Source organism: Uloborus diversus, chromosome 10 (assembly GCF_026930045.1).
Source record: "Uloborus diversus isolate 005 chromosome 10, Udiv.v.3.1, whole genome shotgun sequence".
Classification (NCBI taxonomy): domain Eukaryota; kingdom Metazoa; phylum Arthropoda; class Arachnida; order Araneae; family Uloboridae; genus Uloborus; species Uloborus diversus.
In genome coordinates this window covers 75,754,317-75,898,495 of record NC_072740.1, presented here as the reverse complement: position 1 = coordinate 75,898,495, position 144,179 = coordinate 75,754,317, and the positions used below count along the sequence as shown (strand labels likewise).

General features: G+C 33.7%; 1 protein-coding gene across 1 annotated transcript; it reads left to right on the top strand.

Annotated features, from left to right (window-relative positions):
* Positions 1-32,360: 32,360 nt before the first annotated feature.
* Positions 32,361-135,938, top strand: LOC129231059 (transient receptor potential protein-like). The gene is made up of 15 exons (XM_054865307.1): positions 32,361-32,445; positions 34,497-34,671; positions 56,204-56,441; positions 61,017-61,358; positions 85,699-85,869; positions 91,416-91,650; positions 94,621-94,773; positions 97,205-97,344; positions 120,001-120,113; positions 121,330-121,584; positions 124,442-124,637; positions 126,446-126,607; positions 129,045-129,080; positions 131,573-131,753; positions 135,062-135,938. Exons 1-15 carry the CDS (start codon positions 32,361-32,363, stop codon positions 135,850-135,852), a joined length of 3,273 nt encoding a protein of 1,090 aa, XP_054721282.1. The 3' UTR covers positions 135,853-135,938.
* Positions 135,939-144,179: the final 8,241 nt, after the last annotated feature.

Below are 144,179 nucleotides of genomic sequence, written 5' to 3'. Positions count from 1 at the left end.
GTTTTATCACTTCTACACCCATTCTATTCCAACAGTTTTCGATCGGATTTAGATCGGGGCTGTTTCCGGGCCAAGGCAAACTGCTGACCCCATGCTCATTTTTCCATTTCTGAACCTGCGTGTGAGTTTCGAGAAAAAAAAAATTACTTAACCCCATGTCAATTTAAGTTTAATGGCAGGTTTAAGGTTTTTTAATTGTTACTTACCAGTTTTGCCCAATGACACGGAGCAGAATCATCCTGGAAAATGACGTTTGGAACTGAAGTAAAGTGATCCCGGATAGTAGGAAGCAATTTCTCCTCCAAAATGCCAATGTAGACCTGAGCGTTTACTGTTCCTTGCACAAGGTGAAGCCCACCAACTTCTTGATCAGAAATACCTCCCCAAATCATCATCTGGGATACGGGATGCTTGACTGTGTGTTGAATTCAGTTGGGATGATATTCCTCTCTTTTGCGGCGTCAAACTGTGTGCTGTCCGTCGAACCCATGCAGATTGAATTTGGACTAGTCCGAAAACACAACTGATTTCTATTGATTGACAGTCCACCCTTGTTGAGTTTTTGCCCAGTCTATATGTATATAGACGCTGTTTCCTTATTTTTTTTTTTGGTCAAGAATGGATTCTTCGTGGTCGACGTACCACCAAACCCACACCACACAGTCGTTTCGTCGATACGTGAACACCCGATTCGTTTTCCTATGCTGTTCTAAGGTCTGTGGAAGATGATTATCTGTTCCGAAGACTGAGTCGTATCAAATACCTGTCCTGCGCTGCAATTGGATATTCGTGGACGACCACTGCCACTCTTTCTTAATGTGCTTCCGGGATATTAAGAAAGCCCGGTATTTGTTTTGCTCTTTATATAGCTTATTCAGTAGTCGAACAACAGTTGATTGCGAACAGTTTATTCTTTTTGATATGGAACGTGACGACAATCCTTCTTTGTCCAATGCAACGGCAACACTCTTCCTTCGTGGTGCCAGATGAACGATTTCGACATACTGCAACTCATAAATCCAGATCATAAATGAATTCAACTGATTTTTTCATACAGTTAGAAGGATGATGCAATCTTACGCAATAGCTTGCGTCAGGTACCGATGCCAATTCGTGTTATAAGATGCAAGAACCGTTAAATATTTCATAATTACTTATTAATGCTAAAAATAGTTGGATTTTGAGGGTGATGCACTTTTTTTTACCACCACTGTAAGTTAGTACCTATTATTTTGTATTAACGACTGTAATTGTATGTTCATTTTCAATATTTATTTCATTTCCCATACTATGGATTAAGAATGAAAATCAGGTTGGAGAAACGCACAATATGTGGTAGGATGCAATAATGCGCAAAATACGTGATATGGGGCGAAGCAAGTTTTTCTTTCTTCTGAAATGAAATAATTGAGAAATGAAAGTGAAGCTCAAAGTTCCAGAAGTCCAGATTGCACATCCATCGAAAGGACTAAACAAAACATCTTGCATAGTGATAACAATAAATATGAAAAAGTAATTTTTTATACTAAATAGTTCAATACGTACATAAGGGAAGAACGAAAAAACTCCCAAAAACTTTGAATACGCTTGGTGGTAGGTACTTCAAAAAAATTGTACAGTCATAGAAAAAAAAAACACTCGTTTGTATTCAAAGACTTATAACACTAGGGTCAATTGTAAGGTGTTATGTTTTTAGTTATAACGTATTCTTTATAATTCTTTCATTTAATTGTTGTTAATTGGTCGTCTTTAAATTAAAATATGCATATTCTTTAAAATTTTCTATAACATTTTTCCCTTTTTATTACACCCCCATTTTATAAACTATTTGTAGTCAGCATCATTAGTTAACTTTGTTTAACAAATTTTGTTTTATTTGCTCCAGTCGTTGCTTCACAATTAAAGAAAAAAACCATCTCGTAGTGTTAAAGATATTTTTGATATTTTTGCGTATAAAACCTAAATCACCTCTGCTGTGCCAATGATTTTTTTTTTTCACATCAAAGTATGAACCGACCCAACAATGAAAATGTCATTTACTATGCCAGAAATGAAATTTTTATTCTTTTACGAATTATGAAAAAAATATTTGAAAAAAGTCTGATCTGGAACCATATTTTGATAGACAGACGATGTAGAAAAGGTTTTATACGGGCATTTAAAATTTGAGCTCAAAATATTCTGTAGTTTTTATGACATGCTCCGTATACAGGTCCGTATTATTTTTCAACCTGCAAAATTGAAAGTTGATTTCAATGTAAAGAAAGAGAAAAACTAGTCAACAGTCGAATTTTTATAAGTCGAATTTATTTTTAATTCACATATTCCTGATTGGAGGGGGGGAGGGGCGTGACCTGGTCAGGGAGAAAAAAGGATGCATGCAATTCAAAGGCCCGGTAACGCGTCACTCATAAATGGTATACAAAATGTATTGACGATATAAAAGAGTCCAACTTATCTCCCAGCAGTACAACACTAAAGATCCAGATACAACTCTAAAAAATCTTCTAGATTTCATGCTCAGAAGGAAACAAGAAGTCACAGTCTGCAAACGCAGTGGTTCAGATTTTCATGCCAAAAAATTCTCCAAAAAGCCTCACATTTTATATTATGACCGATTTGAATGCAGTAATTTATATACATGTGTTGACTTTTTGAAACCCCCTCCGTAAGAGTTCTGTCTGCGCTAGTACGTTGAAGTAATTATACTTCCAACTAAGTTTTATGCAAAATGCTAGAATATTGAAGTTTTTTTTAAATCTGTTACCGCGAAATATTATGTTTTCCCAAGTTAGGTAGAAATAGATATCTTTAACAAACACCTAAAAATCTTCAATTAATCACTTAACGTTTATGCATCATAGTCCGATATTCCCTCTCAAGAAATTAATCGGAATTCAGAAAACTTGATTGCATTGATTGGTAAACTTTGGACTTTGAAGTACCGGTGGCGGTTCCTGAATTGTTTTTACTAATATATTTCGTTCTACTCGTCGGAATACAGTGAAACTTTGTACCCTAGCTGCGTTTAGTCTCAGAAACTCATTTATGTAGAAAAAAAAATACTTATTCCCATTTGAAAATTCAAAGTTTTTGTGAATTTTACTTTGCATATGGTCCCTTATCAAAACTTAATTTGCGTAGTTTTAAAGAACACTTTAATCTATGTCGGATAACACCCTTTTTTAACCGACTTAAAAAATTAGGTTATGATTTTCGTCTTGCGGCTTTTTATGTATGTTTTCGTTTTACTCCAAGAATACTGGACCGATTTGAAAAATTCTTTTTTTGTTTGGAAGAATATACTTTCCAGATGATCCCATGTTAATTTTGTCTGGATCTGATGAGGGAACTCGGAGAAATCTAAGAAGCTTGAAATTTCAACGTTGTGGCTACGTAGACCAGCTTTCGTCAACTGAGCGAAACGTCTCAAGTCACGTGGTTTTGGCGTGAACGGTGCATTTTTTCGACGGAGGAATCTTGTCTTGAACAATATTTAATTCTCACTCATCGGGATGTTTGATTTTCACGGCGCCGCCTGTTAATTTTAATTATATCCTTACTAATGTATTTATTACTCATGTAGCAAATCAGTAAATTAAATGTATTTTGCTACGAAAATAGTTGAATTAATTAATTTAATATAAACAATTTTTTGCTAATAAACAACTTCATTTAGTCATTAAAGTTTTTTTTAAATTATTTCAGTTTTGAAATATATTCAGTGTTCAAATCGAGGGGAATTGAAGCCACAAATCCCCCTCCGACGATTAAATTTATGTTCCTTAATAAATATATTGAAACTGGTGTCCGATTTCTGAAGTTTGACAAGTATTCTAGATTTAATATTTCATGATGCCATCAGTTTAAGTTACAGTTATTGCAATACTAATTAACAGACTTCGTTGGAATTTTTCTATGTATTATGCTCCCTGATTACTAGAAGACTTGTGAACCGATTAGGAAAATTCTTCTTCTGTTTGAAACGGTATACTTGTCCTGGTCGTCTAATGGTCTTCAAGTCCAGGTGAGGGATCCTGGAGAAATTGAGAAAACTCTTCAAATTTCATACTCGCGCTTTGTTGTTTGTAAATTCATAGCGTCTCACTTAGTGAAACTATTTTTATGGGTTTTTTTTTAATTTAATGGATAGAAGTAATCTAACTTAGGTCCCAAACCTTTGCTTCACCCTATTTGTTCTTTAGAAAAAAAAAGTTATGGGCAAAAAACAATAAACTTCATTTAATTTCAGTAATAAACGATTAAATAATAAAATTCATTGTTAAAGAAAGTGCCATAAAACAAAGGTACTTTCTTTACTCAGTGTTAAAGAAAGTACTATAAAGCATTAATATTAATCAGGGGTGCTCCCTTGAGGGCGGGGGGATGGGGTTTTTTTGAGGGTTATTTTTCCTTTTTTGGGGAATTCTAGCTTTGGGGAAGTACAGCCCCTAAATATTTCTCCTGTATTAATCATTAGCAGTCATATCACAAGTTTTGAGTAAAGACTCCTCTGAAGCAAACAGGAAATTCATTTAGTACCATTGCTCTAGAAGTATTTTGATCTTCATATATATACAACATCACAGTGGATACTCTGTTTCTAGTGTAGTGTTGATCTATAAGGGGGCCAAGTAAAGATAAATGTGACTTTTTTCACGAGTTACGTGACACGTAGTATTGTGAAACATGAAATAGGAAACCATTGACATTTAAATGGTTCTAATTTAATTAGCGCACAAATAAATCCTGGAGAGGAACAAAGATCAGTTTTTAGTGCCAATCGACGAATTCGCTGGAAGTTTTCAAAGACTATGTACTAATGTTTTACGGCTTTGTCGTTGCATAAAAGGTGATCATTTTCGAAAATTCACTAGCTTCCTCCCGGTAAATTCATCTATTTATAATGAAAATTTGCATGAATTTTGACAAAAAAGAATTTTATTGTTAAAACATTAGCTAACTCTGATCGAGAACACAGATCTAGACTAGCAAACGGAAAGCAGAGTTTGCGTAAGTATTCCTTCTCTATTTATCTTTTTTTTATTTAAAAAAAGAGCTGTTATCGATTTTTAAGGGAAAAATTTGAAATTCATTAAAGGAAAATAGGCAAGCTTCGAGGAACCCTTGAGGAATCTTCATGGAATACTGGGGTCCCGCGGAAAACAGTTTAAGAAACATTATTCTACAGGGTGCAGAATGATAAATTTATATGAATTGCGCTACATATTTCAGTTTATTTACTTTTTCTACTGGGGAGCGGGATTTGCCTTTTGTACTTAAAATGCGAATTTTAATTTAAAACTTTTTTTTCTAGGTGGAGAGGAATGATCATTTCATATGAATTACGTTGCGCATTTGAGTTAAATCCTTTTTTCTACCAGAGACGGGATTTTGCTTTTGCTTTAAATACAATTTTTTTTTTTTTTTTGATTACGTCCTCTTTCCTCAGAAAAAAGGGGAGATTGCGGGGTTTTTGTTAAAACTTTTTCGCTAAAAAGATCGGATCGCTAATTGATTGGAGCTCGCTTATTGGCTGAGCTTCTGTAGCTGTGTCGCTTGGCGAGATGGGCGATAAACAATGGCGTTGGTGGATTATTTGACAGTTTAAAACAACTATTCTTGTAATTTAATGCTTTTTATTTCTGTGGAGAAATATTTGAAATTGCCTAGGAACTTTTACTGTTTTTTTTAAATGGTGTGTGCAGGGGGTGGGAGAGGGATTTTAATTTATTCAAGGGAAATCCTTTAAATTCTTAGCACGGGCATCGCCGTACGGGTACAGCTAGTATATATATTATATTTCAAATCAAATAATATCTTCTGTGGGATGTGTCCTCAATATTTATAATCCATAGATGAAAGGAATGAAATTTTTTATCGAAATTTACGCCACAAAGGAGGCATTTTTGCTCTCTCAAAGGATACTTAACTGACCTTTTGAGGTTTGAACACCAAATTCCTTCACAGTTGACATTTCTTAAATAAAAAGTAGGACATTTTTACTGCATTCAAAATTGAGGAACATTTTAGTGTTTTTGCTCAAAATTTTAAAATTTTGAAATCATGCCTCTCACAGAAGATATTATAACTTGATTCGAAAAATAATTTATACATGTATTGTCCGTTGGTATAGTCACTTTTGACAGGTATTGCATTTCGATCCGGAAAAAAATTGCAAATTATGGCACCCTAGTTGACAAATGAGGCAGTGAGAGGCAAAAGGACGTAAGTGGATATTTTCAAGTTTTGAGTAAAACGCGTTTAAAGATAACATCCTAGGTAGGCTTTCATTGAAATTTATGCTTAGTTAGTCATGCTTAGCAGCAACTACCAGGGCTACTAGTGCCATCTCTTGTCCCAAGACAGAGGAGACATTCGCGTACCATTGTACTGGTTATCTGCAAATTTTTAATTTTGCCACTTGCATCCCTTTGCTTCTCACTGCCTCACTGGAGGGCAAGGCAGACGAGGGGTGCAGTGCTCTGCTTCAATACAGACATTGGGGGATACGGGAGATCACGCTGCAGGGGGTGAAATGTGATCCGATTACACTTTTACTTCATACATGAAAGGAATGAAAAATTCTATATCGAAAATCTAAAAAATTTGCTCATTATACTAAATTTACGCTTCATTTCAAGCACCAAAAGATGCACTTTTGCTCTCTCCCAGACTACTTAACTGACCTTTTGAGGTTTAAACACCAAATTTCTTCCCAGTTAACATCTCTTTACGAAAATCTGACGCTTTTGCTGTATTTAAAATTGGGGAACATTTTAATGTTTTCGCTCAAAATTTCGAAATTTTGACAGCCATACTTTTCAAAGAAGTTATTATTTGATTCAAAAAAGATTTTTTTCTGTAATGTCCATGAGGACTGGCCACTTTTGGCGGCAGATATTACATTTCGCTCCGGGAAAAAAAATTCAAAATGAGGCACCTAACAGCGCAGTTTAATTAATCAGTTATTCATTTAAATCGAAACTCTCAGATAGCACTCAAAAACGGAAACTTTTACAGACCGTGAGTTGTTTGTGCCATTTATGAACTTAGTATATAATTACTTTATTATGGCTTGTATTAATTACATTATTATGATATTTTTTGCTATAAACATACTGTTAACGTTGAAAATAATTGATTCTGGTCAAATAATAGATGTTAATTATGAAAAACTTGACAGTAAAAGATAAAATATGTTTAAATTAAAATTAATCAATATAATTGATTTCTCTTTCTGCCTACCAGTTATATTTATAGTGGTTTATATAATAAAACATTTGCTGTGAAGCAAGCAGCGCTAACCTAGGTAGTTATAAGCAGTCTCCTTCGCTATGTGCTGGAAGGAGATGGAATGTGAAAAATAATCATGCTAATATAGTAAACCCCTATCAGAGCACTCGCTGGTGTGAACTAGAGCCCCTTGAAAAAGACAGGCTGACTTATCCGACATTTTGGTTCCAAGACAGAATTGGATCCAACCTCGTTTCTAGTATTTCTAAATACGTGATAATATTCGCTGGTTGCTAAGTCGTAAAATAATTGATGATAAGTTGAGTAAAATGTCACTTTAGGTAAATTTTGAAAGATAACTTCGTTTACAAATTCAGCTAAAATGTATCAGGAAATGTTTACGGTAATAAACCTCATTTTCATACCTTATTTGTTTTTAATTTGTATTAATTAAATTGTATTCATCCACAGAATAAAATAATCAAACATCAATCGGGCAACACACCTAAAGTTTGGACACCAGTTTTCTGCAATGAGGCTTTTGTACAAATGTTTATTTTTTTCGCCCGATAATTTTGGAACCAAAATGTCGGATAAGTCAGCTCCCCTTATATAGGAGCCTTAGTGTGAACAACCCGATGTTGAGGAATACGAAACGAAAAAATGTCGGAAAGTATTCTCTTACTAAGCCTATTTATCATACTAAATTTCGCTGAATCAAGTAATAACTTAAGCTGCTCATTTGGCTTTCAGTTTTAAGTAGTTAGCCGAATTTTACACTAAACTGGCGAAAATGATGAGATAAATTATAATTATCTCTCATTTAAAACTACGAATGGATGAAAGTAAACTATAGAGAAATAAATACTCAAAGTATGACCATTATTGCATGACCTAAGCAATTTCGAAATGGCATTCAAATGTGCCTTAAACGAGTGCATCGCACATTTTCTACCAATCTCTGTCCCTTCAGTGCATTCACTGCTATCCAAGGGCGAACCGGGTCCCCCAAGAGGGCACCAACCTTGACTCCTAATGCGTGCAAAAAAAAAAAAAAAGCGCACGTGTTTGAGGGGGCAAAAAAAAAAAAAAGAATCCCTAAAGCCCGCACCTTTGAAGACGCAAATATAGTAAAATTTAATAATAAAATAGTTTGAGGGTTCCAAAAAAAAAAAAAAAACGAAGGTTTCCCTGTTTAGTCTATTCCTTCACAAATATTAAACGCTCTGTTATTCCATCTATTGCTTTCAGTCCGATTGTTTCCAATATTGGTACGGCTTCTTATACACTAGCCAAATATTTAGTCTCGGTGTTTTCTCCTCTCAGGAGTCATAATTTATTTACTCTTAAAAATTCGGCAGATTTTGTTCAAAAGTTCATAGTTTAATTCCAAATAATTCTTTTTGGTTTCTTTTGATGTTAACTCTTTATTTACGAACGTTCCCGTCTAGAGGATCATTGTTATGCCTTCAAAGAAGACTTTCTGAATTTTATTTCACCACGAAAATTGAGAGGATTTAATTTTCCTTACTCGTACCTATCTTAAGCAATGTTCTTTTGTTTTTAATTGGACATTTTATACTATGTTAGATGATCTGGCTATGGAAAACTCAATTAGCCTCATTCTTACAATGGAAAAAAAATCGAAACTTTTCTGAGTATTTCCGTGTTACGTTTCGGGATTTCAATGGTTTTTATCCACTTTCTGGAAAAATCAAGTATCATTGTCAAAAGGTTTTCTGAATTGCTGCAAGTTGCACGAATGCAGACTTTGCACTGTTACGAAAAAGTTTTTAAGCTCCCAGTTTAAAGATTAACTGAGCGTATTTATAAACTGTATCGGCTTCAGTTCGACTGCGGCTCGTCCAGAGTGATTAATATCCCACAGTGATGGAATAAGTCCATGGGCTACGCAGCTTTGCAAGAAAGCTTAGCGAGTAAAATTCTTGTTACTTACTTGCAAACCTGTCTTTGCGTTGGCCATGTTTGCAATTCTGCTTTTGGATTTTCCTTGATAAATCAGGATAGTTGCGAAGCTGTCATATGATTCCTTCGTAAATTTATTCTAATTTTCTGGAGACACAACCGGCTTTTCAAGGGTGATTTCTGAATTTTTCAGGAGCCTTCCAGGATAACTTCAGGAAGATTACTGAATTTTAGCGGAAAAAGTTCCTGTTTTTTGCAATATATGTTAATGGGAGACATTGGGCACATCAGCTGCCCATTCTTTTCCTGGAACGTTTCTGAATCGATTTTACAGTGTGGTGATATTTACATGCATTATTTTGAGGTCAAGCTGTTCCAAAAACTGCAGTTTTAATTTTACGTTGGATATGTTCATGACTGTTTTGTTCTAATGAACCAGAATCAATTTGAGTATGATGAAGTTTTATCTATTTTAAGCTCTATTGAATTGATCCTCATATTAAATTTTCTTGTGAGAAAGAACGGGATTCTTTCTTTCAATTTAATGAAAAAAAGGGGATCCGTCGGAAGCTTCTTTTTCCGCCCACTATTTTGCTTTACCGAGCTTGTCTTACCACGCTGTGTGTATGCTGCCATGACTTTAGATACTATACCTCTAGAAAAGGCTGTTTTTCATCTAAACTTGCTCCAGCAATTTGGCCATTTTAAAAATTTGAGAGGTCCGACATTTTTCGTGCTTGGAAAAATCTAAGACTTCCAGAACTACAATTAAGCCATATGTATGTTTGATTTGTCATGAAATAACCCATATATATATATATATATATATATATATATATATATATATATATATATATATATATATATATATATATATATATATATATATATATATATATATATATATATATATATATATATATATACTATCTGACCCGGCCACGCGTTGCTGTGGCGAAGTAGTTGGATTAAAATAATCCTTGACTCATTATTTTGATAGAATAAAATTAATATTTTTAATCGAGCTTAAAATATTATAGCCGATTTTAAGACATATGAGATTGATAATGGGCGTGTTTCAATGTAAAAACGATTCATAAACGTTCCTGGAAAATAATGGGTAGCTGATGTGGCCAATTTCTGCCAGTAACGTGTCTTGCCAAAACCAGGAACGTATTCCGATAAAATCGAGTAACTTTCCTGAAATTATCTCGGAAGCCTCCTGAAGAGTTCAAAGTTCTTCCCGTTTGAAAATAGTCGTGTTGCTGGAACTTTAGTGTAAGCTTAGGTAGGTATAAAAAAGCTTGGAACCTTTCTGATTTATTAAGGAACTTCCATAAGCAGTAATGCAAACATAGCCAAAGCTTAGCCAGAGTTGCAAGCAAATATCGAGAATTTTTAGTAAGTAACGATTCGGATTTTTTTTTCTACAGAGCAGGCTGAAGCAAGTACTTATTGAATTCAGTAAGTACTAACAAAATTTTCTATGGCAAAAGCTCTATACTTATGCTTAGTAAATTTTGTAAGTATGACCTTGGTCAAAAAAAAAGCAAAAATAACTTGAAAGTGATGGTAAATATCGAAATTGATTGTAAAATAACCGAATGTAGAAACTAAGCGTAAACCAGCATACACTTTTAGATTCTACACTACATTTTATTCACATCTGCTTTCTCTATAGTTCGTAATCAATAACTTCTTTACAAAATACACTAGCTAAATTAAAAACATATAAAAATTAAATTTTTTCAATGAAGTAGATAACATTGACTTTGAACTATTGTTTCTATTATTTAGAAACTGAAAACTGTCTAAGCACTAAGTTGTGCACAATGTTCTTGCTTAACCAGTATTTTGCTAATACGAAAAGTAAGATAACTTTCCACTTGTGAGTAGGCGATATATGGTTGCCCATGAGATAAATATTTATGTTTCAAGTCCAAACCGAAAGAAGACATTGTTTGTTCTTGAGATCTATTTATGGTCTTTGCAAAAGCTAAAAGAATCAAAAATTGAAGCCTTTCATATGTGTTTGAAAATTATGACGCTATTAATAGATTACGTGGCAACACAAACATTTATCCTTTAAACTTTCCAGTCAAAATTGTTGACTTTTGATGAAGAAACGTGTACCGTTGCGTAATTTTGGTGGGTTTAAATCGCGAAAAAGAATAAATTGTTGCGCCAATTTTCAACCGGAAATCGTGTAGTCGCATTCCTGGTATATCCAAGGAATTTAAAAATTCAGTTGGAATGTTTACTGCTTTGTTTTCATCGACAACTGTATAGGCTTGTTCAGCATCAATGTGGAGCTTTTTTTCCAGCCGTCAGTAATGGCTCATTATTCGCAAAAAATGTAGCTAAGACAGCGTCATTGCTCTGTTGTTAAACGTTGCAAATCAGTGCTAACTAAGTAGGTGGCCCCACAATCAAGTGACGGCATATTATAATAACTAAGTGGCCAATTTGAAATTGAAACGCAAAAACCTTCAGTCAAAACTAAAGCTTCATATTCGTCTCTGGTGTAAAATCTGGATTTGGACATTTGTGTGTTTGTTAAACTTTATGAAATACGTCTTCAAACGTGAAAGTTATATAGTTTCTCCTGAAAAAATGGTGATTGTGTTGGATAGTATGTCGTCAAAATTGTTTAAACAGTTGACGAATACTGTTTCTCCTTATGTCAAAACTGCATTAGAAAGTGTCAACACCCAATGATTTTGTGCGACCAATAAATACAATTTGCGACATGCATCGGGATATGTATTTGACAGTCGACAATTGACGATCCACAAATATTCCTGTCTGTTTGGGAATGTTTACCGAAAACAAAACTGCTCCAAAACCACCGCGATTACAGATCCAATTATGATTTTAAAAAAAAAATTAAATTTATCTGGAAATAGACTCTCAATTAGTTCACTTTTCGTCTCAATGGCAGTGAAGAAATTGTCTGGCTATTTGTTGTACTGTATATTTTGATACAGTTCAATTTCATCGTTTCCAATACCCAGCAATTACTTAGAAAATACTTATAGGATTAGATTATTTTGCGTTTATACTCGCATGTTCATGGCCGATCGCATTATCTCGACATTACGCTATAAAAACGATTGGTTTAAACATGCGTTGAATTCATCAGAATAACTGGTAATGTCTGCCGGAAGTCCCCAGACAGTATTCAGACAATTTCGCCTAAAAGTTTATCGTTGCCGTTCAAATCTTGCACAATCCTATGATGTGCTTCGAATGAATGCTTTTACTCATGAATTGTAGTACACTAATCCCAAATTTTAATTTCACTCTCTTGCAACACTACAGCCATTCCACGTTTTTTTTTCTTTAACGTTACACACTGCGTTTTGTTTGTTATGAATATCTAATAGGCAACTTTAAAGCTGAATGTGCTGTTCGTCTACCATCTAAAAAATGTAGCAGCATTGCCTGACGATGCAATGGTCACTGCAATTTTCTGTTGCGTACGTATCTTTGCAAGTATTAATGATATTAAAAATTTCTTGGGGAACAAAATAAAGAAAATAATTGTTTTCCGCTTAAATTCATTAACCTTCCTGAAATTAACCTGGAATATTTTTGAAGAATTCAGTAGTCTTCTTGGTTAAAGGCAGTTATGATTCTGGCACCTTCAGAGAAGCCTAACGCATGTTTAATATAATAGCCTGGAACCTTCCTGCTTTTGTAAGAAAGCTCTCAATGCATTAATGCACGCATTGCCAAAGCAAAGACAGACTCTCAAGCAAGTATCGCGAATGCAACTCCTCTGCAACTTTTGCAAAGCTTCGTGATCCAGATATCTTTTCGCATTCATTGGGTGTTGAGTCAATCTGGACGAACCATAATCGCTCCGAAACCGATACACCTGTTAAATACGTTTAGTTAATCTTGATACTGGTGGATAAAAATATTTTTCACAACGGTGTGAAAGCTGCAATTTGTAGCAATTCAAGGAAACGTTTTGAAAAATATAGTTAATTTTCTCAGGAAGTGAAAAATAACCTGTAATGTCCCGAAACGTTATATGGAAATTCTAAGCAACGTTTCTGAGTTTTTTTATCATGGTGTTTTTAGCAGTAAGTCATACGATGTTAGAGTTATATCGATTAATTAGCTTACACCGCCATCTTTTAAAAATTTTCAGAACTAAACAATTAATTCACACTATTATTGCATAATTAATATGAAATTTGCAATAAAAAATTATAAAAACTATCCTATCTTTTTAAGTTGGACCAAATGACACATAGATATGAAATTTGAGAAAAATCGGTTGAGTAGTTTCGGAGTTTACTCCGAACAAACATCGTGACACGAGATTTATATATATATATATATATGGGCGGACTGGCTACCTTTGGCCCGGTCGGCAAGATCATATTTTGGCCCACCATTGTGAATTTAAAAAAAAAAAAAACAAATAAATACGGCTTCTTTATAAACAAAACTACATTGGTCCTACTCCCAAATATTTATGACAGGTTAGAGACACATGTAACGATAATAACTCAAATTGAAAATAGGGAAAGAAAAAACAATACTTGGCACTCAAGTTTTTAATCTGTAGGGTCTGGTGGGGTAAAGTGGTCATAAAATCGTAGGTTTTCAACTTAGGTGGATAATAAATACAATAAATTCTTTAAACACTTCAACTTTTTTTGTTTTTATTTTACATTGCGTTATAAAAGAACACGGTACATTGAATTTTAGGAAGAAAACTATTAATTTTATTAGTTTTACAGCACTTTCCTTTCCCTATGTTTTTATGACCACTTTACCCCATGGGGTGGGGGAAAGTGGTCATAACATGGGGTAAAGTGGTTATAATTAAGAATAGATGCAAAACCGTTACAAATAACCCTGATACTTGTATATTTCGGTTGTTTTCGTTGTTACAAGTATATTCACAAGCACATGCGTGTACACACGAATATTTACGTGTCGTGTTATACACGAGTAAACACGTTTCAGTATGAGTAGATACATGTATACATCAAATACATGCATGCACGTGCCTACTCAAGTATGTACGTGTATATATGAGTATATAAGCATGTGTACGTAATTACCTACAGGAGTGTATACGTGTCTACACGAGTACATACGTGTCACGTGTATATACGTTTCACGTATATATACGAGTATATACGAGTATAAACGAGCATGACATGCGCGTATGAACTTGTATCTCGAGAACATACATACATACTTAAGTATATACGTGTACAGTAGATGTATACACGCAATATAAGTGTACATACATACATATACGGGTATACACGAGTTAATTCGTGGATACATTCATTGCGTCTTTGGGGGTACGTGTCTACTCATGTATGTATAATATGGAAGCACGATACATATACGAATGTATATGTGTAAACACGATTATATACCTGTATAGACATGGTTACATTTACGTGTATTCAACAGTACATGTATGTATATACGAGAATATACGCTTATATACATGTCGGCCTACAGAGTGAATCTAAGCTCTTGGGCAAAAATCAAACGGCCGTGAAAGGGGAGGATAGAAAGCAAAGGATCATAAGGAAATTATAATCACTGACGCACTACATGCACACAAAGTCAAAAACTGATGGATGCAAAACAGGGCACAAATTTGTTGCACAAAAATGATTTTACCTAACATTTTAGTTTTTAAGAAATATTTAGAGCAGTTGTTAGAACTTACGCCCTGTAGTAGCGCTAATACACGCATCGCAACAAAGGCGCAGCGGCTGATGAAAGTTTTTCAAAAGTCTCGTTATTGCAACAGTGAGTGATCTGTGAATGCGACGCATGTATTACAGCTGCAGGCCGCAAATTTGACCAATCGCTTTAAAACTTTCTTAAGACCTAAAATGTAGTGTAAAATTGTCTTTGTGTAATAAATTTGCGACCTTTTTTGCATCCATCAGTTTCTGGATTTGCGTGCATGTAGCGCGTCAGCATTGTGTTTTTGACCATATGTTCTTATGTGATTTTTGCTTCTTATCCTCTCCTATAACACCTTTTAATAATTTGCTCAAGAATTTAAACTTCCTCTTTATACTTGTATTTCTTATGCTTGTATGTAAGTGTCTACCTGAGTATATAAATGTTCATATATATACGAGTATAAGCGAGCATATACGTGTATAGTAGAATGTATAGCTATATGGATAAAAAATACTTGCAAACTACCCACATATGTATTTATTGGTGCATTTATGTGAATACGTCTATGTACGGGCCTACACGAGTATATATGCCTATATATACGCATATACTCGTATATTTAACCCCGTTTACTGTAAAAACAATACATATTAATTAAAATTAATCTTTAATTTGTATCTGCCATCTACTTAAAGATTGAGTGACATTAGAAGAACAATATTCGTTAAGCCTAATATTATGACCACTTTACCCCATCTTACTGAAATTGTTCTAAAACATTATCTAAAATAGATTCAGCTAACTGCTAATAAGTAAGAGTTCTTGAGACATGTAAGAAGCCTCCTGTGCAGTCAATCTGTTCATAATTCTAACAAACAAAATTTCCCAAGGAAGTTAAAAAAGGTGTTTAGATTTTAAAATTTTTCATATTGACGCAAAATATTTTTTTTTGCCAAATAAAATTTTTCTAGTTGTGAAATTTTGTATTCAAAATATGGTTTCTAACTGACCTACTTTAAAATAAAATTTTCACATTCATTCGAACATTTATTTCGAAGCTATAGCCATTTATTTGACTTATGACCACTTTACCCCATTGACCACTTTCCCCCACCAGACCCTATTTAAATTACATGAATATGTGGTACAATAACACCATTCCACGGAAAAACGAATATTTTGTCAAGAGCATGGCAGCTGATATATTTCATTAAAATAGTAATTTAGAGGGATAACGAACAAAATTTTGGGGCTTAAGGAATCGCAAACGTATGTGTGATTTGTTAAGAAAAAATGTTTATTACATTTTAAAAATATTAATTTTTGATAAAATAGATAAGCTTATTTCACGAGCGGGACAAAAATGCGGTTTTTTCGTTGAATAGTTAAAAAAGGTTGAACTGTAAAATTTGGGCATTGGAATAAAGAAATTAATTTCACTCAAGCGTTGAGCAACCGAGACAGTTCTGCTGAACTAAAAGCTATACTGTCAATCACTTTATCATAGTCGTAATTAAATGATCGCTGTACATGAATCAGCATATAGTCCTCTAGAAGATCTTGGCCAATGTTTGAACGTAAGCGATTTTTGTCTACTTTTGCACAATTCGATAAAGTACACAATACATTTTGCGTTAAGGAATTTAACTTCAGGAAAGCGAGCAGGATCTAGCCAAGCAATGTCTTATAAAAGTGGTTCATTTGCAACAAATCGTGCATTGAGTAATGAAATTGTGGTATCCAAAATACCGTAGTAGACATTCACATCAAACTGTTTGGATGATGATTTTGACAGCCTTGCATCATCACGAGATAATTCATCAGGATTTCGCTTTATTATTGGAATTCCCTTTTAAGGAAGAAAACCCTAAATAACGACGAAGCAACATTCTTCAGTTAATTTATTCTGCAGATAAAAAGCAAATTCACTCTCCTTTTTAAGAATGGAATCGAAATTCCCTCGTTTTCTCTCAAGTTCTAAGATTACGGTGTAAATTTTTTTGGTGGCTGTGAAGTAGCAGTAGTAATTTGTTTCAAAACTAGTTGACGATTTGTTGATTTTGGTTGAGAGAAGAACAATGACTAACATGACTTTTGAAACACCAAAACAAAGTAATGTTGCAAAGTTTTAAAATTTTCATTGAATCTTCGCATAAATATTTAGTTTCATGAAGTGAATGTTTTGGTGGAAAATTAGTCAAATTAAGCACTCTGCTTTATTTTCAGTTCCGGGAAAGTTGGGCAGAACCGTACTTTTTGACTATTGATTTTTTGTGAATCTTTGCAAAATGATGATTTTGTAACATGGGTGGGCCAAAACCATCGTCTTGCCATTTGTAACCTATTGGACTATATTGCAATAAGCAGGTAGAGCAGCAACAGCAAATTTTTATTATTTTTTTCATCTATGGTACGTTATCTTTATTGTGCAAGCTTGCATATTTGGTTTCCTGCATATTTGGTTTCCGCTGTATAAAAGCGCGAAAAAAACGTTCAATTCCAGCATTTCCCGATTATTAGTTGTGAATCCAAAACGCGTTTCTTCATCTCCCTTGAAAACTCATTTCTGCAGATACTGCCGTTTACCTGCCCGCAGCAGTATAAAGCCCTTGCTCTCCCGAAAAATGGGTAAAGTATGCAATTTAATAAATTTATTTAAATTATTAGCTCTCCTTTGGAGGCGCTGGTTTCATGATTATTTGTTTTCATTTAGAAAACGTTAATTATCTCTTTACTCTCGGGTTTGAGGATGTAGCACTTAAACACTTCTTCAGCTGGAGTCACTAATTGGGGGTTTCAGTTCATTTCCCTTTTTTGTATGTATCAAGTTGGCTGTTTGACGAAAATCGCTTGAGAATGGGGAGAGAAGCTTGCTCATTTCAGGCAGTTTTTTTTCGATATTCAAAGGATTCTCATGTACAGGGGCGTGCACAGAATTTTTTGGGCCCTTCACAAATGACTTTTACTGGGATCCCTTCATATTGTTTACTCCTACATATATTTCACCCCTCTTTTGAAAAATCTCGGGCACCCTTCAGGCTCGGAACCGGGCCAACAGGTGTCCTCCTCTGCATGCCCCAGCTCATTTATAAACACCCCAAATATGGCCCGCGCATTTATAGTAGGATCGGGGCCGCTTTGATGATGCAGACCCCTTTAGTTTTTGTTATTAGACGTACAAATATAAGTTTTTAACGCTCCTTTTTAATCTCGGGCACTTTTTCAGGCCGCGTCCTACCCCAAATTTCTGGCCCCTCCCGTTCCCACAATGTGGGAGTCATTATTCACAGGGCTCCAGAAACTAGAGAGAAAGTTGATAAGAGAGGAAAGCATTCGCTTGTGTGGACATCGGCTATTTACTTCGGCCCCTGGGCTTAGGAGGGGAAAGAAATCAACTGTTTCTAAACGCTTTTTTCATATAGAGTGAACAAATTACATTTTTTTTAATGGTAACATTTTAAAAAATGTTAGGTGGGAGCTTAAATGTATTATGTTCAATAAAAAAATTGCTTGAAGTGGCCCACTCAGCGGTTGGCCCAGTCGGGGATCCCCGACTAGCCGACCTGGCCAGTCCGCCCCTGTATATATATATATATATATATATATATATATACACAAAAAAAAGGTGACTGATTTTAAATAAGGTACAAGACATAATTTTTTTCTAGTTTACAAGATGATTTATTTGAAATACACACCTTGGGAGTCAATACAATGCTGGAAGCGGTCGCCAAATTTTCTGAAGCACTCTTCAAACCCATCTTTTGGAATTGCCCCTAATGTCGCCGTCGTAGCTGCCTGAGTATCTGAAATTGTGATAAAATGTTTACCTTTGATTGCCAATTTCAATTTAGGGAACAACCAGAAATATGCTGGAGTCAAATCAAGGGGATAAAGAGGGTGATCAAGCACCACAATACTTTTTTTGGCCACGTACAATCAAGCTTTTGTGTGCTGGCGCATTGTCATGCAAAAAAGACCACGTCCCTTGGTTTTGGTATTCAGGTCTAACTCGATGAATTCTCGCCTATAAACGCCTCAAAACACTCAAGTAGTAAGCAGCATTAACTAATTCACCTTCTGGTATGAATTCCTTATGGATGATACCCTTCGAATCAAGGAAAACTGCGAGGAGATTCTTGACTCGGCTTTTTTCCATGCGCACTTTTTTTTTTTTTTGGTTTTGCATCTTCTGAGCTCTTCCACTCCGTGCTCTGACGTTTTGTGAGTGGTTCATACTTGAAACACTAGGTTTCATCAGCTGTTACAATGGTTGCCATGAAGCTTGGATCCCTTGTGGCCGCTTGTTGCATGTCTCTGCAGTGTTCCACTCTTGAATGTTTTTGGTCGCTAGTCAATGTGCGCGGTACAAAGCGAGCACAGACTTTCCTTTTGCCTAAATTTTCCGTTAAAATAAGATGGACAGTGGATTTAGGTATGCCAGTAAGCTCTTTGATGAGTCGAGTCGAGACAACGATCATTTCGTAGGGCTTCAGCCACTTTTTCAATGTTCTCATCATTTCGAACTGTTACTGAATGACCTGGTCTTGGCTCTTGGATCATCTTCTAAGCCCTCTCTACCATCACTAAATATTGCGTACCACTTAAAAACATTCTTACGACTCAGTACTTCATAAGTAGTCATATAGTACTACCATAAACAGTTTTCATGAATTCAAATGTTTCTGTGGCACTTTTACCCAATTTAAAACAAAATTTAATGTTAGCGCTCTGCTCCATTTTTTTTCGACCGAGGAAAAGCGACTTCTTCTAGAATTTGCATTATCACGTTTCAAACGATGTTGCCAACGCTTTGAAATTAATCCAGTAAAGAACTGAAATGTGCGTGCATTTAAGGCAATCATTTTTTCATAGATAGCGCTAATAGTTCGGCAAATATTAAATCAGTCACCTTTTCTATTGAACGCACTGTGTGTATATATATATATATATATATATATATATATATATATATATATATATATATATATATATATATATATATATATATATATATATATATATATATATATATATATATATATATATATATATATATATATATATATATATATCTTATATATATAAAAATCTCGTGTCACGATGTTTGTTCGGGGTAAACTCCGAAACTACTCAACCGATTTTTCTCAAATTTCATATCTATGTGTCATTTGGTCCAACTTAAAAGATAGGACAGTTTTTATAATTTTTTATTGCAAATTTCATATTAATTATGCAATAATAGTGTTAATTAATTGTTTAGTCCCAAAAATTCTTAATAGATGGCGGTGTAAGTTAATTAATCGATATAACTCTAACATCGTATGACTTACTGCTAAAAACACCATGATAAAAAACTCAGAAACGTTGCTTAGAATTTCCATATAAAATTTCGGGACATTACAGGTTATTATTCACTTCCTGAGAAAATTAACTATGTTTTTCAAAACGTTTTCTTGAATTGCTACAAATTGCAGATTTCACACCGTTGTGAAAAATATTTTTCTCCACCAGTATCAAGATTAACTAAACGTATTTAACAGGTGTATCGGTTTCGGAGCGATTACGGTTCGTCCAGATTGACTCATCACCCAATGAATGCGAAAAGATATCTGGATCACGAAGCGTTGCAAAGGAGTTACATTCGCGATACTTGCTTGAGAGTCTGTCTTCGCTTTGGCAATGCGTGCATTAATGCATTGAGAGCTTTCTTGCAAAAGCAGGAAGGTTCCAGGCTATTATATTAAACATGCGTCAGGCTTCTCTGAAGGTGCCAGAATCATAACTGCCTTTAACCAAGAAGACTACCGAATTCTTCAAAAATATTCCAGGTTAATTTCAGGAGGATTAATGAATTTACGCGGAAAACAATTATTTTCTTTATTTTGTTCCCCAAGAAATTTTTAATATCATTAATTCTTGCAAAGATACGTTCGCAACAGAAAATTGCAGTGACAATTGCATCGTCAGGCATTGCTGCTACTTTTTTTAGATGGTAGACGAACAGCACATTCAGCTTTAAAGTTGCCTATTAGATATTCATAAAAAACAAAACGCAATGTGTAACGTTAAAGAAAAAAAAAACGTGGAATGGCTGTAGTGTTGCAAGAGAGTGAAATTAAAATTTGGGATAAGTGTACTAACGGAGCATGAGTAAAAGCATTCATTCGAAGCACATCATAGGATTGTGCAAGATTTGAACGGCAACGATAAAATTTTAGGCGAAATTGTCTGAATACTGTCTGGGGACTTCCGCAGACATTACCAGTTATTCTGATGAATTGAACGCATGTATAAAACAATCGTTTTTTATAGCGCAATGTCGTGATAATGCGATCGGCCATGAACATGCGAGCATAAACGCAAAATAATCTAATCCTACAAGTATTTTCTAAATAATTGCTGGGTATTGGAAACGATGAAATTAAACTGTATCAAAATATACAGTACAACAAATAGCCAGACAATTTCTACACTGCTGTTGAGACGAAAAGTGAACTAATTGAGAGTGTATTTCCAAATAAATTTAATTTTTTTAAAAATCATAATTGCCTCTGTAATCGCGCTGGTTTTGTAGCAGTTTTGTTTTCGGTAAACATTCCCGAACAGACAGGAATATTTGTGGATCATCAATTGTCGACTGTCAAATACATATCCCGATGCATGTCGCAAATTGTATTTATTGGTCGCACAAAATCATTGGGAGTTGACACTTTCTAATGCAGGTTTGACATAAGGAGAAACAGTATTCGTCAACTGTTTAAAACAATTTTGACAACATACTATTCAACACAATCATCATTTTTTAAGGAGAAACTATATAAATTTCACGTTTGAAGACGTATTTCATAAAGTTTAACAAACACACAAATGTCCAAATCCAGATTTTACACCAGATATGAATATGAAGCTTTAGTTTTGACTGAAGGTTTTTGCGTTTCAATTTCAAATTTGCCACTTAGTTATTATGATATGCCGTCACTTGATTGTTGGGCCACCGACTTAGTTAGCACTGATTTGCAACGTATAACAACAGAGCAATGACGCTGTCTTAGCTACATTTTTTGCGAATAATGAGCCATTACTGACGGCTGGAAAAAAGCTCCACATTGATGCTGAACAAGCCTATACAGTTGTCGATGAAAACAAAGCAGTAAACATTCCAACTGAATTTTTAAATTCCCTGGATACACCAGGAATGCGACTACACGATTTCCGGTTGAAAATTGGCGAAACAATTTCTTCTTTTTCGCGATTTAAACCCACCTAAATTACGCAACGGTACACGTTTCTTCACAAAAAGTCAACAATTTTGACTGGAAAGTTTAAAGGAGAAATGTTTGTGTTGCCACGTAATCCATTAATAGCGTCATAATTTTCAAACACATTTGAAAGGCTGCAATTTTTGATTCGTTTAGCTTTTGCAAAGACCATAAATAGATCTCAAGAAGAAACAATGTCTTCTTTCGGTTTGGACTTGAAACATAAATATTTCTCTCATGGGCAACCATATATCGCCTACTCACAAGTGGAAAGTTATCTTACTTTTCGTATTAGCAAAATACTGGTTAAGCAAGAACATTGTGCACAACTTAGCGCTTAGACAGTTTTCAGTTTTCAAATAATAGAAACAATAGTTCAAAGTCAATGTTATCTACTTCATTGAAAAAATTTAATTTTTAAATGTTTTTAATTTAGTTAGTGTATTTTGTAAAGAAGTTATTGATAACGAACTATAGAGAAAGCAGAGGTGAATAAAATGTAGTGTAGAATCTAAAAGTGTATGTTGGTTTACGCTTAGTGTCTACATTCGGTTATTTTACAATAAGTTTCGATATTTATCATCACTTTCAAGTTATTTTTGTTTTTGTTTTTTTGGCCGAAGTCATACTTACAAAATTTACTAAGCGTAAGTATAGTGCTTTTTCCATAGAAAATTTAGTTAGTAGAAAGTTTATTTTAATTCAACATCTTTGCCACAGCAACGCGTGGCTGGGTCAGCTAGTATATATATATATATATCTCGTGTCACGATGTTTGTTCGGGGTAAACTCCGAAACTACCGAATCGATTTTTATCAAATTTCATACCTATCTGTAATTTGGTCCAACTGAAAAGATAGGATGGTTTTTATAATTTTTAATTGCAAATAAAATGTTTATTACACATTAATATTGTGTCATAATTGTTTAGTTCTATGAATTATTAATAGATGGCGGTGTAAGTTAATTAATCGATACAACGTTATCATCGTTTGACATCTACACTGTAAAAAAATGCCGAAACGTTCCTGATTATTTCCAAAGAAAGTTTCTGGATTTTACAGGTTTTTATCCACTTCCTGAGAAAACCAAGTATATTCGTCAAAAGTTTCCTGAATTGCTACAAGTTTCACAAATGCAGACTTCTAACCGTTGTGAAAAATATTTTTCACCACCAGTATAAAGATTAGCTGGGCCTATTTAATAAGTGTATCGGATTCGTCTCGATAATGATATGCCCATTTTGGCTAAACTCCCAAAGTGGGCGAGTATGTTTTTGGTTCCTTTGCTTTGCCGGGATTGTAGGCGAGTTAGATTCGTGGTACTTCCTTGCTTTTCGGTCTTAGATGTGGCTAATGCTTTCAGAAGCTTCTTGGCGTAGCAGGAAGGTGCCAAGCAGTTATTATAAACGAGCTTAAGTTTTATGCGAAAGGGCCAGAGACACGACTGGCATTAAGCAGGAAAAACTTTGAATAATTCAGAACCATTCCAGGATAATTTGTAGAAGATATTTGTAGAATTTAAGCGGAAAAGATTTCGTTTTTTTTTCTGCTAGATATTTTTTACATCATTAAGTATCATGCATGTTAAATCATCCTCAAAAAGTTTTATTCTTGAGTTGATGAAAATTTTCAAATAATACTATGTTACGGATATCGATGGTTATCAATAGTATCGCAGTAGAAACGATGATAATAGAGGCCACATTTTTCAATGTAAATGTCAAATTCTACAAATCAAGTTGAAATTGATAAGCGGTGGGCAGTTCCATACTCACCACTGCTTTTAAAAATGTATAAGGCTCATATTAATGTCGAAATTTGCAATTCCCAGAAATCAACTAAGCATTTTTTCAAATACGTTATTAAAGTTCCTTATTAGGTCGCATTTGAAGTACGAAAAATAGGCTAAAATGACGAAATAACAAGATAAGCAATGAGAAGATATATAAGCAGCAACGAGAAACTATCGGGCATGATTTAGTTTCCCTATCCACGAAAGAGACCCATTTGTCCAGCGTTTTGCAGTACATCTCGAAAACGGTCAAGGAGTATATTTTTCAAAAATAAATACTACACAAAGCACTTGAGCCACCAAAAACGACACTGATCCTCTTACATAGTGCCAAAAATCTTATGTGGTCAGCCGATTCGCAAACATAAAGTTATTTATCAATGTTCCATGCTATTTTAAATGCACTGTAAAAATTACGAAATTTCACTGATTATTTCCGCGGAACATGTCGGTTTTTTTAGGTTCGCAACAATTTCCTGCGAAAATCAAGTATCTGTGTCAAAACGTTTACTGAATTGCTACAAGTGTCATGAATGCAGACTTCTCACTGTTGTGAAAAATATTTTAACTCCCAGTTTAAAGATTTACTGAGCGTATTTATTAAGCGTACCAACGTCTGTTTGATTACATTCCGTCTAAATGGGATAAGCTCTCTAGGCGAGTGAATGAGCCTCGGGATTTCATAGTTTTGCAGGTGAGTAAAGTTCATGGTATATGTTTGCAATTCTGAGCGTAACGACAAACAGTTTTCGTCAACTGTTTCAAGGAATATTGACAACATAATATCCAACACAATCATCATTTCTGAGGGAAAACTATATACATTTTATGTATGAAGACGTACTTCATAGAGTTAATCAAACACAGCGATGTCCAAATCTTGATTTTACACCAGAGATGTATAATGAAGCTTTAGTGCTGATTGAAGACTTATGCATTTTAATTTCAAATTTGTTTTTAAGTCATTATGGTGTGCTATCACCTGATCAATTAGCGACCGACTTTGTTAACACTTATTTGTAACGAGAAAAGAGCAATGACGCTGTCTAAGTTACAATCATTGCGACAAATGAGCCAACTAACAGCTGAATAAAAATATTCGTAATCAGGTTGTGCTGTCCGTTGTTATGAACAAGGCAATACAGTTGTTGATGAAAACAAAGAGGTATGCATTCCAACTAAATTTTTAAATTCTCGAGATATACTACGAATGTCAATGTATGACTTCTGGTTAAAAAATTGGTTCACCAATTGTTCTTTTCACAATTTAAACCAACCTACGGTACACGTTGCAACGGTACACGTTTATTCATCAAAAATCAACAATTTTGACGGGAAAGTATTAAAGGGAATTTTTCGGGGGGTGTTGCCACGTACTTCCGTTAATACCGTCATAATTTTCAAACACACTTAGAAAGCTTCAACTTCCAAAGCGTTTAGTTTTTTCAATCACTCTAAAAAGATATTAAGACAAAACAATGTCTATTTGCGGTTCGGACTTGAAATATACATATATCTCTCCTGGGAAAACTATCTATCGCCAACTCACGAGTGGGAAAGTTATCATACTTATTCGTGTTAGCAAAAGACAGGTTAAGCAAGAATATTGTGCACAACTTAGTTCTTATATAGTTTCAAGTTTTCAAATAATAGAAACAATAGTTCGAAATAAATGTTATCTACCTCATTTTTTAAATTTAATTTTTATATGTCTTTAATTTAGTTATTGTATTTTGTAAAGAAGCCATTGATTACGAACTGTAGACAAAGCTGAGATAGATAAAATGTAGAATGCATTCTAAAACTGTATGTTGGTTTATGCTTAATTTCTAAGTTCCGATATTTTACAGTCAGTTTCGATATTTTCTGTTAATTTCAATTAATTCTGTATGTTTGGACGAAATCGTACTTACAAAATTTACTAAGCGTAGGTTTAGTAAGTCATTTAATAAGTACTTACTTCAGCCTAACGCGCTCATTATCAACCTCCTATGTTTTAAAATCGGCTAAACAATTTTAAACTTTAATAAAAATATTAATTTGTTGTATCAAAATAATGAGTAAAAGATTCTTTTAATCCAACTACTGCGCCACAGCAATGCGTGGCTGGGTCAGCTAGTATATATATATATATATATATATATATATATATATATATATATATATATATATATATATATATATATATATATATATATATATATATATATATATATATATATATATATATATATATATATATATATATATATATATATATATATATATATATATATATATATATATATAATATGACAAGAGCGATTCGTTTTCAATTTTTGTTTCAATTATTTGATTACAAAAATAAGTTTACACTTCATATTGATTTTTATATAACTTTAAATATTACGAAGAATATGAAAAACGAAAGAATTCGCAGTTTAATTTACAAAACTTAAATTGAGAATTATTTGACAAAGAATTTTATTTAAATCCCATGGTGCTTTCTTTAAAAAACAACCACTTTTTGCTTAAAGATGATGCCATTTATTTATTTAGTAATATATTTGGGTCATGTTTTTTGCAAAGCGAGCATTTATTAATTTTTGAATCATGAAATACGTTCGAAACAAAAAGGATATTTTTGCCAGATGGACTCAATATTTAATTAAAGGTCTTGTTCTTAGATATTAATGGGCATTCTTTTTAAATCAACAAGAACGGAACTACTAAAGGCGTTATAATATCAAAACTGGTGTCAACAAATTTTTCAAATATGAGAAATATTGGTTAACTAGTCGACCCGTGCGGAACTCCGCACTGTACTTCGAATCGTTTCATAAGGCATTTCGCTCTTTAAAAATTTCAAAGAAAGAATATTATGAAGAAAAACCGAAAAAAGTAAGCGCAAAAGAGAAGGCATGTAATTTGAAGACATCAGTAACAAAACCTCGTTAAATACAACGTTGTGATAATTTGATCATCGCTCCCCTTTTGGTTGTACGTATTTTCAATCCAAATATAAATATCATTAAAAGTGTGGCTGAGTGACACGTGAAAAATCAGTAATTTTGCATGTGAAAAAACAGGTTGTGGCAAATACAGTCCTGCCCATGTGAGCATCTGACGGAAAAAAAAAGAAACATTAAAGATATATTTAGTAGCACGGATTCGAACTGGCGCCATTCTGATGAACAGTACGACGCTCCAACAAACCTAGCAACTGTGCCTTCCTTTTCGAATGCTATTCATTGAAGTAATGCGTAATAAAACACAGTAAAAAAGTTTTTCGCCGAAAAAAATAATAAGATTATGCGTCTATGTTTTGTCATTAGCCAGCATGATACGATTTAAAATTATTCGTAAAACATGGAATTTGATTAAAGAATGAAGAAGATCTCACGTAGCGATTGAAAAAAGCATTCTAGAGAAGTAATAATTTCGGTTGAAAAAATAAGTGTTTTTATTTTTGAATATTCAACGTTTTCCCATAGCAGGCTTCTTTAACCTGTACGGCTTAAAAGCCCGCACTTGTTTTTCTTCTAATCGAACACTTAAAATTCAAAACCAAAACCAGTTGAACTGAGTCCGTTTTTTAAGTGTAATTTTTCGAACGTAGACAAAATGTTTTTTTTTTTTTCAGCCGAAAGCAGAGGAGTAGAAAATGATTTCTTACTAATGAAGTTGATAATAATTTTAATGTTTTATATCGTATTAGAATAAATAATTAAAGATTTACTGGTTGAAACTCGTAGTTTTAATTTGGCATAGTATTTTTTCATTTGTACAAAAGTTCGAACACTACTATTAGAAAAATCTACATTTCAGCATACAATGAAAATGTTTTTCTGCACAAAAAGGATTCCCTTGAGGTATATCTAATTCTTTTTTTATGCTTACATTATGCTCAGTGGTCTGGACGAAGTCAAAGCTTAAAGAAATAAAGGGAGAACGCCCTTCGATTAGCAGTCAACTTATCTGAATGATAACTGTAGCCTGCATAAAGGAGTCGAAACACCAAATAGCATTCCCACTGCAATTTATTTTATTACATGTGTTATCTGTTGTATGTTATGAGTACATGTAATGCGTAATATTACTGTAAATTTGCTATTATGTCAGACAGTCGGAACTGGCCCGAAGTTCATACAGTTTATAGCCGAACGCTCTACCGAAAAAAAAAGAAAAAAAAAAAAAAAAAAAAAACCACAGGTAATTTTAAATTTTTTTTTCTTGCCGAGAAGTGTTTTTATTTTTAAAATTTCTTTTTTACAATTTGTTATCGCAGGCTGTTTGAACCGTTATGACTTAGATGGCAGCACGTGTTCATCATTTAACAGCACGGTTAAAATACAAAATAATTTGAACTAAGTTCTTTTTTAAGCGTAGCTTTTCAAATGTAGTAAAAATGTGATACGCTATTTGTTTTTTTGCAAAAAGAAGAAAAATATATATATTACCCTTTAAATTGAGGTAGTATTTTTTTTATTTGGACAAAGAGTCAAAAACTCATTAGAAGAATATATATTTCAACATACAATTTATTATATTTTACTGAACAAAAAACAATTCCAATGTAGTCTGAAATCTTAAAACTGATACTTATATTTTCTCTTACATTATGCTTTAATTTCCTTCCTAGAGCCAAAGCTTTAAAAAAAAAAAAACCTCGCAATTCAGTATTAATTTAGCTCCGTGTTGCTAACATTTTTCATAATTTCATAGTTCTGAAGCATTTAACTGAAGTTTTCATAACAGCTAGGAGCGTTTCTACCTCATGTGTTCCTTCATATTTATTATTCATTGTTCATGTAATGCGCGATATTTTTCTAATTTTTATATGCAGATTGTCCGGACGTGGGCCCGAACACGCATTCTCCTGGTTACGAAGAGAATGCTCTGCCGATCAAGCTAGTCAGCTCTGTCGGTCATAGCGCAAATTAAAGTTATAAGTTTAACTGAAAACCTCATTCTGGTTCTTTAAAACAGGTTTTTCGGCTGAAAAACACAATTTTTAGGCCGTGGGTCTATTTTTCGTCAGTAGCCAGCACCATAAGCTTTAAAATAAGGCGTAAATCAAAGAAATCGATCAAGAATTGAGGAAAATCTGGCGTAGAAACCAAAAACAGGCTACAGAAATAATATATAAGGATTACTTAAACGGCAATTATTTCATTACAAAGATATGTTTAAGTTGCGTTAAATATCATTAAGGATGTGAAAAAAAAATAGTGTTCGCTTTTTTTTACAAAATAATTTAACTTGAGAATTATTTGAAAAGTGATTTTAATTTAAACTACAATGGCGTAGTAAGATAAAAAATTTTTTGCTTAAAGATGGTGCCACCAATTTTTATTTAGATTCTTCCAAAGGCATCAGCGTTCATTTCTTTTGCAAAAGAGGAAATTGTTTGGAAATAAAAAACTGTTTTCGTCAGCTACATTCAACTAAAGACCTTATTTGCAAATGCTAATTCGTATTAAGCAGAAGGCTAACTATACTGCGAAAAACAACAAACAATATCACACTCACAACAATGAGTGACATTCCAAAGAGCCAATCGTAGGGCTGGAAGTATCCCTTGGTCCGAACAGGAGTAATTGTTAGGTGTAAAAGAAAAGAACTGTAACAGGCTACATTTCAAGAAAGGTAGTAGCTTCTCCGTAACTCAATGCATTACTTTGAAATTTGAGTGTTTTTTATCACAAGACTCGCATTGTTTTATTATTAAACCAAACATTAGTTGAACCATTATTTAAAACCGAAATGTTATTTGGATTATTATTGAATATTAAAAATGTATTTGGATTAGCGTACGATTTGGAGCAAGAATAAGACAACTCCAATGCATAGTTATTAATTACCCATATTACACTTTATTCAAATACCATCGAAATCGGTTTCATACACCCAAATTCTAGCATGATATTAAAAAAGACGAAATATTTAAAAATGAATTTTTAAAACGATCTTTTGTAATTCCTGAAAGCTTTTAAAATACGAAGCTATACCCTTATAGCAACGATATCTTCAATTTTTGATTAGCATTCTCATCCACTTAACGCGTGATTTGTTTCATCATGCATCGTTCCGAATTTAGGAATGCAATCTTTCGGTTCTTCGATCAATTAAATACCAAAGCATCAAATGTATGAACTTCAAAATACTCCGAATAGCATTCCTTGATTCAATTCGGCAGTGTCAGGTTCCGCTCTCACTGAACTACAAAGCTCGAGCGCACAAAAGAAGCATTGGAACTCTTATAAGGCAGGATGTTGAGTTAACTAGTTATTTTGACTGACATTGAGTTGAAACTCTAGAATTGTTTTGTCATCCGATTTCCCGCTTAAATGGCTAAAAATTGTTTCTTTTTCAAAATCACCGTTTTAATTTTGCACCAAATTTTCCTGAATTGGTGCAGAATTATTTCTGCGCTAATTATTTTCCAACACGCTAAGTATCTGGTATAAATGTAAGTAGAGGAACGAGTTTTTTTTTTTTTTTTTTCATGAGGCAATGTGAAAAAAAAAAAAATCTATTCAAATATTTTCTATTCGGTTGTAAAAAATATTTTCGATCTAATGTAGAAATAAAAGGCTGAAAGAAAAAATAAACGAATTACTAAATAAATAAGATTAATATATGCAGAAAAATAAATGAAAGAGTAAATACATAAGAAAATAAGTGAATGAAAGAGTAAATAAGTGAATTACTAAATGAAGGAATGAAATTAATTAATTAATAAATGAATTCGTAAGTGATGTAGTAAATGATTGCGTGAGAAAACGAAATAAACTATTTCACTTCGCCCCATCCACTTTGCCTCGCTTGTACTTCACTAATTGTACAAATTATTCGAAATACAAATAATCTTAATATTAACTAAAAAATATTGTACCGAACATTAGAAGGTCCAATTAATATTTAAAATCTTAATACCAAGAACTTTATCATTTTATAATAACAAAAATAATTACAATATAACTATCAATTTTTGAAAACTGCCTGTATTATCATATGCTTTAATCTTCGGCGGTATTTTTTTTCTGACTGAATAGACAACATGTACTACTACGTAAATAAATTTTGCCAGATAGATGGCGCGAAAAGCAAAGTAAATATTTTACCATTTCACTTTGCCCCACATTCCCCTACTGGACAGCACTTTGGAAACTTTAAGAAGTAAATCTGAGGCAGCTTGTTTTTTCCATTTTTAAATATTTATTACAACACATGCTGTTTAACACCGTTAATGTTTGTATTTTTGAACGCTGGAGAACAGGCTACATTCACTGATGTTTAATATTAAAATATTGGTTGCGAGTTGTAAAACTTAAAGCTATGTTACGTTATTATTCAAAAGGAAAAAAAAAAAGAAAAATTAGACGCATGTATGTGTTGGAAAGCCGTGCCTTAATCTCCCCCCCCCCCAGATTGGGAAAATATAACTCTCTTTCAATACATAATACACACAGAATTGGTTTAGTCAATAGATGGTCTTGGTATGAAGTAATGAACATGTCAATCGATGCGCATTGCTCATGGGAAAAGTTAATGAATTTTCCCGTATTTTAAAGAGATATTCAATTTTTTTTCATGCTTTTTAAGAAATATTACATAAAAGTAACCTTGCTTTAATAACGTTTGAAAAAAAAATCCGATTTCTGTGGAAAGGATTTGCTTTTCCCCACCCGTAAAACCGCCAATGTGTGTAACGAGCATTCATATTGTAGTTTTTATCAATATTTTCGGAACTCCTAAAGCACTCCGAAATATCTATCCAAGCATTCAATACCAATATTAGTTAAAACTAAAAAATTTGGTAGTCAGTTGCTTCAGAAAATGATGCCAACTGCTGCAACGAAGGATTCTGCTCATATTGAAGTTTTTCGGTTGCGCTAGTCATTTTTTTAATTAATGTTATCTTTTGTTTATTTATATTTACTAATTATTATTCTTCTTATTTTATGTTTCTTGAATTTGCTGATTTTTACACACTACTTAACAGCTCAGTTTAGTGAAGCTTATAAAACAGGCGACGTTAAAAAACATTTCGCTTTGTGTGAATTTTTGTTTTTGCTACTTTTGTAGTATGAAAATTTGAAACGATAAATTCGTCAAAAGTGGTTCTTGTTTGAGCGTAAATATGTGAATTATTGGATAAGCGTGAATAAAAGTAGGCGTATTAACATATGCATGAAGCTTTTAACAGAATAATAAGAAAATTCTGAAACGTCACAGATTATTTATGGACAACGCTCCAGGATTTCACGGGTTTCCACGAGTTTTCTGTGAAAATCAAGTACCTTTGCAAAAAAGTTTCCTGATTTTCTACAAGTTGCTCGAATGCAGACTTCTCACTATTGTGAGAACCATATTTTACTACCAGTATCGAAACAAACTATGCCTTTACATTAAGAGTTTCGCCTTCAAGCCCACTACCGCCAGCTCAGATAGACTGAGCAAGGGCCCCTTAAATAGGACATGCTTAATTATCTTGATTTCAAGACAGCTTTTGATCCACCCTTGTTTCCTGTGTTTATAAATGCGGTGAAGCATGCGCTGGTTGGTATGTCGTAAAACAATTGCTGATAAGTTGAGTAAAATGTCACTAAAGGTAAATCAAGAAAGATAACTTAGTTCACAAATTCAACAAAATTGTTTTGGGAAATGTTTACTGTAATGAACCTCATTTTCAGACCTTATTTGTTCTTAATTTGTGTTTATTAAATTTTCTTCATTTACAGCATAAAATAATCAAGCAACACATTTAAAGCTTTAGCACCAGTTTTCTGCAATAGCGGCAGTATTAGACTGAGCTCAAGTGAGATAGAGTAAAGACACTTATTAAAGGGGAGCTGATTCATCCGGCATTAATGGTTCCGAAATCGGCAGGTGGACAAAATTAGTATTTGTACAAATGCCTCCTTGCAGAAAACTGGTGCCCAAGCTTTAGATGTGTTGCCTGAGTGATGTTTGAGTATTTTATTCTGTAAATAAAGAATATTTTATTAATAGAAATTAAAAACAAATAACGTGTGAAAATGAAGTTCATTACAGTAAACACTTCCCGATTAATTTTTGTTGAATTTGTGAACTAAGTTACAGTTCTAGATTTACTTGAAGCGCCATTTTACTCAACTTATCATCAATTGTTGTATGACATAGCAACCAGCAAATATTATAACGAATTTATAAATACTAGAAACAAGGTCGGACCCAAAACGGTCTTGGAACCAAAATGTCGGATAAGTGGGCTTGTCATTATCAAGGGGTTCTAGGTGAGAGCGTTAGCGTACTGAAGAAGTTAATCAATGGAGACTGGCAGCTTTGCAATTTTTGCTGATAAGTAAGGTGCTAGGTATTTGCTTGGAATTACACATTAGTTTTGGTTAAGGTCACTCTATAAGGGGAACTGACGTATCCGGCATTTTGGTTCCAAAATTATCGGAGGACAAAATTAGTATTTGTAAAAAAGAATCGTTGCAGAAATCTGGTGTCCAAGGTTTAGATGGGTTCCGTGATTGATGTTTGATTATTTTATTCTGTAAATGAAGAAGATTTAATTAAAACACATTAAAAATAAATAAGGTGTGATAATGAGGTTCATTACAGTAAACATTTCCCGAGACATTTTTGTGGAATTTGTAAACTAAGTTAACTTTCTAGATTTACCTTAAGTGACATTTTACTCAACTTATCGTCATTTTTTTTTACCACAAAGCAATCAGTGAATATTATAACGCAGTGGCGTACCTAGCATAAGTGAAACCCGGGGCGGTAATTTGTGGTGTCACCCCCGCCCTTCAATCTATAGGCGCAAAAGAAGAAAAACACTTTGGAAACATAAAAACATGATATTTATGCAATTTTCAGAAGCAACTACATTTGGGTTGTAACGAAATTTTAAGTGGACTGATGCACAAAAAACAAATAGAAATGGGGCGTCCGGATGTTTATCCCCGGAAAATTTTCAAATATGTAGTCTTAAAAATGCATTTTAGGTGCATATTACTGAAAAACTTGCAATTACACTTAGGGTGTCACCCCCCAGACGGGTGACACCCGGGGCGGACCCCCCCCCCCCATCCCCGCGTAGTGACGCCATTGTATAACATATTTGTAAATACTAGAAACAAGGTCGGATCCAAAACTGTCATGGAACCAAACTGTCGGATACGTCGGCCTGTCCTTTTCAAGGGGTTCTAGATTTGGTCGCATTTGCTGAAATGCTTTAGGAAAATTCCTTGTAAATCAGGATGGTGCCAAGATACTACTGTAAGCATATCGAAGTTTTATAGGAACACTTCCGATTGATTCTAAAAATGCGATCGGCCTTTATTGGGAAGGTTTCTGAATTCTTCAGAAATATTCTAATTTACATTCAGGCAGGTTACTGACTTTTAGCGGGAATATTTTCCTGTTTTTTGTCAGATATGTTACTTGCAGAAGTTAGGCATATTAGCTGCTCATGAATTTCCAGGAACGTTTCTGAATTTTTTTTGGCAGTGCAGCAGAATGTAAGCTTTTATTCAATTTATATGTTTTTATTTGCTTATTATAAGCTTATGTGTTTGTATTTTTTGCTCCGCAAATTTTTGATTAATCTTTTATTAAAAGGAAGAAAAAATGAAAATAATGCCAGCTGTTCAGATGGAAGTATTTTCACTTCAAAAGAACAACAAAGTAACGAAATAGCTGTGATTGACGGCGAGATAAAAGACATTCAACTATCTGTCTTTGAGAAAAAATTTCTGCTTTGTTCTGAACGAGGAGATGTTCCGGCAGTTAGAGCGTAAGTTATTATTATATTTACTGCATAATATTCTTTGTAACTTTATGAAGATATTTTACGTTAAAAATATAGCAGCAAAAATTTCAAATTACTTTTCGTCAGCTGTTTGACTACTATGGATATATCATGGAAAATTCTGCTAAGATAATTAGTTGATAGAATTAAAACAAAATGGACTAGGCAGGATTTTTCTAGGCTGCGATTTCGGCGCCTGCTTTGCATTTTGAGAGGAACTTGATAACCCGGCTGATGGCCACCCGGATATCAGACATAAAAATTACTTTAAGAGATCACTTTAATGCTAGCGGTATCAAACGAGATTTTAAAATTTCGAAAAAGCATTTTATGTTTTATTTAGTAGAAATAAACGGACTCAAAAAGTCCATGGTCAAAATTCTGGGTTTCACTTAAGAAAAACTTTGAAGTTTGACAAAACTGATGCTTTAAAAAGTGAAAAGTTGTGGGAAAATGCCGCATTTATATTGCCTTTTCATTTTTGATATATGTATCAATGTAAAATATAATAACTCTTTCTGTTGAAAGTAAGAAAATAATACAGGTAGTCTGAAAATTCCTTGACACATGAAATATTTGAATTTTTATAATGTTTCAAGAAATTTTCGGACACCCTGTATTTGGCTATCGGTTATCAGAATTACTCAATATGATGCTAGTTGGAAACATTTTACGCTAGTTTGTACAGTCATAGAAAAAAAAAAACGAAACACTCGATCGTATTCAAAGACTATTGACACTAGAGACACGTGTAAGGTGTCATTGTTTCAGGAATAAAAAGTTCTACATAATTTTGGTAAAAAATTGTTGTTTTGTGTCTAATAAGAAAAAAAAAAGGGGGTCGTCTTCATATTAAAACGAGCATCAACTTCAAATTTTTCAATAAGAACCCCCCTTTTTTATCGCATATTTGTGATCAGCATCCTCTTTAAATTTTGTATACAAAGTTTTGTTTAATTCGATCCAGCCGTTACTTCAGAATCGAGTTTTGAAAAATTCCTCTCGTAATGTTAAAACGTGTTTTGATATTTTTACTCATAACACAAAAACTAGATTAGACACGGCAAAGATTGTTTTTTATACCAAAATATGAATCGGCCCAGTAATAAAAACATAATTTACAACACCTAAAATGTAGTTTTAGTTTTTTATGAATTATTTTATTATTTTTTGAAAAAAATATGATCTGAAACCATATAAAATTTTAACAGAAAAACCATCTAGAAGAGCTTTTATATAGGAATCCAAAATTTGAGCTCAAAATATTCAGTAGTTTTTGCGCTATGCTTAAAAATTCATTTTTTCCCACTTTAGGGGACCGTATACTTTTTAAAACAGAAATTATGAAAGTTGGTTTCTTCGTAAAAAAAAGAAAAAAACTGTTCAACAAAATAAGCAAACCAATTATAACGTTGTTTTTCTACATTAGAGTTACGTTTATGAATTTTTTAAATGGATAAATTTATTCGCTGTCTCTGCAGAAGAACAACACAATATTGCAACCGTCAGTTTTTTGTGGGTATCGTTCAGACGTCAATGTGTAAATAAAGCGAAAAAATACTTCATTGTCTAATAAAAGAATATTTTATAGAACTTCTTAAATTAAAAGCTACACTTAAAAAACTTCTGTTTTTTTTTTTTTTTTTTTTTTTTTTCTTCTGCTTTTAGTCATTGCCTTTTGTAAAACAATAACTCAGAAAAAAAATTAACATGCACGACTTTTTCACAGAAACATACAACAAAACCTCATTGTCTTGCTAGTCATGTTGCAATAGACAGTGTAGAATTAATGGCTCTTCCCGGTGATAATTTACTTAAAGGAAAAATTATTGCCTTGTCTAAATCGGGAAAAAGTACTCGAAAAATAGCCTACAGTGTGGAGTTTCGCCTTTAACAGTATCCAGATGGGTCAATAGGTAATATTTGCTCTTAGATAAGTTTACTGGTTTTTAGGAATGATTTTTTTTTTGTATAGTGTTTGAATGATTTTCAATGTGTTAAGATGTAGGAGAGGAAATGTCAGTCGCATTAGTAGGACGCGTGTTTTGAGCTGTATTCTGCACGAAAGTAGTAGTTGTGACTAATTGTAAACTTTTTTTTTTTTTGACTTCGTCAAAGATTTAACAAACCATTAATTTGCGTGTTAGATTAAGTTGAATTTTGTCTATTCTTAATTATAATTTAAATACTTATTTTTCTATTTACCTTCTCGGTCATTGTGGGTGCATTTCACATTAAAATCATCCTCGCTAGACAAAGATAAAATTTCGAATTATTTTCTTTTTTGAATAACATGGAAAAATATCGACGAAAAAAGAGTTATAATAAATTATTGTTATCAACTACTAGATGCCTATCTTATTAAATGCATGTTTTTCAAAATCCAATATCTGAATATTCGACTCCAACTTTATGACACTGGAATGAATTCTACTTTCTGATCTAAATCTTTAAGCAAACAACGAGCCACATGCACCAGCTTCAAGGGCTGCATGTGGCCCGCGTCTTCACTGCGATATAATTGCGGTTTGGTTATCCCATTCGATGGCTGCTGCGGTTCCTAATAATGAGCACAACAGCCCTGAACTAGGTTTAACCGGACAAGGAAGCAGGTGTCATGTCATTGAAGCTGAGAGTGCCTAAAAACTGGTGGATGAAGAAAATTTATCTCACCAGTGAGATGCCGTAAACATACAGCAGATAAATTTACTTTACCTACCAGTTTATTCGGACTCTCAGCTTCAATAAGGTGACTTCTTCATCCCACATGTTTAGTTCCTATTCCAGTCTGCGAAATATCACAGCACGGACGAAATTGTAGCTTCTGGATCGATCAAACCTCTTGTCGGGTATGCTGTGTATAGTATTGCTATAGGTGCGCTAGCCTAATGCCTGATTCTATAGAAAATGTTAGATTGCAAGTATATAGTGCGCGAAACAAAATCAAATAATGCTAAGTTTTGTTTACAAAATCAGATAAATGACAAGAAGTCAGATTTCGGTTCACCTTGGTTTAAGCTAAAATAACTTTTGTCTTTTTAAATTACGGGTTGGACCATCTCGAATCTCGTTGCTAGAAACAGCATTGGGAAATTACTTTCCTTAATTGCTTTTAAGAGCCCTTAAATGTCTAACTAAAACCGCCGATTGTGTTTATGCCTTTTTAATAATACCACGCATTATGATCTTTCGCATAAATTAAGATTTGAAACAAATTCTATTTTTTTGATTACAAAATAGCCGCTAAAACAATTACTGTGTTTATTCACTGTGTTAATTCAAATAACCAAATTTTTCCCAAATAAAGTTCGAGTATGAACGGTTTGCTCATTAACGGGTATTTATATTCTCCTGTTTCTGTTTTATTTTTAGATTGATACTTCGTTTATTTTATGTATTTAGAGCAAATTTTCAAGGAATAATTTGACCTTGCTTCGCTCGAGTCTCCAATCTATTTAATGGTGTGTCTTCCCACGTAGTGCGGTATATTTTTTATATTTTTAAGTGCGATGATCCAAACTTCTGTCGATGTTCTGTGAAATCAAAAACGCGCAATTCCATTTTACATTAAAAGACTTTCTATTCATTCCAAAATAAACCTGTAACATAGGTGCAATACATTTATCAAACATATTCACATCATGTTTCTAGATATAAGGTTGGATATTTGCATTTCTATGAGGCTAATTTGCTGAATGATTATATAAGCAATCCAATAGGTTCATATTAGAAAAGGCAATAAGTTCCATTACTTTCAATTAGTCATTATTCGATTTACTAAACAACGATCTATACGATGGACCAGCCAAACCCCATTCGTATTTCTTTGGTTAATCCAGATAGACAAAAATCAGTAAATATTTTAACTTTTTTTCAAAAAAAAAAAGTTTTCGACCATAAATCGCTTTTTGGCGCAACATTATCGGCCAAAAAGTATCGAATTACGGAAAAAAGAGAACTTCAAAAAATCATGAATTGAGCTGGATAATCTCGATCTTTTCTTTGTTTACATTCCGGTACTTGATAAGCCGTGACCTTGAAAGTAGCGTTTTCAATGTGGTGACGGTCCCTAAAACGTTTTTCGTTAATAACTCCTGTTCTACTGCACGGAATGCAGTGAAATTTCGTACCCTGGCTGAATTTTGCGGTCTAAACGTAATTATGTAGCCAAAAATAGGGGTTCCCATTTGAAAATCAAGAGATGGTGCTCATTTTGCTTTGTATATGGTCCTTTATCAAAATTTTACCTACGTAGTTTTAAAGAAGACTTTAAACCAAGTCGAATGACACCTTTCTTTTATTTCTAGCATGTATAATGGCCGAATAATTAAAAGTGTTTCGTTTTTTTTCTATGACTGTACCTCCTATAGGTGTTCCGAGAGCCTTGATACAGTATGGGGCGAGTGACTGCAACTTTAGCAGATTTTTGTTGATTTTGACCAGGAGTTTCTTCAAGTAAAATTGCGATTCCTTCGAGTGTAACGTTGGCATAATTGATAGTAACAACTAACAAAACCGTCCATGCAGAGTTATGCATTATTGTAAAAATCTACGGATTTGCTGCTGCACCTGAAAATCTTATTTGCAATAAATATTACAGCAAAATGTGCTGCAACCCGTTTTACTAGTATATTTCGCTGTAAAATGAGTGCAATATTTTCTAAAAGTCAACATAAGCCAATCAATTTGATAAACGATTTTTATACCTCCTTAAATGTTAAACTTCATAAAATAAAAATAAAAAAAAAATACCAAAGAATGCTTCATCCATTCAAAAATACTATGTTGTTGCTACTTATAACAGATACTCGAGCTCCAGTAGCAAAGCTACTCGATTTAAAGTAGAAAGATACGGCTTCCGTTTTATTGCGCACCAGTTTAGGTGGCATTTCGATTTCGCTCAGACAGCACACGATAAATGGCAGTTCCAACTATTGACTTTTCGATATTTTAGAACCAAACCAGAAGTCGAACAACTACTGATATAGCAGCCAAGGTGGTATCGATTCACTTGGACGACTTAGTGACCACGAGCATGAACGTCACCCAGTTACCATTAATGAAGACGGTGGATTTTTGACCGACTAGGATCAAACCCGGAACCCTCCGGTTACAAATGTCCGACGCCTTTTCAATCAGGATTCCACAGTCAAAAAAAAAAAAAAAACACATTACGGTGCTATCAAATAAAAATCTGATATCTCAATTGAATCAATTTCGTGAAAAGGGCCAGTTCAGTAATTATTCTTACAAACAGTGTTTTCTTACGCTCTTTTAACAAAAATAGATTCAATTATGCTTTGGTGTGCATTAATAATTCTCTTTACTCCTCAACAAAATTTGATCGACAAAAATTTACTTTGGCTTGTTAGGCGAAAATATTTTCAAGAACAGTTTTACTTGCAAAAGAAGATTATTCAATTGTAAAATTAATATTCATAACAAAACCATTTTCTTATGACACAGATTTGTTAACACAATAAGGAAGTTACCTTTCTTTAACTTCAAGGAGTCAAGGTTTCAAATTTTTGTTTTATTCAAGAAAATACGTAAGAATGGCATTTTAACTAGCATCTACAGTTTGCATTACTTTGTTTGATAATTTAGTTATTAACGGTTGAGGTTGAAAAATTTGATGAGGAAAACTGAGTAGTTGGTGTGTATAAAATGAATAAACTAGAAACTCATTATATTTTTCGGGACATTAAAATATTTTGTTTAAAAATGTTATTGATATTGTTTGAAAATATCTCCGGAACCGTAAAAGTACTGCATTAGGGGCCCCCCCCTCCCCCCCCCCAAAAAAATGAAAGTCGATTTTTTAAGTCACACACCCTCTTATACAGTGGGTGGCCAAGTTATTAGGGACACTTCTCAAATTCTCTTATTTTCAAGTTCAGGCTCTTTTTTTAAGAAAAGAAATCATGAAATACATTTTCTTTTTTTTAATATCCATATTCTGAATTGCTTCTGGCATCATTATCATTGTTTTTTTTAAAAGTGGCAACACTACCAGCCTGCGTCATTTTACAAATATTTGAGGTATTCCAGTTTTAGTTCATAATGAGAAAAAACTGCTTTTTTTTTTTTTTTTTTTTGTCGTGAGGATATAAGTTCTCTAGAAACATTTCTTCGAAAGTTTTGGTGTCTGATAAAGTTAATACTTGATTAACACTTATTAATAAAGCAATGCTACTATAGTTTGCGATTAAATTTCAATATTTGATTTATATTCTTGCTTGATATTGTAAAAACAGTTTTTTAAAAATGGGTAAGGCTTCAGACATGTCCCCTAAAACGTGTAGGGAAATACAAGCATTGCTACTTCCCTCCACACATACCCAGAGAGGAATTTCAAGTATAACAGGTGTTTTTAGATCAATAGTTGGATATATCAAATTAAAATTTGCCCAAAACATGCCACTGGAAGTGTATCGCCTAGGAAAATGTGGCAGAAAAACACATCATCAATGCTGCCACAGACAGTGATATTTCCCTCAAAAGGAGTGTAGTCGGTCTTACTTATGAATGAACGCAGGGCATTGAAATTTCCATCAGGACTGACTGTCCGGAGGTATATATAATTGGTCAAAGAGTTTTAAAAAATTTTTTTTAAAAAAATGTAATAAAAAAGAAAAACACGCCGCACCGATGCTGAGAAAAAGCTTATACAGTGGGCAAAACAACAACAACAAAAAAAAAATGACATTTGAGGATTGGAATCGTGTAAGTACCATTTTTAAGTAGTGCAATTAACAAATAATGTTATTATTTTGATTAGTTAAATGTTTTATAGGCATGCTTTTCCGACGACTCCACTTTTATCATTTTGGTCGAGAAAAAGTTTCGTTTACCAGAGCTCGCCAGGCAGCGTGCGACGCCACCTGGGGCGGCAATTCCACCAAAAATGTTTATCCACCAAAATTGTATTTGAAAATATCCTTGATTCTACTGCCGGTACCAAAAGCATTGATGCGTTTTTTGTCACATTTGCCTACGCGATCTGCTTTCAGTAACTTGTTTTGGTCAATTTTAATCTTTTGATGCATGCTACTACTGACTTAGAAACACCTGTCCAATTTGTAATAGCTTTCTAGAAATTTAAGGAGGGGAATAGTAAAGCTTTTTTTTTTCCTACATTTTCTATGGGACGTGTCTAAAGCATTGCCCATTCTTAAAATACAGTTTTGACAATATCAATCAATAATCTAAATAGAATATTAAAATTTAATTGCAAAATGTGACAACATTGCTTTATTAATAAGTGTTAATTACGTATTAACTTTAGTAGACAGCAAAACTTTCGAAGAAATGTTTCTAGAATACTTAAAATAACCTCACGACAACACACACACACACACACACACAGCAGTTTTTTCTCATTATAAACTGAAACTGGAATAACCTCAAACATTTGTAAAATGGCGCAGGCTGGTAGTGTTGCCAATTCTAAAAAACAGTAATAATGATACCAGCTGCTATGCAGAAGAAAAAAAATGTGGTTCGTGGTTTATTTCTTTAAAAAATATGTGTAAACTTGAAATTACTTGAATTTGAGTAGTGTCCCTAATAATTTGGCCACCCACTATATTTTCCCTTTTAGGTCAAAACAGTTGTAAAAAAAGCTTCATATAATTTGAACAACGGCAACCCGTGCCGAAATTAATTTTTTATTGTTTGTAAAATATTTCTCACAACTAACTTTCACAGCTAAAAAGTGTAAACAAAATATTTAAAAAAAAAATGAATTCATTTCTAACCAATTCACGTAGTTATCGCAATTAAAATTGAGATAGGAACCTATCAAAGAAATAAATTAAGTAAGATCAGGTTGAAGAAAGAGTAGTAAGATGAAACTTTTTTTTACAATAAACCGTAAAATCAGACTATTTCAAATATTTTAAAGACACTTTTGATACATTTCGAATGTATTGGATTCATATAGATTAAGCTTAAAGCTCAAACATCTAATTTCGTTTAGTTGCTTTCTCGCAGCTTATCCCACAAAGCTTAGGGACCCCCATCCCCCCAAAGAAAGAGGGTACCCGCAGAAACGTAGAAAAGACCCTCTAAAACACACCCCTCACAAATTCAATGGATAATAAATTACGCAGAATGCACGTTTTGTTATTTAATTAAAATTCGTGAGGCAAGAAATTATTTTAATATTTGAAATTCAAGTCAAAACATCCAGTTAGTAATTTTAAAAAAAATAATAGTAATAAACACCAGTATGATTCATAACTTGAGTCAAAGAAATAACTAACTTTTGACTGCAGGCTTCGGATGATTTTCTTTTGCACATGTTGTCGAGTACGTGCACTCTTAATGATTGAAGTGTGCAATGCAACTTACAAGTTAGATGGGTCATAATTAGTTTCTTAGTAAGTGTCGCTGGGAGCATATAGTTAATACCCGAAATCTTAGTTGAGGCAGTGAGAAGCAAAGGGATGTAATTGGACACATTTAAAGTTTTGAGAGTCAAACGCTTTTAAAGATCAAGTCCTAGATAGACTTTTATTGAAATTGTTGTCTAAATCACACTGTATATAGCAGCACCTATTACAGCTAATAGTATTATCTCTAGTCCCAAGACAGAGGAGAAGCTCACCTTCCATTTGTACTGGTTATCTTCAAATTTTTAATTTTGGCACTTACATCCCATTGCTTCTAACTGCCTCAGTTCGCCTTTTACATTGGCAGTTATCAGTCACTGATAATTAAGTTAATTTGTATGTAAAAACGAAGGCATGGGCAATAAAAAAAAACTGAATTTGTTGTTGACGACTTCAAGTTTTCGCATTTCCTATCACAATTCCCTTAACGCATGCCAATATTGGACTTAATTTTCTGGTTTAATAAGCACACTTGCAACCATTGGAGTGAGTGGCTTAGCTTAAAATTTGATGCGGTCACTATAATGCGACTTTTGTAACTATTTTCACTGTGGTTCTGAAAAGTAACGAAATCTTACTTCGTTCAGTAGGGTTGGTTGGGGTAAATGAAAATAAAATTCCGTTGTTTCAACTTTATAGCCTTCCCTTTCTTTTAGATTTAATGAGAGATAAAGTATAGTGCATCGTGACCATGACTACACTTTCTGCGAGTAACTGGGTATGAAATATTTGACTTAACGACTGTTTGTTAGCGAATGAAATCATGTTTACATTTACCCCAACGTGTTTCCATTTATTCAGGAAAAAAGGGGGCAGATACTAACTGATTTATCTCCCCGTGTGGTTGACGTTGGTAGGTAATCGCAATATACAAAATAGGTTTAGAAGCCCAATGAGTTCTACACCAAAAATACTCCATATTTGACTCGTAGGTTGCACTCAACACGCTGAATCCTCTAAACACAATCAAAAATTCTTTTAAAAAGTAATATAAAAAAAAACTAAGTGCCGAATTCAGGTAAAATACACACAAAAGTAATTTACAATGTAAAAAGATTCTAAACGTCACTGATTATTTCCGTGGAATGTTTCGGGAATTCACAGGTTTTTATCTATTTCCCCTTAAAATCAAGTATCTGTGCAAAAAAGTTTCCTGAATTGCTACGAGTTGCATGAATGCAAACTTCTCATTGCTGTGAAAAATATTTTTAGCCACCAGTTTAAATATTGATTGAGCGTGTTTGTTAAGTGTATCAGCTTCATCTTAGTTACAGTCTGTCCAGATTGATTAAGCTCTTAATGAGAACGAGTAATAATGAGAACGAGTAAGTTACTGGGTAGCTGCAACATTGTAAGGAAATAAATGCATGTAAGGACATGGTTCTTACTTGCAATGTTGTCTTAGCTTTGGCTATGATTGGATTTGTGCTTCTGGAGCTTTTTTGGTAGTTTAGGAAGGTTCTACTCAATTTGCATTACCTACTTAAGGTATCCGACTACGTTGAAAAGGCGATTTTCGACCAAAATTCACTTTTTCTCAAAATAGTTTCATTCAACAGCCCCATTCTTTAAGATTATGAAACATTTTAGTTTTATAATCTACGCGAATTAGAACTCACGTTATAAGCATTTGAATACTAAGTGTCTGCAGTATAACGCGTGTTAAGTCTAATCTTTACTTACGTTTTTTGAAGAATGCAATTATTTCTCGATTCTGGCTACGGAAAACATGGTTTTGCAAATTCTATTCAGTATTCAAGCATGAAAGTTGGCATGCCTGTCTTGTAAGTACTTGTGAGTGGAATAGACCACAGATTATGTAAATGATGAAATATTTTTTGATTTATAGCTTTTTTACCGAAAAAAGGTGACTATTTTTTGAGAAATTTCTGGATAAAGTCACATAATTTGTCATAAACGTTAAAATTCTTGAAATATTTCTTAACCTGCGGTCTGTTTCATGTGTAATATTTATACATGTGAAAAAATCTAAGCAAATTGTTTGTAGCTAGTTAATTTTTATTAATACAGTGTTTCTCCCAACTGGTAATTTTCAGTCATTTTTGCCAAAAAATCACCCATTTAATAAACGTTATTGATATTATGGTTTATTTTTCAGCAAAATACATGTTTTAAGATCATTCTGCTTCTAAAAAACATTAATATTATTTCATAATAGTGTTTAAAAAAAAAAAAAAAAAAAAAAAAAAACTGCTCCGAACCTAGTCGGATACCTTAATTTGGGCGATACATGGCTGGTTTTAACTGGGGAGATTTCCAAGTTCTTTAGAAAGTTTCAAGGACAACTCCAGAAAAGTTATTGTTATTTAGTGGGAATGTTTTTTTGCACGATATGTTCTGGCTGAAATTGGGCACATCAGTTGCCCATTATTTTCCAGGAATGTTTCTGAATCGTTTTTACAGTGTACACCAAAATGTAGTTTTCCGAAAAGAAAAAAAAAATGCGAAGAATGAAAAACATGGTTGTTTTTAATCACCCCAGAGTACGGTATTTTTAGGGTAAATGAAAACATCTAATTTGAAAATCAAAAATAGCTGGGGATGTGAAATTCATAAATGAATGGTTTTAGTAAACTTCCATACAACAAGTAAAACTAGTTACTACGCATTTGCAGTTCTGCTGGAGAGGGAGGAAAGAGAATTTTTCTATTCAGAATAAAAAATTCTTTGCTGGTGTTCAAAATAGAAATTAATGATGCCGTAACGACGCTCTAGGGCTTTTACGCTAAGTTCAAGTTTTGGATATGCAATATTTTGAAATATATAGTGATGCACAGGGGATGAAAAAGGTTCAGGGGTTGGCATCCAAAATTGTTAGTCAATTTAACTTTGAAACACACAATTATAGATTATATTTGGTACTGCATGGAAAGGGAAGCTTAGTGACCATCTTTGAGTTTTTCCACAACTGGATTTTGAAATATATTTCGTGAAGTTTGGGGGGCGAAATTTCTTTGACACTGAAATCGTCGTGCATAAAATGCAATTTTAGGATCTATTTGGTAACGATTGGTTCCCTCCCGAACTTGTTCTTTTTTCGAGACTGGAACCAATTTTAAACTATCTTTAGAAAATCAAGGGTCAAAAGTGAAGTCAGACTTTTGCCTCTAGGGGGCTAAGCCCCCAGTGAAAAAAAATAGCAGCGAAATTTAAAGATGAAAAGAAAAACGTTGTATGCAGTCAAAGGAAGGGTAGAAGAGCGAGGTGGTAATCTTTAAACGTGTTAAGCAAACAAATTCGTGTAGAGAGGGGGGAATTTAGAGCCCTCCCTTAGAAAACTTTTTGGAATTGACGTAAAAAATTGCAATTTTAGCCAATTTCCGGTCATGTTAGAGAAAAAGAGGACGGGGTTCTCCCATTTTTTTTTCTAGACTGAAGTTAATTTTAGGTAACCTCTGCTGACGCAAGGAGGTCGAGTGCTTTTTCGGAAATTTTCGACATTAAACTCTGAAAAAACGCAATTGTATGCCCCCTTTGCTGACGCAAAGGGAGAAAGGGGCATTCCTTTGAAAAATACTCTAAGTTGAAGTCTACGCACTTTTAGATTACTTTTGGTGACTTCAGTTCAGGAGGTGACATGCAAAAGCAGACATCCAGAAAAATACAAAATTGATGTAATGACTGATTTTTATTTGTCAGCTTCATTCCTATACGGTAGTGTAGTTAGTTTCAACCCCCCCTTCCCCGAAAAAAATCACATCCTATTATTTTAGAGCTTTGAAAATTGAAGTTCTGTGCACAAAAGAACATATCAATAAATGTGTCCTCAGCAAACAGGAACAAGTCCACTTCAGTCAATGGGAAGCTGTAGTTTGGTCATGTGACTCCAACAATACACACATGGATTCAATGTTCACTACAGCGTTTTTAACAGTAACGGAAAAAGTAATTTCAGTGCGTAAAAAGTATTTTATGCTCCTTACTCAATTGAAACCAACAAAATTAAGCAATATAGCTAAAAAGTTGATTGTAAACCAAGTCTAAAAAATAATCGTGATGATCGCCAAAGTAAAAAATCTGTAGGGGGGGGGGGGAGTAGGGCAACAGATTAGATTTGAAATTGAAATTATCAGGCTATATATGTTTTTGGGGCTTTATTAAATAAATTGAGAAAACAAATTGTCCAGGCAAAAAAGAACATATCCCAAACTAGATCACGCAAAAAAATACATATCCACCTAGTTCAAGCAAAAAAGAACACATCCAATATTTAGCGGTAAATAATTAAAAAATGAGCATATTTCCATCAAAACATGATTTTAAATATTAACCATTCGGTTCAAAATGAACAATATTAACAACTTTTTGTTGGTGTTAAGTCCAACATTAAATAAAGAATAGTTTTTCGTGTTTTCCCTAAAGTTTTTTTAATGTGGACTTGTTTGCTTTTGCATATCACCTCGTTACTTGGTCTTGTGACTCTGCCGATTTTTTTCCCCGGTATTAATGACTTAAAAGCCTATTTTAGGCTGAATTTGGGGGGGGGGGGTAATCAATAAAAGAAAAGGAAGTGATATGTTTTTCCACTCCTGATATGTTTTTCGAAACTGAAGTAAATTTTAGGCTATGTTTGGAAGATAGGCTTTTGGAGAAGTATCCCACGTAAATTAGTACTTAAAATGAGATATTTTAAGTTATCTGTGGTAATGTTAAGAGAATAGAGAAGAAACGGGGTTCTGTCCAGGAGTTTTTTGACGCTGAAGTTAGTAAAACGCAATTTTAGGCTATCTTTCGTGGCGATAGGGGATACCCTAACATCACCAAAAGAGAAGCCATGGTTTGTAACAGCAAGCCAAAAAAGCAAATGCCACTCCAAAACTACGCCGATTCTTGACTTTTGTCTAGTTTCATGTTTGCTAAAATGCTCTAGGAGCAGGGGCGGATCTAGAGGGGGGCCATGGGGGCCATGGTCCCTCCCAAAGCCTTGTAATTGTAGGAATTTTTTTAAGAAAAAAAATATTATGAGAAGATAACAAAATTTAACACATGTGTTACACTGAAAAAGAAGCATAAGCCTTAATTGGGAGATAAATTATATCCCTACCCTCAAAACAAAACTTTTATTTCCAAAATTTTTCTCCATCTTTTACATCATTTCTTGATTCCAACTACAGACACTTGGACGATCTCTAAATGCTGCTGTTCTCAGAGTATACCTATGGTTCACAAGACCAAAGAGAGCCTAATTTTTCGTTTTTATGGCTTTAATTTCGAAACTAGGGGGAGAACCCTTTTCCCATGTCCTTTCACAAATGCCTTGATGTGTAGCAAAAAATTCCATTTTAAGTCTTTTATTTGGCAAAAATGTCAATGGAAACTAGCTTATCCAGCCCTTATCAGTTAACTTGCTTAAAAGCAACTTAAATGAAATTTTTTGGGACTTCAATTACAAACGATCTTTGATAAGACCCCCTCCCTCCCTAGTTTATATCGTGATGATAGCTTTAAAAGGAGGTTTTAGGAGGAGCTCACGAATTTTCCATCCCTTTCTAAAATATGTATAAAAATAGTTAAAAATCGAATTTTTAGAGCCTTAAATGCAAAATATTTCCAGGAAGGAAGGATTCTAAGCACCTTCACTCTTCCTTAAATGTAAGCAAACATTACCTAAAGGTGCATTTTTAGGATGGACAGCTGAAGAGCTTGAAGAGCATCCCTCCTCTTCTAACTTCTCAATGTATAATGACAGAATATTTTGGTTCTAAGCTTTATTTTCAAAAAGTATTTTGGGGCCAGCACCTGAAACCTGACCTTTCTCGGTATATCATCAAAAATAGACAAAATGCGGTTTTAGTTTCCTAATTTTCAAAAATTACTCGGCTATTTAAATTTTGAAACATTTTCAAGGGAGATTCCTAAATCCACCCCCTCATCTAATGTCCCGATACCCCGAAAATTGAGTTATTAAAACTTCATTTTAATAAAATTTCTGGGGAGTTCGGAGTTTGTTCAAAAATTTCGGATGGCCCCTCCCAAAACAATCGGCTGGATCCGCCACTGTCTAGGAGCCTTCCCGGAAAATCAGGTAACCTGGTAAATCATCTTAATATAGCCTGTATTTTTTGTATTGTAATGAGTAATATATATGTACGAGAATTTGTATAAAAGTTTAAAAGTTTTCCTACTACAATTACTGCTAACTTGATTCCAGAAAAGTTCATCGGTTTCTGTTCGATGGCTCACGCATGTCGTGCGTTACTAGATCGAAGCGGCTACTTCATAATTTTAAACATTATTTCAAAATTATTCAAGAGGAAAGACGGACACTCTTCTTACCAAACCGTGGGGGTGAGGGAAAGCAAGCAGTGTGATAATTAAGCATAGATATTAGGGGATAGGATGGGGGAATCAAACTGCAATGAAGTGAGATCCGTTTGAAATTATAATCCAAACATGGAACGAATAAAAATTCTCATTCCGAAAATCTAAAAAATCTGCTTATTGTACCAATTTATGTCCCATTTCAAGCACAAAAAGCAGGCATTTTATCCATTTCCAACTTACATGACCTTTTTGAGGTTTGAGCATCTAATTTCATCACAGTCAACGGCGTAGCGTCGAGGGAGGGAACACGAGGGGGCACGTCCCCCCCAACTTGCTGAACATTTAACCTTTGTCCTTAGAAATATATAAAGAAATTAGTACAAAAATCAAGAAGAGTACCAATTTTTTCTAATTTGTAGTATGGCCTTAAAAATGCATTTAGACGATTTTTGATGTTAGGTTGGTTGTTACATTTTTTCTCTAATTACATTAAAGAGTAGAGAATTTGGGATTTCTCCCCCGAAAAATTTTCAAAATTGTAGTTCAAAAAGTTTTAGACGATCTTAAAAGATGTTTAGGGAAGAAAAGTACCGGGGGCCCACTCCCAGAAATCTTTCGAAAATAAACAATCTAAATTATGCAATTGTGGACCATGTTTGATATCGTCATGAGAACCGACGATTTTTTGAAATTGGTGATCCAGAAACCATTTTATTCGACTTTAAATAATGCGAGGGAGAGTTTTCGGAAGCTTTACCCCTGTAGTTAATCGAAATTCATTTAAGGCTATTTTAAATGATGTTGGCACTAGGGGGGGGGGGGACGCTCCCCCATAAAATATTCGAAGTTAGCTGTTAAAACGCGGTTTTAGATCATCTTTGGTAATGTTAGTGTGATTAGAGGTTTGAGGCCTGCCCAATTTTCCGATATTGAAATTCCAGAAACGCATTTTTAGATGACTTGCTGACCCTGTGAAGCATTTGCACTCAAAGGATGAATTTTTTGATTTCAATGCAACCACGAGATGCTATAGACTAAACCAACGCGTAGTTAAGCAGCAAAATAAATTAAAATTTACGCTTCTACTTTGTTAAAATATTTTAAAAGTTAAACTGCAATTAACATTGTTAAAATCAATGTTTTGTTTCCTGATTTTTACAAAAACAGAACTGCTGCTTAGAATTCTGCTATGAGTATAATTTTGCATATCAATGAAAACTTGGATACAAATTCTGCTGATGAAAAAAACCCACTAAAACGATATTTTTCGACCCAGATTTGAACCCAAGCATCCCCTTCCCTTATTATCACGCTGCTCTATCCGATCGAAATAATGTGTCTATGCTCTCGGCTGTGAAGTAATGTGCAATAAAAATGGAAAATAGTTTTTTTTTTGACAAAAAAAAAAGGCAATATTTAGACCTTGGATTCATTTTTCGTCATTAGCAGACACGGTAAGCTTTAACATGAGGTGTAAATCATGGAATTTGAAAAAGGAATAAATAAGATCTCATGTAACGACAGAAAAACAAGCTAAAGGAATCATATAAGATGTTCAATGATATTATCAGGGTATATTCGGGGATTCTTCCCAGAAATATTATCAGAATCTAAGCCATAAATGCGAAATTTCAGACAGTCATTGGTGATATTGCAGGTAGGAAAGGTTCGGGGACCTTCGGAATTTACTCGACGTCCTAAAAATGGAATTTAGACGATGTTTAAGGATGGGGCAGGGCTGTTTTTCAAGAGTTTGGGAGGGGGCGCACTCCTAGATGCATCTTGAAATCGAAGTCCTTACGCAATTCTAGACCATCTTTGATGGCGATTGAAGAAGACGTGGGGCTCGGAGACTTTTTCAAAGTCAAAGTTTCAAAACTGCTCTTCTAGGTTAGGTTTAATAGCGTGAGAAGGGATAGAGTTCGGGATCTCTCTCCCTCCTCTTTTTTTGGCCTTTTTTATTTGATTAAATTATTGATAAAAATGTTCGGAACAAAAAATTCCATCAGTTTTTCTTTTCCAAAATTATTTGACTGCTTTGGTTTTTTCATAATGAAATTTACATTTTACAGCCTTGTATATTTTTAATTGTTTGAAATAGTTTGCGGCCGTTTCAAGCGTTTGCGGCCCCCATCAAAATTTTTTTCAAGATTTAGAACTGATGTGGTTCTTTTCAGAGATACGTTTTCACTTTCTTTTGTTTTAAATGCTATGCTTCCTGAATATCTTTGTAAAATTCTTGTTTTTTTTATGTTTAAACACTTAGAACTACTGGTGTGACTAGTCATAATATTTTTTAAATCTCGCTTACTCTGTTTCAACTTTTTCTGTATTTAAAACGTATTTTGGAGGCACATATATTTTTCTCCACTTAACTGCGATTTCCATAAGATTTTTATTTAAAAAAAAGGCAAAAGAAAAAAAAAGATAGAAATGTAATAAAGTCAGTGGCTTCTATGAAGTTATGTTTATTTACCAATTTATTTTTTATTTGACTGAAGCTTGGTTAAAAAAATGTTCGAAACATCAGCGGCACTCAGTTAGGTAAATCATAATGCAGAACCTTGGATGTTCCTAAATAATATTTAAAGATTGCATTTGCTTTCAAAATTTCGCCGAAAAAGACCCCTTTTTCAAACACCTTTATTCTATTTGTTCACGAATTATTTCTATTCCATTTCTCAACCCATTAACCGCCGAAACTCGAAATCGTTATTTTTTTTGGATAAAAATCGTAAAAGTTATCATTCTGAACCTATATAATAGTAATATGCTTAAAAAAGAGCAAAAATGCACTTACTTTTACAAATATAAAGGGTGTTGCGTTGACGCAACGTCAGCGGAAAAGGAGTATTAATGCTAAGTAGTTTTATCAGAAATTCTTCAGTAGTTTCAATGCTTTTTATACACAGGGAATTTTTATAATCTTAGTTATGGTCCTTAAACTTGCCGAGCACTTTAGAAAAAATTGAAATTTATATAAAAAAAGCACATAAATGCATTTTAGAAATTTTAAATTTGTTTGCATACAAATTTGTTTGTTCTACAAGATGCGATAAAACATCGGAATCAAAAAAAAGATTAAAAATATCAACACTATAGTGTTGATATTTTTAATAGCTTTACCTTCTAGAGTGTGTCTTACAGCTTGAATGGGGACCTGTTCTTCATTTTTTGGTCGATACCTATCAATTGGTTCCTGTTTTGTCCATCGCCAATCTTCTGTTTTTCGTTTTTTAGTTTTTTTATTATGGGATTTGGAACAATTGAACTTTTTTTTTTACGTGGACTTCAACTTCGCCTGCAGTATCGCACGATAAAACTTCATTATCATTATTTAAAATGTTGTCATTGCCTTCTTCTTCATCACTAGCTTCTGTTATTTCTAGTGGTACAACAACAATATCTGTTTCTTCATTTTCATTATCATCATTACCTGAGTTTTGTTCGTAAATCTGTTCCAATACTTCTTCCAAAGTTAGATATCTTGTTCTGGGCATTTCGAAAGGCAGAGACGAAAAAAAAGCTTCAAAAGTTAAAACGCGCAGAATAAAAATGAAATATAGTTCTACCCTAAAGCAATTGAGACAGACAGTCAGTCCACCCCTTTTTCGCTGACGTTGCGTCAACGCAACGCCAGTTTTTACTTCCCCCTCCTCCCCAGCAGAAGCAGTTTCTTTGAGGAATGTCCTGAAAAGTGACCTTGACTAAAAGTATTTCATATCTAAACCAAAACTTTTTTTTATTTTTATTTTTTCTGACAGAAAATTGGATCACAAATTTAGTCAAAAAAAAAAAAAAAAAAAAACCATGTGGGAGAAACAATTTTTATCATATATAAAAAAAAATAAAGCAATTTTTTATTTAACCTATTTCTAATAATATTCTTAAATTCAAATTAGCAATCGATAAAAAAAATTAGATTTCTAGTGTAGTTTCTATGGATATTTATTATAACCGTTGCGTCAACGCAACACCAGTGGGTAATGGGTTAAAGTCGCTAAGGTTTCCTTTCTGTTTTTTTTTTTTTTTTTTTTTAATTTAAATCACGAAATTGGAAATTCCATTTTTGAAAATGGGGGGAGGGGGCAACACCTTTCTTCGTGAAGGTTTTTTTTTTTTTTTTTTTAAATTTAAATCACGAAATTGGAAATTCCATTTTTGAAAATGGGGGGGAGGGGGCAACACCTTTCTTGGTGAAGGTCCTGGTGCCCCTCAACCTCCCCCCCCCCAAAAAAAAATGTTTGGTCACGCTACGCTTCTGATCACAGTTGACATCTCCTAACGTAAAATTATGACCTGGCTGAAATATATGAGCATTTTAGGGTTTTTGCTCAAAAGTTTTGAAAATTTGATACCATACTTCTCACAGAAGATATTATTTGAATTGAAAAAAAAATATATCTGTAATTTGCTTTGAGATTGGAAATTTAGATAAGCACTGCATTTCACTCTGGGGGAAAAAATGCAAAACGAGGGACCCTTAGGTCCATCGCCCCCCCCCCCCCCCCCCCCCCAAGACCCCAAGAGTGAAGACAGGTGCAGCCTTTCAAATACATCGATTCTCACCCCTAGAACGCCCCATCCCACACACAAAAAAGTAGAATTAACTCTAAAAATAACCCTTTAAAAGGTGGTCTGTGCCACGAACTTTCCTTGTGTGCCCCTTTAAATTGTTTGGGAATCGAAAGTTGGGCATCAAAATTCATCATTCATGCTGCCATCTAGTGGTCGGCAAATAAAATAAATTCTTAAAGCATGAACTTCGAAAATACGAGAATTCGAAATATAAATAAAGAGGGGCACCCTGAGACCCTGATCCTAATGACAGGAGAGGTCACTGTGGCCTTCCAAAAAATTTACTCACACCAAAAATTTAGAGCATTGTACCACCGCAATTATTTTTTAAATCATCTTTAATGGTGCCTAATGTCTTTTTCTAATTAGATGTAATTATGTATGCATATCCGTTTATTTTTATTATAACTTTTTCATTTTTTTCCTTATCATTCGGCAAAATTTGGAAATCCGTTTGGCAAACTGATTTCGCAACAACTTTCAATTTTGCACCTGTTTACAAATGCTAAAAAAACAGCGATTAAAGAGGAAATATAAATTTATTTTATATAATAATTTTCAAGCGGAATCGCTCGAAAAGTAAAATTTGTTTAAAACAAATTAATGAGAAGTAATTCCGCAGCATATCGTTCAATGGTTTTGTTACATACCGAATTTGCAAAGTTCACTTTGGATTCTATGATAACTATGGAAAAATTATAAAAATAAGCGCACGAGCACTGAATTGAAATTTTCAATTTTTTGATGTATAGTAAAATTCCAATTTTACTGTACATCTATGTCATACTCAAATTAAAGGCTAGAAAAGCGACAAAGAAATTTGCAAGTTTCAATTCTAAACATAAAAAAGATTTTTGATGAATTGATAAAAATTGACGTTTCTAAAGATGTGCATTCTCTCCCCCCCCCCCCCCCCTTGTTTTGAAGAATTAAGAGTTCAAATACTAAAAGGGCCAAAGTATCTGTAATTTTAAGATTTTTTTTTTTTTTTTTTTTTGCCATTTTAAGATGCAAAATCAAAAAGAATGTGACTTCCAAATTGGCATCCATTAGGTTTGTTAAATATATATATATTTGATGTAATACGGAGTGTACTGTTGTAATTTTTGTGTGGAGAGGGTGGGAGGTAATAGAGCGTTATCCTTTCTTGAAATTAAGAAGAAAAATCTTATCAATATCGTCCGTGAAAGTATTGCTTTTTAGTCTTTTAGTACCTGTTCAGTGAAATCTACTTACAAAATTTTTAAATTGCCTCTTTGTAACAGGTTTGCTGCGCCAAAGATGTAAAATAATATGAATAATTGAAAAAAAAAGACGTAGTAATGCATAAATTTGTATGTTTGTATGAGCGTACATTTTTATTTGTTTATTTATATATATTTTTTTAAATGTTATTCATCATTGAAAAAACATTAACTTTTCTCGTCACTATTTCTAAAGTAAAAATATTTACTGTTGTTGTTGTTATTACTTATGCCACTCGGGAACCCGGGCCCGAGTAGCAGTGCTACTCGATTTTAAGGCAGAGGGGTATGGCTTCCGTTTTAATCGAGTGCCTATTTCGAGGTGGAAGTCCGATTTGGCTCAGACAACACGATAGATGGCAGCACCATATACGGACAGTTCGATAATTTAGAACCAGACAAGAAGTCGAATAACAATCTGGCCTAGCACCCCCAGAGGTATCGTTTCACTTGCAGGACATTGTGAGAGCATACTTCACGAGCATATTTAACGTCCCCCAGTCACCCTTAGTGAAGACGGTGGATCTTCGACAGGCTAGGATTGAACCAGGGACCCTCCGGTCACAAGTCTAATGCCTTACCAATCAGGCCACTACGAAAAAATATTTACTAAGCCGATCTTTTTAATTTTTTTTTTTTTGGTATTAATCTGAAATAATGACAATTCTGTAATAGTCCAAAAGACAAACAGAATGAGGTATTTAAGTGACACACTTTTTCTTTAACACAGTGAAACCCAGAAAGCATTTTCAAAGTAAATACAACACGAACAGCCATACTCACCAGTCAGTTGAACCTCAGTCATGCACCCGAACCGCCGAACTCCTTATTAGTTAAAGGACCCTTTGACTGATATTTTAGATGTTTGACTAGGTTCAACCTCGGTTCAACTCGGTTATCGAGTATAGCTGTTTTCTTTTTTCTTTTCTTCCTTTTTTCTCCTTGACCATACTGATCATTGATGGATTTTATAATATTTTGCTTTTCTAGTGAAATGTTTTTGTTGATTTATAGATTGTTGGAAAAGCACAAAAATAATGATCGTTTCAACATCAACTGTCGAGATGCTGTCGGACGAACTGCTCTGGTGGTTGCAATTGAAAATGAAAATATGGAACTCATCGAGTTGCTTTTAGACAATGGCATAGAGCAAGGAGATGCCCTTCTTCATGCAATCAGTGAAGAATATGTTGAGGCAGTTGAAGTATTGCTACAGCACGAAGAAAAAACTTATGTGCCAGGAAAACCATACGTAAGTACTTACAGCATAGATCATCATAGATATTTTTTTTTTCTAAATCAGGGCTACCCACGAGATTGCGTCAATTGTCGACGAGAGACGTGACGTTAAAGTCGATGAGAGAAAGACCACGAAATTACGTCACTGACGTAGATTGCACCACTGAATTTGGGAAGGGTAATTTGAGAGAGTTTTCGATCTCATCTTGGAGGTTCTTATTCTGGAGGATGCTCCGTAGTATTTGAGGGGGTGCTTCATCTCACTAGGGGGATGGGCACACCTGTTTTAATTGTAGGTTATGTTTTTCTTTTACTCTCCATAAACTACACACTTTTCTTTATCACTAGAATTACAGGAGGGGCCATTTTGAACGCAAGCCAATTTTTTTTGCTAACTGCTCTTCGATATATACGTAAAATGTTTAACCCTTCCTTGACTTTTCCTAAGTCATCGTGCTGTGTAACAATATAAAGTTTTCATTTTTTTTTAACCCGAACTATAGAGTTAAATTTAGAAGCGCGGGAGATGTCATTTTGACCATTTGAAATTATAAAATCAACATCAATAATCCAAATACTCCTACTGACGCTGAAACAGAGCAGAAAGTCAAAAATGCTTCTTGGAACATATCATTGCAAGAATTAGAAGCATTCATAATGTTTTTCGTTCATAAAAGGGTGCATTAGTTACAAATTTCTGAAATGCAACCGAAACAGAGGTTGTTATTTTAAGGGGATTTTAAACACTTTTTAAATACTTCATTATGCATAATTAAAATGAAAATATCCTTTAAATAAAATGTATTTAATATAAATATATTTATTTTTAACCAATTTTTACAAATCTTTACCACTATTTAGGGAACTATGCAGCTTTCTTCTCAGAGAGTCAAAATGACCCACGCCGTATCTCTAGGTATACGAAGAGCGCTGTAATTCTAGTGTTAAATCATTGTTGTTCATTTATACATACGTGAGCCTATTGAGGCAGTGAAAAGGAGATGATATAAATGGACTTTTTAAATTTTAGGTAAAACGAGTTTAAAGTTCAATCTCTTAATTAGCTTTCTTTAAATGTTTTTTGAAATCATGCTGTAATAGTAGCATATGTCAGGGATAATAGGACCATCTCCTTCCAGAAAAGTTTTTCCAACCATCTGTAGGTAGTAATTATCTCCAAATCTATAATTTTCAACCATACACTTTTTGCTTCTAGGTGCTTCAACTGATGCCTGTTGTGTGTAACTTAATATTTCTCGTAACTTATTAAAACGATGAAGTAACCGATTAATATTTGTGGTTCAATTATTTGAAGCCTAAGCGATAACAAGATGTTAGTCCAGAAGTAAACAAGCCTGCTTTGCCGTTAGTCAATATCGATTTTCTACCATCATCATTGTCTCTCTCATTCTTAGGTTCCAAACTGTTACAAATATACAGAGTTAGCATAAAAGAATATACTGGTTTTAAAAATTTATGTTTCATAAACTATTGCACTTAGCACTACACTATATGTGATCCATAAAATAAAGAAAAACTGTGAAAGTTTTTTTTTTCACTCACAAATGTTCGATGTGTGCGCCTTTTCGTAACGCGACACTTATCTATAACATACATTTTGGAGTATTTCACTGTCAATTTTTCGTAATGCTACACACATGCAATCTTTCAGTTCTTGCAATGTTGTAGACAATGGTTGTGTATAAACACTGTCTTTGACTCATGAAAAAAATCATATGGGGTTGGGTTTGGGGTTTTGGCTGGCTAACGCATAAAGGGGAAATCATCATCACCTGCACGTCCAATCCAGCGTTGCGGAACGTCAGTAGTCCAGCGAAGTGGGAGGGGGTGAGGGTCCCCCCTCCCCAGAGGTTTTGGTATTAACATTGTTGCCAGTCCTAATATAGTAGTTAATACACGTGTAAGGACTGCCGTAACCAAAAAAAAAACCCTTCTTTTATGCTAAACCTGTATATATTTTTGACAATTATAATCCTGGACCACCAATATTAACTCTGGAAAGGAAATGCCTCTTTTTCTTAAATCTAAATGGTAAAATACAATTAAGCTTATAAAAGACAGGAAATCATTTTCTCAAACTGTTATGCGGAATGTTTTAAGACATTCCAGCTACTAACGAGATTTTTAGTAGGAATATTTTTCATTGAAACTTTTTTCTTCAATATGTAAGTGCAAACGTAGAAAAGCAAGTTGTAGAATTGAATTGCAAAAAATATCTTCGTATCCATCTAAAAGTGACAATCTTGAATAGTTGAAAAATATAACATCACCAAGCCTTGAAATGTAATTAAAAATGCACGCACTCACAAGTAAATAATTATTTAAACCAAAAGCAAAATTGTTCATAGCAGGGCCGTATCCAGAGGGGGGGCCTGACGGGCCCGCCCCCCCCCCCCGAAACCCGAAATGTTTTGCACCGTAAAACAGAATTTTTTTTTTTTTTAATTCCTAATGTCAGAAAAGGAAAATAACAATGTTTTTTTTTTAATTCTTAATTTTGCTACTATTTAAAATTTATAATAATTTGAAGAAATACAGAAAAAGCAGTTCTAGTTCTCATTAGCTGCAAGGCACACTTGAAATTTAGACCTTTAATTAGGACTTCCTGCTCTCTTTCCCAATTCAATTCAGGGCAGTCCAGGGTTAAGGCAGGCCATTTGTCAATTCGGTAGATTTTTCAAGTCTACCAAACTGACTTCTGTGCACTTCCTCCTCCAGGGGCGTGCACAGAAATTTTGGGGCTGTCACAAATGCTTTTTTTTGGGGGGGGGGGGGTCCCTCCATATTGCTTACCCATATTTTCAACTCTAAGTTTAAAAATATTGGGCCCCATTTAAGTTCGAGCCCGGGCCAACAGGTGTCCCTTCCCCCCTTCTGTGCACGACCCTGCCCTCCTCCCCCTAAAACTCTTATAAAACTTACACTGTACTGATTTCGAGCCAGGGACTCCCCAAAGGCTGGGCCCCTAGTTTCCGATTAGGCGAGTATCTTGTTACCAAGATGTGACAAATTCAGCTCCTTGATACATCCTGAGTAAAAAATGCAAAAATCAAGATTCTCGCGTTTTTGTAGCATAACTTTCAAGATCATTTTTGTGACTGATATGTTTCTTGTCTTGCATTTATTTAATGCCTAATTCAGTATCATGGAAGTTCTGTTGTTATTGTTTGTTTGTTTTTTCTTACTTCTACTGCATACTGTTAATATCTTTAGTATGAGAAAAAAAAATAGCACTTACTCTACTCTCTTTCATTTTCTGCACTACTTGTGATTGAAAAAAAAAAAAGTTTGTTTCGAGAAATATTTCGTTGCATTTATTTTTAACTTAAAACGGGTGTGTCTTACAAAGTTATAATCATTTTGTAAGACTGCAACAATCAACTTCCGAAAAGTGTAAATAAAGAGCTTCAGATAATTTCAACTGTTCGAGAGTCTTTGAAAATTAATTATTTAAGTTTTTGAAATTCCTTGAAAAGTTCTTCAATTTTGTATCTTATCAAGAAAATAAAGTATGAATTGTCCAAATGGCCAGAATATTACTCTTCCGTTCTTATTTTCTGAATGTCTACACCATTTCTTTTAAACTATTTTGTACAATTTTCATACTGTAGGGCATTTAATGAAAAAAAAATGGGGTAGGGGGAGTGATCAAAAACAAACTTCACTAAAAGCCGATATGAGCAGATGACGAAGTGCTTTTCTTTTTTCCTCTCTCGTTTTTCCTCTCTGTCCATTAAGTTCCATGATTTGTCGAGCAAGCAGTTTTTATTTTGTTTGATCTTGATTTGCAAAAGAATGTATAACTTTTAAAAGACTTTGTTTGCCTATTTTTTTTCATAATTTTGTATTCACAATTACCTAATATAAGGCCTCAAAATACAGCTTTTTTTTCGAAAATTTTTCGAGGGAAAACCCCCGACCCCCTGAAATTATGGATGTTCTGCATCCGACTTAAAGGGACAGGGACACTCTCTTGTTATCCTTACCACTACAAGGTGAGTAAGAAAAATAATAAGAAATTAAAATAACAACAGTCCAAACAGTGGAATCATTAAAAATCGAAACAAAAAGTCTTCTATGTTAACATTTAAATGCGTTTGGTGTGTCTGTATATACTATATGTGTGTGTGTGTGTGTTAGGGCAAAGTGCTAATCCGGGCCCCTCCCGAAAAAAAATTCTGGATACGGCCTTGGTTCATAGGAGTTTTTTTAACGTGGAAAATTCTTGGAATTTTGCTTAATGAATCAAACCGTTACCTTTGTCAACATCTACGTTTGTACGGCACGACGCTTCAATTACGTAAGCTACATTTGTGCGAGATTTTTGGCAAGAAATATCTTTAAATTTAGAATATTTAACTAATAATTAGTCCCTTTTTCTTCACATTTTTGAGATGCGCCAATTTTGTTACCAGTTTGTTATCATTAATTACAGCCTACCTTTCTTAATCAGTCTCTTTTTACTAGAGATATGTTTAAAACTGACCCTGATTCTTTAAAGCAACCTTTGTCCCACAACATGTACTATTTCCACAGACTAAATAATATCATTTTCTTTTCCATACAGAGCTGGGAAAATGTAGACGACATGGCTGCATTCACTAAAGATATAACACCTTTAATATTAGCTGCTCATCGAGATAACTATGAGATCATCAAACTTCTACTAGACAGGGGTGCTTCCCTTCCTATGCCGCACGACGTTCGTTGTGGATGTGATGAGTGCGTTTTAGCAACAAAAGATGACTGTCTTCGCCACTCTAGATCACGCATAAATGCATATAGAGCTCTATCATCTCCATCGTTAATTTGTTTGTCTTCTACGGATCCAATACAAACCGCTTTCCATCTGAGCAGAGAGTTAGCTAGACTATCGAAGATTGAGAATGAGTTTAAGACTGATTATTCAGTAAGTATCTTACATATTAAAAAGCGAGTGTATCAATCTATGTATGCATCTATCTATCTATGTCACTCTAACTTCTTCCGAAAGTCTGAGAATTGACGATCGAACCTGGTATTGATAGATTCGTAATTTTTCCGGCTACGTGTTTCGATAGGTTGCATCATTGTACGAATTTAATTAACGGAGGTATTAATAAAAAAATATTACTTATGTTAATTATTTATGTTAAAGTATTACATACATGTTTTTGGTGCATTAAAAAATTTTTGTGGTTTTATTTTCCCAATTAAAAGCAAGGTAAAGAAAAACGAACACGTCGCGAATACGTTTCTTATATTCAAGAAAAGGCTACTATATAAGGAGGCCACTATACTGACTTATCCGACATTTTGGCTCCACAAGTGCAGAGACACAAAATTAGTTTTTATAAAAAAGCCTCGTTGCAGAAAACTGGTGCCCAAGCTTTAGTTGAGTTGCCTGATTGATGTTTAATCATTTTGTACTGTTAATGAAAAATATTTAATTAATACAAGTTAAAAAACAAATTATGTGGGTAAATGACGTTCATTACAGTAAACATTTCCCGAAACATTTTTTATGAATTTGTGAATTGAGTTATTTTTCTAGATCGACCTTAAGTGACATTTTACTCCACTGAACATCAATTGTTTTACGACATAGCAACCAGCAAATGTTATAACGTATTTATAAATCCTAGAAACAGGGCTGGATTTAAAGCTGTCTTGGAACCAAGATGTCGGATAAGTCGGCCTCTCCTCTTATAGGGGTTGTACTCCAAGAGATAGTCCAATTTCGTAAATTTGGCTACGTGTTGCTCTCCTTAACGTGATTGGTTGCAATATTATTGGCGCGATCATTATAGCGCATGCAGAATTTTCTCCATGGAAGAGGAGTGATGGCCCATAACTGAGACTTCTATATTCACAAGATTGCTTGATTATATCTATACGAAAAGTTTTTCCATGTCGTACAATCAATTCAATATAGTTGATAGGTGCTGCAATATGTGTCCTTAGTAATTAATATTACTGTAATGAACGTTTTGTTTCTGACAACAATTAATTTTTATCCCATTCAATGGCACGAAACCAGAAAAATCGGTTGGCATGAAATCATATTGCGGTTCGGATAATATATTTTGCATTTTTAAGCAGTTTGTTTTCACTTCGATAAGAAACCAAGTCACTAAAAAAACCACTCTCAATTCACATTTGACAAACTCATTCCGATTTTTACAGTAGTAGCGTTTACGTTTTGTCTTTTTTTTTTTCGTGAGCCCAAATAAAATAAAGAATTTTAGCTAATTTTGCCAGGTAACTAACTCTATTTCGTAGCTTGAGGAATCAAAACTAAAGAGTCATTGTCAAATTTGATCAATCCCACTCTTACCCAAGATTTAATTCAGAAACTGGTGCATCGAAGACTGAACATTATTATGGAGTCAGTAAAGCTTGTGTTGAACTAAATCCTCTAGAAACATGAGTAGTTGATTAAGACACCAGGAACAAATTTTAACAATAAATCGAATGAATGAAATTCGCCAATAACAATTAATGGTGGTGCGTTTTACTTTGTCTCTTATTTTCGTTTGCACCTTTTGGTGTAAAATTATTTTATCAATATATCGTCGCCTCAGAGCAACAGTAAGACATCTAATCCCAGGAATAATACTAAGATATCCTACTGTTGCTCTGAGTCGACGATATATATTGTCTATTACATATTGCACCCCGACGACAGAAATGAGACGACTGAAAAATTTGAAAAGTAAATTAATTATTGATATTTGATGCTTAAATTTTATGCGCTTTCTTTCCACAAAACTTATGGAGTTATTTTACATAGCTAATGCATGGTTGTGTATAAAGAGTATATTCAATCGTGATATATTTAAATTTCATAATTTAGGAAAGAAAGTTTTTCAAATTTCAAGAGCACACTAATTGTTTAGAATACAAGAACCAACCAGAAAGCATGAGATCATAAATATTTGTTTGTAGTGTTTGAGATTAGATCGGCTAAAAGTAGTATTGCGTAAAAACTTTGTTTTCTCTGAGAAGCTGTTTTTTTTTTTTTTTTCATTTATTTTTATTTTGAGTTGTTTCCCTTCTGTTGCCGTGGTGCGATATGTCTACAAAATACTATTATTTGAAGTTTTTTTTAAAGCAATATTTTACAATTCATTTTATACAAATAGCATTAGCGTAGCCAGAATTACCTTCTGGAGTTTTACTTTCTTGATCAAAATAATTCGTACATGTGTATAAACTTCTGTATTAGGATTGGCAATAATATTAAGTCCTCTTTGGGGTGCTTTCAGCCGCAATCCCCCCTCCTCCCCCTTCGCTGCGCCACTGACAAATAGCAATATTTATCATTGTTTGTAAACATTTGGAGTAATATACTGAAAGATATTCTCCCTTTAATTTTGGTGCAATTAATAATCATTTTTAAGTATTAAATTGAAGTCCAACAAAAGATGAGTTTGCAGAATAGCGTGAATTTTAAAAATAAAATAAAAGTATGAATGTTTCAAATTCGTGGCCTTAAAATCTTAACTTTCTATTGCATGCTCTGAACTGCAGCGCAATTTCAAAAGCTTGCGATGCGTTTCATCTCTTGTATTGATTTTGAAGTTCGCTTTGTTTCACAGTTGAACTTATTTCGCATCATTTGATTTAGGTCATTCATTATCTTCATTAGAACCAGAAATTTACATTCTAGATTGAATTCGTAGTCAGAATTTCGTTTTGTTTGACAGCAACTTGAGTAACTTCGCGTGCAAAATATATCATTTAAAGTGCGCAGCCTTTTTAAGGGAAAAAAATAATAATAATAATAAACGCGTAATTGGGAACGGTCTTGTAATTAAAAAACAGCGTGTTGCATTTGCTCAATCATCATAAATCAAGACACGATAATTTTCCTTCATTAGTTCCCGAAAATAGATTGGAACTGGTAATCATTAGGACTGAAGATTGAAACGAAATATACAGTAAAATCATAATTTTTTTCGAAAAGTAGGATTCGGTTTTTTAATGATGCGACGGAATAGTGATTTGACCGACACCAGCATGTATCTAATGTGAGTTATTTGCGAGGAATTTTTAATCTATTTTTTAGTCGAGGGATATTGTTAAAATTTTACTATCGATCGCAGAACTGCTTAATGTTATATAATAAAGCAATTAACTGGTGTTTCAGAACTTGTTAGGCTAAGTAAAACTATACATATAACGGAGTATGGTTTGTCTGTGTATTCCTTATACAAATCCACGGTTTACGTCTTTTTGAATCTTTGCCAAATTTAGCGCAGATCTCTTTTGATGCTCAGGAATTCCCAATGGCGGGGGGAGGGGCTTTTACAAATCAACAATTCACGTCAGATCTTTGCCAAATTTGTCACAGAGGTCCTTTGATGCTGAGGTAACTGTATGGGGGGGGGGGGGTCATATAAATCACAAGTTTTCCTTTTATTTAAGCCGGACAGTGTAACATGCGTCGCTTGACACAACTTTTATTTTCGAGGTAGACCGTGCAACGCCAGACAACGCAGCTTGTAAATGAATAAAACAAACGGTCAAATTGGTCGAATGCAATTGCAGAGAATCAACTCGTCATGGAATTTTTCCGTCAGGACATGAAAATAGTAAAGTTGTGTTATTTCGTGATTGTTGAACATGCTGTCATGAGTCAAATGTCTTATTCATTTTCGTGGTTATCAGTCAAATTTTAAAGTTAATTGGAAAAAGAAAAAACTCAGAAATGATGTTCTCCTCTCATCTTTTTTCATTATAAAATATTAAAATAAAAAGGTTTGGAAAGGGAGAAAATATGAGGATTCATATTGTAACTTACAAATACGAACGCTTGACAAGGTAAGAATTTTTACCTATTGGAAAAAGTTTGGCTTAATTTTGAGGATAAGACATAACAGGAAAAAATTTAGTAGTCATTTCAATGCTTTTATTTTTTTTTAATGTTCCTTTTTTTTCTAATTCTGTAAATGTTCAGATGCATTATTACCATGATACAAAAGAAAAGCATTTGACTTTATTAATTTACTAGCGGCCCGTCCCGACCTTGTTCGAATTTAAAAAAAAAGTCTATCTTTAAAAAAATATTATGCTGTAACTATTTAATTTAAAGTTTAATAGTAAGCGATATTTTTTGTTTGGTTTTTATGAGATTTGAAACAAATTTATATACCCCATTTCCTGATCAAGAGAAACCAACATATAGTTCCTGCGGAACAATACAATCTTCCCGCATGCACCGCTGTACTATGTATCGTCAAGTTGTACGTTTGAACTTCAGATTTGATGATGGTTATGGCATGAGAAATTTTCATTCGAAATTGTAATCACTTAAATTGGAAAAGGAAATATGAAGGGGCCATGGGGATGCAAGGAATATGAGCCAACTGATCTACTGATGCTGCAGCAAGAACAATACTATAAATCATATCATTCCTTAAGGAATATAATTAGGGTCCGATTATATTGCATAGATTAGGAAAATTAAAGTTGCACAATAAAATTATTGGGATATCACCTTTAAATTTAAAAGCATGAAGAGAAATTTGGAGGAATTAAGGGAATTAAGAAATTAATGTGGATGATGCACAGCATTGTTGGCAAAAACTATTGCCTTCTCGCACATCCACGTGTAATTTGTTTGACGAAGAGTCTTGGTTTTAGGATAAACATTGAGGATAAAATCATTTAGACAGAATTTTCTAATTCATACATTTTGATAAGGTATCCTTTTCCAGGTAATTTCACGTTACTTATTTGTGATAAAAGACTCTAGTATTGCTTACCACCATCTCCTAAACGAACTCTTCTAGTTGTTCTTCAGATACAGAGATTGTGAAGAGCCCCTAAAAAGGAAACGATTTTAATCAGGATTGAAGTACAGCGTGATTATAATTAAAGTTCCACTTTCAAAACGCTGTAAAAATAAAACCACTGGTCAGAATGACCTCAAATTTCAACGGAATGTTAACGAAGAAGGGGGAAAACGTATGACAAAAGAAAAATAAATAGTTTTAATTTTTAGCAATAGATGGAGCTGCAAGTGTCAGAATATGTAAATCAAAACACCTGTCATTCGCCCGACTGATTGAAGTTCTTATAAAAACGTCAAATACACGTTTTTTTTCCTCATTTCGCATCTAAGAAGTTCACTATGACAGGCTCAATGAAAGACCTGGCCGTCCCGATCACCTGATCTTAACCCGTGTGACTTCTGGATATGGGACTATCTGAAAGCTGTTGTGTTCAGTGCTCCGATTGCAAACTTTGCTGAACTGAAGGCATGCATTACGCAACACATTCTAAACGTGACCCTGGAAACACTTCAATTAGTCATGGAAGATGCTGTTTCTCGATTTCAACTTGTTACAGGAAACGGGGTACATTATATTAACATCTTTTGCGCCAGTCTCACGAAAATTAAAGACCGAGTTGATGTTTACTAATGCTTTTTATGCGGTTTTCGGCCTCAGGACAATTAAAAACCAATTTTTCCCATCCGATGTGATATGACCTTTCCGTGTTGGATGGGCTTACTTAACTAACAGTATCACACCACCCTCGTGCACACTGAGTAGTACGGTGTTTTAACGTATAGTTTACACCTTAGGTAATATTTTTTGATTTATTTGTCATTTGTAGTCGACCACTATTAAATATGATGGTTACAGCGCCATCTATTGCTAAAAATTCCAACTATTTATTTTTCTTCTGCCATCAAGTTCCCCCCTTCTTCGATAATATTCCATTGAAGTTTGACGTCATTCTGACCAGTGGTTTTATTTTTATAGCGTTTTGAAAGTGGAAGTTTAATTATAATCACCCTGTATATCTGCACGCGTTCCTTTAGGGCACCCAGGAAGAATTCGATGAAAGTCACCGTCAGATAGGAAGGTGACGCCTCTCATAATTTTGTCTGAACCTTCTATCCTTTTTAAGGTTCTAGCTACGCCTTCTACAGTCAAACGGTGGCTCATCGAAAATTCGTCCTACATAATGAGACACCCTCTTAAAGAAGTTCTTACAATTGCCTGTTTTTCTCGGGAACATACGGAGTCTTTCTGGAGGAGATATTCAAAGTAGTTTAACTGTGGAATAGTCAGTTATTAAACCACTAAGTAAAGTCCCGGCAGTTCAGTAAAAACATATCGCAAAGGCCAGTATGCCTGTTGATCGATTTTTGACTAATGTTGAATTCATTAAATTTTCCAGCTCCATCGGGTATGCCAAAAAACATAAATTTGCGTACCAGGTTTTAAAGGACTATTCTTGTTTTTATATAATTGTATTCGTTGACTCTCTGTGGCGCTGGCAAAGTAAAGTCTCCTATTAAGTTTCCGCTTCATTGTCAAATTTTGCCCTTTTTTTTAAAAAAATAACAGCTTTTGGTTTATATCGTTTGATATTGAACGACAATCTTAGTATTTCTGCTAAAGCTGACCATGCTATATGTCGTCACAGAGATTCTCTATAAATGTTTGCCACAAAGCAATATGATCTAAAAATCATCATAAAAGTTAAAATAGTTATGAACAATTTTCTGAGTCCAGGAGCGCGGAGTCACAAAGTTATATGTACAGACATAGAAAAAAAAAACGAAACACTTTTAATTATTCGGCCATTATACATGCTAGAAAAAAAACAATGGTGTCATCCGACTTGGTTTAAAGTCTTCTTTAAAACTACGTAGGTAAAATTTTGATAAGGGACCATATACAAAGCAAAATGAGCACCAACTTTTGATTTTCAAATGGGAACCCATATTTTTTGTTACATAATTATGTTTAGACCGCAAAAATTAGCCAGTGTACGAAATTTCACTGCATTCCGTGCAGTAGAACAGGAGTTATTAACGAAAAACGTTTTAGGGACCGTCACCACATTGAAAACGCTTCTTTCAAGGTCACGACTTATCAAGTAACGGAATGCAAACAAAGATAAGATCGAAATTATCCAGCTGAATTCATGATTTTTTGAAGTTCTCTTTTTTTTCCGTAATTCGATACTTTTTGGCCGATAATGTTGCGCCAAAAAGCGATTTACGGTCGAAAACTTTTTTTTTTGAAAAAAAAAGTTAAAATATTAATTGATTTTTGTCTATCTGGATTAACCTAAGAAAGACGGATGGGGTTTGGCTGGTCCATCGTAGAGATCGTTGTTTAGTAAATCGAATAATGACAAATTAAAAGTAAGGAACTTTTTGCCTTTTTTAATATGAACCTATTGGATTGCTTATATAATCATTCAGCAAATTAGGCTCATAGAAATGTAAATATCCAACCTTATACCTAAAATCATGATGTGGATATGTTTGATAAATGTATTGCACTTATGTTGCAGGTTTATTTTGGAATGAATAGAAAGTCTTTTGATGTAAAATGGAATTGCTCGTTTTTAATTTCGCAGAACATCGGCAGGAAATTGGGTCATCGCACACAAAAATATAAAAAATATACCGCACTACGTGGGAAGACGCAGCATTAAATAGATTGGAGACTCGAGAGAAGCAAGGTCAATTTATTCCGTGAAAATTTGTTCTAAATACATAAAATGAACGAAGTATCAATCTGAAAAATAAAACAGAAACAGGAGAATATAAATACCCATTAATGAGCAAACCATTCATACTCGAACTTTATTTAGGAAAAATTTGGTTATTTGAACTAACACAGTAGACGAACACCGTAATTGTTCTAGCGGTTTTTTGTAATAAAAAAAAGAATTTGTTTCAAATCCTAATTTGATGCGAAAGATCATAATGCGTGGTATTATTAAAAAGGCATAACACAATCGGCAGTTTTAGTTAAACATGTAAGGACTCTTAAAAGCAATTTAGGAAAGTAATTCCCCAATGCTGTTTCACAACGAGATTCGAGCTGGTCCAACCCGTAATTTAAAAAGACAAAAGTTATTTTAGCTTAAACCAAGGTGAACCGAAATCAGACTTGTCATTTCTTCGATTCTGTAACTTTGCAAACGAAACTTAGCTTTACTTGATTTTGTTTCGCGCACTATTACCTGCAAACTAACATTTTCTATAGTATCAGGCAGTGTTGGGCATCAACTAAAAAAATCAACTAAATTTGTAATTGATTGATTAGTTGACTAAAGTAATCTGACTCCCATTTAGTTCAGACTAATATTTTAAAAATTTAATTCAATTGCAGACGAAGATTAACGTTAGTTTAAACTAACTCGTTAGTTGATTAAAAAAACTAATTTAGTTCAGATTGATTTAGTTCAGATTAAATTAATCAGATTGAATTTAGTCAGACTAAAAGTAATCAGATTAAAAGTAATCAAATTGATTTGATTACTTTTTTAATTCAGATTAAATTCGTAAAATATAAATATCACATGAACAGAGGCACATTTGTATTTCTACGTGTATATATATATTTATGCAAGCATACACGAGTTAATGCGTGTACATACGACTACGTGCGGGTATATACGTATATAAACGTGTTATCCCGGGTATGTTCGTGTACGGAGGTATATTTGAAATTTTAAGTAAACATACATATTTATGTGTGCATACACCAGTAAATACGTGTATATACGAGTATGTATGTGTATATAAGAGTATGTACGTGTACACATGAGAATATGCGTCTAGATACGTGTTAACCCGAGTTTACTCGTGTAAAAAGGTACATTTGTATTTCTACGTCATATTCCAGCGTGCGTATACGAGAAAGTACGTGTATATATAAGTATGTTCGTGCACACACGAGAATATGCTTATAGATATGTGTTACCCCGAATATACTCGTGTAAAGAGGTACATTTCTATTTAGACGTGTATATACATATTTATGCAGGCATATACGAGAAAATACGTGTATATACGAGTAAGTACGTGCACACACGACAATAGGCTTATAGATACGTGTTTAACCCGAGTATACTCGTGTAAGATGGCACATTTGTATTTCTACGTGTATGTGCATATTTATGCGTTTATAAGCGAGTAAATACGTGTATATACGAGTATGTACGTGTACACACGATTATGCGTATAGATACGTGTTACCCCGAGTATATTCTTGTACAGAGGTAAATTTGCTTTTAATTGTGTATATACATATTTATGCGTACACACAAGCTAAGATACGTGTATATACGTGTACACATGAGAATATGCGTATAGATACGTGTTACTCCGAGTATACTCGTGTAAAGAGGTACATTTGTATTTCTACGTTTATATACATATTTAAGCGTGCATATACGAGAAGGTACGTGTATATACAAGTATGTTCATGTACACACGAGAATATACTTATACATACGTGTTGCCCCGAGTATACTGGTGTACAGAGGTAAATTTCTATTTAAACGTGTATTTACATATCGATGCATGCATATACGAGAAAATACGTGCATATACGAGTAAGTACGTGCACACATAATAGTCTTATAGATACGTGTTTAACCCGAGTATACTCGTGTAACATGGCACATTTGTATTTCTACGTGTATGTGCATATTTATGCGTTTATAAACGAGTAAATACGTGTATATACGAGTATGTACTTGTACACAAGATCATGCGTATAGATACGTGTTACCCCGAGTATACTCGTGTACAGAGGTAAATTTGCTTTTAATTGTGTATATACATATTTATGCGTGCACACAAGCGAAGATACGTGTATATACGTGTACACATGAGAATATGCGTATAGATATGTGTTACCCCGAGTATACTCGTGTAAAGAGGTACATTTGTATTTCTACGTTTATATACATATTTAAGCGTGCATATACGAGAAAGTACGTGTATATACAAGTATGTTCGAGTACACACGAGAATATGCATACAGAAACTTGTTAACCCGAGTATACTCGTGCACAGAGGTGAATTCGTATTTAATCTAGTACATGCACTTTTATGCGTGCATATACGAGAAAAGACAAGTATATACGAATATGTTCATGTACGCACGAGAATATGCGTATAGATACGTGTTTAACCCGAATATACTCGGGTACAGAGGTACATTTGTACTTGTACGTTAAAATACATATTTATGTGTGCATACACGAGTTATACGTGTATATACGAGTAAGTACGTGTATATACGAGTATTTTTGTGCATATACGTGTATATACGTGTTGACTCGACGATATTCGTGTATACAGGAATTTTGTATTTCTACGTGTATATACCTACAAGTACGTGTGAACACAAGTAAATATGTGTATATACGATACATATTTGTAAACACGAGTTTATACGTATAAAAACGTGTTATCCCGAGTATATTCGTGCACGGAGATATGTTTAATTTCTAAGTGTATGTACAAATTTATTTGTGCATACACGAGTAAATACATGTATACACGAGTATATACGTGTACACAAAGGAATATACGTATGGATACGTGTTAATCCGAGTATACTCGTGAACAGAGGTAAATTTGTATTTAAACGTATATATACATATTTATGCATGCATATACGAGAAAATACGTGCATATTCGAGTAAGTTCGTGTACAAGCGAGAATAGATTTCTAGGTTCTTTTTCTAGCCCGAGTATACTCGTGTACAATGGTACATTTGTATTTCTATGTGTATATGCATATTTGTGCGTTTATACATAAATAAATGCGTGTATAAACGAGTATGTACGTGAACACACGAGAAAATATGTGTATAGATACTTGTTACCCCGAATATACTCGTGTACAGAGAAATTTGCTTTGTACATACATATTTATGCGTGCATATAAGAGAATACGAGTATGTACGTATTCACACGAGTATATGCGTATAGATAAATGTTACACCGAGTATACTCGTGTGTAGAGGTACATTTGTATTTAAGATTGCATATACATTTTTATGCGGGCATACATGAGAAAATACAAGTATATACGAGTATGTACGTGCACACACAAGAATATGCGTATAGATACGTGTTTAACCCGAGTATACTCGAGTAGAGAGGTACATTTGTATTTTTGGTTAAAATACATATTTATGCGTGCATACACGAGTTAGTACGTGTATATACGAGTAAGTACGTGTATATACGAGTGTGTACGTGTATATACGAGTGTGTACGTGTATATACGGAGCTGTACGTGTTAACCTGAGTATATTCGTGTCTACAGGGATTTTGTATCTCTACGTGCAAACAGAAGTAAATACGTGTATATACGAGTTCGTAAGTTTAAACACGAAATTTTACGTATAAATACGTATTTCCCGAGTCTATTAGTGCACGGATTTATATTCAAGCTTCTAAGTGTACACAATGTTTATCAGTACAGCGTTTATAGACTTTCAGGGCAGATAGAGTACACCTAGACGGGGGGAAACACATAGCAATGCATGGTCGGAAACACTTTCTTGGCGCGGTAGTGACAACACCAATCACCAAAAAGACAAAACACGAATAAGAAAAGAGAACATGTTCAGAATCTTTAGTACAGCAAAAAAGTAAGGAAAAAGAAAATTAAGGGGCCAACGATCATCATCAAAGAAGGTGTTCGAAATTACGACCCCGCCTGTAATATCGAAATTTAGCAAAAATACCGGGCGGGTCCCGGACTTCCTGGTGGAACAAAAACCACGTGTGCGCATGCACCGTCATCTGATGCTTCGGTTTACGTAGCAACATCTGTTGTATGCACAAGACAAATCTTACCAGTATTTTTGCTGCATTAAAAATAATAAACATGTTTTCTCCTCTTAATCGTGCTCTGTCTTACGCTTTGTGTCGTCACTATCGCGTCTAGGTGCACTGTATCTGCCCTGAAAGTATGTAAACGCTGTACTGATACATCCTGTATACTTATTTATGTGTGCAAACACGAGTAAATACTTGTATATACGAGTATGTTCGTGTACATACTAGTATTTGTGTATGGATACGTGTTAAGCCGACTAAACTCGCGTACAAAGGTAAATTTGTATTTAAACGTTTATATAAATATTTATGCATGCATATACGAGAAAATACGTGTACAAACGAGTAAGTGCGATTCCACACGAGAAAAGACGTATAGATACGTGTTTAATCTGAGTATACTCGTGTACAATGGTACATTTGTATTTCTACGCGTATATGCATATTTATGCATTTTTTACACGAGTAAATACGTGTATATACGAGTGTGTACTTGTACACACGAGAATATGCGTATAGAAACGTGTTACCCTAAGTGTACTCGTGTACAGAGGTAAATTAGCTTTTAAACGTGTATATATATATTCATGCGTGCATATAAGAAAAAATACTTGTATTTTCGAGTATGTACGTTTACAGACGAGAATATGCGTGTAGATACTTGTTTGACCCGAGTATACTCGTGTACAGACGTACATTTGTATTTGTAAGTTAAAATACATATTTATGATGCATACACGAGTTAATGCGTGTATATACGAGTAAGTACGTGTATATACGAGTATGTGCGTGTATACACGTATGTAAACGTGTTAATCCGAGTATATACGTTTACACACTAATTTTGCATTTGCCACGTGTATGTACATCAAAGTACGTGCAAACACAAGTAAATACGTGTATATACGAGTATATAAGTGTAACTTGTTATCCCGAGTATATTGGTATACATATGTATATTTTTATGTCCAAGTGTATGTCAATTGCAGATACAAAGAGGGGTCATGAAGGTCAGGACCCGCTCCCCCCCACACCGCGGGGAAAATTTTGAACGTTTGCTTGAAAAATACAAAAAAATATCGAAACCATGAGAAAATGTAATAATCTTTTTGAATTTTTTTTTTTTTGGGGGGGGGGGGGGCATTACAGTAGAACCTCGATAATTTGAATTAATTGGAATCCGACCCAATCCGGAATATCGAAAATCCGGAGAATGAAAAAACAAAACAAAATAAAACATACTCACTGAAAATCACCTTAAAAGGAAACACATAGAATTACAAATAAACAGTAAACATGTCTACTTTGTTATTACAAAGTCTGTAATCTTCTCCTGTGACAGTTCAATTTTTTCCCTATCGAGTAAAACAAATTGATTCAAAAGTTGCATTGCGAAGAAAAGGGAACTCAATCAACGACATAACACGGTCTTGCCCGTGAGAGGGTTAAATAAATAATTATTATGGAATTTTGACGATCGCTCTTTAAATGTAAAGGGAAATCGGTCAAATCGATCGAGCCGGATTATCCGGTGATCCAGACTAACGGGGTCCGTGGCGCCGACTTCAAATTTGTAAGGTTTGTTTTTGAAAAATTTTCGTGTTTTAATAGGTTTTTTGAAGGTGGGGGAGCCCCCCAAAATATGAGGGACTTTCTTATTTAAGGAGGGGTATCCCCTTACGTAAGTTACTCAGAAACAGACCATGCATCAGCCATCTGGATTTAAAAAAATCAAACATTTTATTCCAATAAAACCAGAAGCAGTTTGGTCTACGGGGGGGGGGCGTGGTCAGTGGAGAGGTTGGTTCAAACTTAAAATTTTTAGCGCTTGTTTTTGAAAAAAATTTGTACTTATGTTTTTTGGGGGGGAGCCCCCTTCCCCCGTAATTTGAGGGGGTTCAATCTAAGGGGGGGCATCCCCTAAGTAAGTTACTTTGAAACAGAACAAGCATCGGCCATCTGGATAAAAAAATTCAAGCATTTTATTCGAATAAGATCAGAAGTGGTGTGGCCTACAGAGGGGGGGGGGATTAGTGGGGCGGGCGGCGCAGACTTCAAAATTTTAAGGTTTGTTTTTGGAAAATTTTCGCGTTTATAACCACCCCCCATAATTTGAGTGGAGTGAATTTCTTTTTAAGAGGGGGGCATCCCCTCATATAAGTAACTGCAATAGGGAATAGGCATCGGCTATCTGGATATGAAAAAAATCAAGCCTTTATTCCAGTACTAGTGGTACCCGCACGGCTTTGCCCGTAATAGAAAATTAAAAGGTCTTTTGGTCCGCCTGTATATTTACAAATAATGTATGGTGAATTTTATCGCCAATTGGCTTATGCCCATGTTATGGTTCCACGTTATAGTAATCTCGTCCATCTTATGATAATTTTGTTCCTAAAATCGGAATAGAAAAATAACCACATCGAATTTTCGAAAAATCGCTTCGAGGTGCACACCCCCATGATACAAACTAACTTTGCCAAATTTCATGAAAATCGGCCGAACAGTCTAAGCGCTATGCACGTCACAGAGATTCAGACATCCAGACATCCTCCAGACAGAGAGACTTTCAGCTTTATTATTAGTAAAGATTATGTGAAAAAGGGCTTAAAATTTTAATAAAAAATTAATAAAATCGAATTTTCGAAAAATCGCTTCGAGGTGCACACCCCCATGCTTCAAACTAATTGTGTGTCAAATTTCATGAAAATCGGCTGAACGGTCTAGGCGCTATGCACGTGACAGAGATCCAAACATCCATACAGAGAGACTTTCAGGTTTGTTATTTAAAAAGAAAAGAAAAGGAGAAAGATAAAGAAGTAAAGAAAAGAAAGATAAAGAAAGATAATTTTCAGAACAAATTTTTTTCCCTTTTTATTAAATTTCTGTGAAAAATGGGCTTAAAATTGGAATAGAAAAAGAACAAAATCGAATTTTCGAAAAATCGCTTCGAGGTGCACACCACTATGCAACAAACTAACTTTGTGCCAAATTTCATGAAAATCGGCCGAACGGTCTAGGCGCTATGCGCGTCACAGAGATCCAGACATCCAGACATCCTCCGGACAAAGAGAATTTCAGCTTTATTATTAGTAAAGATTATGTGAAAAAGGCCTTAAAATTTTAATAGAAAATTCATAAAATTGAATTTTCGAAAAATCGCTTCGAGGTGCACACCCCCATGCTACAAACTAACTTTGTGCCAAATTTCATGAAAATCGGCCGAACGGTCTAGGCGCTATGCGCGTCACAGAGATCCAGACATCCTCCCGACAGAGAGACTTTCAGCTTTATTATTAGTAAAGATAAAGATAAAGATAAGGAAGACCAAAAGCAGTATTGTGTACCAAATGGGGGGGGGGGTAGTGTGGGTCATGTCGCAAACTGCGTCACTCCAAAGGGGGTGTTTTTAAATATTATTGACTTTTTAAGGTCTTAAATCGGTAAGAGGGGCAGCCCTCCAACTCCCAATGTCCCCCCCGTAACACATTAGGAGCTACTTAATATTCATAGGGGGGGAGAGAAAGGAACCCCTTAAAGAATCCAAACGCAATCTGTAGTTTTAACAGTGTAGATATTTTTCAATCTGATTAGATTTAGTATAAATTTTAATCTGACGAAATTTAATCTGATTACTTTAGTTGACTAAATCAATCTGATTAAATTAGTTTGACTAAATTCAATCTGATTAATTTAATCTGAACTAAATCAATCTGAACTAAATTAGTTTTTTTAGTCAACTAACGAGTTAGTGTAAACTAACGTTAATCTTCGTCTGCAATTGAATTAAATTTTAAAAACATTAGTCTGAACTAAATGGGAGTCAGATTACTTTAGTCGATAGAGAATTTAGTTGATTAATTCCCAACACTGGTATCAGGCATTAGGCTGGCGCACCTATTACAGAACTACACGCAGCATACCCGACAGGCGGTTTAATCTATCCTTAGGCTACAATTTCGTCCTTGCTGTGGATTTCGCAGACTGCGATTGAAACAAATCGTGCGGGATGCAGAAGTCACCTTATTGAAGCTGAGAGTGCGAATAAACTGGTAGGTAAAGTAAATTTATCTGCTGTATGTTTACGGCATCTCGCTGGCGAGAAAAATTTTCTTTATCCACCAGTCTGTAGGCTCTCTCAGCTTCAATGACATGACACCTGCTTCATTGTCGGTTGAACCTAGTTCAGGGCTGTAGTGCTCATTATTAGTATCCACAGCAGCCATCAAATGTGATAACCAAACGGCTATTCCCTCGCAGTGAAGACGCGGGTCACATTCAGCCCTCGAAGCTGGTGCATGTGGCTCGTTGTTTGCTTAAGGGCCATTATTTTGAAGTTCAGACAAGGTGTGGCAGTGACCATTTTTGATTTTTCTATTTTTTTTATATGTCAAAGTAGGTCATGAGAAGTGAACATTCTGAAATTTTTAGATTTCCGAAAAAATTTTTTTCGCTCGTTAAAAATTTCCTAAGTTTGAGGTTTTGCAGCGCTTTTTTAGAAAAATTCTATAAGTTGCATTTCAGTGCACTATAGCTCTTTACAGAAACACCACCCCACGGTTATGTTTATATTTATTGGTTGTACTGTATCTTAATGATGATGACTTCATAGTTATTTTGGTTGGGGGTTGTTGCTTTCTTTAGATAAGGTGTCGCAAAGTATGGATTTTATCCGTTTTCGCGTAAGTTTAACCTGCGTTATTTCCCCCCAAAAGCCATCCCCCGAAAAAAATTTAAAATATACTGAAAGTTTATACTATGAAGAGAGTAAATAGCACAAAATTTGTTTGAGGTTTAATATTTTTTAGGAGAAAAATGCCCTGATATTTTTCAAATTTTCAAAAATTGTGCTTTTTTGATCGCAATTAACTCAAAACAGCATCACTAGGAAAAAAACCTTTTATATACTATGTTACCTGGCTATGTGTGAAACATCATGAAAAAGAAAACAGCATGGGATCTCTTCTTGTTTTCTAGAAAATAATTTTTTTGTAGCTCATTTTATGCGTTTTCTCATGCGTAAAACGTGTGTCTAGTATGCAGATTACATCTATAAAACTTAAAGTATGTAGTAGGAATGTATATATGTGTGAATAGAGAAAGAGAAAAAGAATAGCAATACTTTATTTTTCTGATTTTTACAAATTGATGGTATTTTAATTGCAGGTAAATCAGAAAACGATATATATATATATATATATATATATATATATATATATATATATATATATATATATATATATATATATATATATATATATATATATATATATATATATATATATATATATATAATATTGATTTATCGTATCAATCCCAAAATAATTCTTTTTTATTTATGTCCATAGCAGTGGAAGAAATTTCATGAATAATATCTGCTTCACTTTCCTCTAAATGTCTATTTTCTATGTCATCTTCAAATACCTGTTCAGAGTTCTGTTTCTTATGGTCTTGGTCAGGCATCTACCAGTCAACAAGGAGAAAACAAAGAAAACATTTTGTCAATCTCATGTGAGGGGTGGTCTCTCCCAACTCATAAAAGTACACGATTTTCAATGAAACAAAGAGAGTTTCTTTAAGAAAAGTTCCTTTATGGTGAGAAAACCGGGAGAAATCAGGCGCCCGACCAAGTAGGACATGCAATGAGAAGAGAGATGATTGAAGACATAAAAATATTCCAACCGAACAATATCTGACAAAAAGTCAAATTCAAGTTGCTTTTAGCCGATATACAAAGCAAAAAAAAAAAAAAAAAAGCAAATAATACTGATTTATCAAGAACCGACAGCCTTTTATAGGTATTTGAAGATAACATAAAAAAAAGACATTTAGAAGAAAGTGAAGCAGATATTGTTCATGAAATTTCTTCCATTGCAATGGACATAAATAAGAAAGAATTATTTTGGGATTGATACGATAAAACGATAAATCAATATATATATATATATATACTAGTCGACCCGTGCGGAACTCCGCACTGTACTTCGAATCGTTTCATAAGGCATTTTGCTCTTTAAAAATTTCAAAGAAAGAATATTATGAAGAAAAACCGAAAAAAGTAAGCGCAAAAGAGAAGGCATGTAATTTGAAGACATCAGTAACAAAACCTCGTTAAATACAACGTTGTGATAATTTGATCATCGCTCCCCTTTTGGTTGTACGTATTTTCAATCCAAATATAAATATCATTAAAAGTGTGGCTGAGTGACACGTGAAAAATCAGTAATTTTGCATGTGAAAAAACAGGTTGTGGCAAATACAGTCCTGCCCATGTGAGCATCTGACGGAAAAAAAAAGAAACATTAAAGATATATTTAGTAGCACGGATTCGAACTGGCGCCATTCTGATGAACAGTACGACGCTCCAACAAACCTAGCAACTGTGCCTTCCTTTTCGAATGCTATTCATTGAAGTAATGCGTAATAAAACACAGTAAAAAAGTTTTTCGCCGAAAAAAATAATAAGATTATGCGTCTATGTTTTGTCATTAGCCAGCATGATACGATTTAAAATTATTCGTAAAACATGGAATTTGATTAAAGAATGAAGAAGATCTCACGTAGCGATTGAAAAAAGCATTCTAGAGAAGTAATAATTTCGGTTGAAAAAATAAGTGTTTTTATTTTTCAATATTCAACATTTTCCCATAGCAGGCTTCTTTAACCTGTACGGCTTAAAAGCCCGCACTTGTTTTTCTTCTAATCGAACACTTAAAATTCAAAACCAAAACCAGTTGAACTGAGTCCGTTTTTTAAGTGTAATTTTTCGAACGTAGACAAAATTTTTTTTTTTTTCAGCCGAAAGCAGAGGAGTAGAAAATGATTTCTTACTAATGAAGTTGATAATAATTTTAATGTTTTATATCGTATTAGAATAAATAATTAAAGATTTACTGGTTGAAACTCGTAGTTTTAATTTGGCATAGTATTTTTTCATTTGTACAAAAGTTCGAACACTACTATTAGAAAAATCTACATTTCAGCATACAATGAAAATGTTTTTCTGCACAAAAAGGATTCCCTTGAGGTATATCTAATTCTTTTTTTATGCTTACATTATGCTCAGTGGTCTGGACGAAGTCAAAGCTTAAAGAAATAAAGGGAGAACGCCCTTCGATTAGCAGTCAACTTATCTGAATGATAACTGTAGCCTGCATAAAGGAGTCGAAACACCAAATAGCATTCCCACTGCAATTTATTTTATTACATGTGTTATCTGTTGTATGTTATGAGCACATGTAATGCGTAATATTACTGTAAATTTGCTATTATGTCAGACAGTCGGAACTGGCCCGAAGTTCATACAGTTTATAGCCGAACGCTCTACCGAAAAAAAAAAAAAAAAAAAAAAAAAACCACAGGTAATTTTAAATTTTTTTTTCTTGCCGAGAAGTGTTTTTATTTTTAAAATTTCTTTTTTACAATTTGTTATCGCAGGCTGTTTGAACCGTTATGACTTAGATGGCAGCACGTGTTCATCATTTAACAGCACGGTTAAAATACAAAATAATTTGAACTAAGTTCTTTTTTAAGCGCAGCTTTTCAAATGTAGTAAAAATGTGATACGCTATTTGTTTTTTTGCAAAAAGAAGAAAAATATATATATTACCCTTTAAATTGAGGTAGTATTTTTTTTATTTGGACAAAGAGTCAAAAACTCATTAGAAGAATATATATTTCAACATACAATTTATTATATTTTACTGAACAAAAAACAATTCCAATGTAGTCTGAAATCTTAAAACTGATACTTATATTTTCTCTTACATTATGCTTTAATTTCCTTCCTAGAGCCAAAGCTTTAAAAAAAAAAAAACCTCGCAATTCAGTATTAATTTAGCTCCGTGTTGCTAACATTTTTCATAATTTCATAGTTCTGAAGCATTTAACTGAAGTTTTCATAACAGCTAGGAGCGTTTCTACCTCATGTGTTCCTTCATATTTATTATTCATTGTTCATGTAATGCGCGATATTTTTCTAATTTTTATATGCAGATTGTCCGGACGTGGGCCCGAACACGCATTCTCCTGGTTACGAAGAGAATGCTCTGCCGATCAAGCTAGTCAGCTCTGTCGGTCATAGCGCAAATTAAAGTTATAAGTTTAACTGAAAACCTCATTCTGGTTCTTTAAAACAGGTTTTTCGGCTGAAAAACACAATTTTTAGGCCGTGGGTCTATTTTTCGTCAGTAGCCAGCACCATAAGCTTTAAAATAAGGCGTAAATCAAAGAAATCGATCAAGAATTGAGGAAAATCTGGCGTAGAAACCAAAAACAGGCTACAGAAATAATATATAAGGATATATGATATCGATTTATCGTTTTCTGATTTACCTGCAATTAAAACATCATCAATTTGTAAAAATCAGAAAAATAAAGTAGTTCTAGTCTTTTTCTCTTTTTTATACATATGTATATATATATATATATATATACAAACTTACTACATCCTTTAAGTTTTAGCAGATCTAATCTGCATACTGGACACACGTTTTACGCACGAGAAAACGCATAAAACGAGCTACAAAAAAATTATTTTCTAGAAAACAAGAAGAGATCCCATGCTGTTTTCTTTTTCATGGTGATTTACACATAGTCAGGTACCATAATATATAAAAGGTTTTTTTTTTCCTAGTGATGCTGTTTTGAGTTAATTGCGATCAAAAAAGCACAATTTTTGAAAATTTGAAAAATATCAAGGTATTTTTCTCCTAAAAAAAATTAAACCTCAAACAAATTTTGTGCTATTTACTCTCTTTAAAGTATAAACTTTCAGTATATGTCACATTTTTTTCGGGGGGGTGGCTTTTTGGGGGGAAATAACGCAGGTTAAACTTGCGCGAAAACGGATAAAATCCATACTTTGCGACCCCTTATCTGAAGAAAGCAACAACCCCAAACCAAAATAACTATGAAGTCATCATCACTAGATACAGTACAACCAATAAATATAAACATAACCGTGAGGTGGTGTTTCTGTAAAGAATTATAGCGCACTGAAATGCGACTTATAGAATTTTTCTAAAAAAGCGTTGCAAAACCTCAAACTTTGGGAATTTTTAACGAGCGAAAGAAAATTTTTGGAAGACTAAAAATTTCAGAATGTTCACTTCTTATGACCTACTTTGACATATAAAAAAATTAGGAAAATCAAAAATAGTCACTGCCAAAATTTCCGTTTTTTGTCTGAATTTCAAAATAATGGCTCTTAAAGATTAAGATCAGAAAGTAAAATTAAAGTGCCAGTGTCATAGAGGTGGAGCCGAATATTCAGATATTGGGTTCTGAAAAACATGCATTTAAAAAAATAGGCATCTAGTAGTTGATAACAATAATTTATTACAACTCTTTTTTGTCGATATTTTTCCATGTTATTCAAAAAAGAAAATAATTTGAAATTTTATCTTTGTCTTGCGAGGATGATTTTAATGTGAGATGCACGGACAATGACAGAGAAAGTAAATAGGAAAATAAGTATTTAAATTATAATTAATAACAGACAAAACTCAACTTAATCTAACACGCAAATTAATGTTTTGTTAAATCTTTGACAACGTAAAAAAAAAAAGTTCACTATTAGCCACAACTACTACTTTCGTAGAAGAGAATACGGCTCAAATCACGCGGCCTACTAATAAGACTGACATTTCCTCTCCTACATCTTAACACATTGAAAATTATTCAAACACTATACAAAAAAAAAAAAAAAAAGAATTGATTCCTAAAAACCAGTAAACTTATCTAAGAGCAAATATTACCTATTGACCCATCTGGATACTGTTAAAGGCGAAACTTCACACTGTAGGCTATTTTTCGAGTACTTTTTCCCGATTTAGACAAGGCAATAATTTTTCCTTTCAGCAAATTATCACCGGGAAGAGCCATTAATTCTACACTGTCTATTGCAACATGACTAGCAAGACAATGATGTGTTTTTTTTTGTATGTTTCTGTGAAAAAGATGTGCTAATTTTTTTGTGTTAATTTTTTTTCTGAGTTATTGTTTTACAAAAGGCAATGGTTAAACGCAGAATGAAAAAAGAAAGAAAGAAAAAAAAAAAAAACAAAACAAAACAGAAGTATTTAAGTGTAGCTTTTAATTTAAAAAGTTCTGTAAAATATTCTTTTATTAGACAATTAAGTAGTGTTTCGCATTATTTACACAATGACGCTTGAACGATATCCACAAAAAACTGACAGTTGCAATATTGTGTTGTTTTTCTGCAGAGACAGCGAATAAATTTATGCATTTAAAAAATTCACAGACGTAACTCTAATGTAGAAAAACCACCTTATAATTGGTTTGCTCATTTTGTTGAACAATTTTGTTCTTTTTTTACGACGAAACTTACTTTCAAAATTTCTGTTTTAAAAAAGGTATACGGTCCCCTAAAATGGGAAAAAATGAATTTTTAAGCATAGCGCGAAAACTGCTGAATATTTTGAGCTCAAATTTTGGATTCCCACATAAAAGCTCTTCTAGATTGTTTTTCTGTTAAAATTTAATATGGTTTCAAATCATATTTTTTTCAAAAAATATTAAAATAATTCATAAAAAAACTAAAATTACATTTTAGGTGTTGTAAATTATGTTTTTAGTATTGGGTCAATTCATATTTTGATATAAAAAAACAATCTTTGCCGTGCCTAATCTAGTTTTTGTGTTATGAGTAAAAATATCAAAATACGTTTTAACATTACGAGAGGAATTCTTCAAAACTCGATTCCGAAATAACGGCTGGATCGAATCAAACAAAACTTTGTATACAAAGTTAAAAAAAGATGCTGATTACAAATATGTGATAAAAAAAGTGGTTCTTATTGAAAAATTTGAAGTTAATGCTCGTTTTAATATGAAGATGATCCCTTAACAACAATAATTTACCATAATTGAGTAGAACTTTTTATTCCTGAAACAATGACACCTTACACGTGTCTCTAGTGTCAATAGTCTTTGAATACGATCGAGTGTTTCGTTTTTTTTTTCTATGACTGTACCAAATAAAGTTAGTTTGCAAGGTTTGTCGTTCTCTATAAGACCAAGTTCTATACATGCTAATTGATAGGTTGGCAGAACCATTAACTGTCAAAAGACTTTGGAAATATGTTGCACTATGAAAATGTTCTCAATGAATTCTTAAGTGACGAAATTCAGATTGGCGAGTAAGATGAATATTGTATATTTTACTAAGAGGCGAGTCTTTATCAAACCCCATGATGAATTTCAACCTCTTTTACTCGTTTTCTTAGGAAAACATGTTTCTCTACATTTTTTTTTTTTTTGACAATTTCTTTCTGATATTCTTTGATAATGTATTTGTGAGCTATATTATTCAAATATATCGTTTTAAATACTTAAATACCATCATCATAAAGGATATTTCTCCAAATAATTTTAATTTATTTTTTCCTCTTTGTCAATTTTTTCCCTATCGAATGTTTTTTGTTTGTCATTGTTTTATCTCTTAACTTTGAATATCCGGTACTATGTGCAATTACTCTTTGAGTTGAGAATTTTCTCAACTAAAGGTACTTAAGTGAATTCCTTTGCAAATTTTTTTTATTTTGATTTTATTATGAATAAAAATCCTTACAGGAGCCTGAAATGCATGCCATATTATAACTTTTAGAAACACGGATTAATATCGTCTATCTGTACTACTTAAATTCAAAAACTAATTTTATTTCAGTTATTCTTGTTTAAACAAACTTTGAAGCATAAACATGCGATGACTCTAAATGATTTGCAATGTCCAAGGTTACTAGAATGCTATGCAACTTATACTCTGCACCCTCATATACATGTAAAGCTTTTGGCGGTTCTTATGTTGACATCGCAGATTTTATTTCTCTCACTTGTTTCCATCTCTAAGCATTCAGCTCGAAGAGAACCTTCGGCATTTTCGTTATTGCACATGAAGTACAATCGGCATTCGTTTTTACGTGTATAAGAATAAAACAGTTCGAAACTTAAACTGGTATCGAAGACAAACTATCGGTTTAAAAAATTAGTATAAATAGATATATGTATAACTTATAGCCTATGTCACTCAGTAAGAATGCACCTTTCATGTAGTGAAAGAATTTTTCAAATAGTTGCAATGGTTCCGCAGATTAACTCGAACCATATAAACATGCAAAAATCCGTTCTCTCTTCTTTAAAATATTAATATAGATAAAATGAGTTCATTTCATAAATTCTTCAAACTTTAGAAACACTTGAATCATTTTCTGGTTTCTTAGAAGGCAACAAGACATGGAAGATTTGATATAATTTTCTCTTTTTGTATGCATCGTAAACGTTTAAAAGTAAAAACAAAGTTTTATGTTAACCGATTTTGCATTTAATGTGAGCTCATGTTCGGGTTATATTGTCCTAACTGCGGGTCATGTTAACGAATTTTATTTACAAATTTGACATCTGTAATAAAAAAAAGTTGCCCAGTTATTCTGGTTACTTGCATCAGCGGTTTGCCGATTTCATTTATATGAGGCGCAGTAATTGAAATGCTTTTAAGAAAAATGTATCGGTTAAAGAGGCGAAATTTCCATAAATATAGCAAAACTTGCCTATGTGTATACTGTGCATTATAGCTAAGGGACACATAAAATTAATGTTATTATAGTTTCCTGACATTTTTTTTTAGGAATTGCGGATTAAGTGCGAAAAATATGCAACAGATTTATTAGACCATACTAGAACATCGACTGAGTTAGAAGTAATGCTAAATTATGATCCCAATGGTCCAATGTATGTGAAAGAAGAACGGATGAAATTAGAAAGGCTAAAATATGCCATTCTATGTAAGCAGAAATCAGTGAGTACATATTGTTGATTTTTGAGTAACATTTCCCTTTATGAAAGTGAAGGTGTATATTTGTTGCTGTTGCTTCTGATACAGCTCGGAAAACCAGGGCGTAGGTTGTGAATGAATATTTACATAGCATTTCTTGTGCACTCCACAAAATTTGCAAATTCGTACTAAATTTACCGATGATTTTTGTATTGTTTATTTATCTAAATACAACTAAAACAGTGCCTTAATTGACAGACACAAACATATCAAATTACAAAACTTTAGAATGCAAAGGTCTAGTTCTTCTACGGCATCACTTCACCTGTTAAGGGCTAGTAAGTACGGCTTTCAAAATACCATACACTAAAATAAATTCCGAAACATTCCTGGAAAAAAATGGGCAACTAATGCGCTCAGTATCTGCCAATGACATATTTGACAAAGACAAGGAAAGTTTCTTGCAAAAGTTGATAACCTTCTTGAAATTAACCTGGAATCTTTCCGAAGAATTCAGGAGCCCTCCCAGTCAAAGCCAGACATGTATCTGGGACAACTCAGGAAGCTCCAGTAAAAATTTATATGTGGGTCATTCCAAGCGAAATGAGCAAATCAGCTGTGGCTGACATGTCACAGATTTCAATGAAAATTTTTATTTAGGTAAACCATGCATATCTATGAGGAAATGCAAAGTATGAAAGTTTAAAAACTGTTTGTTGCTTTGTTATTGAAATTAGAAATTGATGCTTACGCTAAGCCTAAATTTTCAGAGTTCATTGCTGCCAGTTTGTGACTCAATAACTCCATAAGTTATAAACGTACACTTAAAAATAAATATTTTCGCATTCTGTGAACAAATCTCTATTGGGAAAGAGCAAAGTAAATTTTATTCGGATCTTTTTTTGAATCTGAGATATTTACAAAGATTGAAATTTTGCCAATTCACTTCAGATTTCAAATCACTCTTGTAGCTCTTTTAATGAAAAAATAACAGTAAAAATGATTCAGATGGAAAAACTTTCTATAACTAACTATCTGCTCTAATTTAGTAATTGTTTATGAATTTCTTGATAACGAAATCGTACTTTAAAAAATCAAAATTTTCCGAAAATTTAATTTTTTCCTCTATTTCTGATGTTTTTTTTGAAGATAAGGGAATGCTCTAAATTTACTCAATTTTTTTTACGTAACATAATGAAGTGTCTTTTAGTTGCTACTAAATTTTAATGATTGGTATCAGCGTATTTTTGTTACTAGAGTAACTTGAACTAAGGAAAAATTTCATTAGTTACTTCTTTTTATTTTGTAAGTTTAGCAAAACTAACCATTTCTTTCGTGAAATACACCGCCAGCTCAGTCATTTCCTAGCTAATGGGAACTTTTTGCTTTACAGCTAATTTGCGGTAATTTACTGAATACATTTCTTTCGTGTTTCATTTTCTCAAAAGCATGTTTATGAAGTACATGCTGAAATGTATATTTTTTTAAATTGAAATAAATGTCAATTTTACTTGCTTTTATATCATTTAGTCGTTTACCAAGTTCTTTGAATTCTCGTTATTTCACATAAGGGTCAATCCATACAGGTTCCACACAGTATAAACTTCTCATTCATGTCCAAATATTTCTAAGTTATCAAATTAAAATAATTATTTTGAAAATTACAATATGTTTTTTCAGTAAAATATATTATATAGGGCACAATATACGTAATTTAAGAAGGTACCATGAAGTTTTCACACTTTTTGTTTCTGTTTTAGTGTGTGAATTGACTAGCGAAATTGCTTAATTTCAAAGACCTGTATCTTTTTTACAAACCAAATAAAAAAAAACAATATGTATAACATGTATAGTACTTGAATGGAATATTCAATTGGCCAGGAAATTTTATTTTTAATTCAATCCTCTTTTGGTTTATAGGGGTCTAAAAATGTTATTTTTGTCATTTTTCCGAATTTTGAGGGGCTATAATCTATAAAGGGTACACAAACACACAGCAACTGTTACATACTCTATTTAGCATGGTTCCAGTGACTAGTTTTTGCCGTATTTTATCTTGTGTTTCCGTCCCCTACGTGAGTTATTCCCCTTTGAAATGAGTAAAATTTTTACATTTGGTCTTGAACTAACCTGTTTCCATTATTTTCATTATTAACGTACAGCTACGTAACTCAGCATGTAAGACTATCAACTTATGCACTTTAAAATCAAAGTGTTAAAATAACTGTCATAAATGTAATTCAAATAGATTTTGGCCAAAATGCAAAGGTCTAAAAGTCCCATTTTTGACTACGAAAATCACTTTTGATGACCTCCAAAAAAATCAAAGTTGAGAGAAAAAATAAAAGAGGTTTTAAACATCTTTCATATGCAGCTTTTAGGGATATGAATTTCAAAAAATTTAAAAATGGTCGAGCGCAACCATCCGTCGAACCTGGATTGACCCATAAAACAGAAAGAAAATGCTATTTTTCTGAATTTTATTTTACGTTTGGAAATCAAAAACCAATTTCGAGTTTCTTCAAGCAAATAGTAGAAACACAGCTCTATATTCTTGAAAAATTTAAAAGTTGTCTGAATTTTCCCTCATTTGAATTTTTGTGTGTACGTGAAGGGGAAAATCATCATTTTACAAAATGTCACTAAGTTTAAAACTGATTTTGAAGACAAATGAGTCAAAATACAACTTCAAAAGTAAGGTATTTCTTTTATGATACTTAGCACAGTATTGGGTATTAATTTCATCAAAGCTAATGCATTCCTTAAAGATTGAGATTAAAAAATAAAATGCTTAATTATGAGAAAATTGAAATATTTTCAGTTTTTGAGACTCGGTTAAAAGTTAACTAAAATAACTTTGAAAATTTTACTGATATCAGATTGATTACCCTACTCCATAGATTGCAAAAACATATAACTTTTATGTTTTCATTAAATAGTTAACAAGATACAAGCCATCAAAAGTGCAACATTTAGCATTTATGAGAATGCTGTTCAATTTGACCAATTTTCAATCGCATGTAACTATTTAAATAAAAACTTTTAAGCAAAAATATTTTAGATATTTGTATACAGGCATAAAAGGAACCTTTATACCAAATTTCATAAAAATCTGTTACCATGCGGCCACCACTTTTTTTGCGAATTTTGCTGATTTCGCATGGAACAGTATACAGTAATAGTTTGGCAATTTTCTGACTAGCCAGGAAAGCTTCAAAAGCAAATATAGACGAAGCTAAGAAGGAATTGCAAACAATTATTTTCAAAACTGCAATATCCAGATACTGCAGTTTGCCCTTGATTGCGACTCAGGACATCAGGAGATTCCGTAGTTAAGCAGAAGGATAAACACCTAATAACGAAGCTCAATACGTTTTTACACTGGTAGATAAAATAACCACAGTGAGAAATTATCACGTATAGAAGTAATTGCAATTCAGAAAAGTTTTTCGCAAAAAATCTAGTTTTTCATAGGAAGCTGGTGTAAATCCTTAAAATCCCGGAACGTTACCGGCAGTAATCAGTGACGTCAGGGCCAAAGTTCCCAATAGGCAGAGTAGGCAGCTACTCAGGGTGGCAAATTTTGCTTAAAACCGCACAATTTTTTAATGCTATTATTCTTAATTGTGAAATATTAGCATTTTTTCATTAAAAAACAGTTTTAGAAATTTAAAAAAAAAATCTCAATGTTGCTATATTTTCTCCAAATTTGCCGATTCGTCAGCTAAATTTTCGAAATAAGGAATTTTTGGGGTGGTCACAATGACCTTCCATTGGGGTGCCCCTGAATGCGTCATCAGTTCTGCATAAGCTTGACAGTTTAAATTTCGAGAACACTATTTTTTGCTTTTTTTTTTTTTTTTTTTGAGTCAAGGAAATTTTTCTTCTTCTTTTAGGGGGACGGGAGTGAGCGCTGCAGATTTCAAATTTGCCTAAGGGCGACGTGGAGCTAAATTCAACTATTATAGTGATGGTTCGGATGTGTATAAAAAGAGTCACTGGTCAGAATCACTTCAAATTTGAGCTCAATGTGCTAAAAAAGGGGGTGGGGGGAGAAACAGTATTGTACACGAAACATGTACTGTTTGTATTGCTGTGACTTTTTCTTCTATTGACGTCGATGCAGTTAATATGTTCTTCCTCCTGATTTCACTTCAACTCCCTTTTCCAGATTCTATTCACTTCAAAAGAGCCTGTCGCTTCAAGTTTCTTAATTTATTTCTTCTGATCCTTGACAGACATCGAACCATTATCGAAAAGGGATAAAAAGCAACTTGAAACAAGCATCTGAAGTCACGTGATATATTTCCAAGTAAAATATTGAAAGAAATCAGGTTTATTTCACTAGTTTCACGTAAAAAGTCTCTTACTTGTCGTAGTTGAACCATGTAACTTGGGATATTTGCTTCAGCTTTTCCTAAGCCAGTGGTTGGACTTGCTTCTTCCAGTTACTAGTTAGTGCTCTAAGCATCAACCACATCTTTAATGGCTGGAAACTCTATAAAAGCTGTTAGAGCACAGTCACCGTTTTGTCTTTTAAAAGAGCTTAGCAAGCAGAGCGCGATGTTTTACTGAAAACTTCAATAAACTGTATAACTTTTTTTTTTTTTTTTGTTATTCCATACCATTTTTCTTTGCTTCAAGTATATTCAATTCAAATTTAAAATCATTATGACCAGATGCTCTTTTTTTACAGCATTTTGATAGTGAGACTTTTATTACCATCACCCTGAATATTCTTCTGTTCCTCAGAAATTAACTATCTAAGACTAAAAATGCGAAATTGCTTAACATATTTGTTTTTAAATAATAAATTAAATGAATATAAAAACAAAACTTTGTTACGAATACAATGCAACTATAATTTATTAATTTGGTTCGTTAGTTATTGTCAGACTTAGGTAAAAAATGCCTCCAATCAGTTGAGGCTTAAATAATTCCTTTTGTTAAAATGGAGAATCGGAGTTGCCGATAATTGTTGGTGTTGTGCCAATCTAACATGTCTCCCTTTTCAACTCAAACGAAATTGAGCTCGCTCAAGGTTAAAGATCTGTTTAATCCGAGTCTGATTTATAACTGACTAGCATAATTCACATCTAATGCAATTAGACATTTAACTCGTCTGTTGCTTATGTAGTAGAGCTAACTTGATTCAGACTTGATGCAAGAGTAACAAAAGTCTGTTTTTAAACGTTTTCCTCCAGCGCACTGTATGCATGGATGAAATATTCAAAGCAGTTCGAAAAGCGCAAAACCTGAGTATAGTGTGGGTCTGATAAAATGAGTTATGACATTGACTATGTTTTCTTCTTTTTAGAGAATTTAGTGAAAAGGGGCGTATTATTGGCGCGAGTTTGAGTTGGAATACTTTTGCAAAACTACTGCGAAAGTATCTCAAAAACTCATAGCACTAATTATTTTTCTCTATTACAACCAAAAGAGGTAAACATTTTCAACGTCATAGCTCAACTTATGAGAGCCGCACTATAACTAAATGTTTCTTAATGTTATTCTCGGCATAACGTCAGACTAACCAGTTTGAACTAAAATTACTTTATTTTGTGTTGCAGTTTGTAGCACATCCAAACGTTCAACAGCTCCTGGGTACTGTGTGGTACGAAGGAAGTCCTGGTTTTCGACGAAAAAATGTAGTTGCTCAACTAATGGAAATCATAAAATTTGGAGCGATGTTTCCCATCTATTGCTTAGCTTACATGATTTGCCCTAATAGTTCCCTAGGAAATGCACTGAAAATGCCATTCACTAAGTTTATCGTTCATTCAGCAGCTTATTCTTTTTTTCTATGTAAGTACATGACTATGATATACCATATTTTTGAACTTTAAAAAAAAAAAAAAAGAAAGAAAAACATGAAGAAGGGTAACTAGACGTTTGCACACATGGAAGAAGTTCTGTTACCAAGGAAAAGAAAAACATCGTAGTTCAACTAATGGAGTATAAACTCCATTAGGTCGAGTAAACAATTTTATAAAAAAAATAGTTAGTGTACAAAACGGGGGGGGGGGGGGACTAGAACTTTTCTAGAAAAGAGTAGCTAGTTGGTGGGTCTAATTTCTGCCAGTAGCATATTTGAAAACTAACCGAAAAGTTTTACACTAAAAAGCAGTAATCTTTTTTAAATTAGCCGAGGAACCTTCAGAAACCTTTCCAATAAAATAACAGTTATTTTTCTGAAATTAGGAGCCCTCCATAAAACTGAGATGTATTAACATAATAGCTTGGCACCTTCCTGATTTACCAGGAAAGATTCTAAAGCAAATATAGCCGTAGCTAAAACAGGATTGCAAGCAGTTCTGTCGAAGCTGCAGTATCCAGATACTGCTCTTCACCTTCGTTTGGGAATCAGCCAATCTAGAAGGACCCGTAGGAAAACTGAAGACGCAGCACTTAATAAAGAAGCTGAATATATCTTTACACTGGTGGCTATATTTTTATATTTTTCACTGCAATGTGATGTTTGCGCTCTTGAAAATCGTAGCGATTCAGGAGCTTTTCCGCAAATATGCTTGCGTTTCTCAAGAATCTAGTGAATACCGTAAAATCCCGGAACGTTGACCAGAAATAATCAGTGGTAATTTTGAATGCATTTCAGGAAAAATAAAATCATCGCTATATATATCCAAGTTTATCGATTCTGATCTATGTTCTTAAATATTAATTCTATGAAACTTGATAATCCTCTAGTAACTGCTATGAAACATGCCTATTAAAAAATTGTTTCTATGAAATACGTCTATAACGAGTTTTAGCTCTAAGAAACATAAATATTATGGGAATGCATGCAATAAAACGCGTTGTAATAATTATTTCGAAGAAATATGCCTATCATGAAAAATAAATTAAATATGTGCATTAGGTAGTTAACTGCACTATTTTCGGAGAAGATGAATCAGTCACGTCAAGTAACGTCATATCGTCACGAAATTGGGGGGGGGGGGCATTAAACTACATAACTGTAGTTAATGTTTGATATGTTTCAACTATAGCGGATTTTTTTAAATTTTATTTTGATTATTATTAACAACATAACTATAAAATTATTTGTTTGCAATTTTTTCAAGTTTTATCATACATTGAAATCTCAGAAATCCGAACTAGTTTAGGCGGAGCCCAGGATTCATTTCAGATTCTGGAAAGTTTGGAATTACCTGGTGGCTTATTATCATCTCAATAAGGAGCTGGTGCAACAGTTTTACATAATAGCTTACAAATCTGTATTATACACTAAGTGTCCAAAAAAAAAAGTCGCGGTCGAATTTTAAACGTTCCAATTTTGGAAGAAGGTGATTCGATGAGTATTACAGATATTTGCATAAATCTTTACTCGATGCAAGCTTAAAATGCGGGCGTTGCACTAGAAGACTGTTTAGTTTGAAGTAAGTATGGCTGGAATCGGTAGTTGTGTTCGAGGAAGTGATGTAACAGAGTTCAAAAAGGGGCAAATTGTTGGCCTGTACCAAAGTGGGACAAAATGCAAAGACATAGTTGAAATTAGTGTCATAGGATTGCGAACTGTTCAACGCATTATTAAAATGTGGAAAGATGGAGGAGAGGCTACCTGTTCGCGACATCCTTGCGGTCGTAAATCCATTTTGGACGAACGAGACCGGCGTTCTCTGAAGCGATTAGTGAAGAAAAATCGCAAGAGATCGACCTTTCAACTCACAGCACTCTTCAACGAGGGAAGTAAAACAATTTCCAAGCGCACAATGCGACGAGAACTTCAAAAATCGGGACTAAGAAGCTGTGTTGCAATAAGGTATCCACTTGTGAGTGCCATTAATCGAAGAAAGATAATGCAATTTGCAAAAGATCATAAAAATTGGACTGTTTATAGTTGGGGAAAGGTCATGTGTTCCGATGAGTCAAAATTTACGCTCTTTCAAAATAACGGACGCGTCAGGGTTCGAACAGAGCCACATGAAGCAATGGACCTTACATGTCTCGTTTCCACTGTGCACTCTTTCGGAGGCAGTGTAATGATCTGGGGTTGTTTCTGTTCATTTGGACCAGGTTCGACTGCATTGTGCACCTACCAAATGAAGTTTGCACAATAGCTTAACATCTTGGTTGATCATGTTGTGCCATCTATGGACTTTTATTTTTCTGACGGCAGTGGTTTATTTCAAGACGATAACGCCAGAGTACACCGGGCTACAATTGTTAAATCTTGGTTCGCTGAGCACGATGCATCATTTCAACACATGATTTGGCCACCACAAAATCCAGACTCAATCCTATCGTGAATCTGTGGGACATACTCGAAAAGGATTTAAGATCACACACCACACTTCGTTCATCTATTGAACGTTTAGGAGACCTCTTGAAGGAATTGTAGGCGAAAATAAAAACGGATACTCTACAAAAGCTCACTGAAGCAATGCCAAGGCGTGTGAAAGCTGTAATACGCGCAAAAGGTGGTCCAATCAAATATTAAGGTATGCGACTTTTTTTTTGGATACGTAGTGTACATTATATTGCATTCAAATGTTTGCTAAAAGTTGACATCATTAAAAAACAAACTTAGTTTTTGAATCATAGTACTAATCGATATTTTCGTTTTTTTTTTCTTTTTCAAATCTAATTTCAGGCTTTCATTTCACATGCAGTCCGGATTATCCGGTATTTCAGATCTACAGGGTTCGAATTTCCGAGGATCCATAGTATAATTAGGAAAAATTGTCTAGTGAACTAGCGTAAATTATGTTCAATTATAATTGTATAAAAACTGATTGTAGTTTCTTTTACTTTCAGTGTTGCTAATAATGGCTTCACAGCGAGTTGAAAATTTAGTAATGAAATGGATAGGAACAGACTTTTTCCTTGAACGGATTCGAGTTGACCACGAGGAAGAAAGAGGAAAATTGCCTGGAGTTGTTGAGTCTGCTATTCTACTTTATGTTATAGGTAAGTCAATGCGCACAGAAATTGCAGCTTCAGGATATAGATGTTTGAATTAAACGTAATTTCAATCTTCTCCTGAAATGAATGAAGTTATTTTAAGGCATGAAAACCCAGTTTTTTCAAAACTTTTCTTTTACCTTAACATTTTTCCTGAATAATTTTTCCCTTTCTTTCATAGTTTCGTTTCGTTATGAGATAGATAGAATTGAAAACCATAGTATAAACCTTTAACTGCTAAACGTTGCTTGGTACGTTTGACAAACGCTGAGACAGTATGCTAAATGGGAATGCAAGTATTATTTCTCTAGTTTTTTCAGAACTTAAATTTTATATGTATATAGGTAACTTAAATGTTTTTCACGTTATCTTAATGTGTAGATATTAACCAATCTTATATTAGATCTGCTTGTCTATAACCTGTAAACATAATGTTATATCTCCTTAGAAAACGCTAAATTTTTCATTTTGCTGTATCTCAAAATGTTAACAGTTAAAATTAAAACACGTACATCCTCACTCAGAGTTCGCGCTAGTTAGAGAACTTTTCAATTAAGGTGTCATTTGTAGTTATTTTATTTATTTTGAAAATATCTGTTGAAACTCAATAACTCGGTACTCGGAAACTCAATAACTCTGACGGGTTACCATAACTCGGTAACCCGTTCGCCGCTCTTAGAGTGCATGTTTTACAGTTATTGTCAAGATAGACACGCTGTTTAGCCATCACCATGGGACTGAGAAGTTGATCATAGGGCAAAGAAACAAGTAAAGACTAATGAAAGCCAACTTACTAAATAAACATGTCATCTAGTGTATTTTCCTGATTGGATGTCGAGTGAAGTCACCAGCTCTTAAACCTTACGACTTTTGGGTGTGGAAATTTCTCTAAGAATATATTCATCAAGTAGGTGGAACAATGAAAATGCCTTCATCGTACTCCATGCTTCACTCACCCCTACTGATATGTTGCGTCAGCCCTATGACAATGCGGTGATACGCTTTCAGCATATTGTTGCGTGGCAAGGTGTACACACAGCGGACATAAATGTGTAAACAAACACATATTTGTTTGTTGTTTTGATTTTTGAACTATTAGCTCTTCTGTTTACATCATTGAAATGCCACATGGTGTCAAAATTTAAAATTATTTTTTTACAAAAATATTGTCCGCATGATCTGCATAAAATATATTTGAAGTTTCATTTTTATCCGTCCAGAAGAATCAGAGTTATAAGCCTGTGAGTACGGTCTGTTTCATTTTAACCATTCTGTAGTTTAAACTATATTTTCAGTTAACTTAAGAATCGGAGAGTTATGAATATTAATAAACATTTGCAGACAAAGTCTTCACATCTTAACTATATTACTAAAATATATTTTAGTGAAATGGTCACGTATATTTCAACTAGACAGCCATTACATTAACTTAAACTAAGAAACAAATGATAGAAAACATCACAAACATAAATTGCAGCGACATTGGCATTAAGTGTCTGATGAACAACATTGTTGACTGAGCTGGCTGAAATTTTATGGTTGTAGATTTCAGCTAAGTTCTTGCAATTTTCACCAAACAAACATTAAGTATCCTTTAGAACGACGAAAAATAAAATGTATATTTTTAACGACTTTTAAAAGTAAATATGTATAAAATAATAAATAATTTCAGCTTAAACCTTTATTGATTAGCAAGTTTATTAAGATCTGCTTTGGTGGAAAAGTAGTGCATTTTTCAATTAGACAGTCGTGTCAATCATCTCAGATTAACCTTGTCCAACTATGTAAAAAAGAGAAGCATTCCTGTAATTCGTCTTGACTAAAACCACTGGGGTAATGACACCAGTCACCGACATGCTTAAGACATCGCTCTCAGGTTAACTCAATTTTCTGAGTCTTTTAATGTATTTAGACATTTTAATTTTTTTTCTCTCATGCAACAACATTTCATGTAACGTTTGGCTGCTTCTGGATCCTCTGAATTAGTTAATTCTATTTCCATTTGCTCAATTTCGAAAAAAGGTCCGACCCCCAGTAACAGACACCGAAAAATCTGATGATGCTCAGAAACAGACAGGATGAAGAAAGGATGATAAATAGACAAAATTCCCCCTTTTCTCTTCAAAATGTGCAAAAGTTCTTAATTTTAGAACTAAAGCCTTATTAAATTCAAATAAACATGTAACACTACCTGACCTCGAGGTGGCTGTTCATATGACCTTCCACAACTGTCTTGTAAATACCAACTGGCTCATAAAGTTTACTCTGATAACGCTATATCTGCACCGTATTCATGGGACAAAGCAACAACAACCTTTCCCGCCTAAATGGCTTGTTATTTAAATCCAAACTTATAACTGTATGTCACTGTACCCATGTGAGTTATGGTGACTTTACCCTATGTATTGAGAAATTTTATGCTTTACTCTTGTTGCAGGTTTTGTATGGGCAGAAATTGAAGAACTTTGGGGCGACGGACTTTATAACTATCTACTGAACATGTGGAATGTTGTTGATTTTCTTACAAACATGTTGTATCTTACCTGGATTGGCTTACGATTCTCTGCTTGGTTCATTGTAAGTAAAATAGTTAGTGCTTGTCCTGCTGAAACTTTGAAACACATAAATGATACCATTATAGAAGTTTGCACAAAAGAACTGCGGGGTTTAAAAAATTATATCGAATTAACAGTATTAGTTACATCAGGTCAGAAAATTCTGAAGAAACTAGTAGCTCATCAAACCTTTTGCACACTACACTGTAAAAACGATTCAGAAACGTTCCTGGAAAATAATAGGCAGCTGATGTTCCCAATTCCTTCCAGCAAAATATCTTGGAAAACCAGGATCGTTTTCCGCTATTCAGGAAACTTTTTTGTGATGATACTTGTTTTTACGGGGAAATAGGTGAAAACGTGTGAAATCCAGAGACGTTCCACGGAAATAACCAGTAACGTTTCGGAAATTTTTTACAGTGTCGTTTTAGTTTTTTAACTTCCTTTTAAGAATTATAGGAAGTATAGTATTCGCGAAAAAAAAAATCATCCAAAAATAGGCCTTAGTTTCCATTTTACACGCTCCCAAATGAATATTGAGTTTCAACCCGATCAAAAGTGGATATATGCTTAAGAACGTATAGATACTCGAAATATCCCTTTTGACGCGATCCCCGTATTAATTACAACAAATTTTCTCGTGACGTCCGTATGTACGTATGTATGTGCGTATGTGTGTATGTGCGAATGTATCTCGCATAACTCAAAACCGGTATGTCCTAGAAAGTTTAAATTTGGTACGTAGACGCCTAGAAGAGTCTAGTTGTGCACTTCCCCTTTTGGTTGCATTCGGATGTTACAAAAGGGGTCTTTAACACCTTTTCGGGGGGAACTCATTGTTAATTTCAATGCAAAACTCAAGTGGTGTTATAATTCGGCGATATATCGCCAAGCTTTTGGTCACCGTTTTATCGCCAACTTGGCGACAAATTTGGCATGTTTTTTTTATTTAATTTGATTTCATTTTGGCCAATATTGGCGATATTTAGTAAGTTAAACATTGGATCACTTTAAAATGTCCAATATTGGGAAAAATGTTCTGCATAAAACGTTTTTTTGCTTCAGTTCGCAACAAACTTGGGGTAAAAATATTTAAAGTGTTTTTTTGCTTACTCCAAGGCACTATTATCATTGAATTGGCGTAAAAGGAAGTCATGTGAGGCATACATCAGCTCGTTTTCTACGCAAGATAGAGAGAAAACATTGGATACTCGATTTGGCAACTAGGTTTATTGGACGGTCATGAACTATTTCTTAGTCGCGAAGAAGCCCTTATTTGATTCATGAGACTGTTTTTTCTGAGTGCATGTCAAGAACATGGGGCCGTGGTAGCCTGATCGGTAGGGCATTGGACTCGGGGCCGGAGGGGCTCGGGTTCGATCCCCGCTGGTCGAAGACCCACCGTCGTCATTAAAGGGGACTGGGCGACGTTAAATATGCTCGTGGTCTCAATGTCCTCCAAGTGAAACGATACCTCTGGGGGTGCTAGTACCAGGTAGCTATTAGCTCTTGGACTAGTTCTAAATTCTCATTAACTGTTCGATCCGGTGATGGTGCTGCCATCTATCGGTATATAAAATAATGGAGGCAAGGCACTAGTATGCAGACCTCGACATAAAATACAGTTGAAGTCAGTTGTGACTCTTGAATAGAATAGAATAGATGTCAAGAACATAGACTAATAATAAGAGTAGACCGAGCTATGGTAACCCTTTTGCTGCTCATAAACCAAACCATGTGACTGGTGGATATCCTAGCAACAGCGGGCGTTAATCGTAGCAGACGATCAACGCCAGCGCGAAATAAAATAAATAGAATTGATGGAACACGGAAGAATGATCTTTTATGGAGTCCGATTTGTAAATTTGTTATTCTAAGTTGTAAATATTTTGTAAAAGATGCAAGCGACCAAGAAGAATCAGCAAACGGTAAGATTTTTACCTACAGTTTCAATTTAAGATACCGATTATTGCATTTTTGCGTTAACGCAAAACGTTTACGCCATTTCGTTCACGGCAACGCTGACGCTCCAAATGAAATAAAAGTTACCGAAAACTGATCAAAAACTATTACTAATGTCAAAAAAATGCATAACTAAAGGAAAAACAGTTCAATCTCTGCACCTGGATTTTTTTTTTCAATGAAAACACATTGTCTTAAAATACATGTCGAGTGCCAAACTATAGATAATGCTGCCATCTAGCAACCATGCTGCCAAAGTCTTCGCCAAGCCCTTCCACTAGTCACATGATACATCTATGAACCAACTTTCTTCATCAGCAAGAATGAGAAAGCTCGGTCTACTCTTATTATTAGTCTATGGTCAAGAATAATGTTTACCAAACAATACTTAGGCATGCTGGAGCCATAACTTGGGAAGAGGTTGATCATGATTTGGATGCATGCCGCGCCTCAAACAGTTCACATATTGAAGTCTACTAAACATTTAAAAGCTTGATAAATTAACCTTTAAGTACAGTCATGAAAAAGGAAAACGAAACTTTCTCCATTATTCGGCTATTTAGTACACATTTAACAGCACTACTGGAACACTTCTTTGATTATAATAGTAGTTTCTGCTGTTAACTTTACAGCAACCTTGCAGAGCAGCTGTGTACCGCCGCCAGGCCGCTTTGTCCAGGGAAGGCCATCTTTTTTGATGGCATGCTTGAGACCACCCGACAACGAGCCATTGCAACAAAATTTTTAGTAAAAACTGTTGAAATTATACTTGTACGAAGGAAAGCGATGATATCACAAGGGCACCCAAATGTTCTCCCAATCTGTTCTCAAATGCATCCCCAATAAGTTCTCAAATGTGTACCCAAGTTTAAATCTAACAAATATTTTGCGCGGGACACATTTGGAACAGATTTGGAGCACATTTCAGTAACGGAGCACATTTTAATACACATTCAGGCAACTTGAACATTTATTGTGAATTAAAGTTTCCAAACGTGTTTCTAATATGTACTGGGAATTTGAAGTTCAGGTGTTGTTTACCAAAATTTCATTTCGAAATTTCATTTTGATAAAGCGTTGCCCATATAGCCCTACATGTACCACAAAATTATTTATTTAAATTAAAAAATATTTAGGCCTAAAATTTATGATTTTCCTCAAAAATCCTGTTTTTTTCTTTAAATTTATCTTTTAAAAAATTACATACACATTTCAACAAAATATCAAGTTCAAAAATCATTAGCGAACACATTTGCAAATGAATGATAAAAAAAAAAACATTCAAAATGAAAAATTTAGCTTAAACTTGAAAAAATCCATATTTTGAGTACTATGTGGGAGACTTAAATATCCCAATAAAGCAAAAATTTCTATGTAGCACTAATCGCAAAGTTTACTGTTAAAACTTTCTTCTTAAAATATATCTCACATTTTTATTTAAAAAAAAATAGAAAAGAAACAATTTTCTGTAGAAAATTACAATTTTTAGACCTCCTGTTGGGCATCTAAATATTTTTAAAATTGGATATTTTTTTTTTTTTTGTAATACACGTGGATCTATAGGGGCAACGTTTTATCGACATAAAATTTCAAACTTCCGAAAAAAAAATCAATTCAAAAAGGCAGGCGCAGGTCGGCACGGGTTGCCGTTGTTTAAAATATTTGATTTTTTTTTTACAATTGTTTTCATCTACAAGGAAAAACATAAGATGGTGTGATACTTAAATCATCGACTTCGTGTTTTTTTTTTTTTTTTTTTTTGATACATCCTAATGTACAGTCATAGAAAAAAAAAACGAAACACTCGATCGTATTCAAAGACTATTAACACTAGAGACACGTGTAAGGTGTCATTGTTTCAGAAATAAAAAGTTCTACATAATTATTGTAAAAAATTGTTGTTAAGGGGTCGTCTTCATATTAAAACGAGCATCAACTTCAAATTTTTCAATAAGAACCCCCTTTTTTTATCACATATTTGTAATCAGCATCCTTTTTTAACTTTGTATGCAAAGTTTTGTTTGATTCGATCCAGCCGTTACTTCAGAATCGAATTTTGAAAAATTCCTTTCGTAATGTTAAAACGTATTTTGATATTTTTACTCATAACACAAAAACTAGATTAGGCACGGCAAAGATTGTTTTTTTATATCAAAATATGAATCAACTCAATAATAAATATATAATTTACAACACCTAAAATGTAATTTTAGTTTTTTTATGAATTATTTTAATATTTTTTGAAAAAAATATGATCTGAAACTATATTAAATTTTAACAGAGAAACAATCTAGAGGAGCTTTTATGTAGGAATCCAAAATTTGAGCTCAAAATATTCAGTAGTTTTTGCGCTATGCTTAAAAATTCATTTTTTCCTACTTTAGGGGACCGTATACTTTTTTAAAACAGAAATTATGAAAGTTGGTTTCTTCATGAAAAAAGTAAAAAATTGTTCAACAAAATAAGCAAACCAATTATAACGTGATTTTTCTATATTAGAGGTTGCCGTCTATGAATTTTTTAAATGTATAAATTTTTTCGCTGTCTCTGCAGAAGAACAACACAGTATTGCAACCGTCAGTTTTTTGTGGATATCGTTCAGACGACAATGTTTAAATAATGCGAAACACTACTTCATTGTCTAATAAAAGAATATTTTATAGAACTTTTTTAATTAAAAGCTACACTTAAAATACTTCTGTTTTTTTTTTTTTTTTTTTTTTTTTTTTTGAGCAATCACGATTGCTTTTTGTTCTCATTTGACTATTTTTGATGTTCCGTGCCTTTTTTAGCTTGCACCAGAAGCCTCTGCAGCACCACCGCCCACCGTCCTCTGCAGGCGGCGCGGCACGGCTGCTCCGGTCTTGAGATATCCGCTTCTCCTGGTCGGAGGCGTCCATGTCCTACACACACACACACTCACACACGCCTACGTGCAGGTCTACGCACACACACAAGCCTACACTCTTACACACACAACTATGCACACGTAACCGCCCAGGAGGAGAGACAGGCTTGGGGGGGGGGGGGCAGGAGCTGTTTCCAGAAACAATAACTCCAATGAGTAGGGTCCCAGTTCATGATTGCGAAAAACATAATTTGAATTCAAAATTTCAGAATTCAAATTAATTTAAATTTTTTATTTTATCCTGGACGGTTACGTGTGCATAGTTGTGTGTGTAAGTGAAGTAGGCTTGTGTACGTGTATAGACCTGTGTGTATGCACGTAGGCGTGTGTGAGTGTATGAGTGTGAAGTCGTGTGTGTGTATGTGTATGAGCGCGCGTGTGTGTAGGACATGGACGCCATCGACCAAGAGAAACGGATTCCAGGAGGCAGTGCTCGGAACCGCGCCTGCAGAGGCCGGTGGGCGGTGGTGCTGGTCAAGCTGAAAAAGGAACCACAACATCAAGGACGGTGAAATGAAAGCAATAAACAATCGTGATTGATCAAAAAAATTAACATGCACAACTTTTTCACAGAGACATACAACAAAACCTCATTGTCTTGCTAGTCATGTTGCAATAGACAGTGTAGAATTAATGGCTCTTTCCGGTGATAATTTACTAAAAGGAAAAATTATTGCCTTGCCAAAATCGGGAAAAAGCACTCGAAAAATAGCCAACAGTGTGAAGTTTCGACTTTAACAGTATTCAGATGGGTGAAAAATATTTGCTCTTAGATAAATTTACTGGTTTTTAGAAATTATTATTATTATTATTATTTTTTGTATAGTGTTTGAATAATTTTCAATGTGTTAAGATGTAGGAAGGGAAATGTCAGTCGCATTAGTAGACCGCGTGCTTTCAGCTGTATTCTGCACAAAAGTAGTAGTTGTAGCTAATTGTGAACTTTTTTTTTTTTTTTTTTTTTGACTTCATCAAAGATTTAACAAAACATTAATTTGCGTGTTAGATTAAGTTGAGTTTTTGTCTATTCTTAACTGTAATTAAAATACTTATTTTTCCATTTACTTTCTCGGTCATTTTGTCCGTGTATTTCCATTAAAATCATCCTCGCAAGAAAAAGATAAAATTTCAAATTATTTTCATTTTTGAATAACATGGAAAAATATCGACGAAAAAAGAGTTATAATAAATTATTGTTATCAACTACTATATGCCTATCTTATTAAATGCATGTTTTTCAGAATCCAGTATCTAAATATTCGGCTCCAACTTTATGACACTGGAATTAATCCTACTTTCTGATCTTAATCTTAAAGCGAACATCGGGCCACACGCACCAACTTCAAAGGCTGAATGTGGCCCGCGTCTTCACTGCGATATATTTACCCCATTCGATGGCTGCTGTGAGTCTTAATAATGATCACAACTGCCCTGAACTAGTTATAACCAAACACTGAAGCAGGTGTCATGTCATTGAAGCTGAGAGTGCCTACAAACTGGTGGATGAAGAAAATTTATCTCACCAGTGAGATGCCTTAAACATACAGCAGATAAATTTACTTTACCTACCAGTTTATTCGAACTCTCAGCTTCAATAAGGTGACTTCTGCCTCTCGCACGATTAGTTTCGATTCCAGTCTGAGAAATCTACAGCGAGGACGAAATTGTAGTCTCGGCTGGATAGATCAATCCACCTGTCGGGTATGCTGTGTATAGTATTGCTATACGTGCGCCAGCCTGATTCCTGATATTACAAAAAATGATAGGTCGCAGGTATATAGTGCGCGAAACAAAATCAAATAATGCTAAGTTTTGTTTGTAATGTTGCAAAATCGGAGAATTGACAAGAAGTCAGATTTCGGTTCACCTTGGTTTAAGCTAAAATAACTTTTGTCTTTTTAAATTACGGATTGGACCATCTCGAATCTCGTTGCTAGAAACAGCATTGAGAAATTACTTTCCTAAATTGCTTTTAAGAGACACTAGTCGACCCGTGCGGAACTCCGCACTGTGCTTCGAATCGTTTCATAAGGTATTTCGCCCTTTAAGAATTTCAAAGGAAGAACATTATGAAGAAGAACGGAAAAAAAAGTAAGCGCAGAAGAGAAGGCATGCAATTTAAAGACATCAGTAACAAAATCTCTTTAAATACAACGATGTGATAATTTGATCATCGCTCACCTTTTGGTCGTACATATTTTCAATTCAAATATAAATATCATTAAAAGTGTGGCTGAGTGAAAAAGTAATAATTGTGCACGTAAAAAAACAGGTTGTGGCAAATACAGTCCTGCCCATGTGAGCATCTGACGGGAAAAAAAGAAACATTAAAGAGATATTTATTAGCACGGATTCGAATTGGCGCCATTCTGATTAACAGCCCGACACCCCAACAAACCTAGCAATTGCGCCTTCCCTTTCGAAAGCTATTCATTGAAGGAATGCGTAGTAAGAAACAGCAAAAAAACTTTTTGCCAAATAATAATAATAATAATAATAGTAAGATCATGCTTCTATGTTTTGTCATTAACCAGCATGATACGATTTAAAATTATTCGCAAAGCATGGAATTTGATTAAAGAATGACAAAAATCTCACGTAGCAATTGAAACGAATATTCTAGAGAAGTAATAAATTAGATTGAAAATAAGTGTTTTTATCTTTGAATATTGAACTATTTCACATAGAAGGCTGCTTTAACCGTTACGGCTTAAATGCCCGCAAATGTTTCTCTTTTAATTGAACACTTAAAATTCAAATCAAAACCAGTTGAACTGAGTCCGTTTTTTAAGTGTAATTTTTCGAACGTAGGCAAAATGTTTTTTTTTTTTTTCAGCAGAAAGCAGAGGAGTAGAAGATGATTTCATGCTAGTGAAGTTGATAATAATTTTATTGCTTTATATTCTATTCGCGCGAATAAAAAATTAAAGGTTTACTGGATGAAACTCGTAGTTTTAATTTGGCGTTTGTATGTTATGAGTACATGTAATGCGTAATACTAATATAAATTTGATATTGTATCGGGCAGCCTGAACTTGCCCGAAGTTCAGATAGTTTATAGCCGAACGCTCTACCGAAAAAAACTTATCAATTTAACCGAACAACTAAGTCCAGTGCTTTTAAGCTTTATTAAAATATGAACACACACACAGGCTTTTTTTTTTTTTTTTTTTTTTTTGCCGCAAGCGACGTAAAAAATGGAAAACTGCATTGGAACTTTGCTTTTAAAAAATGCATAAGAACTACAGGCTGCATCGAGGTTTTGAAACAGCAAGGGGCGTTTTCAAAAACTTGATTTTTCGACCGTAAATCTATTTTTCTTCATTAGCCAGCCTGATAAGTTTTAAAATGAGAAGGGAATAATATATAAGATAAGATATTGAAGAAACATTTTTTTTATTCTTTAAAATTTTTACAATTTGTTACCGCAGGCTGCTTGAACCGTTATGACTTAGATGGCAGCACGTGTTCATCAGTTAACAGCACGGTTAAAATACAAAATAATTTTGAACTATGCTCTTTTTTAAGCGTAGCTTTTCGAATGTAATAAAACTGTGATAAAGGAATTCTTTTTTTTTTTTTTTTTTTGCAAAAAGAAGAAAAAATATATATTTTACCCTTCAAATTGAGGTAATAATTTTTTTATTTGTACAAAGAGTCAAAAACTCATTAGAAGAATATATATTTCAATATACGATTTATTATTTTTTTTCTGAACAAAAAACAATTCTATTGTATAGTCTGAAATCTTAAACCTGTTACTTATATTTTCGCTTACATTATGCTTTAATTTTCTTACCAGAGTCAAAGCTTAAAAAAAAAAAAAAAAAAAAACGTACAATTCAGAAGTAATTTAGCACAAAGTCACTTCAAGTTTTCATATCAGCAAGGAGCGTCTCCTTCTCATTTATTCTATTCCTTCATAGTTGTTATTCACTTAATTAAGTGTTCATGTAATGCGCGATATTTCTCTAATTTTTTGTTGCAGATTGTCCGGACGTGGGCCCGAACACGCATTCTCCTGGTTACGAAGAGAACGCTCTGCCGATCAAGCTATTCAGCTCTGTCGGCCGTAGCGCAAATTAAAGTTATAAGTTTAACCGAAAACCTCATTCTGGTTCTTTAAAACAGGTTTTTCGGCTGAAAAAAACAATTTTTAGACCGTGGGTCTATTTTTCGTCAGTAGCCAGCACCATAAGCTTTAAAATAAGGCGTAAATCAAAGAAATCGATCAAGAATTGAGGAATATCTGGCGTAGAAACCAAAAACAGGCTACAGAAATAATATATAAGGATTACATGTCTAACTAAAACCGCCGATTGTGTTATGCTTTTTAAGTAATACCACGCATTATGATCTTTATCATCAAATTTGGATTTGAAACAAAGTCTCTTTTTTTTATTACAAAAAAACCGCTAGAACTATTACTGTGTTTGTCCACTGTGTTAATTCAAATAACCAAATTTTTCCCAAATAAAGTTCGAGTATGAACGGTTTGCTTATTAACGGGTAATTATATTCTGTTTCTGTTTTATTTTTTAGATTGATACTTCGTTCATTGTATGTATTTAGAGCAAATTTTCACGGAATAAATTGACCTTGCTTCGCTCGAGTCTCCAATCTATTTAATGCTGCGTCTTACCACTTAGTGCGGTACATTTTTTATATTTTTGTGTTCGATGACCCAAACTTCTTCCGATGTTCTGCGAAATTAAAGACGCGCAATTCCATTTTACATCAAAAGACTTTCTATTCATTCCAAAATAAACCTGCAACATAGGTGCAATACATTTTTCAAACATATTCACATCATATTTCTAGTTATAAGGTTGCATATTTACAATTCTATGAGGCTAATTTGCTGAATGATTATATAAGCAATCCAATAGGTTCATATTAAAAAAGGCAAAAAGTTCCGTTACTTTTAATTTGTCATTATTCGATTTACTAAACAACGATCTATACGATGGACCCGCCAAACCCCATCCATCTTTCTTAGATTAATCCAGATGGACAAAAATCAATAAATATTTAAATATTTTAACTTTTTTTTCAAAAAAAAAAAGTTTTCGACTGTAAATCGCTTTTTGCCGCTACATAATCGGCTAAAAAGTATCGAATTACGGAAAAAAAAGAGAACTTCAAAAAATCATGAATTGATCTGTATAATCTCGATTTTTTAAGTGCTTACATTCCGTTTAAGCCGTGACCTTGAAAGAAGCGTTTTCAATGTGGTGACGGTCCCTAAAACGTTTTTCGTTAATAACTCCTGTTCTACTGCACGGAATGCAGTGAAATTTCGTACCCTGGCTGTATTTTGCGGTCTAAACATAATTATGTAGCAAAAATTAGGGGTTCCCATTCGAAAATCAAGAGTTGGTACTCATTTTGCTTTGTATATGGTCCCTTATCAAAATTTTACCTACGTAGTTTTAAAGAAGACTTTAAACCAAGTCGGATGACACCTTTCTTTCCTTCCTAGCATGTATAATGGCTGAATAATTAAAAGTGTTTCGTTTTTTTTTTCTATGACTGTACATGAATCTAAAAATACTGTTATGTCTTTGAAAAAATTTTCTTTTTCAGCTCAAATGGCAAACTTACGAAACCAGAAAGACAGTAAATAGTATGAATTTAACTACCAATTACATTTATAATCATTAGCTAGTTTTCAAGTAAGAACACTTCAGAGGTGTGGGATTGAGCAGTGTGTATCGTTTCTGACATCATGCAAGGCTCTCTGGAAGTTTCGCCAGAGGGACTAGAAGAATAAAAATCTCTTACGGTAAATATGCTGTTCTGAAAAGCAGTTTCAAAAGCATGTTTAGGGTCACAACTGACTACAACTGTATTTAGGTCAAGGACTGCATACTAAGTGCCTTGCCTCCCTAATTTTATTTACCGATAGATGGCAGCACCATCACTGGATCGAACAGTTAATGAGAATTTAGAACTAGACCAGGAGTTAATAGCTACCTGGTGCTAGCACCCCCAGAGGTATCGTTTCACTAGGAGGACATTGAGATTACGAGCATATTTAACGTCGCCCAGTCCCCTTTAATGACGACGGTGGGTCTTCGACCATCGAGGTTCGAACTCAGGACCCTCCGGCCCCGAATCCGACACTCTACCGATCGGGCTACCACGGCCCCCATGTTTTGGGTAGAGCTTAAATTCCTGCGGAAATCTGGCATAGTGAGAAGTTAATCCCGCGAGGTTGACTTTATTCTTCTAACAGTGAAATTTCAATGTCAAATAGAAAAAGTTGTAATTTTTAGGAAAGAATGCTTTTGTTACTTGTGTGTGTGTGTGTGAATTAGTAGTTTTTTCGAATTCCGTACTCTATTTGTAGAGTACTACAAAGTCATATTCCAATTAGCAACTATCGTTTGATACTCAAAAGTGTGCTTTAAAAATTTCCAATGCGTCTTAACAAAGCATCGGTCGTATGGAATGGGAAAAGATTTTTGCTCAAAAAATGATGCATTTGGTTAAAACGCGTGTTATGGCTCCACTGCATATGGTTTTGCAGAGATTAAATATTTGATAACTTTAAGCAAAAACACCCCCATAAACTTCGTGTCCTTAAAAAATAGATTTTTCTTTTCTTATGGGTGTCATGTTTAGTTTTTGCTCAAGGATTATTTCGGACATAACGATGTCTATTTGATTTGTGTATTGCTACATACAAGAATGCCCTTGCTGCTTCATTAACGTTATTCATTATATCAGTGCATTTGATTCATTACAACAGGGGTGAACGCTGGTTGGATTCACCAAGTCGCAGTCTCGGTAAAAGTTTTTGAATAACTTTGCTAATTTTACCTCTCACTTAAAAGAGACATTCAAAAACTTGAGCAACTTGTTAACGTACTACACTGGCATGCGAATCATCTTGTGTTTCATCCAAGTGTCTGTCACCTCTTTTAGAGTCGTAACGAATACTGCAGATTGCTCGGCCAATTCTTCCAACATAATTTTCAAAGTGCCATCCTCATTTATTATATTAGCCTCCCCTGTGACAAAGACTTCAGCAAGCACTCTATGGTTAGAAAGCATAAATAATGACAGATTTTTCATTGCGTTTTTTCTTCGGAGAAAAATACTGTGCACGTTTAGTAAGTTAAAAGTTTTGAGTCAATTTTTTTAAGCTTACAGAAGCGCTCCAATAGTGCATTCAGGCTAACTTCAGCGATTTTTTTTTTACCTCTGTAATACACTTTCTCAAGGTTTTCTAATGCGCAATTTTTTCCAAACTTTAGTGATGGTTTCTAACACATTTATTATTTTTACACATATTCTCATTTGCTGAACACATGAAAATTGAAACTTCGAATAAGAATACCAATTCATTCTCAGAAAAATATATTTTATTTTTATTGTGCTCTTAAATGGTAAATCATCCGTTCATTGTACGAGACAAAAGTGTGAGTAGCAAAAATTGAAATACGTTTGCAAGGAATATCTTTACGCGATTGGAAATCTTGCGGGATTTTGCTCTAAATCCCTTAGCGTTTTTCCCGGTTAATAATTAATACCACTCAATCACAGATTAATCATGTGGGATTCGGGATCGGGATTTCGGGATCGTAAACCCTAGTTAGGGCCGCTCCACGAAAACGCAAACATTTTCTCTCGCACGTGACAGCTGATATATTTCTTTCAACTTATTAATTTATGAAGGTAATGAACAAAAATTTGTTGCTTTAGAAGTCACAAACGTATGTGTGATTTCTTAAGCAATCAAAACAAATTGTATTTTGCTCAATATAATTTTAAATTATTTCTTTTTATGAAATATCAGAGCTGTCACGTACGGGACAAAATGACAGCTTTTTCATGGAATGGCCTTATAGTTGTGAAAATCATTATAGAAAACCAAAATGCATGATTTAACAGCTGAATTAGCTCACAATAATACTCGCCAAACATGCAAACTTCTTGAAACACTTTATGCTAGTTTCTTTCTTTGTATGCTTTACATGTTCCTTGCTCAGTTATGCAATAAAAGCATTAGATCTTTTCTTATTTATACAAAATGCACGCATATCATTTAGTTTTTAGCTTATTTTACTATATGGGAGCGGCAAAAAGTACTTCCACTCAGGCGGTAGACTATCAACAAAAAAATCCGAAACGTTACTGATTATTTCCACGGAACACTTCATCATTTCTCAGGTTTGCATCAATTTCCCCGTAAAATCAAATATCGTTGCAAAAACGTTTTCTGAATTGCTACAAGTGGCACGAATGTAGATTTTTCACTGCTGTGAAAAATATTTTCAATCACCAGTTCAAAGATTGACTGAGCGTGTTTATTAACTGTATCGTCTATCGCTCGCTAACAGTCCTTCCAGATCGACTATGCCCCCCCCCCCCAATGAGAACGAATAGTTTACTGGATGGCTGCAGCTTTGCAAGGCAAGAGAGATGCTTGGGTCTTGCTTGCAATTCCATCTAAGCGTTGGCCATTGTTGCATCAATGCTTCTGGAGCTTTTTTGGTTAAGGCTGCTATGTATGGTGAGCTGGCTTATACAACATTTTGGTTCCGAATTTGTCGGGCGAAAAAAAAAACAGTATTTGTAGAAAAGCCTCATTGCGGAAAAATGGTAGCCAAGTTTTAGTTGTGTTGCCTGATTGATGTTACATTCGTCCCTCGCTACTTCGCGCTTCGACTTTCGCGGTTTCACTACATCGCGGTTTTTTCTGTGTGTGTGTGTGTGTGTGTGTGTGTGTGTGTGTGTGTGTGTGTTTTTTTTTTTTCAATTATAGCAATGAGCCTTATGTTCTCGTGTAAACTTTTTCTTTCAAGATAATTACAAATTATGTCTTTCAAGTAATGTAAGCTCTTCTTAAGGGACTGTAGTTGTACTAGTTGAGGGAGTGGAGGTTTAAAATTGCCGAAGAAAATTTATCTCAATTTAACCTTAAACGCTAGCTGCAAAGAATAAATCACTGTATTATTACGGGGGGATAAATACATCTCTAATGGTGTTCAACAACGTACTACTAGCTTTTTTAGCTGTATGCGTAATACCTTTGATGAGGATAAATATAGAGGAAGAAAAGGGGCACCTACGTTCACTAACTGGAAATTAATTCATCATTGAACAAGTTGAAATTGAATTATTTTCATAGGTTAGTAGTAGTGTGTAAGAACTGCATTTGTGTGTATTTTATTTCCCAATAATTAATGTGATGTCGATTCCCTCTAATATTATCTCGTTTTCTCATATTTCGTGCAATATATTTAGTAATACAAATGTTATGTTGGATAAGGGTGCTGTTTCATGTCTAGGGGGCTCTAACTATATTTAAAACCTATTTAAATTGTCGCCAGTAAGTTTTATGCCCTCTAATTAGGAAAATATTCGGTTTATAAATACAGAATCCTACTTCGCGGAAATTCAGTTATCGTGGTGAAGTCTGGAACGAATTAACCGCGATGAACGAGGGTTAACTGTACATTATTCTATTCTGCACATGAAGAGGATTTAACTAATATAAATTCAGAACAATTAAGTTGTGAAAATGATGTTTGTTACAATAAACATTTCCCGATACATTTTTGTTGAATTTGTGAACTTAGTTATTTTTCTATAAATTCACCTTAAGTGACATTTTACTCAACTTATCATCAATTGCTTTACTACATATCAACCAGTGAATATTAAAATGTATTTATAAACACTAGAAACGAGGTTAGATCCAATTTTTTCTAAACACCAAAATGTCAGACGAGTCAGCCTGTCCTTTTCAAAGGGCTCTGTTTTTGGTAAATCTAGAAGGTTGTAATCAGTTCCGTTAAACCTACGTACTTTTTCATGATGGTTCTCCGAACAGTGCTGGCTCAAACCGGGGATATTTTCAAATTATTCAGAAAGTTACAAGGATAATTTCAGAAAGGTTTCTGGACATTTAGCGGAGAACTTTCCTGTTTTTTGCAAGATATATTACTGGCAGAAATAAGGCACATCAGCTGCCCATTATTTTCCAGGAACGTTTCTGAATCGTTTTTAGAACCAACCCTGATGTTAGTGAAGTACCTTCTGGGGCAAGGTTCCCATTAGAGGAAAAAAGTGAATGCGAAACTGTTGAAACTTGAGGGAGATTTTTAAAATTTCAGAGAGAGATTTTTTTAAAATCTTTAATCCCCAAAATATTGCAACGTTTAAAGGCAACAACTACGACAAAACTCTGGTAATTCGACATTCCCACACTTTCAATAGACATAAAATGTATCAAGTCTATAACAGTTCATCAAATAAAAAAGGAAATAGTTTTTGATTAAAATTTCACGAAAGTTAAACCAGCTCTTAAATTTAGAGCTTACCTTTTATTTTATTTTGTATTTAGTTATTTAGAGCTTGTTAAACGTTGTATAAATCTTTTGAACACAGTAGAATACAAGTTTTACTTTTTTTACATTTACATAATTTCTTTTTGATCAGCGATTTTTGCTTGAACTTGAACAAAATATTCTTCAATCACACCGTTCGGAAACGCCTTTTTTATTTATTTATTTTATTATTTTATTTTTTAATGAAGCTAAATGGAGGAGAAATATTTTTGAAAGAATGAACACGATGTATGATAAATAAATTCAGAAACAGAAATGTGCAGTTTTTCTACTCCTGTATAAGAATGGTCTGGTTTGGCACTCGAGATTTTTGTTACGTCATTATATTGATATCAGCGAAAATTTTCAAGCTTTCAGATTTCCTAAATTCGGCGTTTCCCATAGGCGTCGGAACCGGGGGAGCTAGGGGAGCTTGAGCTCCCCCTGGAATATTTCAAACCGGCTCAGCTCCCCCGGAAAATTCTAGCATTGCAGCTTATTGCCGTACATTGATTTCCTCATATCTGATTTCAAAAATGTGATCTGCCTTTTCTTGGAATTTCGGAATTTCCACCCAATAAGCAACAAAAGCAGGGGGCAGACGGAGTGGTCAGTGCACTTGAATTCACCTTCACTCTTTTTTTACTGTTAAAACATTTCTTGATTCCAGAAATGCGGAAAAGTGGTCTCTACCCCGCGGCCAGCGAAAATCAGTACCAGTACCAATATGGATTTGCTCCCCACCTTGAGCTCGTGCTTCGGCTTTCGAGAGCGGCATTGCAGTTGAGTTCATATTCTTATTGGTTTTGCATGCGGTTTTTTGTCTAATGCGGTGGCGAATCCAGAATTTTGTTCTGGGGGCGGCTGAGGTAGTTAAAATTCTTGCTAAGGTCTCCTTATCATTACCAAAGTTTATCGATGTAAACGAAAGTGTTCTGTATCATTATCTGCTATCTAGGGGTGTTAATGACTAATGAATCTTTCTGAGTTACATTTGAAATTATCTAAAATTTGGTATTCAGTGTTAAAATTCTAAATTTTAAATGTATATTCAAAGTTTTTTCATTCGTTTAGACATATTTGTTATGCAATTTGAAGGCAAAATTTTCAATTATTATTAAGGATGCAAAACAATTACGCTGACAAGGTGATGTAAATGAAATAGAAGAAAGAAAAGCTGAAAGATGCTAAACAAATAGTGAAAAACAGCGAGAAAGAAGACAAAATTTTAAGAATTGATATTAAACACGAAAATTAAAGAGAGAGAAAGAAAGAAAAACAAGTAGCTATTCTATCTACACTTTTTTCTCCTTTCCTTCTTTCAGTGAGTAAATGTATAAATATTTGGAACAGGTAGGGAAAAAGTTCAGAAATTTGAAGGGAAATTTCGGAAAACTAACACTCCTGCATCCTGTTACTATCGCAAATTTGTGTATCAACCTTAAGAAAGAGCGAAAACAAATTAATTGATAAAGATAGAATGGATGTAGGAAATTATGTATATATTTTTTAACATTAAGATGCATAGATAGAGGGTGAAAGAATTTATTTCTGGTATGGGGGTGGCTGCAGCCTCATAGCCCCCCCCCCTGAATTCGCCTTTAGTCCAATGATCACAAAAAGAGATAATAATGAGCCAGTTTGGCATTTAAATATGAATAATACGGAAGTTGCTCCAGACATGACTGAAAAAAGGTTACTAAGATTGTTTGTACTTGTTCAAATAATGTTGAACTTGTTCGAATAATTTCAACTTTCCAAAAACTTACAGTGGCTCCCAAAAGTATTCGTACACTTACGATTTTCAATGAAATACGCCATTATCGATTCGTTAAAATTGATATTTTGGAACGGGTATTTAATTATAAGATCTATGATTTATTTTTTAACAAAACTACATGAAAATTGTTAATAACATAATAAAACTTGATTTTTAAGAAATCAATAATCAAAAAGTGCCAGAAACTTGATCTCACCAAAGTCTTCGTACACTTTGAAAAAATGTCAAAAAACTAGTATATAATCTAACTTTTTACTAAGTTATTATTTAGTAGAATATCATGCAGTATCAGCAACAGCTTTTAAACATCTGGGAATAGATTTCATTGTTTTTTTTTTCTTTCTTTCTTTCTTTCTTTTTTTTTTTTTTTTTTTTGAACAATTTCTGAGTAAGTGTTCAGCCGCACTTCGAGTCTTACTGTTTCTAATTCGTTTTCCGTTTCAATAGTGTATTTTCGTAATATATCCACCAGATATCTCCAAATTTGTTCTATTAAGTTTAAATCTGGCGATTGAGGAGATATTTCTAAGCTTAATGACAATATTTGAGGCACCAAACGCAAACGTGTGCTTCTTATCGTTATCTTGATTAAAAAAAACGAAGTTGTTTCCGATTGACAAATTTTGGGCTAATAATTTAAAATTGTTTTTAAAAATATTTCACTGAGCAGCGTGATTCATCGAAAAGTTTCAAACTTCCGAGTGCTGCACCCTCACACAAGAACACCTTCACTATCCTGATTAGCTGATCCCAACTAAGTTCTTTAGATTTAATTTTTCATTTTTTTTCTATTTACAATTATGCAACAATTTAACCCAAAACGTTGAATTTTTTTTTATTTTTAAGTAAGACGTTGTTCCAAAATGTTTTGAGCTTATTTATCATTGATTTTACGGCGGAAAACGTAAGCTTTCTGTTTTTCGCACGAACAAGAAAATTTCTGCAGGAAGAGGTCCCATTTAATCCAGGTAATCAGAGAACTTGGCGAATAATTTTAGGGGAAAATTAAACGAAAATGTTTCATTCAATTCTGCAGAAATTTTTCCATCACCCAAAGGTGTATTTTTCATCATTTCTTTTAACTGTAAATCTCCGATCACGCTTTGTTAACTTTGCATTTGACATTTTCTTACCTTGTTTTCGATCCGATTCTTGTCTATAAAGCATTTTATCAAGCACTTCACAATAGAATGGTATAAATTAACTAATTTAGTGACATTTCAAACCAATTTACGGCTACTAAAAGAGAAAAAACATCAAATTTCGAATTGTGTTTTTGGTTTATGCGCATAGCTGCTATTTTAAAATAATAAGCAGAATATTAGGGCATAAATAAACAAAAAATTAAAGCCAAATGACTTTACAGTGTGTCATCACAATGCAAAAATAATTAAAAAAACAACTTATGATAATTTTAATCATGAGTTTATTCGAAAATATTTCAGTGTGAGATGACTTTTGTGGCGTATTTTTTTCTCTGACCCTTCGTCTTTTGACAAATTTCAAAAATAAAATCTGGCAATATTTTGAAAAAAAACTTCTGGGTTTTATTCAGAATGGCATAGGAATATTGTGAAAAAAAAAGGACTTCATATTCGATTTCAGTTTCGCGTTATTTTGATTTTACTACAAAATTTCAAGGTGTACGAACATCTTTGGGAGCCACTGTATCTCATTTTAAGTTATCTGACCCCTCAGATTATACTTTAAGAAGTTATAGTTATTCTTGTTTTTTGAGCAATCACGATTGCTTATTGCTTTCATTTGACTGTTTGGATGTGCTATCATTTTATTTTCCCGCCAGCACCCTCTGCAGCACCACCGTCGACCGGCCTCACGATGCTGCTCCTCTAGCGAAAACCATCTCCAGGTAGCGTCAATGTCCTACACTAACACGCATACATACACGCACGTACAAACAAACACATACACCTACACACATACAAAAACACATACACACACACGCATACATACGGACATATATACACACACCTACACACAATTACCCACACACTCATGCCTGCACAGAGACACAAACACATATGCCTACACACACATACACATTCCCCCCTACCACAAACACTCATACACACAACTACCCACACACTCATGCCTACACACAGACACTAACACATATTCCTACACACACATACACATTCCCCGCCCCCTACCACAAACACTCATACACACAACTACCCACACACTCATACCTGCACATAGACACAAACACACACGCCTACATACACACACACACACACACTCATGATTGCGAAAAACATAATTTGAATTCCAGATGTCAAAATTCAAATTATTATTATCATCATTTTTTTTTTTTTTTTTTTTTTTTTTTTGCTTTCTCAAAATTACTATTTTTTCATCACTTCCAGATATATTTTTATGCCAAAATTGTTACCTTTCATCTATTATTGCAGAAAAAACGCCAACAATATTTTATAGTTTCTATCAAAGACTCAAAGACTTTAAACTAAAAATTTATCTCAACAATATAATATATAGTGAACAATTCATTTTAACACATATCCAACGTTCTGTTTTTCCGCCCTCCTGTTTCATCCATTCCCCTTTTTCTAGTTCTCAGAAAATAAGAAAGTCTTCTAAATGCTACGCTGTCGAAGCCTCCCCTTTCCTCCAAAATTATTACAAAGCGCCTCAAATTTTGTTTTCAAGGCTCAATTCCCTGAAAATTTCCGGAAGAGAGTCCTTTGAATGCCTTGCCCTCCAAAACATGGGAGATAATGTAATATTCCGTTTTTGGGACTTCAATTTCAAAAAAATTGCTGGACCCCTAACGCCAACAAATATGATTCACAGTCGCGTTTTTCAGCAACTACAATTTCGAAAAAATTAAGAAGAAGAAACCTCTGAACTTTTTCTGATTACATCATTGAAAAACGCTCTCTATTAGGACTTCAATCTTGAAAAATTTCCAGAGTAAAGCCCTAGTACAGCCTTTTCCCCTGCCATCATTGAAAGTTGTCTACAATTACGTTTTTAGGACTTCCAATTCGAAATATTGGGACGGAGATGTAAATCGTTCGAAAAATCGATCGAGGACAATCCTTCGAGTCATATTTTCACTAAAGGCAACAAATATGTTATATAATCGCGTTTTAAGACATTAATTTCGAAAATTTTTCAGGGAGGGTATTCGAACCTTTTCTCCCCTTAACATTATCAAAGATCACCTATAAGTTCGATTTTAGAACAAGAATTTTGAAAATTTTCCGGGAGAGACCCCGAAACACTTTTTTTTCTACGTGCTCATCTTCGAGTACTAATCGACTCCTTTTCAAAACCAGAAGTTTAATCACCTCATTCTCTCCATAAACAATTGTATATATACAATATTCAATAAGAGATGAAAGCTTCGAAGCCAATTTTTTATGGGAAAAACGTTTAAAAGCCTCCTTCCCCCCGTCACCCCCTAAAAAAAATTATTTTCTGGTTGCGCCTCTGCTTCTACCCCTTAGATTCCAGCCACTTCTTATACTGTGTCCCAGCTCCCCCTACTTCTACAAAGTTCCTACGCCTCTGGCGTTTCCTGTACTTTTAGGATAATCTAGCTTTTAATGTACTAGTTAATCACTGTGGACGATTATTAATATATTGATGCACATTGCTGTAGAATAAGTCCGAGTGTGAAAGATAATCAGTAAAAAAATATGCTGAGATGACAGGAGAGAGCTAAATTTTGGCAAAATCGAGGGTGTGAAAATCGCCTTTCCAGTTTTTCTGCGTTGTTACGGATGTTTTTTTCTTTTTTTTTCTTTATTTTCCTCCCTTTTAAATGTTGTTAGAGATTAATTTAAGAGGCATGGGAAAATCGAGTGAAAGTCCCGCATAAAATTTTTTTGCGGGAGATTTCTTTTAGAAGTGAGCGATTTTCGCGGTCTCGGGTTTACAACTTGTGCGAAAAAAAAAAGGTAAACAAGCTTGTCATTGATCATGATTTACTATTGTATTTGGTCACATTTGAGCCAAACTTTGAACTCTGAGTAATGATACCACTAATATACTTTTTGAGATTTTTTTAATTTTATATCTTTTTAGTAAAAACTTCGTAATGAAGTCCATTGAAACTAAACATCTCGTTTTTAATTTAAGTTGTCTAGCTCTTATTAAACTTTAATCGTGTTAAGGTTGAACAAATGTAACGCATTTTGACAAACTAAAGTGTTTGTTCCGAGGTATGTGAAGTTAATGATACACAAAAGGAGTACGTGACTTGGAAAAGGTTTAGAACCCCAGTTTTATATGACAAAAGTTGTAAAACAATTGTTCTAGTTTTTCTCGAGAAAATTGAGCAAATCTGAATTTTTGAAAGTTTCCGGATTCATTTGGGTATATAGTGTAGTTCTTGGCATCTGTACAAACTCTGTTGCTAGTCTCGCATCAGAATCTTATGCGTGACTACCGCTGAAATCTAGCAGAGTTAATATCCTTGTTGTAAACCAACGACATTTTTAGAGCTAAATTTCGCTAAAAAAAAAAGAGAAGAAATGAACTCCATTCTGCAACGATTGACTGTAGCACCAAACGATCTCTACCTCCATAATTTAAACATGGTACTGAAGAAGAGAGACAGTGTCCGGTACCTTGCATCCATTTATAATACAAATCAATATTTGTAAGGATCAGAGGCTGCACAAATTCAGGTCTGGATCAAAAATGATAAATGCTCTTCACTGTGAAAAAATTCCGAAACGTTACTAAGTATGTCCGTGTAACGTTTCGGGATTTCAATGATTTTTATCCACTTTCTGGAAAAATCAAGTATTGTTAAAAAAAATTCCTGAATTGCTACATGTTGTACGAATGCACACTTCTCAGTGTTGTGAAAAATATTTTTAGCTCCCAGTTTAAAGATTGACTGAGCGAATTTGTAAAGTGTATCAGCTTCACTTCGATTACGGTCCGTCCAGGCCGATTAAGCTCCCACAGGGAGCGAATAAATCCATGGACTACGTAGCTTTGTAAGAATTGTAGGCATGTAAAATTCTTGGCATTGCTTTCAATTCTGTCTTTGCTTTGGCCATGGTTGGTTTTCTGCTTTTGGAACTTCCGTGATAAATAGAAATGTACCAAGCTCTTTTATTATACCTACCTAATTTTACTCAAAAGTTTCAGAGCCACGACTACCTTTAAATGGGAAGATTTCTGAATTTTTCAGAAAGACTCAACGCTAATTTCAGGAAGGTTACTGACTTTTAGTGGAAAATGTTCCTGGTTTTTGCAAGATATATTACTGGCAGAAATTGGGCACATCAGCTGCCCATTATTTTCCAGGAACCTTTCTGAATCGTTTTTACAATGTTCAAGGCCCTAACCCAGCTGGAAAACCATCTATCTCTGTACTAGGTTCGAAGGAAACAAACTGAGGTGATATGAGTCAAGTACCCAGAGCTCATAGTAATTACTAACGACTGACCGTTAAAGATGCGGCCCCCTGTATTGAATAAGCACGTACTTCATACTAACTCCATGGGTATTTGCGGTGACGAGCCTGTAGAATCCTCCGATTTCAAGTTTGTTGTGCAAACCATATACTCACTGCCTTACAGAAATACTTGAAAATGAGATTAAAATTGTTGTGTGGGATGCTTTATTCCATGTTGATACAGATGTATAGTTCTTGAAATACATGGTAAAATAATTCTCTAATTTCAGGTTAGAAGAGAAATTGCTTCTGGTTTAAACGCTTACATCCCCAGAGAGACATGGGATCCTTATGATCCAATGCTGATATCGGAGGGAATATTTGGAGCTGCAAACATTTTTAGGTCATAACATTTGTTTTTTACTTTTCCCTTTTTCATTGAATTTTGTTACCCCCCACCCGAGGTGATACAGGCAAGCATTAAGATCTCGCATGATGTTTTAAGTCATCTCGTTCCACAATAACTGTAAATGCGCCACTTGTTCGATCAAACTCGCAGATTCCAACTTATCGTTTCAATTACTCCCAGATCCGCTCGATCAGTGCCAAATTAGGGGATCAAGCAGGCCAGAGAAGTTGATAATCAAGTGGAAGAACATTTATAACACCCTTGCTGTGTGTCCGGTTGAAAACGGCTCCTAGAAGCATTGCCACTAGGATCAACACACGTTGAAGCATGTCATGAAGTATCACTAGGCTGTCACGGTGTTGTGGATCAGTATACAGGTGACCGTGTATCGTATGCGATGGCACCCCATAACAACACCAAAGCTGAAGGCGCGGTATGCTGTTAAAAAGCAAAGGAGCAAAGGCACTGTTGGGGCGTTCACGACGTGGCCTCCACACAAGTACAGGAGTATCATCATTACCCAAGTTCAATCTGGATTCATCTTTGAAGACCATCTGGTTCCATTTGGTTGCAATCCATTCCTGTCGAACGCGACACTACTCCAATGGAGCCGACAGAGTGGAAGCCCAGTGTCACCCTCACTATTGATCATCAACACTCGACAACCCGGCGGTAAGCGCATGACATACTTCAATCACATGTGTTGGTCCTCATGACAGTACCTCATTAGACATTTTTCAAAAAGACAACGCCCTGTCGCACACAGCAAGGGTGTCATGGGACTACCTCCACCAAATTATTACCTTCTCTGGCCTGCTTGATCCCCCGATTTATCACTATTCAAGCATATCTGGGAGCAGTTGACACGGTAAGCTGGACAACCTGCGAGTTCAATCGAATTCGCGGCGCGTTTACAGTAACTGTGGAACGAGATGACGCAGGACACGTACGAGACTTTCATTGCTTAATGCTCACCTGTATCACCTCGTGTATCTACTCTAGAGGTGTTTCAGCAGGGTACAAAATCCTCAATTCATTTGAGATTATTCTAACATTAAATGATCATTTTACTTTCATTTTGTAATCCATTTCTTATATCAATGTTCTACTTGAGTAAGGAAAATTTCGTTTCATCCTGATAACTCTTTCTTATTGTGCAAATTTTTGTGTACTTGTATATTTAATACTTATGCTCATTTCTTTTGAAAAGCATTTTGAAGTTGGTTCACATATTCTCGGTTAATCCTCACCTTGGGCCTCTGCAAATATCCCTCGGTCGCATGGTGTTCGACATTATTAAATTTTTCTTCATTTATACGTTGGTGCTCTTTGCTTTTGGATGTGGGATGAATCAGCTACTCTGGTACTATGCTGATATAGACAAGGAGCTCTGTTATAGCGGGCCTAATGGCGAAGAAAATCCTGATTACGAACAATCCTGTTTGATATGGAGAAGATTTGCGAAGTAAGTATCAGAATTTACACTGATATCTAATGTAGTGACATTTTTAAACTAAACTGCAAAATTAAATACAATTACCTGAAAACGCTTCTGCCTGGCCCTTTCTCCCTTCTACATGGACAAGATTTCGTAAAGGGAAGCTCTATTGAGCTGCTACTCTACAGCTTAGCTATTATAAAGGCGTAATGAAAATTAACATCAATCAAATTTTTTTTATTGATTCTCCGCTTAATTGTGTATAATAAAGAGTCAATGTTTAGTATTCCATAAGTCCTTTATAAAAGGCTTTTAAAATGTTTTGGAATATGAATTATAATTTAGATGTCCCAGCTTCAAATCATTAGGACCTGAAATGTGATTTAAAATAGGGCTGAAAAGCAAAAACAATGTAAAATATCGGTTATATTATATCTTTAAAAATAATTATGTAGCAATTCAACTTTTACTCTTACAGAATAGCCTATAAAAGTTGAGTTTTACTCTTGTCCTAATATTTCTATGGCTCATTCTGTTCTCTGCGTTACAACAGTTTCTAAAGTGAAATATGAAATAACATTCACTGTAAAAACAATCTTGAAACTTTTCTGGAAAATAATGAACTCCTATTGTGTCTAATTTCTACCAAGAACATAACAAGCAAAAAACAGGAAACTTTCCCTAAGTTAATAACATTCTTGAAATTAAAATGGAATCTTTGTAAAGAAGTGGAAATCTTTCCCAATCAAAGCCAGCCATGTTTCTGAAACTTTGTATATAGAAATAACTTGGCACCTTCCTAATTTACCAGGTCACGCCCTAAGACAAATATGGTCGAAGCTAAGACATAATTCAGATCAATGCCTTTAAAAGTACAATATCCAGATGCTGCATTTCGCCCTTGATTGCGCTCAGTCTACTCAGAGGGGCCATAACAAAGTTGAAGAAGAAACACCTAATAGGAAATCTGAATATATACAGTTTTACACTGGTAACTAAAAAAGTTTTTCATGACAGTCTGAAACAGGCATTCACGGAACTTGCGATTCCGGAAACTTTTTCTCAGAAAAACTAATTTTTCACAGGAAACTGGTGTAAATCCTTGAAATCCCTAAATGTTACTCGAAAGTAATCAATGACATTTCGAATTTTAGTGTTGAATCTAGTAACTTTTTTAACAAGTATTAAATATAACTCCTATGCCATGTTAGCCACTTTGAATTCTGTCATTTTGTTTACAGAATTCAAAGTGGCTAACATGGTATAGAAGTTATATTCTCTTGGTGAATCTTATTCTTTTTTTGCTCATTAATTTGAATTGTTGAATGTTGACTTGTATTAGTGAATTTTTAAAAAGTTTTTGTCCTTGACATTGCAAACTGAGTAACGGTTTTAGAATCATTATTGCATTCTATGATTGTTCTATAGCTGTAACTTTTTATTATGATTATAACTTTTTTTATGGCCTCCACTCGATTACAAATGGGTCAAAATATTTAAAACTCTTCATAAATTACTTTTGTGCAAAACATTTATACTTTATTATGACAATTAATTGGAAAATAAATAAAAATAACATGAATATTTGACAGAAATTATTAAAATTGTCAAACAAAATCCAAAAGTGCCGTACTAATTGTGCTACTTTTTTTTGTGCTACTTTTGGGAGAAGAACCCTTGAATAAAATATTTTGATACAGTTGAAAATATAAAAAGAAAAATTTCAAGTAGTATTTACTAGTCCAGACAAATTTCTGAGTAACTCCATCAATTATCGAAGGGAGTGGGGATATAGAAATCGATATTAGGAAGCCTCAGTTTTAATCAAAATTACGAAACATTGAGTTAGTATTCATGACATCGTAAATCGATCTCTTCAAGAGGTTTTCAAGGGCAAGGTGTAAATTTTATGATACTTGTTTTTAGTTCAATGTTATGTGAAGAGAGTGTTCGTCCATCGTGTTACCTACCTTTCATTAACCCATTACGAGTAGTTATGAATTCATGATCTGCTCTTAAATTAAGTACCGTTAGAAATATAGCTAGAAGTTTTTTTTCTTCAAGGTGTGAAAATACTCCTCAAAACTTTTAAAAGAGCACGATCAATATACAAGAAGAGTGAAAATCATAATAGTGATCATTAGAAAAAAAAATAACTTGAACTTTGACATCTTGAATTCAAATTATGTTTTTCGCAATCACGAGTGCGTGTATGTATGTTGGCGTGTGTGTTTGTGTGTGGGGGGATGTGTGTGTGGGTAGTTGTGTGTATGTGTTTGTGTGTGTAGACGTATGTGTGTGTAAGTGTGTGTGTGTGTAGGTGTAGGCAAGTAAGTGACGCAACCTGGAGACGGGTTTCGCTAGAGGAGCAGCATCGTGAGGCGGTCGACCGACGGTGGTGCTGCAGAGGGAGGCGGGGAAAAAATAAAATCATAGGAATTCAAAACTGTCAAATGAGAACAATAAGCAATCGTGATTGCTCAAAAAAAAGAGAGAATGGAAAGGAAAAGAAAAACATGCTATCTAAAGATTAACTAGAAGCTGGCACGAGAAAAAAAGATGTATACCTAACGGTTGATTTTCAACGGTTAGAATGTCTGATATTTTATGTTTAAAAAAAATCAAAAAAAGCATGTGTATTACTTTAAAAAATTTCGATTGTATTTTACCCCAACATCCACAATGCTAATTCTTTTTATTTAAAATACAATGCTTCAAAATACGCTTGAGAAAATTTTTGAGGCGTTTTTACGATTTTCAATTCGTGAAATACGCTTGTAGAGTCGTTAAAAATATTTATGAGTACTGACACCAGAAAGTAGCTTCATTATAATTCATTACAATGTGCATGTTTCACTTATTTATTCATTTATTTATTTTTCAGTTTGTTCGAAACATCTCAAAGTTTATTTTGGGCAAGTTTTGGGTTAGTTGAACTGGAAAACTTCGAGCTTTCTGGCATCAAAAGTTATACTCGATTCTGGAGTTTGTTGATGTTTGGTTGCTATTCAGTAATAAATGTTGTGGTACTTTTAAATCTACTTATTGCAATGATGAGCAATTCTTACAACATAATATCTGTAAGTTTACTGTGTTTTTTTTTTTCTTTCAAATTTGTTACTATTAATTTGAAAAGAAATTGATGATGTGAAATGTGCCAAAAACTGCATAAGGTATATTAGTTTTTTTTTTTTTGCAAACTAAATAGGTTTATCACTAATAAGGAGATACATTCTTGGTAATTATGTTTTGACGAACGTTCTCCAATGAAGGAGGGTTTGAGAATATTCTTCTAGAACTCAGTTGCCATAGCATGACATATTTTGGATAACAATGAGTAATTTAAAAAAATAAATAAATGTAGGAAATAAGGTAAATGAATATAAGTTTTAAGAATAAGCATTATATCATGACCTCAGTGAATTATTTTTTAAAAAGCTGTCTGAAAGTTTTTTTTTTTTTTTTGGAAAAAATCTATTCAATCAGTTAAAATCAGTTTTGAGAAACTCTTTATTTAAAGAAGAGAAATAGTTTTTGCATTAACATGTTGTTAAAATTCAAGCAGTAAAGTTTTCTACAATATTACAAAGATTAAGCTGTAAATTAGAATATTGTTTCTCATAAACCTGATGAAGATGTTTAAAAAAAAGCAATTAAGTTGATATTTTCAGAGATATTTTATTCCAGAATGACATTAAACTTAAAACAAATTGTTGAGCAATCAAAGTTTCCAGTGCCGGCTGGTGGCGTGATGGTAAGGCGTTGACCTTCTACGCCATGGACCCGGGTTCTGGCATGCCTGAGGTGGTCAGTCGGTGGATTTTTGAGATGCAGAAAATCATCAGCGCCTATGTCATATGATTATGTGGCATGTAAAAGATCCCTTGGGTATTCGTTTGGCTTAGAAATCCCTTATCAAAATAAAAAAAAACCTTGTGTAGTTTCGCATCAAAGAGAGCCCAGGTGCCTCCATCTGGTGGAAACTGGGCATCAAAATCTACTTGTGAAATGCATCAACGTCTTAATGGTGGTAGATGAAAAACTGATGCCTTGTCGGAGAGCGCACTAGTTCTGGTTATGGCCTCTTACACAGCTCCATTGGAAACTAAAAAAAGTTTCCAGTTACTAGCAGTATAATATTCTAAAACAAAACAAGGTCAATGTTCGCGTTTGGATGTAAGGCCCACTGCGCAAAAACGTCATAATCTGCTGAAACGAATTCTGACGGACAACATAACCGCGCGAATGATTGACGACAAAATAAAGCCAAAAAAGATTTCACTTGGTTCTGCTTCTAAATTATTTAAATAATATATACAAAAATCAAACTAATGTCGAAAATATTTTTTCCAGTTGATTTTTTATGTCATTAATATAATTAATGATATGTCATTAATATAATTAATGACATAAAAATTCATTAAGAAATGAAAATATAGTTATGATTCTAATTCTAACGATTCGACGGATAATGAGCTTGAGATCGAGCCGTCAATCGCGATCGACGAGTTGCCGATCACTGCTATAGGTCATAGTATGTTGATGGTTAAATTCCTTTGGGCCCTTTTTTATGACTTTTCTTATGATTTATCTCTTTCATAATGACTCTTATGACTTTTTACTTTCATGATCATGTTTTTCATCCAAAATGAAGATGTAATGTCGCTTCCAAAGCAAGTGTTTCAAATATCTATTCGGTTAACATATCCTTCAAAGCAAATTCTACAAAATACATTTATTTATTTCTTTTTAGTTTAATTAATGATATTGTTAAAGTCTGATTCTTTAACATTATTTAGTACTGTTAAAGAATCAGACTTTAACAGATATTGTTTTAAAATTTGAATGCGATGCAATCATTAAGATTTCAATTCAAATTTCTTACAAGGAACGTTCTGATGTTGAGTGGAAATTTGCTCGTAGTAAACTTTGGATGAGTTACTTTGAAGATGGATCAACTGTTCCCCCACCATTTAATATATTTCCTTCGATTAAATTTTTGTGCCGGTGCTCTAGCTGTTTAACAAAACCCAAGTCACTATCAATTAAAGTAAGTATATTTTTTAAGTGTTATTGTTTGACAAACATTACAAAAGACTGAGTTATTTTTGAAAAAAAAAATTCGCAATTAATAAAACGTAAAAACAACTTAGCTCATGCCCAATTAAAAGTTAGCAACTGTTTCTTGGCTTCAAATGCCATTAATTAAACATTGATCTCAGATACGAAAAAAGATACGAGTTTTGCCGATTTTAAAAGTCACAAATTGCGACCAAAATGCGATAAAACTGAGCTTAAACCCCTTAAGTGTTCTTTTAAACAAAAATTAACAGGTAAATTATTGCAAAGGATCAATGATTTTAGCCAAAAATCTACGTTTGATACATTTAAAACGCTTTCTCTGGAAGAACGAATAAATGATAGATGTTTTTTTTTTATTTTTGCGTTACACTTTCTGGTCGTAACAGTGCATCTATCATATTAAAAATCATTGTTAATCACTTCATAACATCTGAATGCACTGCATTAATTTATCTCCTCTATATAAAGTTCGGAATCAAATAGAATGTAAATTATGTAAAACAACAAATAAAAATTACGAGCAACATAATCAACATACTTTTAAAAATACGTTATTTCTTATAGCGCAACTTACACTGTAAAAACGACTCAGAAACGTTCCTGGAAATCCAATTTCTGCCAGTAACATATCTTTCAAAAAAAAGGGAACGTTTTCCGCTAAATGTCAGTAACATTTCTGAAACTATTCTTGAAACTCTCTGAAGAATTTGCAAATATCCCCAGTCAAGTCAAGAGTAAATTACACTAGGCAACAAAAAAGAACTTTTTGTCTACGTCCTGGTTTTATATAGTAAATTCTTACTAATTCTGGGTCAAGAAAAACGGATATGGTAGTGGATTTTTTTTATTAGCTCTTGTTTTCAAGATACATAAAAGCCCATTGGAGAAAGATGCACAGCAACTAAACATTGGTTTCAAGGTAATGTTAAAAAGGAAAAAAAAAAATCCTGTGCAATTAATGTTATTTAATAGGTCCTGTTTTATTAAACAATGATTATTTTTCGGAAAGCAATGGTTGATTTTGGCTTATTGCTGTAATCGCTTCATTTTCGATTGATTTTTGTACGTCAAAGAAGGACCATCTCTTGTAATAGTTCAGCAGCATTTGGTGAGCATTAACTTAGCCCAATGATCCTGATATTTGCGTTCCATTGTAAAGATATCTTGATGAAACCTCATGCTCACTGCTCATAGCTTTAGTTTTTTAACAAAATATCCTGGAAGACGTGAGCAAAATAGAGTTTCAGAGACATATCATTCATCAATGGTCACAGAAATTCCGTAGGGATTGTTTGACCAACTATTTTTAGCTCTCATCCTCCCTGCTACTTAGAAAGACTTGTAATATACCCTTAAAGGTTTCTTGGGTGTTTTTTCCCCTTGCATTTTTTTTTCTTCAAAAACAGTGATTTTCATAATTGCGCGTATTTGAAGAGCCGTTAAAAATTCTCTCATGAATCTTAGCTTCAATATATCTTCAAAATTTCCCTCTAAGGTGTTGGAAAATTGTCTTTGTTCACAGCTTTCACAAAGTTCTCCATTATTCCCAGCAGAATGATCATGGGTGGAAGCAAAAATGGGTGGATCTACCAGAGGCTGATTTTGGGCATTTCTCTTTCCAGAATTTTAATTTCTTGAAGTACATTTTGGTTTTCATGTAGTGAGATTTTCTATCCTAACCTGGGGTGACAGTTTAAAAGAGAGTCAGTCCCATGGGGGGTGTTTCTTTTTTCCAAGAAAAAGAGACTATTAGTGAGAATTCACCATCCTATTTGGCTCTGTATCTTGAAAACTAGAGCTAATCTCAACGTTTTATGGTGATTTCCGTGTTTAGCGAGGCAAAATACTTCGGAAATAGCTATTTTTGAGCCGGATGCATTTTTGCTGTTGACTAGTGCAGTTAAGCTGATTTAATGTAAACTTATTGGAACGTGCCGATTTATCAAGTTAGCTCCAGACGCATTAATGCAAACAGGGCCAAAACTAAGAGAGGATCGCAAGTTATATCCAAGCATCTCCATTACAAGGCAGCAGCTATTCTGTGACTTAATCGCTCTCATTGGGAACTTTATCAACCTAGACAGCCAGCCCGTAGCGGAACTGAAGCCGATACACTTAATGAACACGCTCAGTCAATCTTTAAACTGGTCGTTAAAAATATTTTTCACAACAGTCTGCATTCGTGCAACTTGTAACAATTCAAGACACTTTTTTGCAAATATACTTGATTTTACGGGGAAATAAATGAAAACCTATGAAAGGAACGAAACGTTTCCACGGAAATAATTAGTAACGTTTCGGAATTGTTTTACAGTGTAAAATTAAATTGAAAAACAGTACCATGCTTTTTATATAGTTTCAAGTCAATCAACCTATTGATACATGTGTGTTTTGTTGCTTTGCAGGTGAAAGAAGAACTTGAAAGAGATGCTAAATACAGAGTAAGTAAACATTTTGTAAGCTTTTTTCGTTACTGAGAACAAACTCATTTTGATTCCTGTTTCTTTATTATAAAGCTATTTCTTGATTTACTTTTTTTATTTCTTTCTGCTATTTTGGATCTTCAATTTAATTTAAACGATGGTTTGTTTCTTCCAATTGTTTCGGCAATTATTTTCCAGTTTTAGGTTCTATGAAGCAGTTTTTCAATGTTTTACGTTAGTCTAATCTTTTACGAACTTATAATTATGTTGTGATCCAAGCGTCTTTCTTCAAATAAATAACAGTTGATTATATTTGTCTGTGTTTTTCTCGTGGTTGCTGTTTAGCGTTTGAAACTCTTTCTCCCATCTCCCCTCTTTTTTTTTATGCATTGACTGCTCTATAATCCCTTAACACAAGCCTGAAATAGTTTTGCAATAGTTTGATTTTCACATTTATTCGTTAAACAAGATTTACTTTACAAATTTAGTAGTTTTAAAATATTGTTGAATTTTCAAAATCCAAAAAAAAAAAAAAATAATAAGTTTCAACTATGTAGACGACGAATATAACTATACATCAGTCTCAATACTTTCTCTGATCAAAGAACATGACAAACTTTAAAAACAACCTATTTTTCAAATCTTTTTTTTTTTTACAGGTATAGAACTTTAAGTTCAAATAAAACACAGTTAAATGGCGTTAATTGCCATGAGTTTGGCTTTATTCGAAAGATGATTCTTTGCAATTTTTATTTAAATATGATTTCCGGCACACGGTCGGAGAAAGTCCAATCGGGAAGTAGAATTTTCTCACTTTTTGCAGCAATATAGAGGCCGTATGTCAGTCTCTTCCAAAGTGTCAATCGTCTGTGGCTTATCGGTGTAGACCAGAGACTTTACATAGCCCCACAAAAATAGTCCAGCGGTGTTAAATCGCATGATCTTGCAGGCCAATTCACGGGTTCATTACGCGAAATTATTCGTTCACCGAATGTTTCTCTCAATAAATCAGTTGTGACACCCGTTGTGTGGCATGTTGCACCGTCTTGTTGTCTATTCATGATGAAATGGCAAACCAAACACAAAACAAGTGACAGCTATCAAAATGGCGCACATATCAAACAGTGTTGCAAACTTAAAGTTCTGTACCTCGAAAAGGAAAAAAAAAAAACCCTTTAGGTTGCTTTCTTTCCATTGAAACAGATCTGACAGAGAAACGACTTTTACAAGATTTTTTTTCTCTTTTAGAATTAACGTATAGGGGCTTGGTGACAAAATTGGTATATACAGTGAAACTTCGATTTTACGTTTCTCAAGGGACTGGGTTAAAAAAACGGAAAATAAGAGGAAAATGTAAAATACAGGAAATACAAAGCAGCAAAACTAATGATGGGACCCGACGAAAAAACGTTAAATTCGGGGAAAACGTAGATTCGGGACGTAAAATTGGGGTTTCACTATACAGGGTGTTTCTGAACTCTTGGGCAAAACTTTAAGGGGTGATAGTACATATCAGAACAGACAGTGTAATGTCAAAAAGGGTCGCAAAACTCTTCCAAAGGAGATAGGCGCCATTTAAGTTCAGGTTCCAAAATTTCAAATGCTCATTAAAAACGGAAAAATTGGTCGAGTCGTTTGCGGTTTTCGCTAAAATTATTCTTTTTATCAGTATTTTCTTGTAAGATGTAGTTTAGAAAACGCCGATAGAGGGCACTTTAAACTTTGGAGTAACGAACAACTATTTTTTTACTGCTATTTTTGAATCTCATTAAATGTTTTGAAGTGCTTCCACTCAAACTTAAATTTTCAGGTCAAAATCAGAATCATTGGGAGTCATTAAATTGCGCAAACTGAACTTTGTTCAGAAGTTGTTTTCAGGAGGTTCCCTTGAAGGGTTTTTTGAAGTTTATCCGGCGGTATGACAAATTTATTACTGTCCTTGGTACTTAGGTGGAAAAAGTTATGACAAATCTTTTATGTTTCATTCTACTTTTTGATTTGCATACACAACTCTAACCACAGTCAACAGGGGAAACGTATTTTCTGATTCCCCCTTCTATAAGTTCATAGAATCAGGTGGGGGTAAAGTAGTCATAAAATCCTGGTTTTTTAATTTAGGTGGATAATAAATGCGATAGTTTCTTTGAAAACTTCGAAATTTTTTTGTTGTTATTGTACATTACATCAATAAAGAAAAATTACCTTGAATTTCGGGAAGAAAAAATTGATGTAAATAGTCTTAAGACATTTTCATTTTTATATGTGTTTATGACCTTGAGGTGGAGTAAAGTAGTCATAGTTTAAAAAAAATGTAAAACCATCATAAATAACCATAATGTTTAAAAAAACTCTCAACACAGCAAGTGCTTTTAAAGAAATTTAATGTATTTAAATAATTTAATGTGTGTAAATAATTTAATGTGAATGGTTTAGGTGTGGTGTATGCGAGAGAGAGAGAGAGAGAGAAACATTTGAGTTCATCTATCTTAAGTTTCGGTTATTCCATATAGTCTGTGATGAGATGCTTAATACGCCGATACGTCACAACGCAGCAGAGGAAGGCTGAAGATACTGGTGTGACAGAGGATGACGTGAATGAAGTGAAGCAAGTAGTGACCAGTTTTCGAAGTGAACTGTTTGACATCCTTAAAAATAATGGCATGAAAGGAGTTAATTCTACATCAGAAACATGTAAGTATTGCTAGAAATTTTCAAAGAGCTATGATTAAATAAACACTTTCTCACGAAATTTGTTCTCCCAAATTCCCTATAAAATATCCTTTTAATCAAAATTACGTATTTTAATGAAAGTAATGTTTTTTCGGGAGGAGAAGAATTGTTTTTTTCTAATTATCGTACGTAGTTTAATTAAATTATTTTTATTCTCAGTGAGAGGGATTTTCAATTTGTTCTAATGTGTACTTAAATGAAGTTTTTTTTTCTTTCCGGGGAGCGGTATTTTTATTTTGTTTCGGCTGTAATGTGAAATTTAATCAATTTTTTTTCTTGAGGGAGAAGCACAATTACCTTTTTGTTCTAATTGCATTGCGTATTTTAATTAAACTTCTTTTTAGAGATAACTAGATAAATGTAGAGATAGATAATTACAGAGATAGATAAACATAGATTGCTAGTTATAGAGATGGATAAAAAAAATGTTTTGATGAAATTAATAGTTATAAATATATATTGATAAATATAGAGGTATAGACAGATAGGCAAATAAATTATACGCAAGTTAAGTTACACTGTGTGACACGATTAATCTATCATGAATAATATCATGTGTATTGAATTACTTATTTAATTGTAACCAAAGTCACCGAATGAATGATATGGATGTCTAAAGCGTCACGTTTCTAAGTTATATTATTTATAACATTTTCATGCACCCTCGTTTATAATGCTATAAAAAAATCCATTTTTGTTTCAAAAATTAGAAATATATAACAGCTTATTAGTATATACTGGGAAAAATATCATCTGCAACAGTTATTGTTTAATAGATTATTTTATTCCAATAAGAATTGTTGTAAGTTTCTGAAGTGGCAACTCGTATTTTTTTAAATTTATCTCTTATTCCGCAAGAAAACGATTCTTCCGTCCTTGCATATAAAACTTCGTTTGACGAAAAAATTTATCAAAGCTACGGATAACAACGACAAAGGATTTTTGTGTTTGAAAAGTATTTTTCCTAAGTTGAGCACTGCTAAATGACGAGAAGGCATTTTTGTCGACCATCAATTAAGAAAGCTTATGAAGAAAAAGCCCAAAAAGAACTACTGGTTGGTTGTCTCAAAAAGAGGTAATTCAAGGATTTTTAGTCAGTTATAAAACTAAAAAAGCCAAGTTTTTAGAGAAAAACTAGTTGAAAAAATATGAAACGTAGGGATGTGGAATGTTATTAAAGATGCATTTCTTCCACACTCACTTCGATTGCTTCTCTCCTCCTGCAATGGTGAGTGATGAATATGGTTAATTCATTCACAAAGATATTGAACCTAAAGAAGAACTTAACGAAGGCAAAGGGAATGCAAAAATGTTGAGAGATGACGCTTGGTTTCTAATTCAAGAAAATTTCACTATTCATAAGAGGAAAAGTTAATTTTTCCCCATTTTCTTTTATAACATGCGGGTTTTTTTTTTTTTTTTTTTTTTTTTTTTTTGACGCAATGATAACACACCTGTGCTATTTCTCCTCACAATTTTTTCATATGTCTATATTATTGCTATATTTGCATTAAGATTCAAAATATAAGTAAATGAACATGTTTAGATTTGATTTAAAAAATTCAGTTTTTAGCCATTTATAGAAATTAAATGTGTCTAAAATTTAAAATGGTACGTGTTACGAGAATTTAGTTTATATATTTATGTTTAGCAAGCCCAACTTGGTATTTAACTTAATGTTATAGAAACAAAGTAAAATTTTATCACAGTGTTATTATTTTAATGAATAATAACATGTTATTCTAAAGTCACTTAAAAAACTTCAATGTAAAAAAGTATAAACTTGTCCATAAATCATTGTACTTCAGAGCTATATTGCCCCAAAAAGTAGATAAACTTTTCACGATCCCCTGAAAGCAAACTGAGCGTGGACGCCTCTAACATTAAACGGAATTATTCCTTATGTCGCAGGAACGTAAAGAAAACTCTTCAAGATCCCTTGTGAAAGTCCTAGAATGAATGTAACATGTTACATTGGGGACTCTGGGAAAAACGTTTTGGTACCACCGGCGGACCTTAGACAAAACAACGCTTTCACTTCATCTCACAATGAGCCTCGTGTTTTTCCGCATTACTCTTTTATTCAGTGAAGTAGGGGAATGTGGGGCAAAGTGAAAAATTTAAGTTTACTGAAAAATTTCAAAATGAACAAATTGGAAATTTGTTTTGAAAATTGAAGTACATAAAGAAAGAACATCGTATTTTAGATTAAAACTTGCATTGAAACATTTTTTTTTTACTCTTGGTAGTAAAATTGTTCCTTCAAAAAAAGTGGAAAATTCTCCCTTTGTTTTTTTTTTTTTTTTTTTCATTTTGCGAAGTGAAAAGTGAAATATTTTTCGAAAGAAATATTTTATTTTCGATTGTGAAAAATGTTTTTGAACAAATAAATGAGCGAGCAGAAGGATAATTGAATAAATGAAAAGATAAAGAAACAATAAACTAATAGATAAATAAACTAATTAATTAATACAGGGGAAAATAAATGAGTAAATAAAATAGTAAATGAATGAATTAATAAGGAAATTATTAAATGAAAGAATGTAAATAAATTAGTTAATAAATGATTAAGTGATTTAGTAAATGATTGAATGGGTGAACAAAATGAACTAATTTCACTTTGCCCCGCATGCACTTGACTAATAGTGAAAAATACTAAAAATACAAATGAGCTAAATATTAACTAAATAAATACTGCACCGAATATTAGAAGGTTCCAATTGATATTTAAAATATTAACAACAAAAACTTCAACATTTGATAATATCGAATTAATTTTTGACTTACAGCAAAATATTACAGTTGGAGAATCAATTTTTCAAAATTGCTTGTATTATCATATGCTTAGATTTTCAGAGGTATTTTTTTCTTGTCTGGAATGGACTATATATGTCACTACATAGTTAAAATATTACCAGTCAAGTGGCGCTAAAAGCAGAGTAAATATTCCACCATTTCACTTTGCCCCACATTCCCCTACTAATTTCCTACGTGATGTTAAGAAGGCATTTTAAAAATTACTTGCTTTTTGTAGAAAAGAGTAACTACAGTCATAGATCTAAAGAGATGAAAATTTTTAATTCTGGCATACGGGTTTCATGTATATCAAATCGGTTGATTATTGTTTTGAATATTTATCTCATACACACTGTTTTTACAGAAAAAATTTACTATTACTTTGTTTTATAAATTATGGTTTATCAATAACAAATACTGCTATTTGATTAGTTTAAACATTATTTATTCATTTTTGTAAATTTTATTTACAGTAAGCCGCAAAGAGCGCTTGAGAGAAAGACGACTTTTGAAAGACTTCAACATTGATTTGGTAGAAACTGTAGTCGATGCTTTTGTAAAGACTGACATGAAAAATAAATTCAGTGTGGTTCGTCGTTTAACCACAAGGAGACGTGATAAAGCAAAGAAGAACTGGAACGCTATTGTTGGTGCTGCCCGTGCAAAACAAAACCCAATTGGCAGAACGTTAGACCATAGTGGTAGTCTGAAAGATCTCAGAGAAAAAGTTTTTCAAGAACAAGAAATTTCGCCAATGAAAGGAGTTAAAAGATTTGCAAATGTTGCTCGAAGAGTTATACATGATCCATCTTACAAGAGCAATTTTGATGCTAGTCAAAACATTCAATGCATCGAAGAAGAAGATCCGGACACATTTTCTCCTAGTACTACCCCACGAAATTCGGTACAGAATATTATGGTCAATGATGAAACTGTTATCAAAACTAAAAGTCCTACCATAGCAGCTTCATCAAGCTCAGTAGATTGCGCTGTTATTGAGGTAGAAAAAGATATTTCTGTTGGTAAACCAAAAGATAAACCACTTGAAGAAAGTCAAGATCGCTGCAAAGACGAAGATGGGATTAAGCCTTCCATTCCTGTTAAAGTTTTGGAAGTAAAAGCAATTGTGCCCCCATCTCCAAGTTCGGAAACACGAAGACATTCTGCACCAGGCAGTAAGGGTGAAAGCACGTCTGTTTATACTTTTCAAAACCGCAAAGATCAAGTCCATCCTTCACCAACAGGAAAAAAAGGGTGGATATGACTTTAGCTTCACTCAAATATGTTTTCTTTGCTTGAACATGATCATGAATGCACCATTTTTAGTTTCATATTGTTCACAAATTTGTATTTTTCAGCCTTTTAAAGTAATAAATATATGTAACTAAGTTGCAATTTATATTTTTCGACATACTTACACAACTCTTAGCACTTTACGGCCCTCGTATATGCAGAAAAAAGAACAAATAAAAACAGATTGAGGCAAAAGAGAGTACGTTGTTTTTTAACAGCAATTACGCATTGAATTAATTCTGCCCAAATTAAAAAAAATATATTACTAAAATCATCGTAAATTTGCTTCATCATATCGCAAAATCCTAGTTTTAGCAATTTTTTTTTTAAAAATTAAATGTTTCTTCAAATTGTTTCGCACGTATTTAATTTGATTTATATTGGATTTTACAATAAATGAAAAAAAAAAAATAATTAGTTTTTCCGGGTAAAGCTTTTGGTCAACTGAAGGGCAACACCTGCGACCAAATCATATTGAAATCTTTAATGAAAGATATGCTCGTAGATATTTTTCTATGTATAATGTTAATTGTGTTTCTATGTATAATGGATGATTTTAGCATAACATGAATAGGAACTGCATTTCTAGTTCTCAGGCAGTCTTCAAATGCAAATAACGAAAGACTTTTTAGTTTTTGGCGAAATTTATCTCGTCATATTACTGATGAAACAAATTCTTTCCATTTGATGAAAGGTTTAATCTTAGAATTTTTTGTGAAGCTGTTTCACCAAAAACGACGAAAATTTCGCACGATTTGAGGATGAGTTTCAGGAGAGTGAACACACATGGGAGCAAAATAATAAGTTCTTTACATCTAACGCTACTCAGAACTAAGTAAGAATAAATATTTGAATTATTTAACCAAAGTTCTATACTCTTACCATTCAAAGACACTACAATAAAGTATATCGACACCTAATCACAGCTAAGGAGATATAGTGTCCACGAATGTAACTATAGAACATGATAAATTAAGACATAAAGTTAAAACAAGTTAGCTCTTTACAACACTAAATTGGAAAAAGTAAGAATATTTGAATTACTTGTCTAAGTTCTACCCTTGCTACATATATGATACAATGATCTTTATAAATTATTAAAACCTATATTTAATTCAGATCGATATGGCTTAATGGCTTTAAAACTAAAACCGAACCGACAGTTCGGATTAGCAAGATAATATGACTGGCAGAGAAGTTGAAGTGAAAAAGGCACTAGACAGTGCTGTTACTTGTTGAATTAAATATCTATTTCTCCATCTGTCTACGGATTTAATTTCAAAACCTGTGATAAGATTTCGATATGTAGTAAAAATCAAAACAAATTTAACAAAAGGAACAATAGTAACGATGTTTTCTTCGAATGCTCCTTCCTCCATTTCAAACAATCAAAAAGCGAATTCATATGTTATATGCTGGTAATAAATTGATGAAAATTTGAGACTACTTTATAAGATATAAATAACATAGTTGATTTAAATAGTATTTAAATGAGAAAAAGAAATAGCATAATTTTATCTGCTCCGTACTTGGTAAACTATTATTCTTATTCTTTCCAACATTGCTTGGTTTTTAAATGTTGCTGCTTTATTTCCAAATATCATACTGGTTCGATTCTTCGATATTGACCCTCCTAGAAAAGTTGCAAGTAATTTGATGTCACTTAAAATTGAGGTTTGTTTTTAAAACCGTCCTTCGAAAAATAATTCGGTTTACAACGGACTTCTGAAACTTCCCTTATTACGTTACCCTTAAAGCCCCTTCGGAAAGCAATCCATCAGAAGGAAGGGGAGATGGCTATTTTATATTCCATTAAATGTAGAAAGTTAATCCCTAAATACTAGGGGTTCGTCTTTATAGGGGCGTCAGGGGTTCCCCTATGCTTATTGAGTCAACGGTTTGATTAAACTGGAAACTAACACTTATAGTCGGGACTGAATAATAATTCACTTGCGTAACTCTTACGGAGTAATGGTATAGTGAAAATAAGGAAATTAGTTACTATTGTTTTCGTGTTATGTGGTACAATCATGAAAAAAAAAAAAACCTCTATCAATTCGAAGACAATTTACACTAGAGACGCGTGGTAGGTGTCAATGTTTCAGGAATAATATAGGGGAATGTGGAGCAAAGTGATATAGTTAATTTAACTTACTATTTTCAAAATGAACGAGTTGGAAATTTGTTCCGAAAATTACGGCACATAGAGAAATAATAATGTATTTTATAATACAACTTGCATTGAAACAATATTTTTAATTTTTACATATATATTTATGTTAAAATTTTCGTAATAAAATAAATTTTCATTTTGACTTTAAATTTGTACTTCCAAAAAAAAAGGTTCAAGTTTTTCACATTATTTCTTAATGGGGCAAAGTGAAAAATAAAGTACTTTCCTGCTGAACTATTTTTATTCGATTATTAAAGATATTTTTGATCAAATAAATAAGTAAATAAAAAAGTAAATAAGTAAATTACGAATTAATAAATAAATAAATTATTTTATGTAAGAGAAAAATTAAATGAGTGAATAAATTAATGAAAGAATAAGAAAATAAGTGAATAAATCAGTGAATAAGTAAATGAAGGAATTTAAATGAAATAATTAATAAATAAACTGTAAGTGATTTGATAAAAGATTGAATTAGTAAATGAAATGAACTATTTCACCTTGCCCCATCCGCTTTGCCACGCATGCACTTGACTAATTCTACAAAGCATTAGAAATACAAATAAGCATAATATTAAACAAATAAATACTGCACTGAATATTAGTAGGTCTCAGATAATACAGTAAAACCTGTAAAGTTGACCACCCTTGTAAGTTGATCACCTGTCTATGTTGACCGCTTTTGTCAGGAACGGAATTAGTCCTATCTTATATATTGAAAGAAAATCTCTATAACTTGACCACCTCTCTATCTTGACCACCTGTCTATCTTGACCACTAATATACACCAAATTTGGTTTGAAGTATTGTAAAAAACCCTTTGTAAGTTGAACACTTGGTTTATTTTTTAAAACTTTCTTTAACAATTATTTTATATTTTATTATTTATTTATTTATCTTTTTTTTTTTTTTTTTGATAGCTTTCCAAGAAAATTTTTAATGCTTTTACTAGCATTTTACTAGCTTTTACTAACGTTTTACTAACTAAATAAAACCGCAAACATAAATCTTATGCTGCTCTTTATTCTGCAACTTGTTTTTCATTCGTTGTTCTCTATTTAAGATAGCCCACTCTCTGTTCAAAGAAGATAGGTGTCAGTACAAAAGTACAAGTTTTTTTCAGCTGCAATATGTTGTGGTAACACTGGAATTGTGCTAAAGAACAGGCCCGGATCTATAAATTTTGGGCCCCCTGCAACAAAATATGTAGGGCCTCTCCCTAGTAGCCTGCAGTGTCTATTTGTAAAGTTAACAAGTTTTAGTGCTATTTTTTTTTTAATTTCTAGGGCGTTAGCCCCCTTAAGGACGTGGACCCCTGCACTGCGGGTACGCAGATGTGGGCCTGCTAAATAGTAAAGTTATATATTTCTGGTGCAAGGGATTATGAAATTAGGACATTTTAATTTTTGCCTTTATTAACTGAGAGTGTCGAGCTTGTTGCTCTTTTTGCTATAAGTTTTACATAAAAAGGCTACAAAAAGAAAGTTAACTGAACTTGAGATTAATAAAAAGTATGAAATATGAAAATTAATTGAAAAGGGAGAAAGCCAGATTAAATTAGCTGGGCACATATGGAATTTCCAGAATTAGTGTCTAGTATGGTTGAAAACAAGGAAAAAATGACAAAAATATTTGAATAGTATTTTCAATTAGTGTTTGAGTTAAATAGAAAGAGTAAGGGTGAATTCGTTAAAAAATGAATACATGGTGCAAGAAATGACAAAAAAAAAAAAAAAAAAAAATCATTACCCCTTTATAAGTTGACCACCTAGACCGCCAAAGTACAGCACCGCGAATGGTCAACTTACACAGGTTTCACTGTATTTAAAATGCTGATATAACAAGAACTTTATCATTTAAAAATAACAAAAATAATTTTTGGCTTACAGCAAAATATTAAAACATGTGTATCAATTTGAAAATTGCTTGCGTTATAGCGTTCTTTGATTTTCAGGGATATATTTTCTTGACTGGAATAGACTACATGTGCTACTATATAGTTAAAATATTACTACATAGGTGGCGCTTAAAGCAGAATAAATATTTCACCATTCCACTTTGCCTCGCTACTTCACTTTGCCCCATACTCCCCTACTCAACAAACGTTGTTATATAATTTGACGATTTTTAAGGGTCGTCTTCATTTTAAAATGAGCATCAATTTAAAAATTCTCAATGAAAACCACAGTTTTTCATCACATGTTTGAAACAAGCATTATTTTTTTTACTTTGTGTATCAAATTTAGAGTAATTTGGCCTCATCATGGTAATTTGATTTCTCATGGCATCATATGGTCACCATATTTTAAATTACTACAACAGTAAGATAGTTACTAATGTAGATTAATTGTTCAATTATTTACCTCCAATTATTATATTATATTCAATCCTTTAAAAAGAAAATAAGTTTAAAAATATTGTTGGTGCTATTGTTGTTACTATTATTATCGAAATTTAACTTGGCAATTTTAAAAGAATGTTCTCGTTTTTTAAATTTTAAAATGGTGTTATTTTTCTAAATGTTATTACACGTAATTTTATTTTCATTTTCAAGCAGAATGCATGCTTCTGTGAATGAACTTTACATAAGCCATACGAAGAAATGTTTCTTTACGTGGACGGGCCGTCAAAATATTGTTGACGTTTTCTTTCTGCAGACAATTTATGACTGTCAAAGGTAGACTAATTTCACGCCAAATCTGCAAGAAATAGCTGGGGTTTTGGGACAGCCATTGTGTCTATTGATCGACCATTTGAGACAAAAAAAAAATTGGGGACTTTCGTGCATCACTCAACAATTCGTGAATAAAGACAGCTTAAGACCTACCTGGTAGTTGCACCACACGCACAATACGCACCGGTGTGAATGGGACTGTAGGTCCCTTTGACACAGTCATGCTGGGGGGTTGTACATCATCCACTACAATTGGTTCTAAGGCTTCGGGGCAATGATAAATTGTGGTGGTAAGGGGACATTACTGTGGTCATTTATCTAAAAGAAGACAATACCTGACAAACAATCGCATACATGGGAAACTAGACACTCCAGTCCATAAAGTACTTAGTCTTAAGAAAGGGGTGTGAAAAAATTTGATTTAGTTCTTCAATATTTTAGTGCTTTTCCACCCATTTTTAGTGTCACGCAACCTGTTATTTGGTCTCGCTTGTTAACTGATTTTCCACTTGATTTACAAAAGAAAACCCTGCAGGATAGGCTCTCTGATATGGGAGAATACGGCGAAGTTACATTAAAATTGTGTAGTTTCGGTTTGGCAATAATGTGTGCTTGTAGATAGCTTTTAGTAAGCACACTATATGAAATTCACACCAATTCTACAACAAAAAATACGGTTCTCTGATATTTTTGTGCTTTTAGGCACATTTTCTGTGCCATGTCACCTATTATTTAATCTCGTTAACTGATTTTCCACTTGACTTACAAATGAAACAATGGAGGATAGGCTCTCTAATATGTAAGAATACACTAAAAAATACTGGTTAACGGATGTCTGTACATTTTGCTTTAATAGATAAAGCGTTGTTTCCTTTTTTTTTCTTTCTTTTCTTTTAACTGCTAATTCATAAATGTTGTTGTAGTTTTTGCTGTCAATAAGACGCTTTCACCTACAACCTTCTCCGTTCCAGAAGTATCCGTCAATTGAAGAAAGTTTCCTTTCTTTTGTTCTGTGTTTTTGTTCTCGTTATTTGAAGAAAGAAAGATGTGTCGCACCACAAACAACCGTCACCAACCATCCTCTTCTGCCTCACAGGAGGATATTGAGCGCGAGCGACCAGTTTGACCTTTTCAACTCGTATCATAATAAGTGCTCCTAATGCCTGGTAGTTGAAGAATTTTTTTTTTTTTTACAATTATGCTGGAACTTTCATCAAAAGAAATTATTAGTTTTTTCACACGCTTAGACATCCAAAATGAAAAGGCTATTTATGCAGAATGTTCCTTCAACTTTTTCGTTTATCAAACTGAAATTCATACATTTTTTTTAACTTCAAAATTTTTACGTTAGGATAAACAGACTCTCGAATTATATGTACTTTTTAAAATCCGTTTATGTCTAAATAAAGCATAAAATGTTTCTTCGAAAAGGTCCATTTTCTTAAAAAAATTTCAGGAGGTCTCTCTCCTAATAATAAGACGTCCAAAGGAGAACCTGCAGATGGCTTTTCTAAAAATTAAAAGCATTATGCTGTTATCTCCGGTTCTTGAGTGAAATAGTGTGAGCAAATTTTGCTGTTTTATTTTATATCTCTTTATTATAGTGTAGTTACTGCAATGTTTGTGCATGAATTTCTGTTTGACTTGCAATCTGTTCTTCGTGTACGTGTATTCTATTGTCTTTTTTTCATTCTTTTTATCAGAACAGATCAGTTTATAAATTACGAGAAGCTTTGATGGGACAGAAAAGCCAAAATTTTAAAGCTTTATTGATCATCTACGTCTTTTGTTAGTACATTTACTTGGCTTTTTTTTTTTTTTTTTTGAATAAAAGTGCTCTTGGAGACATCTAAGAATTTATTTTTTTTCATAGTACAGTCCCGCCCGTCCATGGCGAAGTCAATAGGACCAAATAATAAATTTCGTTATAAGAAGTTACAAAACATATAGTAACTTTTCAGTGAGGAATTTAATCAATACCGTTTTAGCCATGAATTCACTACATAATGGCTTAGCTGTAAATGAGCGCGACTGTACTACATCTGCATCATGAAAGGTGATGCCGTTACTCATCGGATGAAACAGCCCAATTCTAGTCGGTTATAGTTTAGAGTCAGTACAGGTGGGGCTATGCATCAGAGCCGAATTTAGCTTCATATCGCCCCTAGGCAATTTTGAAATCTGCTGCCCCCTCCCCCCCCCTAAAAGAAGCAAAATTTCCTTGACTCAAAAAAAAAAAAAAAAAAAACGCAAAAATGTGTTCCCCAGGTTCAAACTGTCAAACTTATGAAGAAATGATGACGTTTCACATTCAGAGGCGCCCCGATGAAATGATCACAGTGATCTCCCAAAAAAAGTTTTATTCGGCAAATTTTGCTGACTATTCGGAAAATACCATGATTGAAAAACATTCGACTTTCATACGATGTGTGAAAGTAATCATTATTAAACTACAAAAAAAAATTGTCTCTGTGGAAAATGAAAGAATGCTAATATTTTACTTTCAAGAATAACAATTTAATTCAAAAAATGTGTGGTTAAAGCAAATTTGCCGTCCCTGAAAAGTTTGCCTACTCTGCTTGTTAGAAAATTGGGTCTTGCTATGCAAAGAAGTTTAGTCGGTTTGAACACTTTACGCATAATGCAAATATATAAATTTAAACGCTTTTTCTTTTTTTTGATGTGTAATGCTGCTCTAAATCAGACAGAGATCTTGATCAAAATCACGCTTTGCACGACCGCATGACCGTGAATAGATGTCTTTCACTATCAACGGTTAAACAAATTTCTCCTGAGAAATGAATGGCGCGCATCTGGTAATTTCATCAGTTCTTCTGTAGTTCAATACATTGAATTGAAAAGGAATTCCATAACAAGATGCGTTAAATACGCTTGTTATAATACATGAGATATAGCGCCATGGCGCCTTGGCACTTGCAATTGGAAGGGGAATAATCATGCATCACTTGTATAACAGTTCTTAAAACGTCCTAAAATTACTTTTTTTTTTTTTTTATTCACTACGTTACACGTTTTAGAATCTTCATCAATTAACTATTTCGTTGCTGAATTAAGTTCAATCACGAAATAGTCAATTACTGACGCTTTAAAAACATTTCCAGAACTTTAACCTGTCGACGTTTCTAAAACTTTAACCCTGTTGACGTTTCTAATACTTTAACCCTGTTGACGTTCCTAAAACATTCCCGGTGTGCTTCTCATGACTTAAAAATAACGTGTACAAAACGTCATCATGATGCTTCCTGCATTGCACAGCTATGAAAAACGAGCGATCGCGATTTTTTTCTCTATCTACCTGAACGATACGTTTCATCTCCATACCATGTGGTAAAGTCAACATCACTCCACGAACTCTTTGAAATTTCTTTCCCGATATGTATATTCTGCCGTATTTGACATTCTGAGTGTCAACACACCAGCTCAAACCTGA

Coding starts and splice junctions, on each gene's coding strand:
- LOC129231059 (XM_054865307.1), top strand. CDS start 32,361: ATGCTTAATTATCTTGATTTCAAGACAGCTTTTGATCCACCCTTGTTT. Junction 32,446..34,496: donor GGTGAAGCATGCGCTGGTTG/GTATGTCGTAAA, acceptor TTTTATTAAAAG/GAAGAAAAAATGAAAATAAT. Junction 129,081..131,572: donor AAAGAGATGCTAAATACAGA/GTAAGTAAACAT, acceptor TATTCCATATAG/TCTGTGATGAGATGCTTAAT.